Raw genomic sequence first — 144,179 nt, 5'->3', positions numbered from 1 at the left:
AGGTCTGATGTAAGAGAGGGCCTGATGGCCCTAACCAGATCACTTTACATAAATAAACAAAAATAAAATAAATACAGTGATGTCTACAAACATGTTAGATGCTACCATAATGACTGCAATCTGGAAACCTACATTGTTGCCAGTACAGTAAGCAAACGCTAAGACCATCCACACACACAGCAACTGAAAAGAAATGCAACAGGCATGTGATTTAAATGGCAGCAGGTTGCTGAGTAGCTGACAACGCAGTTCCTCACTTAGTGCAACTGTGAAATGAGAATCTGCAGTTGCTGTGTGCGAATGAGGAGGAGGAGGAGGAGGAGAGGTAGTATTATTTCTTGCACCCGAACATCATTTGGTTACACTTGTCATGTCGAGTACAGATTTGAGATCGGAGGAACATGGGGGTCTCTGTTACTGTTACACATGAGTGAGAAAACAGAGAAAATTCTGGATTCATCCATACATCCAAAGAAACAAACTGCAGTCTGTATGTAGCAACCAAGGAACTGCAACAGACAGATTAGAAAGTCATAGTTTTTTTATAGAACAACTAAACAGTTATACAGTGATTTTTCCACAGCTGATTTCTTCCACCATAGATCAGATTAGTTGTACTTTTGTTTTCTGTAGATCTGTAGTGAGGAGATCTTCCAGGATGTAATTCATATCAGAAAAATGAGAATACACAGTAACTATTTACAAATAAAAACAAATAAACTAATATAACTTCCACATATCTCAAGTTAAATGATCCTAGTGGATGTGTAATAAGCCAAACAAATCTTAAACATATTCTCTTCTAAAAGGCAATAAATAAGTTGTTGCAAAACATGTAAATGTTCAATACTCCCAGGTGCCTATGATAATTCTTAGGCTATTGTAGCTATGAAGCATCATCTAGAAAAATCATTTTAAATGCCGTTACTGAACTGACTACAGATGATCTTGTAGGTAGGTCAACTACAGTTATGAGTAATCATGTTAGATGTTATTAGTAACATATACTCATCAGTTAGATCTACTAACAAATTTGTCAGTGGAGTAGGAGTTGGCCACAAATAAATCCTTCAGGTTCCTCTTAAACTGAACTTTATTAGTAGTTAAACTTTTTATGGCTGCAGAACAACAAGACTTTCATCAACATGCAGCTGTTGTTGAGGCATATAATGGTGATGAAGCACATTATTGGCAATGTTCAGCATAATATCAAACTTTGCAGTGGGGTCATACGTGGATGGCCAGGAGGGTGCAATTTTGTATTGTCTGTCAAGTGGAAAAATTTTAGGAGCAACTGAAATCTATTTCGCAAAAACATACGGGAAAACCATGGAGTTGCCATATTTTCATCTGTGGACCATTAACTAAAAATTGTCGGTTTATTTAAGAGTCCCATATTTAGTATTACTGCCACAAAATCCTCATTTATGGAAGTGAGGTAGGATACCACTTTCTCACACGAGAGTTCACTGATAAGTTTACGTTTGCTTCGAGAAATTGCCGAGATGCCTGTTTGTGTCTGTTGCGATTATTGTAAACAGTTGCACCGAAAAAAGTTAAAAATCAATTGGTGTAGCATTTATTGGTACATGTTTGGGGCCTGGTAATTCCAAGAATTAGAAGCAGTGAGGAGCAGGATTGTCCAACTCATCAGTTCCAAATTCAGCAAACTTGTCGCTCGCTGCAGTCAATTCTTCAACATTGTCTTCATCGCTGCTGGGTGCAGATTCAGCTATTGATGACTAACATGATGAGATGTCGCCACTAGACCACTTATACGTCGATCCACTGTTTGAAAAACCTGCTAAACCGTTCTCACTTTTACTACTGTCTGCAGTATAGATCGTACTCAAATGAGACTTCTTTCTTGGCGGCGCCATGGTGTCTTCAAAACGAACGAAAAACAATCTTGTGTTTGGAACTCAAAAATATCGATTATTGGCATTGTCAATCGAAACGAAGTACTTTACGACTATCTTTCAACCTTTGTTTGTCTTCCTGACATTGATTTACCATGATCTGTGCCTTAGTTTGAAAGAAAAGTGTATGAAAATGGCAGTACGATTAGATCATACGTGGCACATTTTGTGCGTACAGCACGATCCGATTAGATCTTATTTGGCACTAAAAGGGTTAAACCCTCCTAAGACCGAACTGTACATTTGATAGCAAATTATGTGATATAAAATGGTCAATTTTCCTTTCCTATATAGCCTTTTCAGTAACTTTAGCAAACACTGATGGCATAGAAATAGGTCTAAAATTGTCTACATTATCCCTTTCTCCCTTTTTATAAAGTGGCTTTACTACTAAGTACTTAAATCATTCAGGAAACTGACCATTCTTAGAGGAAAAATTACAAATATGGCTAAGTACAGGGTTAACATGTACAGCACATTACTTCAATATTCTACTAGGCATTCCATGATATCTGCGAGAGTTCTGAGTCTTCAGTAATTTGATCATTGACTCTCTCTCCATCTTGTCAGTGTCACATACGAGTATTTCAGACATCAATGTCAGAAATGCATATTTCAGGAGTCTTATGATTCCCTGTAGAAACTGAGTTTTTATTAAATTCGCCAGCGATGCTCAGAAAATGATTGTTAAATACTGTACATGTATCTGACTTACCAGTAACAGAAATATTTTTACTGTGAACTGACTTCATATCATCGACCTTGTGCTGGTAACCAGACACTTCTTTCACAACTGACCATATGATTTTAATTTTATACTGTGAATTAGCTGTTGTATTTGCATATCACATGCTCTTTCCCTTTCTAATAACATTTTAAGCCCCTTACAATACTGTTTGCAATGGGTTGCTGTAGCTTGATTGTGACCACGTCTAACATTTTGATATAATTCCCACATTGTTCAACATGATATCCTTATCCCACTATTCAGCCACCCAGGCTGCCTTTACTGCTAGTACCCTGTTTAGAACGTTCTAATGGAAAGCAACTCTCAAAGAGCATGAGAAATGTCTTAAGGAAAGCATTATATTTGTAATCTGTGTTATTACCACTCTTGTTCCTCTATTGATGTTGGATTAGCTTTTCTTGGGGATTTGCACATTTTTCTATCATTTTCTTGCAGTTTTAACAGTTAGTTTAGACTTGAAAATGTAAATTGATTGGCTACTGTACGATTTACTTGTTTTCAGTCCGGTGACATACTGGAAATTTTATTTTAAACACGAGATGTACAGTATGCTTACCCCAATAAATCTCCGAAAGGAAAAGAGGAGGGTCAGAGTTCATCATCCTCTTGACATTAGGGTAATTAGAGCAGTAGTTTAAGCTGAGGGGAACATGGTGTTAAAGAACTGGGGCCTTTGAGAGAACCACCAGTTTTTCCCACAAAATGATGTAGGGGAACTGTGCACAAACTAACCAGGCTGAGTGGGTGGGGATTTGGAACACTGCTGCTCCCAAAAACAATGCCTTAATCACAGTGCCACTTCTCCAAACACATCCCAGACATGTTTAATAGAAATGAAGTCCAGCAAAATGGCAACCTTGTAGTGTGTGATCCACTAAATGAACTGCTCAAACACAAGCTTTGTTACCTACAAAAAAAGAAAAGAAATGTCAACAGTGTTAACCTTTAGTACAACAGAAGGTTGGAATTGTTGGCTCTGTACTTTAAAGCTCTTAAAGGAACACATCTGATTATAAGAGATAAACGGTCTGTAAATGCTGGATATTGCACACACCATCAGTCTTTCGCCACAAAATGTGTGTTTTTTATGCACAAACAATGTTGTGTTTCTCATCCGTGGCTGTCACTCAAGGTTAATTTGTCAACTGTCTGGTTCGACACATGATCGTGACTAGTTAAAACAAAATGTGACTCCACTCTTCCTCACTCCTTCGCACTTGGGACTGTATGTGTATGAACAACTCCCACAAATAGGACTGTAGACAGTTTTGCTTGATTTTCTACCTCGTATTGCTGTTTGCAAGGTTCATTGAAAGTTGCATCCTGCAGTTGTCACCAGTTTTCTGAGACCAGTATGTTAAGATGATGTCCAGTTGAAACAGTTTATAGATGTGGATGTAATTGTCACTTTGGTTCTGTTCCTACAGCCACACTATTTTAAGAACTTTGTTACAGTAAGAAAAAAAAAAAATTGTTGCTACCATCAGGATTAGTAGCCGCATGGCTATTAAATTTACTAATGTTTTTCACCTATTAGTATCATTATTTTTCTAATACTTGCCATCAGCACTCGTTACTGTGTGCATAACAGAAAATTTAGGGGAATGATCCACACTATGTATTGTGGGTGTTTAGAAGTCATGTATATTCAGTTTTACCCTACTTCATAGATGCGTTCATCATACTTCATCGCCGCTATAGAGAATTATAATGTTGCAACTTACTTCAGCATTTTTAAATGGGAAATCAGTCACATTTAATCTGTATTATGCTTAATTTTGAGTTCTCAGTTGCAGAGAACATAATCTGATCTTACTGTGTATTTGTAGTGTTGCAGCCTAACAACATGCATCATTGCAGCCACTTCGGTTCTTTGGAGTAGGGGAGACTCCACTGACCTTAAGATTGTTACACAAGATTCTGTTGTAATCATTTATGACATGTTTGCTTGTCCAAGGTTCTATGACTTCATAGGCTGTTGAAACAACTCCATCACCAGTCCCAGCTTCTCTCAGAATACACTGCTGATAACTATAATCATCAGTTCAAGATTTACATTTCTGTAAAATGATTCTGAACTTATCACATTATATTTCTTGCCTGAATACAGCCTCGATTATGTTTCTAAACTTGTGGGAGCTTATTACCTGTATGTAATGTTATGAATATATAGTTGCGCTTCATTACTTTTTCTAATAATCCTATTATCCTGTGAATATCGTTTTCCTTGAAATAACCAAATAATTTGTCAAATATTATAATGTAAGGAATCCTTCAACAATGTTTAGGCTACAAGTGCCACTTGAGTGTTGTTAAATTAGAAGTGCCTCAGAGGTGCCCATCAATTTTGACTGTGTACTTGGGTGAGGAACCCAGATTTCTTACATAGCTGTTGATCTTCTGACACTGATGTTATGTGACCACAGTTGGGTGTTGTAGCTAAATGTTCAACTATTGAGCTCCAAATGAGTGCAGTGCTGATATAGTGAATCATTATTGGGCCAAAAAAAATTGAACATGTAAGCTCTAGTGCACAAACCATACTTTTTTTCTGTGTTACGGTTCTCAGTAATCCGTGGCCTTCTATTGATTGCTGATTCTTTTTCCAGCTGCTCACCAAGGAATGTGGCACTGTGGTTATGACAGTGGACTCACATTTATGAGGAACAAAGCTAGAACACCTAGCATACTGTCCAATAGTTGATCCCATTAATCACTTCAGATAAAGGCCAGGATGGTTCCTTTAATAAAGCATTTACCTATTTCCTGATCGTCCAATTAGTATTGTGTTCCTAATGACCTTATTGTCACAAAGACATTAACTGTATCCATTCTGGCTATTTGTGGAAAATGCTTCTGTATCCAACACACACTGGAAAAATGGCGGGGCCCATTGCCTAGTATGTACAAGTAACTTAAAAGGAGAACTAAATGTAGTGAGTTTCTCTTAAGAAGTGATAAAAATACAAAAATAATACTAAAAGCATGTCAGCATGTGCTTTTGGCAAAGAAGGGAGCAAGGGGCACAGGTGACAAAGCATCACTTTCCATTATCTAGAAAAGTTTAGCGAGTTGTTGACACTCAGAAATTCATTCATTTGTAGTGAAAATGATTATTCATTGTGATGTTAAGAAAATGCTGCATTTTATTGCAGTGGAATTAGAAAACACCCAAACTTTTATAAAATTTGGCTTCATGTAGGGGAGGATGAGAAGGATGTTGTTGTGTGTCTTTTCGTCCGAGCACTCAAAATTATTCATACCAGACCTAATTAAGCAACATCTTGTGGGCTCAATGCCTTATCTATATAATGAACATTTGTCTTTTCCTATACCATCACTGTCACTATTATGGGGAGAGGTCAATTTGACTCAGCACACGAATGATGTGGTGGAGCATAACTGAAAATGTAATTTTCTTTTTCAATTTGTAATGAGCAATGATACTTAATATAGTGTTCTTTTTTATTTTCTTGTAATTTTTGAAATTAAGAAGCAGAGTTTTGAACAAAAAGGCCAGAAATTCACTTGAAGTTTTACATCAACACAAAAATACTATTTGGTGGCAAGTGCCAGATATAAATACAGTACACTTTCCACTGCTGCAAATAAAGAAAAACATTACTTTGTCACTGATAAAATGAAGCACTCTTACAATTATTTTCAGTATTGTTAATGCATTCACATTGCACTATTTTCCCTCTCCAAGGCTTTCTTGTGTTGTACATTCAAATTTTGTTTTCCTGTGTTTCTTGTTGCCACACCGTTACCAAACTTTATGTGACACTTATTGAAAAGAAAATCAGTGAAACCAAGTACTGGTAAAGATAGTTTCATTTCAGTAGTTCCTTACTTACGGGGAATGTAATGTATATTTATGTATCATGGCATCTTGTTTTGTCCTTTTTCTGCCCTTTGCCAAATTAATAATTGATAATTATCACTCATTTCAGTCTCTTGTCGCATTCCCAAAGCTTAGAAGGCAAGTTCTGTCATACGAACCAGAAGTGCAGTCACCAAAGGACTTCGAGGAAAACACCATGTTCTGGGTTAATCAAGAATTTGCTCTGGTGTGAGTATTGCATTTAGTCATCTAACGTTTCTGGCTAAGTTTATGTGTAGTGTTTATGTCTGTAGGTAACATAATTTAAAAAATGAGGTAAGATGTTTTTATATGTTGCAAATGGAAGAGGGTAAAAAATTGGGGATGATATTATAACTACATATTTCTCACTTTCCAAGTCATCTTCAAAATGGATAAGATATGCAAAAATAACTATGGACATATCATCACTTACAGACACAATGCAGTAAGCAAGGCAATCATGAAAGCTGCAGTGTGTCTGAGTGTAGCATAGTCTAGGGGAGGGTCGGACCACAGCAAAATACTTCATTTGTGCACTACGAGAGCAGCTTTGTGCCTGAGATAGTGCCTGTCGATGATAACAGTGGTGCACTTCTAATTAACTATAAACTAGCCCACCTGTCTAGCCACACGGTCTAATGCACTGCTTCCCGAGTGGGAAGAAGTGCCGGTCTCTGGCATTAGCCTGGCAGATTAGTGTCAAGGTCTGGTGTGCCAGCCAGCCTGTGGATGGTTTTTAAGGTTGTCCATTTACCTCTGCGAACACGGCCTGGTTCCCCTTTATCCACCTCAGTTACTCTGTGTTGGCGATTGCTGCGCAAACACCGTTTACTTGTACGCGGACACCATAATTATTCTACCACGCAAACATTGAGGTTTCCCTTGTCTGGTATGAGACAACCTGGGGGGGGGGGGGGGGGGGGGCGGGCGGTGGGGGTTGTCCACTGGGTGGCCAACTGCACAATAACCCTGGGTTTGGTATGCGGGCAGTGTTGGGGTGGCTGGATTGCTCTCGCCTGTTGTGGGGTTGTGAACCACTGAGGGCTATGGCAGGACGGAGCCTCCCCATCATTTCTAGGTCCCCGATATAATACATACATACAGTACTTTCTTGAGAATGAAAATATGCCTCTTCAATTATATTGTATTTATTAGATACGAAACATCACATTTATGTACACTATAATACAGAATGGTAAACATTTATATTAAACAAATTGATTTCCTCAAATAAAAATTATTACATAACTATACACCATGGACACTTTTTAATAAGAAGTAGTTGTCATTAGTTCTAAGTTCCCTTCTGAGGACTTGTAGTGTTGGTCTCTTCTTACTTTCATTATATTGTGAAAACAACCACTCTGTATCCCCCCTCTCTGTCCTCACTGCCCGCTCCCCCTGCTGTCTCTGTCCTCACTGCCCGCTCCCCCTGCTCTCTCTGTCCTCACTGCCCGCTCCCCCTGCTCTCTCTGTCCTCACTGCCCGCTCCCCCTGCTCTCTCTGTCCTCACTGCCCGCTCCCCCTGCTCTCTCTGTCCTCACTGCCCGCTCCCCCTGCTCTCTCTGTCCTCACTGCCCGCTCCCCCTGCTCTCTCTGTCCTCACTGCCCGCTCCCCCTGCTCTCTCTGTCCTCACTGCCCGCTCCCCCTGCTCTCTCTGTCCTCACTGCCCGCTCCCCCTGCTCTCTCTGTCCTCACTGCCCGCTCGCACCTCCACCCTTTCGGCTCTGCCCAACCCGCAATACTATCGCGTGAGAGGTAACACCTGCAGGTCTAGGACACCTGTGACATTATATTCCGCCATCAGAATTCCATAAATCACTACCGTCTGTGATCTGTTCGTCATCCAAGACGATGCACGCCATTCGTCGGCTGTCTGTACTTCACAGTCGTGGCTTCTGTGTGAATGCAACCGTGTGTGTTGTGGGTGTAATGGCAACTGTGCATGGGATGGTAATTCCTTAGTCCAGCTACTACTATTCTCAGACCTGTGTTGTGGGGTGGTGGAGAAGTTTGCAGGGATTCCTTTACTTGTTCTCAGATGGCAGGTGCAGATGTGAAGGGGCTAAGATGTACTTACATGACACTGTAATCCTCCCCTGGAGTGGTAAGCAGGAACCTTGACGATGAGTATGCCTCCCCTCACATTCCCATACAGTCTGAGATCGGGTCACTGTCACATCTGAATGCCCCACAAATCTGGATATTGCGTGATTCAACTAGCTGACCAAATGGGCAACCAGAACGAGGCCACTTTCAAAGTTTGTCAGGTGCCAATAAGGCTGTCTCGCCCGAGTGTGTGGCATCCTTGTGTCCTTCTGCAGTCCCTCGACATCTCACGCTGCTTGTACCCTTTATATATCCTACTAGGCTCAGTAATACTGCTAAACGCAAACAATCTAGAGCACTTTGGTGACTGTTCACTCTGTCCGAGACAAGGGCAACAGTAATCGTGTACGTACCCAGTCCACTGACGGTGTATAAATTCATGAAGTTATGTTAACATCTGACAACATATTCAGTGTTTTCATCGAGCCGTGTATATACTGTTTAATTTGCCATTTTAGACAATTAATAGGGTAAATTTTCTGTACTTCATAATAATGTGTGTGGAAAGAATATATTTAAATTTATAAGGTGTCTGTTGAGATTACTTAATGTTTGTTACACTAACAAAAATAATAATCTTACCTCATTTGCAACTAACTCTGAAACAATTGTATGCATATACCTTCTTATCAGGAAATCTAGCATTTCAAATACAGGGAAACTAAGCCATTCAAAAATTGCCATTTCGTGCAGTGGTGCCTAGTTTAATTCTTATCTCAGTGACTCGATCAATGTCGAGTATCATTCTCAGGAAAGTTTTCAGGCTGAAAAACTGAGTGAATGTTTTGTTCGGCATTAACTTCTCTCCTCGATTATTGAGCGGTTAGTGGAAGGTTTGACAGACCGCAAAACAAGGAGGCCACTTACCTAAAAGAACTACAAGGTGTACAACTTTGCTTCCGCCATTTTGTCGCCAACATTTGAGGCTTTAAGGAAACAAATTGGTTACACACGTATCATTCAAAGTGTTTCCCATTGCTGGCCACTGCTTTCTCCCATCTTTCGGGCAGTGTATGAATCCCGCATCTAAAAAATTATTCATGTTTTGTAGCAATCCGTGAATCGGTCTAATTTGTGACTTCTTCGTGAGATCGGAAGTGTTGGTCAGCCAGGCTATGCGCCATTGATCTAAACAGGTGATTGTCGGAGGGAACAATGTCTGGAGAATACGGCGGGTGGGGTAAGACTTCCCATTTTAACGTTTCCAAGTACGTTTTTACCTCTTTTTGCAACATGGGGTCGAGTGTTGTCGTGATGCAAAATCACTTTATCGTGCCTCTTGCTATATTGTCTTTTAATGCTCTGTTGAAACGCATTAGGGCTAATTGTGTTAGGTAATGAGCACCTGTGATGGTTTCACTTGGTTTTAACACCTCATAGTATTCAACACCGAGTGGTCCCATCAAATGCAGAGCATGATCTTGGAGCCATGAATATTTGGTTTGACTGTCAATGTGGAAGCATGGCCGGGGATAGCTCCATGATTTTTTGCATTTAGGGTTATAGCAATGAACCCATTTTTCGTCCTCGGTCACAGTGCGATCCAGAAATCCCTTCCGTTTTTGCCTCTGAAGCAACTGTTCACAAACACAGACACTCCATTCAACGTCTTCTTGGTTTCGGCTCACACAGGACCCAAGTTCCTTCGTTCTGAATCATGCCCATAGCCTTGAGACATTTTGAAATGGCTTGCTGTCACTCCCACTAATTGTGCCAATTCATATCGAGTATGACATGAGTCTTCACTCAGCAATGTCTCCAATTCTGCATCTTCGAAAACAATCTCTATTCCACCACTATGCTGGTCTGACGTTAAAATCACTGTTCTTGAAGCATTGAAATCACTCATAACATGTTCTTTCACTAATGGTATCCTTACCATATGTACTTGAGAGCATTCGATGAGACTCGGCCATGGTTTTCTTCATATTGAAACAAAACAGTAACACCTCTCACAAGTGACAAGAATTAGGCCCATAAACTGACATTTTCGATCAACAACTACTTTATGATGCATACACAAATTGAGTGATGTTTGAATGAGGTTATGGTGACCGAGGTCCAAGCTAAGTGCCTGACGTCTGCGATCTGTGTCTTTCGACCACTACTTACTGTTGTCGCCACATATCAGCAAATGGCGGAAGCAAAGTTGTACATCGTGTAATAAAATGGGTTGCAGAATATGAAAATGCAGTTTATATGTTGTTGAAGAAACTTCACAAAATGTAGTGCAGTTTCTGCAGATAAGTCACTGTAACGAAGTTATTTTGAAGGCTGTGTTGTCATTTATTTTCTTAAACCAAAACTACTTGTCATTTACAGTAAACACACACTTACCCCATTTGCCGTCTGCTATTATCCTATAGGAAGAATGGAAAGCTTCAGAAACGGGGGAAAATCAACCTCGTTGGACGGCTGCAGCTTTCCACTGAGAGGAGCAAGGAGGAAGATAATGAAAGTATAGTGCAGCTGAGAATACTTCGTGTACAGGTAAAGGATATCATATTATTTCTAAAAAAAAGTTCTACTTCATGGTAATGCAGTGGTAAAAAGAAAAACTCTTGAAGCCCAGTCTATATTTGAAACTGGAGCAATATTTTATGAACTTAGAGAGACCAGTCTTGAGCTGTATTTTGCAATTTATATTATTGACTTTTCACATTTTCTTAATGATGATGTCATTAGGGCTACGGAAAAGGAAAGGGGCTAGTTATCTGACAAATATAAATAGATTAGCAAATACAACAAAATTTTTCAAAACATTTAGTCTGGTTCTGTGCTCATTTCGCATTGTTGCAATATATTTTTAAATAATTCAGTTATAGTTACAAACAAATAAAGAAATAAGCAAAGAAATAGAGACTGAACTACAATGCTGACCTGAAATACAGAGCCTGAAGAAGAAAATAGAATAGCAAAGGCCAAAAGTGATGGAAATACTTGTCATGTGCTGGATATACTTGTCGTGCTGGATAATCTCTGAAAAAAATCAGCATAGTCTGTAAAGAGGGTTACATCAGCCACACAGTACATGACTATGAAGGCAAGTGGTTTACTCGATGGAGCTTCAGATGGCAGGTGTAAGGAATCTAGCAATTTGAAAAATTCCATGTACGGGTGGTATGTCGCATGTCGTTTGAGTCGGTGCTGCCATATACCATGCTTTCAGTGAGTGTCTCCTCTTTTGTCAACAGACAACTGTGACCAAGTGTCTGCCTAGCCACCACTTTTAAAGTTACAAACCACTTCCTTTGAAGACTCTCAACCATCCACATCCTGTTACCATTTAGATCCCTACATCCCTTCTCCTCAATGTTGATGCCAACTCCCTGTATGCTAATGTCCCCCATTCCTGTGGCCTCGCCACTATCGCACACTACCTTCTCGAATCCACAGTACTGCTGCAAGCACCCACATGGCACCCTTCTGTGCCGACCTGTTAGTGGACCATTTAGAGTCCTAGCCTCCCAAAACCCCAGATCTTTTGTCCAGTTCAGGTCTACTGATGATATTTTCATGATTTGGGCCCTGGACTGAGACACCTTTTTGTCATTTCTGTGTAACCCCAACTCCTCCTGTCCGATTTGTTTCATTTAGTCCTCCTCGGCCTGTCATGCCACCTTCCCAGATGTTGACCTCAGCCTCAGTGACAGCTCCACCCATATTTCTGACGATATTGAGCTTACCAAACAACAGGATCTGCATTTTGACAGCTGTTATCCCTTCTGCACCAAAAAATCGCCCCCAACATACTCTGACCACTTGTGAAATATGCATATGCAGCTATGAAAATTCCTTCTTCAGTATACGGAAGGTTTCACTAAACATATTCCTGTTTAGTTGGCAATTATTCAAGACTCATTGCATGTGACAATGCAAGTTAGAAAATTGCTTTCTTAGCATAAACTTTACTTCTGCAGTATACTAAATGAATTTAGCTGTTTGTGACTTATCATTGCATCATAACAGTACAGTAAGATTGGTCTGGTGAATTTGGAAATGTCACGTGGGCAGTAGAACAAACAGTCTCCATAACATTAGAAAACATCTTTACTTCCATGTTTATTAATTTGAGATACGTTTATCGCATAACCTTCATAGGTAGTAAGTATTTGGCACAGTATTCACAACATGAGGGTAATTGTCCTTTGAGGGGTAAAAATGAAAAGGGTTGAATTATCAAATAATCTTTATTGCCAGTGTTTTTATGACTCTTATTACTTGGTATCAGCACAACCAATTATTTGATATCCACAGCTGGATAGTCTTCCCCTATACACTCTGAATTGTTTTGATGTCTTCCTTCAATTCAACCTGGTACGGATCCCAAACACTCTATCAGTACTCAAGAATAGGTTGCATCAGCATCCTATACAGCGTCTCTTTCACAGGTGAACCACACTTTCCTAAAATTCTCCCAATAAGCCGAAGTCGGCCATTTGGCTTCCCTACCACAGTTTTCACATGCTCATTCCACCTCAGATGACTTTGCAACGTTACGCCCAGATATTTAAACAACTTGACTGTGTCAAGCAGGACACTAATAATACTATATTCAAATATTACAGGTTTGTTCTTCCTACTCATTTGCATTAACTTATATTTTTCCACATTTAGGGCTAGCCGCCATTCATCACACCAACTGCAAATTTTGTCTAAGTTATCTTTTATCTTCCTTCATTCTCTCAACTTCAACACCATACTGCACCATGGTATCATCAGAAAACAACTGCAGGTTGCTGCCCTTCCTGTCTGCCAAATCATTTATGTGTATAGAGAACAACAGAGGTCCTATGAAACTTCCCTGGAGCACTCCTGGCGATACCCTTATCTCTGATGAACACTCGCTGCCGAGGACAAGGTACTGGGTTCTGTTACTTAAGAAGTCTTTGAGCCACTCACATATATGTGAACTTACTCTATATGCTCATACCTTCATTAACAGCCTGCAATGGGCCACTGTGTCAGATGCTTTCTGGAAATCTAGAAATGTGGAATCTGCCTGGTTCCTTTCACCCATAGTTCTCAGTATATCATGTGAGAAAAGGGCAAGCTGAGTTTTGCATGAAAAATGCTTTCTAAAACCATGCTGATTCATGGATGTAAGCTTCTTAGTCTCAAGAAAGTTTATTATATCCAAACTGAGAATATGGTGGTGGTTGTTAGAGTTTAACATCCCATCGACAACGAGGTCATTAGAGACGGGCTGAGAATATGGTCAAGGATTGTGCAGCAAATAGAAGTTACGAATATTGGCCTGTAATTTTGCGGGTCCATTCTCTTATGTTTCTTATATACTGGAGTCACCTGCACTTTTTTCCAGTCAGTTGGGACTTTTGTGGGGTGAGAGATTCACAATAAATGCAAGCTAGGTAAAAGGGCAATGCCATAGAGTACTCTTTGTAAAATCAAACTGGGATTCCATCCGGACGTGGTGATTTATTTGTTTTCAAATCTTTCAGTTGTTTCTCTATGCCAGCTGTGCTTATTTCTATGTCATCCATACCGGAGCATGTCCAATGGTCAAATGGCGGTATGTTTGCACGGTTCTCCTTTGTGAATGATTTCTTGTATGTGAAATTTAAAACTTTGGCTTTCATTTTGCTATCTTCAACTGCCACACATGACTGGTCAACAAGTGATTGATACAAGCCTTAGGACCGCTTAGCAATTTTACAGATGACCAGAATTTTCTCGGGTTCTTTGCCAGTTCTTTTGCTAAGGTGTGACAGTGGTATTGTTTTATACTTCGCGCATAGATCTTTTCACAGATGCACGAATCTCTGCTAACCTTTGCTTGTAATCATTTGTGCATCCTCTGTTTCTTCAGCATCCACTGAATTTCATTATTAAACCATGGTGGATGTTTTCCATCCTTTATGCACTTACTAGGCACACAACTCTCCAGACCACGATTTGTGATCTGCTTAAACTTTGCCCATAATTTCGCTACATCCATCTTACTGGAACTAAGTGTTGCCAATTCACTGTCTAAGTGATATGTTAATAACTGTTCGTCTGCTCTATCTAGTAGAAACATTCTGCTACCCTTCTTGATTGACTTTTTAACTTTAGTAATCCTTATTTGGAGTCATGGTCAGCATCTCAGCACCATACATAACAGCCGGTCTTATAATTGTTTTGTAAATGAGGATTTTAGATTTTAGTAATAGAAGTGAGCTCCTAAGCATGGGTAGTGCAGCAAGGTACCATCTGTTGCCTGTTGCTATTCTAGCTTGCACCTCAATGCCAAGTCCGTAGCTCGTGGTCTAGTGGCCAGCATTGCTGCCTCTTGATCACAGGGTCGTGCGTTCGATTCCCAGCTGGGTTGGTGATTTTCTCTGCCCGGGGATTGGGTGTTTGTGTTGTCATCATCATCATCATCATTTGTGACAGTAGTTAGATTGGATTGTGTAAAAAAAAATTGGACTGCGTAAAAACTGGGACTTTCTACACAGGTGCTGATGCCTGCACAGTTGAGTGCCCCACATACCAGTCACCACCACCACTACCATCTCACTATCACAGAGACAAATGACATTGGTAGTCAATCCAAAGAACTTGCAAGTCTTTCACCCTTTGAAACTCCTTGTCAGCTAGCCTGAGATTTGGTATGTTTCATTGCTTGGTTATTGCCATATAATTGGTCTTTTTGACATTGACTTCCAGGCCAAGTTCCTTGTACTTCTCTCTAGTTTTTGATGGGTATCGTCCAGCACAGCAGTGTTTTGTGCTAGTAGTGCCATATCGTCTGTGTAGGCTAGGTACCATAGTGAACAATTAAAAATGGTTCTTCCTCTCTCTAGCTCTGTCTGATTTATTACTTTTTAGAGAGAGGTTGAATAGAAGTGAGGAGACAATGTCACCCTGTTTCAGTCCCTTCTTCACTTCCACGTCTCTGGAGATTTCTCCCTGTATTTTTACTTTGCAGGTGGTGTCACTGAGGGTCATCATAGTAAGTTTGAGTTTCTTAGGTATTCCAGTATCTTTCATTACATTACAAAATACCAACCTTGAGATGCTATCATAGACGTGTTTAAAATCGATTTAAAGCTAGTGTATGCTCATAACATTTTTTTCAAGTAGTATGTGCAAAGTGAATATCTGGTTGGTTGTCAACCTATTTCTTCTAAAGCCACTCTGATAGTCTCCAGTTCTTTCGTCCACATAGGAAGTAAGCCTCATAGTTAGGATGTGAGAGAACACTTATATGTAGTGTTTAGCAGGGACATTCCTCGCTAGTTCTGGAAGTCCTTTTTTATGTACGGGGTACATTATAGCCATTTTCCACTCCAGTGGCATGCTCTCTTCCTGCCAGATGCTCAGTATTACTTTATGTATTGCTTTCCACAGTGTATCCCTACCATATTTGAGAAGTTCTTGCTGGATCTGATCTGCTCCAGGTGCCTTATTGTTTTTTAACATCTTAATAGCGTGTATCACTTTCTCCAGCGTGGGTTCTGGTGTTAAGACCTCTGGTCCGTAATAAGTTACTTCCATCAGTTCTTATCATTCAAATCTTTCTACTTCTGGACTCAGGAACCCTTGGAAGTATTCTGACAATCTTTCAAGTATTTTATTACTCTCCCTTATCAAATCCCCTTCTTTTCTCCTAGACATATATGTTCTGGCTTGAAACCCAGGCTTTCTTTCTTTAATACTTTGGTATATTTCATGTATTTGCTTCCCTTCTCCTAGCTGTTTAACTACTTCCAATTTTTTTCTAGTGCTCTTTTCTTCTGTCTGCAAACCCTCTCAGCTGCATGGTGCTTCTCATTATATTCACTCAGGTATGCTCTACTGCTTCTCTGAAATAATTTCATTCATTCTATGTTATGTTCCTCAGTTCTTCTTGTACATTCTTCGTCAAACCAATCTGCCTTCCTTTGAGACACTATGCAACCCAAAACTTCTCCAGCTGCCTCGAGGATTGCAGTCTGACATTTCCACATTATTTCTGTATGTTCATTTGACATGTTGGTACCATTCTTAATCACCTCTTCTATTTTTGTCTGATATACTCTCCGTATTTCTTCTCACTTCAGTTTCTTAATGTTAAAACTCTATTGCTTGTGACCTTTTTGTCTCCTCAATAGTGAAATCCTTTGCCTAAACTTAATTCTCACTAGATTATGGTTTGAACGGCAGTGAGCTCCATGTGGGCTCCCAAAATACATTGTCTGATCTGTGTCTTCAATCAGGCAATGTATGGTCTATATGATTTCTAGTTTGTCCATTTGGAAGCATCTTTGTTTCTTTGTGTATGTTTTTGTGTGGGAAACATGTACTGCCGACAATCATGTTTTTGCTTATAGCAAAATATGGAGACTATGTCCTCCTACACTAGTGTCGTCGTAACTGCCGTCTGCTTCACATCTGCTGTGCAGCGAGCTACCTTAATTTAAGTATTAACTGTATTTTTCTTCCATGTGTTTTTGCTTTTAGGAAGCTTTAATTGTTGAGTGCTAGTAATAGTGTTCCATAGATTTCCTGTTTGTTTTGAATACAGTCAGAGTGAGTCCCTTTAGTCAACCATAGTGCCAGTAGTGCTAGTATTTGTTTTCAATACAGCCCAGAGACAGGTAATGCTATTTTCATTCTTTTCTACAAGAAGTGGCTAGCAACCACAGTTTAGTCAACAATCGGCTGCCTTTAGTGAATTAGCAGTCTAGTTAAGTGGATTAACTCTCTACAGTAAATTGATTTCTTAGGATGGATAGGATGTGTGACTGCTGTGTACGGACACAGGAGGAGCTGGCCACTGTTCGCGAACAGTTGAACGTGTTGATGGCTGCTGTCAGCCATCTTCAGGCTGCTGCCTCGAAGTGTAGCGGCAGTGGGGAGTCTGCTGCGTCGCATGGTACACCCCATGGTTTACATGCTTCACACACTATCCCTGCTGTCAAGACATCTTCGCGGGTACTGGGCGCGGTTGGGCCACCTTCTACCCAAGGGGAGTGGCGGGTTCAGCGGCATTCGCAGCGCACGAGGCGGAGGGTCAATGTGGAGGCTGCCCGTGTGGCTTCGCCCGCTCAGCCTGTGAGTGGACATGTGACCGCTCCTTCAGCAAGGTCCGAGCAGGCACACGGGGGGAGTGGTTTATTAGTGATTGGGAGCTCAACCGTTAGGTGGGTGATAGAGCCCCTTAGGGAAATAGCGGAAAGGTCAAGGAAGAAAGCCAGTGTTCACTCTGTCTGCTTGCCGGGGGGAGGGGGGGGGGGGGTCTCATCCGAGATGTGGAAGCGGCCCTGCCAGCGGCGAGAGAGAGCACTGGGTGCACCCGACTGCAAATTGTTGCTCGTGTCGGCACCAATGACTCCTGCCGTCTGGGTTCAGAGGTCATCCTCAGTTCGTACAGGCGGTTGGCGGAACTGGTGAAGGCGGAAAGCCTTGCTCGCGGGGTGGAATCTGAGCCAACCATTTGTAGTATCGTTCCCAGAACCGATCGCTGTCCTCTGGTTTGGAGCTGAGTGGAAGGCTTAAACCAGAGGCTCAGACGATTCTGCGGAGATCTGGGGTGCAAATTTTTAGACCTCTGATATCGGGTGGAGAAATGTAGGATCCCCCTGAATAGGTCAGGCATGCACTACATGCTGGAAGCGGCTACAAGGGTAGCGGAGTATGTGTGGAGTGCACATATGGGTTTTTTAGGTTAGAGAATTCCCTCCCTAGGCCCGACAAGGCGCCTCCTGAGATGCGGCAAGGTAGGAGTAGGCAAAATGCAACAGGGAATAACCATATCAATGTGCTAATAGTAAACTGCAGGAGCGTCTATAGAAAGGTCCCAGAACTGCTCTCATTAATAAACGGTCACAACGCCCATATAGTACTAGGGGCAGAAAGTTGGCTGAAACCAGACGTAAACAGTAATGAAATCCTAAACTCAGATTGGAATGTATATCGCAGAGACAGGCTGGACAGTGAAGGGGGAGGTGTGTTTATAGTGATAAGAAGTGCAATAGTATCGAAATATTTCGAGTAGATTTCCCCACCATGTTATAGTTCTGGGTGGAGATTTTAATTTGGCAGAAATAGACTGGGAGACTCAAACATTCATAACGGGTGGCAGGGACAAAGAATCCAGTGAAATTTTTTTAAGTGCTTTATCTGAAAACTACCTTGAGCAGTTAAACAGAGAACCAACTCGTGGCGATAACATATTAGACCTGATGACAAACAGATCTGAACTATTTGAAACAGTTAACTCAGAACAGGGAATCATCGATCATAAAGCGGTTACTGCATTGGTGATTTCAGCCGTAAATAGAAATATTAAAAAAGGTAGGAAGATTTTTCTGTTTAGCAAAAGTGACAAAAAGCAGATTACAGAGTACCTGACGGCTCAACACAAAAGTTTTGTCTCAAGTACAGATAGTGTTGAGGATCAGTGGACAAAGTTCAAAACCATTGTACAATATGCGTTAGATGAGTATGTGCCAAGCAAGATCGAAAGAGATGGAAAAGAGCCACCGTTGTACAACAATCGAGTTAGGAAACTGCTGCGGAAGCAAAGGGAACTTCACAGCAAACATAAACATAGGCAAAGCCTTGCAGACAAACAAAAATTACGTGAAGCGAAATGTAGTGTGAGGAGGGCTATGCGAGAGGCGTTCAGTGAATTCGAAAGTGAAGTTCTATGTACTGACTTGGCAGAAAATCCTAAGAAATTTTGGTCTTATGTCAAAGTGGAAGGTGGATCAAAACAAAATGTCCAGACACTCTGTGACCAAAATGGTACTGAAACAGAGGATGACAGACTAAAGGCCAAAATACTAAATGTCTTTTTCCAAAGTTGTTTCACAGAGGAAGACTGCACTGTAGTTCCTTCTCTAGATTGTCGCACAGATGACAAAATGGTAGATATCGAAATAGACGACAGGGAGATACAGAAACAATTAAAATCGCTCAAAAGAGGAAAGGCTGTTGGACCTGATGGGATACCAGTTCAATTTTACACAGAGTATGCGAAGGAACTTGGCCCCCTTCTTGCAGCGGTGTACCGTAGGTCTCTAGACGAGCGTAGCATTCCAAAGGATTGGAAAAGGGCACAGGTCATCACTGTTTTCAAGAAGGGATGTCGAACAGATGTGCAGAACTATAGACCTATATCTCTAACGTCGATCAGTTGTAGAATTTTGGAACACGTATTATGTTAGAGTATAATGACTTTTCTGGAGACTAGAAATCGACTCTGTAGGAATCAGCATTGGTTTCGAAAAAGACGGTCGTGTGAAACCCAGCTCGCTCTGATCGTCCACGAGACTCAGAGGACCATAGACACGGGTTCACAGGTAGATGCCGTGTTTCTTGACTTCCACAAGGCGTTAGATACAGTTCCCCGCAGTCGTTTAATGGACTATTAGACCAATTGTGTGATTGGATTGAAAAGTTCCTAGATAACAGAATGCAGCATGTCATTCTCAATGGAGAGAAGTCTCCCGAAGTAAGAGTGATTTCAGGTGTGGCGCAGGGGAGTGTCATAGGACCGTTGCTATTCACAATATACATAAATGATCTTATGGATGACATTGGAAGTTCACTGAGGCTTTTTGTGGATGATGCTGTGGTGTATCGAGAGGTTGTAACAATGGAAAATTGTACTGAAATGCAGGAGGATCTGCAGCGAATTGACGCATGGTGCAGGGAATGGCAATTGAATTTCAATGTAGACAAGTGTAATGTGCTGCGAATACATAGTAAGATAGAGCCCTTATCATTTAGCTAAAAAATAGCAGGTCAGCAACTGGAAGCAGTTAATTCCATAAATTATCTGGGAGTATGCATTGGGAGTGATTTAAAATGGAATGATCATATAAAGTTGATCGTCGGTAAAGCAGATGCCAGACTGAGATTCATTGGAAGAATCCTAAGGAAATGCAATCCGAAAACAAAGTAAGTAGGTTACAGTACACTTGTTCACCCACTGCTTGAATACTGCTCAACAGTGTGGGATCCGTACCAGATAGGGTTGATAGAAGAGATAGGGAAGATCCAATGGAGAGCAGCGTGCTTCGTTACAGGATCATTTAGTAATTGCGAAAGCATTACGGAGATGATAGATTAACTCCAGTGGAAGACTCTGCAGGAGAGACGTTCAGTAGCTCGGTACGGGCTTTTGTTGAAGTTGCGAGAACATACCTTCACCAAGGAGTCAAGCAGTATATTGCTCCCGTTTACGTATATCTCGCGAAGAACCATGAGGATAAAATCAGAGAGATTAGAGCCCACACAGAAGCATACTTACAATCCTTCTTTCCATGAACAATACGAGACTGGAATAGAAAGGAGAACCGATAGAGGTACTCAGGGTACCATCCGCCACACACCATCTGGTGGCTTGCGGAGTATGGATGTAGATGTAGATGGGCCTCTCCTTTTAATATTTTTGCATTCAAGTCTCCATTAACATCTTGTGATTGGGAGCCTGATCATACAATTGCTCTAACTTTGCTATAAAACTCGTCCTTCTGTTGTTCATCTGCCTCCTCTGTGGGTGCATGTACATTTATCACTGTTAAGTTGAAAATTTTTCTCCTTAATCTTAACATGGAGATCCATTCTTTGATTGGTTCGAAGCCCAACACTGCATGTTTCAGTTCATTAGTGACCACAAAATGTGTTCCAAAGGTATTTGTTGTCCTGCCACTATAGAAGGTAGTGTAACTTCCCGAGTTCATTGTGTAACTTCCCGAGTTCATTGTGTAACTTCCCGAGTTAGCGTTCATTGTGTAACTTCCCGGAGAGCCAATATTTTTATATCGTAATTGTTAACTTCCATTAGCATCTGACATGGGCCTCCAGCTTGGTATAGATTCCACACTTTCCATGTTCCTATGTATATATCTCGTATCCTTTTTTTTGTTTGCTGGGGTTGTCATCAAAATATCTGTCTGGCTTATTCATTTTTTAACATTCGCAGCTACAGATTTTTAGAGGGGAAGACTGTTGATCTTCCACCTAACCATTTGGGGGGTTGCCCCCTTACAGCTCGCCAGGTAGCTGACTCCATTTTCAGATGAGCACCCTTAGCCTTTCAAAATCCCTCTACGGACTGCAAGGCAACAGTCGATGGTTGAGGGCTTCTCTTCCTTTCTTCCAAGCCATTGACTCTCATACCTACTGATTTTGGTCTGCTCCAGGTATTTTATTTCCCTGGTACCCTCCATAGCTGTAGAACGTTCTCCTCTCCGCCGCTTGGGGACCAGCATCCCCACACGGTGTAAAGGAATACAGGGTGGTTCAAATTGAATGGGACAAAAATAAAATATTCCTGTGATTACAGCAATTACTTTATTTCAGAAATACATGTATAACCTGGAAGATTAGCTCTCACAGTTTAGGTTGGCAACAGTGAAACAATGGAAAGTCGCTGTTGTTGTTCATCACTTGCATTAGTATTCAAAATGGTGGCATCCATGACAGAAAAGGTGTATTGTCATAGAATACATAAAACATCATCAATAATAATTGTTCAAAGACATTTTCAGACCTAGCTTTTGTAAAGTGGCACCACACCATAACAATACTGCTAGATGGTCAAAGCAGCTCAAGGTGACAGGTTACATATGTAAGAAGAAAACTGTGGGAGGACCATTCATTGACAATGAATGTGATTCCCCAGAAAATACCTATGTTGTGCCAGCAGAGAAGTGAATGTGTTGCAGTGAACAGTATGGCATGCATTGAGCAAGGGTATGCAGTTCAAATCTTGCAGGTGCTGAAACTAGTTGATAAGCCAAAATGGAGAGTGCTCACATCTCCAGAGTAGCGAGTTACATATTTAGCTATCCCTGTGTTTTACTAATAGCATATTTCTTAAATTTCATGTGTGGTTTTCTAATTAAGAGGTTTAATCATGCATGATTAACTGTGTGTGAAAATTCAGGCAGTCAGCAGCGCTGCTTTCATTTTTTCAGAACAGCCAGCTACGCAACTCATATTTTCATCAACGTTCATTGGCGACATATCAGGAGGGTAGCAAGTTGTGTATCTAGGCTTTTCTAATTTATACCTAGCTACAGCTCACAAACAACTGAATGAATTTTTGGCTATGGTCAAATACCTTCACACTGCTGCCTCAGGGTGTAGCGGTTGCAGAGAATCAAACACATCGCATGGGACACCGCCAGATGTCAGTTGTTTCACCCACAGGTTCTGCTTCCAGGTCTCCTCCCAGTGTTCCTGACATGGTAGGTCAACCCTCACAGCAGGGTGATTGGCAGGTGGTAACACTTTTGTGTTAATAGTCAGAGGGCCAATATGGGGGTTGACTTTCTGGCCTTATAAATTTACACTAAGAGTGAACAGATGGCCTCCCTTCAGCAGTATTTGAGCAGGCACTCGTCGGCGGGGGTTTGCTAGTTCTCAACTGATCCAATGTTAGGCGCATTATGGAGCCCCTTAGGAAGGTTCCATTCAAGGCTGGAAAGAAAGCCAATGTGTACTTGGTACATCTGCCAGAGCACCTCATCTAACATGTGGAGGTGGCCTTGCCTGAGGCTATAAAGTTTGCAGGGTGCAGAGATCTTAAAGTTTTGGCTCACGTCGGCACTGATGATGCCTGTCTTACGGGTTATGAGGCAATCCTCGGTTGTAAAGGTGGCTGGTGGAGGTGGTGAAGGCTACTAGCTTCATACACTGAGTGCAGGCAGAGCTCACAATTTGCAGCATTGTTCAGAGATGATCAGGTTCTTTTGGAGTATAACGGAGTGGAGGGTCTCAACCAAAGGCTTCATTGGCTGTGTGACAGTCTTGGCTGCAGATTTGTAGACCTGCATTATCAGGTGGGGATTTGTAGGAATCACCATGATAGGTCAGGGGTGCACTACACAAAGGAAGCAGTTATTTAGGTAGCAGACTACTTGTGGAGTACGCATGGATGTTCTCTAGGCTAGGCAGTAATTTGAGGTACTCTGATGAACACTCGCCCGTTGATCTAAAGACAGCAAAGTCAGACCACATTCAGAGTAGACACACTTTAACTGTCAAAATTTTATCAGTAAATTGTCAAAGTATTCGTAACAAAATTCCCAATTTTTTTCTCCTCCAGGAAACGTCTCCTGCTCAAATCATTCTTTGGATCAAGAGTGGCAGAAACCTGAAGTAGAAAGCTCTGAGATATTTAGTGATTCATGGAACATCTGTCTGAGAGACAGATTAAATGCCATAGGAGGAGGTGTGTTCATCACAGTTGACAAAAATATTTTCACAATTGAGGTTGAAGTTGAGTGTGGCAGTGAAGTTACCTGGTTGTGTATTAACAGGTCGAAGTTCACTGGTGAGTGTTATTACTAGCCACCTGATTCCACTTTGACAGTTCTAGAGCTTCAAAGGAAGCCTGTGGTCAGTAATGTGCAAATACCCAGATCATGCACATCAGTCAGTCTTGTAGCCTTGCAAAGTACTTTTGAAAGTAGTTTTCCAAAAACTATCTTGAGCAACTAGTTTGGCAGCCCACAGGCAATGGAAATACTGTATACTTTGTAGCTACAAACAGGCTAGAGCTTATCAACAGCTTCAGTATAGAGACAGGGATAAGTAATCGTGGTGCCATCATAGTGACTTTACTTATGGAAGTTAATAAATCAGTCAAGTAGGGTAGGAAAGAGTTTATGTGAGAGAGAGAAGATAAGCAGTTGTTAGCATCTCACTTTGAGAATTAATTGACATCACTTAGTTCAGTAATATGGACATAGAAGAATTGTTGGCAATGTTTAAACAGATAGTAGATTGTAGTCTGGAGAACTGTGTACATAGTAAGTGGATTAAGAACAGAAAATGCTCACCATGGTTTAACTGCGAAATTCGGAAAATGGTGAGAGAGCAATGGCTGTTGCACTCTTTGTCCAAAAGAGAACATGCTAATGACGACAGGCTAAAAAGTGTATAGAGATTTGTGCATCCGTGTGAAGCATACATCTGCATCTACAACTTAGCAAAAGGTCTGGCCGAGAACCTGAGAAAATTCTGGTACTATGTAAAATCATGAAGCAGGTCTAAGGTTCCATACACCTGTCTGGTGTGGCAGTGAAGACAGCTAAACAAAATCTGAAAATTTAAATTTTGCATTTAAGAAATCATTTGTGCAGGAGAATCGTGCTGACATTTAACCATCAAACACTCCCATATGGACAACATAGTAATAAACATCCCTGGTCTAGAGATGCAGCTGAAAGAGTTGACAACAAGTAAGTAGGAAAGTATAGATGGAATTCCAGTTTGGTTTCACAAAGAATACAGCATTGTCTCTTTCTTAGCTTGCATTTATTGCGAATCTGACACCAAGAGCAAAGTCCCAAGTGACTGGAAAAAAGCAGTGGTGACTGCTGAACGTAAGAAAGGTAAAAGAATGGGCCCACAAAATTACAGACCAGTATTCTTAACATCTGTTTGCTGGAGAATTTTTGAACACATTCTCAGTATGAATGTAATAAATGTCCTTGAGTCTGAGAAGGTTATGTCCACAAATCAGCATGGTTTTAGAAAGCATCGCTCATGTAAAACTCAACTGACTCTTTTCTCACATGATATATATGGTGAACAATGGATGAATGGCAACAGGCAGGCTCCATACATCTAGATCTCCAAGAAACTTTGGGCATGGTGCCCCACTTCAGACTCTTTAAGAAAGATCTGAGCATATGGAAAAGGTTCACAGATACACTTCTTAAGTAATAGAAGCCAGTATGTTGTCCTCAATGACGTGTGTTCATCAGAGACAAGGGTATCATCAGCAGTACCACAGGGGAATGTGAGAGTACCACTAGTGTGTTCTATATACATAAATGATCTGATGGACAGGGTGGGCAGCAATCTGCGGCTCTTTGCTGGTAACGGTGTGGTGTTCAGGAAGGTGGTGGAGTTGTGACTGTAGGAGGATAAAAGATGACTTGGAGAAAATTTCTAGTTGTTGTGGTGAATGGCAGCTAGCTCTAAATGTGTAAAAATGTAAGTTGATACAGATGAGGAGGAAAAACAAACCTGCACTGTTAGACAGCATTAGTAGTGTCCTGCTCGACACACTCATGTCATTTAAAAATCTGGGCATAATGTTGCAAAGCAATGTGAAATGGAACGAGAATGTGAGGGTTGTGCAAAGGTAGTAAATAATGAGAATTCTGGGAAAGTGTGGTTCACTCTAAAGGAGACTGCGTACCCTCCACTACGCACCGTAAGGTGGTCTGCAGATTGTGTGTGTAGTTGTAAATGTACACAAAACCATCATACCTGTCTGGAACATGAACATGATACTCTGAAACAATGATTTCTGTGCCATAACCAACCTCAAAGTCTTTGGTCCTTTCTTCTTCACAGAATATACTGTTACAGGCATAACCTATCTTGATATTCTTTCTCTCTGCTGGTTACCCCGGTTGAAAGAAGAGGTACCAGACTTCATTTTTCATCAGGACAGAGCCCCACCACAGTGGCATAACTTTGTACCTAACCATCTCATTGAGCATCTTCCACAGTGCTGGATTGGTCATGCTAGCTCAAATGATGACCATTCTTGTTGCGGCACCCAATTTCACCAGACCATGCACCACTTGATTTTTTCTTTTGGTGATGTGTGAGTACATGGTTTACGTACCCCCATTTCAACAGGATTTACAGACGCAAAGCCAGTGGATCGTCGGTGCGATTAACTCCATTGATCGGGCTAAATTGGATTGAGTCTGGCTGGAAATGCAGTACCGGTTAGACATCTGCTTTGAGTCCACAGTGAACATCTGTGAATGTCCGTAGAAACTCTTGAGAGTTAAACTTTCTGTCTATATGTGTGTTTCCTGATCTGAAACAATCAATACTGTAGTCATAGGAATACTTTTTTTCCCCATTCATTTTTAATCACATTGTATTTTCAGGTATCAATATTCAATCAAAAGTAGAGCTTCTTGAAATTCATGAAGACAGCAAACTAGAAGAAAATCTTAATAAAACATAACTTGAATTATTTTAGTGGAAGGTTGGAGGCTAGTACCTGGTGTTACTGGAAAAATGTTTGCAAATGGCCATACCATCCTCCACAACTTACAGGTGTGAAAGTAGACTTTGATTTATTGTTGTTGTTACAACAAAAAAAGTGAGAAGCTGAATGAATTTGAAGCATTACTTAAGAGATACTTGGCTGATATTAAAGCAAACACAAAAAATGTATTACAAATAAGTAGAACTAACAGTCTAAGTTACTCATTATTTCTTGGAATCTCAACCCTCCAATGTACATACTCACGTAGCAGCCAGACTTTGCTGGAAGTGTTGTCTAATATCTGATCTCATTCATCACTAATGGTCTCGGAAAGGTTTAGTTATAACTGAAAAGTTGCTTTTGAATTTTCTTTATTTTGTGCGAGATCGTGGATAATGAAGTCTAGGAAGAGGAAAATAAAATGCTGAGCATCATGTAGCTATTGTTCAAATAGAAATTTGATCAACACATTGAACCATGATACCAGTATTCAAAGAAACTGTTGCTGTACAAGCTTCTATGATGATTTCATTGTTCTGTATGTTGTGCATTGCAAGCTAGACATATTTTCGGTTAAAACTTTTGATCCTACTCTTGTAGAGGACTGGGAATGAATTGTTGGGAATATTGAGAAATAGTAGTTAATTGATTATGAAAAGGACAGATTACTACCCACCACATATCAGAGATGCTGATTCACAGGTAGGCACAACAGAAAGATTGTCAAGTAAGCTTTCAGCCAAAAAGGGAATTAGACAACACGAACGCACGCACGCACGCGCGCGCGTACACACACACACACACACACACACACACACACACACACACACACACACACACAAAATCCTTCTCTCAAACGTGTGTGTGTGTGTGTGTGTGTGTGTGTGTGTGTGTGTGTGTGTGTGTGTGTGTGTGTGTGTGTTTGTTTGTTTGTTTGTTGTCCAGGTCTGATGAAGGCCTTTTTGGCTGAAAGCTTTCTTGTTTGACAGTCTTTTTGTTGTGCCTATCTGTGACTCAGCATCTCTGCTATATGGTAGCAGTATTCTATACTTTTCATAGTATTCTCATTATTCCATCTCAAATTTCCCATTGTTTAATTAATTAATTGATTGATTATCATATTGTTTTCCATCTGTGGTGAATTATTTACTTCTGAAGCTTACGCTAATCATTGTTATTGAATAGTGTTAGTCAAATCACATTGCCTGGCTTATTTCTTTTTGCTCCTTCTAGTCACATTTAGTTATTGAGTGTTAACTATTATTACTCTGATTCTAGGAGGCTGTTATCAAAATTCTGAAAATGCGTAAACGAATTACAAATGTCCAACTTCAAACAGAACTTGTAGATATCTTGAAGAATATGTTTCTACCCAGCAAGAAGATGATCAAAGAGCAAATAGAATGGCTTATCGAACACAAATATATGAGAAGAGATGAAGACGATATTAACACATTCATATACATGGCATGAAAGAAAATGTAATGGTATGTATTTCATAGTTTGTTTTCGAATAGCTATTTCAGAAAATTGCTAAGTGCTTGTGTTTCACAGCAGTCCTTGTGTCTGGTACTAGTGCAGTAGGGAGTTGTGCAGTTTATTTGGTTCCTATTATTGCCAAATAAGTGCTGAGGGATGATTTCTCTACCGATGAAACACAATCTATTTCACACACTATCACTCTTCTGTTGTTGATTTAATACTAACATTTCTGCTCAACTGTGCCATCCTCGGTAGACGTCTTTGTCAATAAAATGGGCATAGTGCATTAAACGCAGTACTACTGATTTTGGTTTGGCTATGTTATATATTGTGACTGGCAAGCGAACACACACCTGCTTTTTGTTTGCTAATGAGCACACCGACAACCTTCTTGAACTCATGTGTCTAGGTATTTGCTGTTTTGGACCACAGCGTTAAGTGTGTCAGCAGTCCAGATTACAGCAAACAGTGCTGAACTCTCTCTGAGAGATTTGTACTCATTGCAGTACTCGAGACTTGATAAACCTTTGGGCAAAGCTGTTCCATTTATGATGGCTGTTAAGATGAAGTGACAGTCATATCACTCTGTGTGATCCAGTCCCATCTTTTCACTACACTTCAGCTATCTACTGGATCTGTGCTTGCATCCCTGACATGACAGCACATCGTGTACGAATCAGTGTGTCATGTTACTTCCCATAGACATATAATCCTGTATCATTTGAACTCACCTGCTTGTATTGCATCCTTTGACATTAATGTTGCTTTCACATTTCCACATTGTTCAGTGGCTTGTCAGTGATAGAGCTTGTTATAACACAGACCTTTCTGGCTTCACGAGAGAGGATGCTACTAGCTGTCTCTCTGCAGTTGTAATCACTTATTGCCGATATGTTTTCCTGTAAATTGTTGAAGTTGCAGTTTATTCAAACTATTCATTTTAGGTCTTGCTGTTTCAAAACTGTTAAGAGCACATTCCGAAACTCCACTATAAAAGTGGCGAGGAGCAACTCTCTGTCTAGTGATTGTGATTTAAGTTTTCCTTGGTGTACCAAAATCATTTCAGGCAAATGCCAGTATGGTTCCTTATCCCATAAAAGAATATTTTGTGTGCAAAAATATAACCAAGTTTATATTTTCCCTCAGTGGAAAATGGTGTCGTCTCGTGAAGTACCTCTCGAATGCACAAAAAACTTTCTATATAGGTTTTAATCTAAAAACCAATGTTATGGTGAATTCAAGAAAAATGTTTTATTTTGACGTAATTACAGATGATACTATGTGTGAAAAATTTTAAATGTTTGTGTTGCACACAAACTCTACATTTCAGGTACCATAAAGGCACTTTATTTGCATACTCAACCCCTCCTCTTTGTCTTTTATGTATTGTGTTTGTAAAAGTCTGGAAAATATTTGCATGTAAGACGTGTCACTTTCAGTCTACACCATGGTTGTCAAGTGGATGTCTCTTCTACATTAGAGGACATAGGCAACTTTTTGGTGAAATTAATTGGTCTTTATTTTCTGATATTTTTTGACTATGTTCTTTTATACATGATGTATGTGTTGAAACACGCAACCTACAATAAATGGTGACAAAAGTCTGATAGTATGTCTGCTCTGGGATATACTTTGTCATTCAGTTTCAAAGTCGATCTTGTATCTGCATGCTGTTATTTATTCTCCCTTCATTAGTTTTTCTGAAATTAGGGAACTCTAATGTATGCAACTGCATTGTGCCGACAAAACCAGCATATTATTTGTTGACAAATTTTGGACTAGTGTATCACTTGTCAAGTTAAATGCAGTAACCATTTCCAAGAAAATTGTGTAAATGTTCCTTGAGAATTTGGCATGTTATTTCCTTCTCAAAATACTGACTACCATAACTGATGAAATTTCATTCCGTATCTTCTACTCTTCACAGGAATAGATTAGCTTCATTCAAGGTGTCTGTTTCAGAGTCACAGCAATGATCATGAACTTATTGTAGCATATGAAATGATCTGTATTTAATCTTATATACTTCATAATTGTTTGTGTTTCGAATAGTTTGATGCCATTGAAGTATTTGTCTGCAAAGTGGAGGAATTTCAACAGAAGAGGAAGTTTCTTCATCCGGATTCCTAAGAAATGTGTGTCGAGCAACTCAGAAGTATGGTTTGTGTTATCAAGCACTTTTTGTTAGTGGCACATTTGTAAAAGTGGGACTTGTGCAGATACAAAAGCACATGGCAGCATTTTGTTGCAGAACTGTATTTTCACCAGATGGTTTCAAATCCAAGTGCCTTTCATGTTTATCATTGACAACTCTCAAATGTACCTCGTAAGTTATCACTTCTTGGAAGAACTGCTTATCCATTGCATGAGATCACTCACTAGCAAACAATTTGCACTGTTCTAACATGTCAACAAGTGCTAATCAGATAGGAAACGAGAGTGTTATGTAAGATACAATATGCAAAAAGTTGTTTAGCTACCGCAGATGAAATGGAAAGCTGCTTCCAGAATAATTCTTACCAACAATTTTACTAACAGTCAGGTGCAGTTAAACATAATGCATGTTGTAAAGTAATTTTTTTCCTTGGAAATCTTGCACACTGAGCTATCAGTACTGATCCAAAGGATGTAATTATGAAATAGCTGAAAAAATTGTACATTTCAGTTTTGTGAACAATAGATTAGTTAATTCTTAGCAGGTATATTTTATTGTTGTCTTGATGGTCTCAAAGTATCAATTTATTGGTGGTAATGTAAAATATGATAGATCAAACTGACTGTAAAAAGTATTTGGTAAAGGCTTCAGAGGTTATCTACAGATCTAAGCTATTGTAAACGATGATTTTCTCAGGAAATTTTCAGTGAATGCTTTTCAACCTTCCAAATTACAATTGTCTTCTGTAAACCAAATGGTGGAAGGCGAAATACCTCATGGATGTGACTTACATGTGTGTGCATTTTAAAAATGATTGTGAATGTGGGAGATAAATTTTCCCATAGCTCACAAAACTGCCACACGCCTCACAACACTCTAGTTCCTTCACCACTCACATTTATTTTTGATCCTAATGTGTTTTCATTTCAGTATCAATAATAGTAATAGATGTACCAGACTAAGGGTCGCACTGAAAAAGTAATCCAGGTTCTTGCAAAGTTTAACACAATTAGCCACAGTTGTCACTCAAAAGTACGGGGTGATTATAATTAAAGTTGAACTTTCAAACCGCTGTAGAAATAACACCACTCGTCAGAATGACGTCAAATTGCTATGGAATTTTACTGGAGAAGGGGGTAAAACGTATGGCAGAAGAAAGATAAATAGTTACAAAATGTAGCAATAGATGGCGCTGTAAGCATCATATTTTAATACTGGTCGACTACAAATGACAAATGAATCGTACAACAATGCCTAAGGTGTACATTTGACGTTAAACAAACTGTAGTACTCAGCGTGCTTGGGTGCACAGGTGTAATACTGTTAGTTACGTAAGCCCATCCACCACAGCAAGGTCATATCACACTGGATGGAAAAAATCTTTTTTTAATTGTCCGGAGCCCAAAAACAAGCTTGAATCAAAACCAAATCAGATTATTAATTTCCGTGTGACTGGCACAAAACATGTTCAGTATTTTGTTCAGTTTTCTACAACAAGTTGAAATCAAGCCGGCCGCGGTGGTCTAGCGGTTCTAGGCGCTCAGTCCGGAGCCGAGCGACTGCTATGGTCGCAGGTTCGAATCCTGCCTCGGGCATGGATGTGTGTGATGTCCTTAGGTTAGTTAGGTTTAAGTAATTCTAAGTTCTAGGGGACTGATGACCATAGTGCTCAGAGCCATTTGAACCTATTTTTTTGAAATCAAGAAATAGCATGTTCCACAACTGATCAAAGCGTTTCCAGTGACACGTTCAGAATGTGTTGCGCAATGCGTGCCTTCAATGCAGCTAAGTTTGCAATCAGAACACTGAACACATCTTTCGTATAGCCCTACAGCCAGAAGTCACGTGGATTAAGATCAGGTGATCGGGACCGCGAGGCTGTAGGGAAATAGCGGCTGATAATTCTAGCATTTCGAAATGGCGCTTCAGCAACTGCTCAGTTGAATCATGCATAAAAATGATCCCATCCGCACATCCACACTGTTGGGGAGCTGGAATGATGTGGTTGCACAAAAGACACTCATAGCATTTACCAGTGACAGTACAGTTAACAGGATCAGAAGCACCTGTCTCTTCAAAAAAATATGGCCCTATGATAAATGATGCTGTAAACTCGGATCACACAGTGACCTTTTCAGGATGAAGTGGTACTGGTTGATTTGTGTATGGATTTTCTATTGCCCATATTCAACAATTCTGTGTATTGACATATCCTGTCAGATGGAAGTGGGGCTTCATCTGTCCACAAAATCTTCTGCAGCTAATCATTGTCCACTTTCATGTGAGCAAGAAATTCTAAAGCAGAGGTCTCATGCTGGCAGGTCAACAGGAAGCAAGTGGTGATGGGTAATTTTGAATGGGTAACAAAGAAGGATGTTTTGCAGGATTTTACACACCGTGCTCACGGGTGTGTCCAGTGTTCGGGCAATTCTCTGTGCACTACACGTTTGCATACCACCACTCGTCTCCTCCTGCATTGCTGTGGCCGCTGATGTTGAATCAATTCGTTTCCTCCCTCTGGTTACGCACCAAAGGTACCTGTCTTTTCGAATTTCTGAATCATTTTTTCCAGACCCATGGCAGTCATTGGCCAATGCCTTTTATCAAATCCTTCAGTGGCCAGAACTTCTGCAGAGCGATGTATGCACAGTCATCATTCTTGTAATACAGCTTTAGAAGCAGAGCATGATCCTGCATTGAGACAGTCATGGTAAATGTCGCAGACGCGAAAGGAGGAAAAGCCATGTACCTTGTGAGTTTGTCAACTTCAATGGGTCATGCGCATGACATGATTTTTCATTTACATATTCTGACATACAGTGCCATCTATTGATCAATTTTCACACTTTTTTTTTCTTCTGCTATACGTTTCCCCCTTTTATGATAATATTCCATTGCAATTTGATGTCATTCTGACCAGTGGTATTATTTCTACAGCATTTTGAAAGTTTAACTTCAATTATAATCACTGTCTATCTTTCTGATGGAAGAATTTATGTAAATGAAAGTCTTGGGAAAAAAGAAATGAGAAGAAATAGGGTCTTTCTAGGCCCAGGTGTAAATATTTTATTTGTCAGTACTGACAGATATGCTGTGTGTGACTGAAGTAGTGTATAGAAAACAATGTCAGTGAAATCTATGGCAATAATTAAAGAGAGGGTACAGTTTTCAGGGTAGTGGGTTACAGTAAATGCACTGTTTGTTGGGGCTTTTCTACTTCATTGTGAGCAACAGTCACATTTAACCTGATTGTAGTTACATCTGACTTTCTACATGTTCAATAATAAACAGGCTTATATGTTTTGAAACTCATAAAACTAACAATTTTCTTGTTGCATAGTTACAGTTTCAATTGTTTACTTGTTAGTATATGCTTGCACTTTTGTCAAAACTGTACCCTTATTTGTAGGTTGGGAGATCATAGGACTGAAATGATGACCATCAAAACGTGTGGTCATCATCCCTCTGTAACAAAAAAAAAAAAAAACTTATTGTAAAAAATGGGAGCCTCTCCGTTCTGTCTGTCTAACACCCTTTCTTTAATGAGTGAATCATTTAACGAGTGAAGACTATAAAATTTGAATACATATATCATTGCAAATGGCTCACAGATTCTGTAAGCTACCAGATGCAGTAGGACAGATTAGATATTTCCAGTCTGTTGCAAATACCAAACAGAAGGCCTCAGGTCTTGGTCATTAAGCTATTTCCTTTGTGTTTCATGTATGACTGACTTGCAAAATTTGTATGTTTACTTAAAGAAATAAGGATGCTGGTACTAAAATCACCAGTAGTTCCTATAATGGTCGTAGGAAAATATTCAAAAACAGTATATCTGTCAGGCATTGCTATTAGAACTGAAACATGGAGAAAAAATGCACATGTTTGACAGAACTGTTGACCTGAAAGAGTATTATTGTTCACCTACGTTATCAAATACTCCAAAGTTTACTAAAAATACTACTGTTACAACATTGTCAGGCAATTCCATGACAGCATAAACTTCTTTGCAGAATGAAAGATTCATTCTGGAAATTGAGTATATTTTTTTGAAAACTCTCACCACAGAGGAATAGAAAAAGTTCCACATGCTTTGCACTCCCCCATACTTGACTTCTTGATCCCTGTTTTGTCTTTAATATGTTTCCTCTATAACCTCACACTCTGCTGTGATATATTGTCCAACACCCAGTTCTATCACAATAGTTACACTAAAAAAGTAAAGGGTCTTGTTATGTGTATCACACATGTATAGTAGTGTACCAGCTGACCTTGTGCAAGAGCTTTGGTCTAAAGCAAATATGGAATTTGTGTCCTAACTTTGAGAGACTTTGGTGCCAGTTATGTTTATTTAATGTTTATTTTATATAAATAAATGTTGTTTGTTTTGCATATTGTAAATTAGCCAAATCTGGAGATCATCATACCACACTCATTGGAAGCGAAGTGACAGCTAAAGATGAAATTTACTGTGAAATAGATGTAAACAAAATTTAACAATGATTGAGGACTGATATATTTGGGAGCTGTATATAACATTTTGTACGAGTAAAATAGAGTTGACAAAAGTGCCTCACAGCACAAAAATACCAAACTGTAGTAGCAGGTTATTCTTTTAGAACACTTACATAAAAGTACAGTGGAAAAAAAAGCTAAATTTAAACTAAATACTGTAAATTAATGTCAGAAAATGTGACTGTAATGGAGAGGAAAAACAAAATTCTACTTGAAAATGGAGGAGCTAATATGTGTAAAATAGAAGAAGAAAAACTACAGGTCAAATTTTGCTCCTTTGACATTGTGAAACAAAAAAGGTGATAGAATTATGAATTTCTGGTTAAAAAAAAAATTCTACTGTTACTTGACGCATTTGGTGTGGGTGCCTAGGAGAAACCTAAACAAAAAAAAAAGCTAAATGTCAGGAGAAGTTAGGGTGTGATCAATTGAAGAATGGCTTTGCACTGTTTATTTCAGGTGCTGTCTGAAGGCATCTTGTGGTAACTTTGAAAAACAAATATAAAATATATGGAACATTAGTTGAATTAATCTCCCTCAAAATGAGAGTAGACATGTGCAAAAAGTTGCATAGGGAGTCTCCCTTTCTTAGACAGTGGGAACATGAAAAATGAAGACTCGTACTTTTGATTAGCTTATATCCTGTGACTACATGACTCTGTGATAGTGAATCAGTGTGTTGTTCATTTGTGACTTAATTTGTGAACTCAGTGAGAAATACATACATGAAAATGTGTAAAAACAGACATAATTATAAAGAGCTGTGGTTGTATGAATGAAGTGGAGACAGGGTGTTGCTGCTCCTTGATCTTAACCCTTTCTGCTCCTTCGTTGCACTCATCCCAATATTTCATGGGTGTTGTGAATCTCTCATGAACTTGAATTATGACTGTTTGTGCTTGTATTCATAAGTATGGAAGTACTGTACCAAATAGTGGCCAATGAATACATCAATAGGGGTCATAATGTAATAAAATCATCTTGCTTTATTGACTGCGTCAGTGTGCAGGTTGTTTGCAACTTAAGTCGATGTGTCACTGTGTAGTAACTGTGTGTCAATGTGCAAATAATTCATTTCTTTTTCCACTACCAATCCTTATGCATAATATTCAAATCTGAAATGCAACTCTGTAACATTTAACCTGAAGACTCTGTGTTACCCAGAGAATCTTCACGTCTTTATTGCGAGCATGGCTTTTTTATATTGCCATTCCTACGTGAACATAATTCATTCTCAACTGTCTTTCCTTTGTCCAAAAGTGTCACTGTAGTAGCTGGTCACTTCATCAGAGTTTTTTCCACATGTTTAAGGCAAAATTTCAGAAGTTTCTGATTGCTTGACATCAGGTGCTATTACATTATATAATTTTTTGGGTAATTTAATATTATTTTGTGTTTTTAATGTGAGATTTAAGATGCATTTGCAAAGAACCATTTGTTGTGCTGTGGCTTCCTGCCACACATTTGCAGTCATTAAATACTTGTGTTAAATGTTAATAGTTACCAAAAATACTTTTAAAATATTGTGTGAAAGTAGTGGTATCAGGTGTCTGCCATTGTCGTAAATATCAATCACATGCACTGAAATTTGTATTTGTGGTATCCTGGCTTCGGCTTTAAAAGAAGTCACTATATATTTGAAAAATATGCAACGGATGAAATTTTTGGGTACTACTCAGAAATTTTGTTTTGGTTTGTTTCGTGATGGATGTTCTACATTATCTCGATTTAGATACTGTGTATGTGTGAATAAGAATATCTTTACAAAGAACAATGAGTCTCATCAGACAATGTTCCATGTTTGTCATTTGGAAAGTGAGCACTATGTGAGTGTTTGCATGTATTGATTTGTTATTTAATAAAGAATATGTGTAAACATTATTCATCATTTGTTTACTGTTATTGTGTAATCCTACTATGTGCAGCAAAATAAATTTTCTTATATCTATAATTATGAAAAGCATAGATAGCTACTCACTGTAAAGATGACACATTGAGCTGCACACATGTTCAACGAAAAGATTGTTACACACTCACAGTGAGCTTTTGGCCAAAGCATCTTTCAGAAAGAAAAGAAAGAAAAAAAAAAAAAACAAAAAAAAACACGCCACCATATAAGTACAATTACTTTCCAAAACAAAAACATTAAGAAGAATGCCAGTCATTATTACCAATAAATAATAATTGAATGGATCAGTGTAAGACATACTTCATGCACTGCTTAAAATTGTACTCGTCATTTCAAATGCATGCAATGAAAGGAAGGGTACAGTGTCCATAACATTGAAGAAAAACTTAGATTTTGTGCAGAGTTAAAAATTTCAGACAGTTAAATGTTTTGGAAAACTGAAGTCTTATATTATGAAATTCAAGAAACCAGTTTGACTCCTCAGTGAGCAGTATGAATTTGAAATGGATGCATGTTTTAGTATTTGATAATTGTTCAGTTGAACTAGTTGTGACCTGCACGTGTGCTCGAGCTGGTGGTGGCTTGTTTCTCCTGCACTGTGCCACCTGAGGCAGGTCCCCACTCTCCACTTCTGAGAATTTGACCAGTTGACGTACATGCCTTGCGACCAGAAGAGGAGTTCCGTGATCTCCAACAGAATGTGGCAGTGTGCCACCTGAGCCACATTCTCGATTCTAAGGGTACAGCCAGTGATGCAAATTGATAGTCACCAGAAGTGGAGCACCACCAGTATCTATAAATAGCAGGATCCTTATTGCAAACAAAGATCTTATTCTGTTTTTAAAATCCTGTGTGAATGCAGGCCTAGTGTTATAAACTCTAAGGAAAGTTGTAAAAATCTGTTTATTATAACTTTTTATTTTTTATTTATTTATTGCAATAAAAAGTAGCCAGGTTTTGCTTTTCCAGTAGGGGATGCACATATCTGCGGCAAAGATTAGGACGTGTGGTTTTTATTTATAGATTTGTTTGCCAAATGGTGCATAAGATTTACAGGGACAAACTAGAGTTTACCAGAAGTGACTGCAATGATTCCAGTTGTCCAGCTGGAATATTTCAATGCACCCTCAGGCCAGATAATGTTCTTTGCACCCAATAACCTTGAAGTAGGTAAAATATGTGTTAAACATGACTGGTTCCCCATTTAAAAAATCAGGTCATAACACTTGTGTTCCCTACAGTAATAAGGGGGCATGTTATACACAGATATAAAATGGGTTGGAATGGAACAAATTATTTCTAGACAACCACAAATAGTTTGGATAATTCTCCACCCCAATTCTATTTTATAATGGACGTTAATTGTTACTGCTTGCAAGTATTTCAAAGCTAGTACTGTAATGCTGGAGGTGGTAAATGTTGGAGTTATACCACTAACACCAATGGTGGTAACCCTTTTATTTTTTTGTTCCTGTGACAAAGGTGTTAAAATAGTGGGGTTGTAGAAACAGAACCAATATGCAGCACACAGTGTTCATGCATGTTCTGCTTCTCCCTCCCGCATTCCTATCCCATACACCTGTTGCCTCTCTGAGCTGCCATTTACCGCTACATCTACATACATACATACATACATACATATACATACTCCACAAGCCACTATATGGTGCATGGTGGAGGGTGCCACGTACCACTAGTATTCATTTCCTTTTCTGTTCCACTTGCAAATACAGTAAGGGGCACCGGGCGAGGTGGCACAGTGGTTAGCACACTGGACTCGCATTTGGGAGGACGACGGTTCAATCCTGATTTAGGTTTTCCATGATTTCCCAAAATCGCTCCAGGCAAATGCCGGAATGGTTCCTCTGAAAGGGCACGGCCGACTTCCTTCCCCGTCCTTCCCTAATCCAATGAGACTGATGATCTCGATGTTTGGTCTCTTCCTACAAACAACCCAACCCAACAGTAAAGGGGAAAAAAGACTTTGTATATACCTCCATACGAGTACTAATTTCTCGCATCTTATCTTTGTAGTTCTTACGCAAAGTGTATGTTGGCAGCAGTAGAATTGTTCTGCAGTCAGCCTCAAATGTTGGTTCTCTAAATTTCCGCAGTAGTGTTCTTCAGAAATCTCGCTTTCTCTCCAGTGATAGTCATTTGAGTTAACGAATCATCAGCATACCACTTGCCTGCTGATCAAAGCTACTTTTCCCTAGTCTATCATCATTCCTCTGAATTGCTTCAACATCTTCCTTTAATTTGACCTAGTGGGGGTGCCAAACTCAAGAATGGGTACGTGAATGTGCCAGGTGGCACCCTACTAATGCTGTATTAGAATGTTACCGGATTGTTTTTCCTGCTCTTCCACATTAACTTATATTGTTCTACACTTAGAGCAAGATGTCATTCATCACACCAACTAGAAGTTCTGTCTAAGTCCTCATATATATTCATATTCACTCAACGGCAGCAGCTTCCAATATACCACAGCGTCATCAGCAAACAGCCATAAATAGCTGTTCACCAAGTCTGTCAGATCATTTGTGTATATAGAGAACAATAATGGTCCTATCATACTTCCCTGGGGCACCCCTGCATTGTTTCTTAAAAAGTCTTAGTCTCTCTCATATCTGAGAACCTAAACCATATGCTTGGACCTTTACCAACAGTCTGCAGTGGGGCACTGTGTCAAATGCTTACCAGAAATCTAGGAATGCCCCCATCCATGGGTTGTTGGATATCCTGTGAGAAAACGGTAAGCTGATTTTTGCACAAGTGATGCTTTCTAAATCCATGCTAATTTGTGGGCAGAAGCTTTTCTATCGCAAGGAAATTTATTACATTTGAACTCAGAATGTGTTCAAGAATTGTGCAATAGACCGATATTAAGGATATTGGTCTGTACTTAAACGGGTCCACTCTTTTACCCTTCTTGCGCACAGGAGTCGTGTGCTTTATTCCAGGCACTTGGGAATTTGCACTGGCTGAGAGATTTGTGATAAATGTAAGGGGCCAGTGCCGCAGAGCAATCTTTGTAAAACCAGATTTGAATGCCATCTGCACCTGGCAACTTATTTGTTTTCAGCTTTTTCAGGTGCTTCGTCTATTTTTGTCCTGCGTGTGTATGGCTGTGCATATTCAAATGATGGTTTGTTTGTACTTCTTGCATTAATTATTTTTTTAAACATTAAATTTAAAACATAAGTTTTCTTTTTGCTGTCTTCTGCTGCCACTCCATGCTGGTCGACGAGTGACTGGATAGAAGCCTTTGACCTGTTTAGTGATATGACCAGAATTTTCTCGGGAAGATCTTTCACTGAGCTATGACAGTGGAAGTTGTAATGCTTTGCATACTAATCTCATGGATGTACGTATTTTCATTAATTTTTCCCTGTCAACATTTGCACGTTCTTTTTCTGCTTCCTCAGCATTTCCCAAATCTGTCTATTAAAGCACAGAGGGCCCTTTCCATCCTTAATCCACTTATTTGCAACATGTGTCTGCAGAGAGTGGTTTACCATAATATGACAGCATATTGGAATTAAATAATGTCTTTCATTGTCTAAGTGGGATGCCAAGAACTGCTTATCTGCTTTTCCTAGCATAAATACTGTGTTAGCTTTCTTGATGGCTTTATTAACTTTAGTATCCATTACCACTATGATACTGTGATCACTAATCCCTGTTTCCATAGTGACACTGTGGAGAAGATGCGCTACAAGGTCTAAAATATTTCCATTGTGTGGGGGTTGTCTAAGTAGCTGTTCCAGGAAAAATGTTCAAAAGACTGAATGTCCGTACCACCTACACTGAATCCATAGATGTCCCAGTCTATACTCGGTCGATTAAAGTCACCTCCAACAAAGACTGAAAGACCTGGGTATTTCTGCACTACTAAGCATAGACTTTGATTGAATGATTATATAATTGGTACAGTGGAATCTGGTGGCTGGTAAAAATCTGATAATTAACTTTATTTCACCTAGGCCTGCAAGTTGTGTCCACTTAACTTGACAGTCGGACTCAATTTCACCCTTGATTGACTCACTCCCTTCTATGGCGTCTACTCTGTGTTTCCGATATATGTTCCATGCCTTGCCAAGTAATTTTGGAGCTTTCTACTTTGGATTTCAGCCAGGTCTTGGGGCCAAGAGCAGTTTGAGAGTGACAACTGTCCTGGAGAGCAGAGTGCTCAGGAAGTTTGTTACAAATACTTTGATAATTTGTTAACGTTTTTGATAGTTGAATTGTATCTACTTTGTATGCAGTCTGATATTTATCTCTCTGTATTGACCAACAAGCGTCCATCAGAGACTTCAAACTCCCGCCAAGCCTAAAAAAACCATGCACACTCCACAAGTACACTGCTACCCGAGTAGTGGCAGCCTTTGTTTAGTGCACCCCTGACCTGTCTAGGGGAGTCTTACAGCTCTACACCCCATAATGCAGGTCCAGAAACCTTAAGCCATGACCATCACAAGATAAATGGAACCTCTGATTGAGACTTCTCCCACTTGCCACCTCTTTCTCCTTCTACCCACACCACCCAACACAGCCCTTCACTCCAGCAACCTGCAGAACTGCAGTCCCAGCCCTGTGGGTTCAGCACTTGCATTGGCCACCTCTGAGTGTCCCTTTTGTTACGGCAAGAAAACAAACAAAAACGATATTTAGCTTCTACTCCCTTACCTAGCTATAAAACATTAAGTAATGATTTCATTTGTATGCTGAGAAAATATCTGCATTTGTTATTGGCAAAATACACATAGAATGCATACAAAACCAGCTAATCCTACCATATAAAAAACCTACATGTGAAAGTGTTACCTTACACATGCCTCCTCAGTGGAGATATTTTCTTCACCACACATGGAGTTAAATAAATCCATATTATCTATTATATTACCCCATATTTTAAAAATATTTTTCCTTTTCTTAAACATTCAATAGATCTTTTTTTCCATACAAAATTCCGAATGTAAAACTGTTAAAGCAATAGGAAAGTCATGTACTATGTTTAACATCGTTGTTCAACATCTGCGATCTTTTTAAATATATCTGGTAAGTGTAAATATCGGTTTTGCTTAAAAATATTATTTCTTTCAGTAAACCAGAAAGTTTTAGATGATTAATCATCTTATAACTGTTCACATCATATTTGTGCCAGTCCACATGTGAAGGATGTGGTGACCTAGCAGCATTAGTGGTCCAACAAGGAAATTCTTTGGGCAGCAGTGTAGCTCTGCTTTAGCAACCATCTCTTTCTCCAGTTGTCTCTAGAATTGTGTTGTGTATCTGCAAGTTTTGTATATGTCTCCATGTGTTAATAAAGCGTAGATATTTGGTATTTACAGTTTACTTTATTTCATCTGGAGTATCTTTACCTACATCTACACTAAAAGGAAAAGGTACAAAGTCTTATAGTTATTAATGAACATTTCTTCAGTGAATGATGATCATGTCAACAGACAACAATTTACATGTGGAAGTCGCATCTAGTTGAGAGATGTGATGCATCAAATTCAGATTCCCTTTTGTACTTAGCACAGCCTGACTACCACTTTTTCCTAATAGAACACTGTTCAATATTGCCCTTCAAATCTTCCATTTTCTCGATCTAAAACTCTAAATAGGCTCTTTATTATTTCTACACAACTTGACCACATAAAGTGCCATCTTGGGGCTCCCAAAATAATTTATTTATTTTTCTCTCCTTAGCATAACAATCAGTTCTACATCATTTACCTAATAAATATATAAAACTGTTCCTCCCCTGAAGGACAGTTACTTCCTGCTCTTTTAACAACACACCCCACTAGAAGACATTGCCCTCTTGGATACACAATATTGAAATCTTACCTTCAAACTAAATAGACTCACTCACTTACTAATGTTATCACCACTCAATGAAAATATTTTCCCTCCCCTCTTCCTTGCATGTCATGTCATAGGTTTCAGTTATCTAAACTTCACTTAAAAATCCTCCTCTTTCATGTAGTCAGGTTTGCTCGTATAAATAGTCCTTCTGTACTGTACTACCTACTAATTCACACTACTTCATGTGCCATGCGCATGGTGTATAGAGTTCACTCTTTGTAAATGTCCAAAATACATCTGTTCATCATTGTACAATACACAAAAAGTAATAAGTAAACCAGTACTAAAACCAAACAGTGTATTTTAGGATGATGATGGTCGTCACACACTCTGAGCAGTATTTAAAAAGTATTAGGAATTTTCGTTTATTGGAAATAATTTTGTTTATTCATCTACATTCATTACCTCCTTCAACGTAGTTCCCATTAGATATTCCACACGTCAAAAAAAGTTTTGCATCACCTTGGTTCCGAGAGGTATGGAACCCGTAACAGGAAATTGGAATAGAGATCAATGTAAACATCATTTCCGTACTTTTTATTGCTTATGAAAACAACACATTGCATGTTATACCACCATACAGCGAGACCTTCAGAGGTGGTTGTCCATATTGCTGTACACACCAGTACCTCTAATACCCAGTAGCATGTCCTCTTGCATTGATGCATGCCTGTATTCATCGTGGCATACTATCCACAAGTTCATCAAGGCACTGTTGGTCCAGATTGTCCTATTCCTCAACATTGATTCAGTGTAGATCCCTCAGGGTGGATGGTGGGTCACGTTGTCCATAAACGGCCCCTTTCAGTCTATCACAGGCATGTCGTTATCCTGAAGGAAGTCATTCAGAAGATGTGCAAGATGTGGGTGCGAATTGTCGTCCATTAAGACGAATGCCTCGCCAATATGCTGCTGGTACGGTTGCACTATCAGTCAGGGGATGTCATTCACATATCGTACAGCCATTACGGTGCCTTCCATGACCACCAGCGGCGTATGTCGGCCACATATAATGCTACCCCGAAAGAGCAGGGAAACTCCACCTTGCTGCTGCACTCACTGGACAGTGGGTCTAAGGCGTTCAGCCTGACCAGGTTGCCTCCAAACTCGTCTCTGACGATTGTCTGGTTGAAGGCATATGCAACACTCAAAGGTGAGGAAAACGTGATGCCAATCCTGAGCGGTCCATTCAGCATGTTGGGCCCATCCGTACCGTGCTGCATGGTGTCATGGTTCCAAGGTGGACCTCGCCACTGATATTGGGAGTGAGCATACGTTTTTCATATTAGGTGCTTTGTGCTGTCACCTACTGCCAGGTACTCCTTATCAGCGACCTCAATAGTCATTAGACATCATGAGAGAGCAGAATGGGGCACTCCGCAGAGCTCACGGACTTCGAACGTGGTCAGGTGATTTGGCGTCACTTGTGTCCTGTCTGTACGCCACATGTCCACTCACAGGCTGAGCAGGCGATGCCACATGGCCAGCCTCCACATTGACCCATTCTATGTAGAATAGACTTATGTTCTCCTTGGCAGAATTCACATAGCATATCAGAAAACAGTGAAGAAGTCGGGTTTGGTTGGTTGGTTGCTTGGATTAACAGAGGCGAAAACGGACCAAACTATGAGATCATCAGTCCCTTGGTCCAAATAAAAAAATTCCACAAGTGTGAGAATAAAACAAACGAGACTGACAACTCAAAACGGAATGAAAGGAAAACTCACAAGAATGATGAAGAGTAATAAACACGTAAATGGACAAAAGGGGACAAGAAAACCACAGAAACACAAGACATGGGATGAAGAGATTAAAACAACAAAGCAGATTACCATGGCAGGCTGACCATGAGAATAAAAAAGGAGAAGCCAGTTACTCTGCAACACATTAAAACCTCCACCCTAGAAGCACCAGGATGGAGGACACAGAGGCACAAAGGACATGCGCTAAAACTTAGATCAAATGATAAAACCCACCCTCGCGGATAAAATGTAAAACTAAATCACACAATGAGGCGGCGTCAGATAAAATTAGCGGCAACAAATCTGGTAACCCAAGATTTCGCTGCTGGGCAGTCAAAGTGAGACAGTGCACCAGAATATGGGCCACTGTCAACCTGTGCGCCACACCGAAACTCGGGTGGGTCTGCACAGCACAGGAGGCAACCATGGGTTGTCCAAGCATGGCCAATGTGGAGCCAGCAGAGGAAAACATTCCCTGTGAGAGGCCTGCATGAAAGTCTTCCACACATATGTAGTCTCCTTAATGACAAGCAGTTTGTTGTGTGTACTACTATGCAATTCTGTCTCCCACAGCCAAAAAACCCTACGGCATAAAACAGTACACAGATCAGGTTCAGAGACGCCCATCTCCAAAAGCGGTTTCCGCATAGCCTGTTTGGCCAGCCTGTCGGCAAGTTCATTGCCTGGGATACTGATGTGTCTTCGGGTCCACACAAACACCACTGAATGACGGGACCAGTCCAGAGCATAGATGGACTCCTGGATGCATGCTACCAAAGGATGGTGAGGGTAGCTTGTAGGCTGCTCAAGGAGTCAGTACACAGAAGAAACAATTCCCCAGGGGAAGAACGGATATACTGAAGTGTACAAGAGATGGCCACCAGCTCTTCAGTGAATATATTGCAGCCATCAGGCAAGGAATGCTGTTCAAAACGGCCACTGTGGATGTAGGCGAAGTCAACATGGCCATCAGCCATCGGTGTAAACCACTTCAGAGCCCCAGAACATGTCAAGAATCAAGAGGAAGTGACAGCAAAGAGTGGCAGGAGTAACTGAGTCCTTAGGGTCATGCAAAAGGTTTAGATGAATCTGCGGCCTAGGTGTACACCCTGGAGGTGTATGCAGATGGACCAGGATGGGAGGTGGTAAAGGGAAGGACTCCAGTTCAGACAGAAGGGATCGTATGCAAACCGCAATCATTAGCCCTGATCTGGGCTGCTGATTCAGGAGGTGAAATGCCATGGTGGAAAAACGAGATGGTAATGTGGATGCTCAGGAGAACTAGGAATGTGTGCAACGTAACTGGTGATCAGTTGTGCACATTGGATCCGCAATGGAGGGACTCGGGTCTCCACCAGGACACCGGTCAACAGATTCGTTCTAAAAGCTCCTGCCGCTAGGCGGACGCCACAGTAGTGCACTCGGATGAGTACATGCAACACTGAGGGCACTGTCGAACCATAAACCAGACTTCCATAGTCAAGGCTGGATTGAACAAGGGCTTTGTAGAGCTGCAGCATAGTAGAGTGATGTGCACCTCAGTTGGTGTTGCTCAGGCAGAAAGGGCACTGACATCCTGCCAGCACTTCTGCTTAAGCTGACAGAGGTGAGGAATAAAAGTCAATTGGGCATCGAAAACCAGTCCTAAGAATCGATATGTCTCCACTACGGTTAGTGGATCGCCATGAAGGTAAAGTTCGGGTTCCAGATGAACGGTACGACGCCAACAGAAGTGCATGACATATGACTTAGCGGCCGAAAACTGGAAGCTGTGGATGAGAGCCCATGACTTCACATTGTAGATGGTTCCCTGTAGGCGCGGCTCAGCACCACCAGTACTGGTGGAGCAGTGCGAAATGCAGAAGTCGTCTGCATACAGAGAGGGTGAGACAGACGGCCCTACAGCTACTGCTAGACCGTTAATGGTCACTAAAAATAGTGATACACTCAATACAGAGCCCTGTGGGACCTTATTCTCCTGGTATAGGAAATTCTGGATAAAGAGCAGCAGCAGTCCTCGGACACCCCCTATGTATAATGTGGCAAGGACATGATGTCGCCAGGTGGTGTCATGTGCTTTGCGAAGGGCAAAAAAGATGGCAACAAGGTGTTGGCGTCTGGAAAACCTTTTTCAGATCTTGGGACACAAGGTTATCAGTAGTAGAGCGCCCCTCGCGGGAGCCGCTCTGACGTGGAGCCGGTAGGTCAGATGACTCCATGGCCCAACCCAACCGCCGACACACCATACGTTCCAGAAGCTTACAAACAACGTTGGTGAGGCTGATGGGCTGATAACTATCCAGATCAAGTGGGTTTTTACTGGGTATGAGCATCGGAACGATAGTGCTCTCCCACCGTAGTGATGGAAAGACGCCATCGCACCAGATCCGGTTGAAGATGACAAGGAGATGGCGGTTGTAGTCAGACAAGAGATGTTAAATCATCTGGCTGTGAATCCGACCCGGCCCAGGAGCTGTGTCGGGACAATGTGCAAGTGCGCTGAGGAGCTCCCACTCCGTAAATGGGGCTTTATAGGGTTCATTGTGGCGTGTAGTTAACGAGAGGACTTTCCTTTCCATCCGCCATTTGTCGGTGGGAAAGGCTCATGGGGTAGTTCCCTGATGTAGAGGCTTGGGTACAGTGCTCAGCAAAGTGCTCAGCAATTGCGTTTGTGTCGGTACATAGCATGCCATTGATGGTAACACCAGGGACCCCTGTTGGGGTCTGGTACCCAGAAAGATGTTTGATCTTGGTCCAGACTCTAGAAAGTGACGTATGCCATCCAACGGTCGACATGTACCTCTCCCAACACTCCTGTTTCCGCCATTTTATAAGCTGCCATACATGAGCACGGAGCCGCTTAAAGGCTATCAGATGCTCTAGGGAAGGGTGCAGCTTATATCACTGTAGAGCTTGCTTATGTTCTGTAATTGCCTCAGTGACTTCTGGCGACCACCAAGAGACTGTCTTTCACTGTGGGCACCGTAAAGAGTGAGGGATCACGTTTTCTGCCACAGAAACTATTGTGGTGGTCACCTGCTCAACCATCATGTCAATGTTACCATTTGGGGGAGAGTCTACAGTGATGTCAGAAGTGAGTTTCCCAGTCCGCCTTGTTTAAAGCCCATCTGGGCAGACATCCGTGAGCTTGACGCCGGGGCAGTGACAGGAAGATGGGGAAGTGGTCACTACGACACAGGTCGTCTTGTGCTCTGCAGTGGATAGATGGGAGAAGTCCTGGACTGCAAATTGATAAATCAATGGCCGAATAACTACCTTGGGCCACACTGACGTGTGGCGGCTCCAGTATTTAAGAAGCAGAGGCCGAGTTGTGACAGTAAATTTTCGACATCTCTGCCTTGGCTAGTAAGCACGGTGCCACCCCAAAAGGAGTTATGGGCATTAAAATCTCCCAAAAGTAGGAAAGGTTTAGGGAGTGGAGCAATCAGTGCAGCTAATACATTCAGGGGTACTGCACCATCTGGAGGAAGATATACATTGCAGACAATTATTTCCTGCGTTGTATGTATTCTGACAGCCTCAGCTTCAAGAGGGGTTTGAAGGGGCACAGGTTCACTACAGACTGAGTTTAGGACATAAACGCAAACTCCACCTGACACTCAATTATAGTCACTACAGTTCCTGTAATATCCCTTATACCCGTGGAGGGCAAAGGTCCACATTGCCGGGACCCAGGTTTCCTGGAGGGCAATGCAGAAAACAGGGGTAAAGCATAACAGTTGCTGCAGCTCAGCCAGGCAGTGGAAAAACCGCCGCAATTCCACTGGAGGATGACATCATCGTGAGACTAGGAAGACATGTAACATTCAATGAGGCAGTTGATGCCTCAGGGTCACCTGCTGTCACCGACTTTTTGCCTGAGCAGTCTATATCCATTGTGTCTGAGGGCCTGGTGAGATCCAGGTCCTCAGCAGGTGCCAGAATCTCCAACCCGTCCTCAGACATAGTGCTTGTAGGTAGTGGTGGTGTGGGTGTCCCCGCAAGTTCCTTGTTCTTGGGGTCGGCTTTCTCGATTTCTCATGCTGTTCCTTGCGATTCCCTGCCTGTGAGGATTTCACTGAATCAGTCTCCAGGACTGAGGATGAGTGTGAAGCCCTATGGACAGCTGCTTTTGGGCTCTTCAGTCACTGGCGGGTGTCATCTTTCGAAGGGAGTGACCCTAGGGATCCCTTCATAGCGTGAGGAGCCGAAGAAGCGTTATGCTTCTCTGGCTCAGAAGTGGGAACTGAAATCCCCAATTGGGGGGGGGGGGGTTGCTCCCAAAGTAGGTAGCACAGGAGCACAGGGAAGTGCGCTGCACCATCAAGGGCACAGATGTAGTCTCCTAATTCTTAGAGGCAACAGGAATTTGAGGAACTGATGGGGCAACAACTGTTCTCATAGTTGCAGCATATGAGGATGTCATAGCCACAGGATGTAGGCACTCAAATTTCCTCTTAGCCTCAGTGTGGGCCTGTCGGTCCAGGGTCTTATATTCCATGATTTTCCTCTCTTTCTGTAAAATCCTGCAGTCTGGTGAGCAAGGTGAATGATTCTCTCGGCAGTTGACACAGATGGGAGGTGGGGAACATGGAGTATTGGGATGCGATGGACGTCCACAATCTCGATAGGCGGGGCTGGTTGTTCAGTGGGAAGACATATGGCCAAACTTCCAGCACTTAAAGCACTGCATCGGGGAAGGGATATATGGCTTGATGTCACAGTGGTAGACCATCACCTTGGCCTTCTCGGGCAATGTGTCATCCTCGAAGGCCAAGATGAAGGCACTGGTGGCAACTTGATTATCCCTTGGACCCCGATGGACGCGCCGGACGAAATGAACACCTCGCCACTCTAAATTGGTATGCAGCTCGCTGTCAAGACTGCAAAAGAAAGTCCTGTACCATATTTAAGTTCTTACGCGGTGTGATGGTAACACAAACATCCCTCAACTTGCCACAAGCGATTAATTTCCATGACTGGGCAGAGGATGCTGTTTTTATCCAAACTGACCCAGAGCGAATTTTGGACGAGCCCTTCACCTCCCCAAACTTGTCCTCCAAATGCTCCACAGAAAACTGAGGCTTCATGGACATGAAAGATTTCCCATCAACTCTTCAGCATACGAGGTACTGGGGTGAATAAGCTTCCCTGCCATCCTTAGCCTGGCGTTCCTCCCATGGTGTGGCCAGGGAGGGGAACAACTTGGGATCATATTTCTTGGAATTGAAGTTAGACTTTGACCACTTAGAGACTGCTGGTGGCAGACCACCAGAAAGAGATGATGTACAACGCTTCATGGCATGTTATCCATCCTGATGCCACCCACTCTGACCAGGGGCCCTCCCCAAAGATGCCACCCAGCTGCAGCAAAGGCCACCTGGCAGGGTGACGGGCATCTACTCCTTGGCATACGTGGGGAGTTAACGGCTTAGGCATCAGCAGAGCGATCCCTGTGTTGTCAGGGAGCTACAGCTAACAGGGTACATGGCAGCCCCAGCACAATGGACTGGCTACCGTGCTGGATATTACATGCAAAGCAGTCCATGGTCATCGTTGACATAGAAAGTGGCACTGCATAGGCATGGTGGAAAACGCACCCAGGAAGCTGTTGTCGCCCAAGAGATGGAGAATGGGTGGGACTGCAATGTGATGACGGGAAAGTGGGCTAAAGTTCTCAATGCATGATGGACATGATGCACCATGTAAGGCACCCTTCCTCAATTGGCTCACTCTTCAGGAAAATTTTGAAACATAGGGGTCAAACCCTACAGGGGACCATCACATAAAGGCTGAAACGTGAGACTTCTTTTAGTTGCCTCTTACGACAGGCAGAGGGGAAGTCGGGTTTAACGTTGGAGATACATCTCAACTGGTCAGATGATGTTGTTGCTGTGGTCTTCAGTCCAAACACTGGTTTGATGCAGCTCTCCATGCTACACTGTTCTGTGTGAGTCTCTTCATCTCAATACATCTACTGCAACCTACATCCTACTGAATCTGCTCACTGTATTAATGTGTTGGTCTCCCTCTGTCATTTTTACCCCATACACTTCCCTCCAGTACTAAACTGGTAATCCCTTGATGTCTCAGAATGTGTCCTATCAACTGAACCCTTCTTTTGGTTGAGTTGTGCCACAAATTTCTTGTCTCTCCAGTTCCATTAAGTAACTCCTCATCAGTTAGGTGTTCGCCCCACTAATCTTCAACAATCTGTAGCACCACATTTTGAAAGCTTCTAATCTCTTTTTGTCTAAACTGTTTACCATCCATGTTTCCCTTCCATACAGGGCAACACTTCATGAAAATACCTTCAGAAAAGACTTCCTAACATTTAAATCTATATTTGATGTTAACAAATTTCTCTTCTTCAGAAATGCTTTTCTTGCCATTGCTAAGTCTACATTTTATATCCTCTCTACTTTGGCCATCCTCAGTTATTTTGCCACCCAAATAGCAAAATTCACCTACTACTTTAAGTGTCTTGTTTCCTAATCTAATTCTCTTAGCATCCCCTGATTTAATTTGACTTCATTCCATTATCCTTGTTTTGCTTTTGTTGATGTCCATCTTGTATTTTTCTTTCAAGCAAATGTCCATTCCATTAAACTATTCTTCCAAGTCCTTTGCTGTCTCCAACAGTATTACAATGTCATTGGCACCTCATAGTTTTTACCTCTTTTCCCTGAACTTTAATTACTACTCCACATTGTTCTTTCATTTCCTTTACTGCACATTCAATGTACAGATTGAATACATTAAGGGGTAGGCTACAATGTTATCTCTCTCCCCTCTCAACCATTGTTTCCCTTTCATGCCCCTTGACTCTTACAACTGCTGTCTGATTTCTGTACAAGTTGTACATAGTCTTTTGCTCCCCATAATTTATCCCCGCTACCACCAGGATTTCAAAGCGAGTATTCCAGTCAACATTGTTAAAAGCTTTCTCTAAGTCTACAAATGCCATACATGTAGGTTTGGAATATTTTCTATGAGAAGTCTTAGGGTTAGTACTGCCTTGCATGTTCCTCCATTTCTCCTGAATCCAAACTGATCTTCACTGAGGTCGACTTCCACCATTTTTTCCACTCTTCTGTAAAGAATCTGTGTCAGTACTTTGCAATCATGACTTATTAAACTGACAGTTTAGTAATTTTCACACCTGTCAGCAACTGCTTTTTTTTAGAATTGGAATTACTACATTGCTCTTGCAGTCTGGGGGTATTTTGCCTATCTAATATATCTTGCACTCCAGATGGAAGAGTTTTGTCATGGCTGACTCTCCCAAGGTTATCAGTAGTTCTGATAGAATATCAACTACCCCTGGGGCTTTGTTTCAATTTAGATCTTTCAGAGCTCTGTCAAATTCTTCTTTCAGTATTTTATCTCTGATCTGATCTGCATCTCTTTCCACTTCCCTTTCTGTAATATTGCCTGCACGTTTATCTCCCTGTATAGACCCTCTATATACTCCTCCCACCTTTCAGATTTCTCTTCTTTGCTTAGGACTGGTTTTCCATGCGGGCTCTTGATATTCATACAGCTGCTTCTCTTTTCTCCAAAGGCCTCTTTAATTTTCTTGTAGGCAGTACCTATCTTTTCCCTAGTGAAATATGCTTCTAAATCCTGACATCTGACCTCTAGCTATTTGTGCTTATCCATTTTGCACTTTCTGTCAACCTCTTTTTTTTTTTTTTTTTAAACTTTTGTATTCCATTTTGCCAGCTTCATTTGGTGCATTTTTCTATTTTCTCCTTTCATCAATTAAATATATCTTGTGTTATACAAGGATTTCTACTAGCTCTTGTCTTTTTACCTATTTGATACTCTGCTGCCTCCACTATTTCATCTCGTAAAGCTACCCATTTTTCTTTTATTGTATTCCTTCTCCCTGTTCTAGTCAGCTGTTGCCTAATGCTCCTTCTGAAACTCTCAACAACCTCTGGTACTTTCAACTTATCCAGGTCCCAGCCCCCTAATTTCCAACAAATTTCCAATTTCTTATTTTAATCTGCACCTCATAACCAATAAATTGTGTTCAGAGCCTGCATCTGCCACTAGAAATGTCTTACAGTTTAAAATCTTGTTTCTAAATCTCTGTCGAACCATTATATAATCAATCTGAAATCTTCCAGTGTCTCCTGGTCTCTCCCACTTATACAACTGTCTTTTATGATTCTTAAACCAAGTGTTATGGATGATTAAATTATGCTCTTTGCAAAATTTTACCAGGTGGCTTCCTCTTTCATTCCTTTCCCCCAGTCCATATTCACTTACTATTTTTCCTTCTCTTCCTTTTCCTACAATTGAATTCCAGTCCCCCATCACAATTACATTTTCATCTCCTTTATCTATCTGAATAATTTCTTTTATCCCATCACACATTTCTTCAATCTCTTCAACATCTGTGGAGCCAGTTGGCATATAAACTTGTAGTACCATGGTAGGCACTAGCTTAGTTTCTACCTTCTCTACAAAACTGTTCACTATGCTGCCCTTAGTAACCAATCCACATTCCTATTTTCTTATTCATTATTAAACCCACTCCTTCAATACCCCATTTTGACTTTGTCTCTATAAACCTATATTCATCTGACCAGAAGTCCTGTTCCTCCTGCCAGTGAACTTCACTAATTCCCACTATATCTAGCTTCAACTTAACGTTTTCTGTTTTTAAATTCTCCAACCTACCTGCCCAATTAAGGGATCTTACATTCCACGCTCTGATCGGTAGAATGCCTGTTTTGTTTCTCCCAATTACGACATCCTCCTGAGTAGTCCCCACCTGGAGATCCAAATGGGCAGAAGATACTGTTGCCATATGTCAGAAAGCTTCCATTTGCCTCAATGTCATCAAAAAGTTCCAGAAAATATTTATGCAGGATGTGAAATGTCATAAACTCATGCAATCATCTGTTCTACCAAACATCTGCATAATTTGGCATGGTACGAGTAGTGAAAACACAAGACAGTTGAAACTGACGATGAGTGCTTGTGTGCGTTACATCCACAACATTCATCTATACAAGGGACACACAGTTAGGGTGTTTGCGGCCAGAAGAGTTACATGACTACCGTACGCTACATCCACTTCGACAGCTCCTCAGTCTGCGAGCACCCCAATACCTTACATCAGAGATTAAATACCTGTCATATCATCATAACTGAAACATGAGGGCCTGCTTGTCTAGTATCCTAGCTCTACTCATTCACAAAACAAAAGCATTCACAAACTCTTTTGTTGTTGCCACTGTCTGCTCCTTGAGGAAGCTGCTCTGTGCTCTGCACCCAGTCCAATGCCCTGCTGCTTTTAGTATGAAGCTGAAGCACTTCCTTTTGACACTCTCACAGCATTTCCCATTTTACCCCTACCAAACAATAGAGCTAGTGCTCCTATTATCTCCCAGTTAGATGTCTCTCTTGCTCTCTCTCTTCAGTCCCTTCCTCTTGTGCCCACTGCTGCTAGCACTAATAATTAACAGCTCCCTCCCTATAATTTCTGTTAGTCATTGTACTTATTGTGAACACATGTGAACTGTCTGTGGTCTTTTATCTCTACTATTGTAATTTATAATTTTATTTATTTATTTTGTTTACACGTCAAGTTTCATAGGAACAAATTGAGGAGCAAATCTCCAAGGTCATAGAACGTGTCAGTACATGAAATTACAGCATAAAAGTAATAACAGATAAAATAAAATGTTTATGAATGCAAACAAAAGTCAAGCCATAAGTTTAAGTAAATGCAGCCAACAATATAACATAAGAGTTAGCTTAATTTTTCAAGGAACTCTTCAACAGAATAGAAGGAGTGACTCATGAGGAAACTCTTCAGTTTCGATTTGAAAGCATGTGGATTACTGCTAAGATCTTTGAATTCTTGTGGTAGCTTATTCAAAATGGATGTAGCAGTATGCTGCACACCTTTCTGCACAAGAGTTAAGGAAGTGCGATCCAAATTCAGATTGGATTTTTGCCGAGTATTAACTGAGTGAATGCTGCTAATTCTTGGGCATAAGTTGATATTGTTAACAAGAAATGACAGTAAAGGATATATACAAAGTGCACCAGAAAAATGTATACACACTTTAAGGAACAAAAAGTATTACTTATGTGTTTAGTTTCCATTTAATAATTGATCACACATGTTGTACAGCCTTCAGTTTAGCACATGGTTATTTAAATGTCAAAATGTTCACCACTGGTGTCTACACACATCAAACAGAATGACAAGCAGTCACCGTAACTACGTCAGTCAATGTTACAGTGGAGATTGCTCTGCACATGTCACTGTAATCTCCTGGCGAAGTTCCTCCAGCATGCGTGGCTTACGTCGATTGATGTTATCTTTCACAGTTCCCCCACAAGTAAAAGTCCATAGGTGTTAGATCTGGCGACCGTGGAGGGAACTCAATGGGCCCTCTTCATCCAATCCAATGCCCCAGAAAATTGTCACTCCGGAAAGCCCATATGGCTAGGTGGTAGTGTGGTGGTGCCCCATCATGTTGGTAGAAGACCTCTTCATCAGCTCCATAAAGTGCATGTATACCTGGCAAAATTGATGTGCGTAACATCTCCAAGTATACTTCTCCAGTGAAGTTTCATTAAAGAAGAAGGGTCCTACTAAGCTCCTAGATGATAGTTCACAGAACATGTGAACCCCTGGTAGATTGACCACTTTATCCACATAAACATGCAGATTTTCTAGTGCCCAGTACACACTGTTATGCCAATTCACAGTTCCATTAGGTTTAAATTGTGCCTCATCACTCCACACTGACTTCATCACAAATTGTTCGCCATCAATTACCATTTGCTGATACAATTTGCAAAATTGAATTTGGCGATCAGGATCGTCATCATTAATCGTGTGCAGTAATTGTGGATTGTAAACTTTCCACTTTGCAGCTTTCAGAATTCTTTGTACATTTGTACTGCTAACCCCCACTTCATGTGTACATTGCACAGCAGACTTCTGTGGAGAATTAACAAAAATTTCCAACACAAGAGCCGATGAAGCAGGACTTGTAGCTGTATGCTGTCTTCCTGATCTTCCTTTGTGTGTATCACAAATCGTTCCATGTAATTCAAACTTGTCAATGATGTGTTTAATAGTTAGGTGGGTTGGTGGTTCTGTTTCAAACTCCTGCCTCCCATGACATTGCACTTTAACGGCATTATCAAACTTCTACAACCACTTCACAATGCTCGAATGTCAAGCGTGTGTCCCCCCCTCCCGCATCTTGTTTTCTCAATACCGAGATGAAAGTACTAGCATCTGTTGAGCCAAAGACCATACTACAACACACTTGTAACTCATATCATATGACAATATGAATATCTCGATAGAGCCTGACAAAGAGTGTATAAATTTTTCTGGCGGACTCTGTATATTGAGAGGGAAATGTCAAAATACATGGACTAATGAACAGGGGTCAACAAGAGGTTCTCAAACTTACTCAACTTATTGCTCAAATTGCCCATTTCTGAGCCAAAAATATCTGTTTAGAATGGAAAGAGTTAACCCAAAATATAATACCATATGACATGAGTGATTGAAAATAAGCAAAGTAGACTAATTTTCATGTCGAACAATCACTTACTTCAGATACTGTTCGAATAGTAAAAATGGCAGCATTAAGTCTTCGAACAAGATCCTGATTGTGGGCTTTTCAAGACAGTTTACTATCTATCTGAACATCTTGAAATTTGAACTGTTCAGTGTCATTAATCACATGGCCATTCTGTGAAATTAAAATGTCGGGGCTTGTTGAATTGTGTGTCAGAAACTGTAAAAACTGAGTCTTACTGTGATTTAGTGCTAGTTTATTTTCTACAAGCCATGAACTTATGTCATGAACTGCACTATTTGAAACAGAGCCAATTTTACACACAACATCCTTTACTACCAAGCCAGTTTCATCAGCAAACAGAAATATTTTAGAATTACCCATCATACTACAGGGCATATCATTTAAATAAAATAAGGAACAGGAGTGGTCCCAACACTGGTCCCTGCACTAAGTGTAGTATAACACAATTATCATAATACATGTAAAGTAAAATATGTAGAATGACTAATTAGATGTAAGAAAGGGCCTGACAGTCCTAATATTGCCAGGTTAACACACTGACTGTCACATGCTCAGTGACAGACATTTCACCACCAGGTCACAGTACCAGGAGTAAGGTTCCACTGTGGGCCTCATGGCAGTCAGTGTGTTAAATAAATATTTTCCACTGATAAGATGTACTATATACAAATGTGATGCACAGGCATTCGTACACAGTGGGTGCAGAGTCTGCTGTTCCTGCTTCTGAACTCGTGATGGGAGTGATGACCTCTCATGTTGGTGTTGTCCTCTCGGTTGTCACTGTTTACTTTTGATTTTCACTTGCTGCCAGGTGTATCACTGCAGCCACCTCATAGCTGGGTGCCAGTGTACTTGGTTTCCCAGTCAAATGGTCAGCAGGTTTGCTGAGTTCCGCTCCAACGAAGACTGAAAAACTGATTCGTTGCATATCGTACAGAGATGTCACACTTGTAATCCACGGAAAACACAGATGAGTAACTCATCTGTTTTTTGTTATTTATTGTTTTCTGCTTCATGATACCACTTTTACAAGCTATAATTCCTTTCTTTAGCGCTTCTCACATAGTTTCCCTGCTAATCTCCATTTGTACAAGAAGATTCATTTGGCAACTAATGTGTTTGTCTCTGATACAAATGTGTAATCTGGGAACAGAGCAAGGTGATTGTTAGTGGAGCTCAGAATAAACATCAAGAACGTAAGCCAGAAGGCCAATGTCCAAAGCAGGGTTGAAAAGTGAATAGCAGCTAGGCAAGATGTAACTGAGTTCATGCAGCATACTATATTGGACTGAGCCACAGCTATTTGCCTAGAACTGAGCTGCTGTTGGCTGAGAACATGACTTAGTGGTCACAGCTCTGGTGGCACCTCACCAAGTTTAACTAAATTCCACTGCTCTCCTATCCGTCATGTTCACTGGCATGGATGTAAAAGCCCTCCCCTACCCCCCTGAAATTCACATGTAGGGCCAAAAAAGTCAGTACCAGTGCTGGGGGTGGGGGTGGGAGGGTGTTGAGTTAACTCTTCCCATCAGCAGATCTAAGACCACTGGCTTGGGCCCAGCCGCAACAATGGGCATGGTTGAGGGCTGAAGGGGCAGCAGACACATTAGTGCACTCACTTCATGGGACTGTTCCTGTGCCACAAGGGAGAATGATAGGTGTGTTGGAGGGTGCAGTTCTGTCTCCACAGATCCCTAAACCGTGGTCCAATCATGCGCCTGCATGCGAGCGGGAAGTGTGGGGACAGAGGTTACACCATGGTGCAGGAGGTGTGGAGAGGGTGCGAGAGAACTGGCATGAGTTCAGTCTGTGGGTCAGAGGTTGGCGCAGAGGCAGGGGTGCCGATGGTGAGTGGCATTGTGGCTGGAGCTGGTTGTGGTAACAGGTCAGGTGAACATACCTGGCCATGATGTCAAACAGCTGATGGTCCCTCTGGCGTACTATGACTCCTTTGGTCCATTCTGCATGCTGGCCAAACGTTCAAGCCCAGACACAGGTGTCCCATTCATAGGTAGGTCTTATGCAGGATAGGCAAGCAGCATGGTGCGATGCCTGCACCCATGCAGAATATCAGATGAACTGACCCTGTTGATCGGGATGAACTAGTACCTCACAAGTAAGCTTTTCAAGGCATCCTAGGCCAACAAACTCTGTGAGGCCTCCAGCATATGAGTCGTGAAGGTGCACACCAGCTGCTCATCCTCTGCTTTGGAGGTAGGATAAAACAAGGCCATGGCCACATGATTGATGTCATGGTGGCAACAGGAAGCCTCAAAATAAGTCAATGTAAACTGGGGCCTATTGTCTGACCCTAGCATGCAAGGTGCTTTTTAGTAGCAAAAATCCTCTCAAGCCACCATTGTCAACCAGTAGCGCCCTGAAATGGCTGCACAGAATCAACGTGGGCCCTCTCCTAAGAGCTGTCAGTGTGGAGCCATGGTGAAAAACATTGAGCCTGGGACACTTGATTCAGGGTGCAGGCACAGCAGTAATGTCACTTACATTAAATATCGGTGTTGATGCCAGAGCAATAAAAATGCCACTTGATCAACCATGTGTTTCGTCACCCAGTGTGATGCATGAAGGAGCTGGAGGATGTGGGGCTAGAGTATGGGGTGGAATGGCAATGCAGGAGTTAAGAGTACTCCAGGGCCAATATTAAGACACTTGAGAGGCATTGAGCATGTAGCACAGTGTGAAATAACTGCAGAAAACAAGATCAGCCTACTGGGAAACATGCTCTGGCCACCACTTCTGGATCAGTGACAAAACTTGTACAGGACTGGGTCATGGGACGAGGCAGAGGCATCCTTGCATGCCTTCAGTGAAATTCATTCAAGGTAGTTTGCAGCAGTTGTTCCAGGGAAAAAAAGACAATGGGGTTAAAGAGGGGAGTGGGCTGAGGCTTTTGCATTGGCATGTTGAGCAACATGCATTTTGTAAAGGCACCCACCTAAAAATAACACCCGGCACTGGTGATAGTGTGCCATCTCATCTAGGGGCTCAGACAGATAGCTGAATCAGGAAATCAAGGGTTTGTGGTCAGTCAACAGGAGAAATTTGCTGCCATAAAAATAGACACAAAACTACTTCACTATAAATGACACACCTGTTGCCAGCATCAAGGGCAGACCAGATGTATATGGCATCAGACACAGAGCCACCTTGAGATAATCCTTAAGGTGCTGAAAAGACTGTTGACAGGCGGCCAATCACATGAGTCCGCTGCCCATTTTGCACAGCTGATTGAGAGAGTGCGCGATCTGTGCCAGTTGGGGAATGAATGTGATTTTCCCCAGAAGTAGCAGTGACTGTTTACGGTTATTGGGGGCCAGCACAGTGATGATCATAGCAACAGGGTCGTACATGGATGTAATATGGTTGTGACTATGAATGTGGCCCTGGTATTTGATGCTGGGGGCAAAGAAACTGCACTTTTCTGACAGACAGTGTACACCACCTTCATGGAGCCCCTAAAAATGTGATTCAGTATTCTTGTAATTCATGTGTGTGTCAGACCTGTAAAAATAATATCATCCAAATAGTTAACACAGTGAGGAATACCATGCATCTGTTGTTCTAAATATTTTTGGAAAATGGCGGGTGCACTCACAACTGCAAATGGTAAGTAATGGTGTATTTAATACTGGCAACAGGTAGGAGGTATCATCAGGAGGTAGTTAGAGATCACATCCTTTAAATCTATCTTCAAATAATACTGATCCCCAGCCAATTTAAGCAATTCCTATGGGTGAGAAAGTGGATAAAAATCAATATTAGATTGAGAGTTAATAGCACATTTAAAATCACCACAAATAGGTAACATCCCATTCAGTTTTTTAATGAACACGATAGGTGTTGCCCACTGTCTGATGGAAACTGGGTAAATGATGCCACGGTTCTGAAGCCATGAGAGTTCCACCTGAACAGCCTCATGAGCTTGGCAAATTTTAGGTCCCACATAAAGCTTCAGTGAAATGTCAGCTGTAAAGTTATGTGCCCCCCACGCAATGGTTCAAAAGTCTTCCTGTACATTGTGCACAGTGTGTCAAGATAAGTAAAAGACAATATGGTTGACACTAAATCAACTTGGTCCTCTACTGTGAACCAAAAAACTGGTAAAGGCATCCAAGCTGAGAATTTTAGTAGCAGTATGGAAGCACACTACTTAGAAGGTTAGTATGTGTTCAACATTTACGTACCTAGCTGCAAGTGACAGTTCACCAAGGAGAGGAATGGCCCAGTGGCAGTAACACAGGTTCTGGTGCTGGGCCTGTTGCAGATTGAGGTTGATTAAAGACACAGCATCAGTGTCCAGCTGGAATTCTGTGGACTGGGTACAATGTGAACTTCCATAGCAGCATAGAACAGTCATGACAGAACAGACAGTTGTGTTGTCCTCCTCCTGCCACAGGGCCACCAGTTCACCACACGATGCGGCCATTGACCTCTGGTATGCCCACTACTGCAGTCAGGACTGGATTGAATCTGCTTCTACATGCATAGCCTGTGTCTCAATACTGAGGAGAGGGGGAGATTCTGACCCACTAAATTAAATTACAGAAAAGCTCAGGTGGTGATGAGGAGGGAGCCCAAGAATTGACATACTTATGTCTTTCACAAGACACTCAACAGCCAGACACCTGTCAACTGTGGGGTGGGGTGGGGGGGTTGGGACTTAATGGCAGAATTAGAGGATTATGAAATGATGAATTGGAATCATCAGATGACTGCTGCTTGCAGCAGCAACTAACCAACTTGGGAAACTTGAAGTGCATTTGTAAAACCATGTTGAGCTGCTGAAGAAACCTCAAAAGATTCAGCAATTTGAAGTGCTTCACTGGGATTAGGACAGGACTTGACCAAAGCTTTAGCTGTGATCTCCTTGTCAGGAGCAAGGCACACAGTCACATCTTGAATCAACAATTCCAAGTACAATACTTTACAGTTCTGGCACACGAAATTGCACATGCATGCAAGACCTGCAAGTCAGCTGCCCACGCTGCGTCCAACTGTCCACATTGTTTACAACACTGATTTAACTGGAGCCTACCACCAATGAGGTATGTCTGTTAACCATAATATTTGGCTAATAGAGCATTTTGAAATGAAATTCACTAGGATCTGAGAGTGTCTGCAGTTTCTGCACCACTTCACTTCACATAAATGACTACTAGAAGACAAAATCAAAGCACTTTGATGCCTACAGAATTGCCATAAGCGAAACAGTACAGGTCAAAATGACAAAGGTAGAGTTATCAGCTCTCCACAAACTCACTGAATGACTGTGGGGACGTAGCCACGGACACCGCTTCGTGTGGGAGTTGCAGCTGAAATGAGCTGTAGGAGAATGGCCTGGTGTTCTTTGTGCTGTTTGTTGCTCTTGAGCCATAAAACTGCTGCTGCTGGAGTGACAGCTGCTGTTGCCAAAGTTCCATAAATTTGGGGTCCGTAATACAGGAAACCAAAGTGAGCACATTACCATAAACACAATGGGGTAAGAACTTGTCACCACTAAAGTGTCCATGCCTGATACAAATGAGTAATCTGGGAACATAGTTGACGTTATAGTGAGCAGAACACTGTATAAACACCAAGAACATAAGCCATAAAGCCAATGTCCAAAGCAGGATTGAAAACCAAACAGCAGCTAGGCGAGATTTAACTGAGCTCTTGCAACATACGAGACAAGACTGAGTCACAGTTACTTGCCTAGAACCAAACTGCTATCAGCGGAGACAATGTGAGCTGGTGGCTGCGACTCTGGTGCCATCTGACTGAGTATAACTGTAATGCCTCTGCTCCATTACCCATCATGTCCACTGTTGGTGATATTAAAATAAAACTTCTGCATTGTATCTTGGTTAATTGTACTAATTCCACACCATTTTTGCTTCTATTGTTTGTGCATTGTAAAAGAAAAATAATCTTAACCTTTCACTAAAAAGTGGTTTGATTAATATGATGTTCCTCTTTGCATTCTAGCATCGAAACATCGGATACTGGGGTTTTGCTTCGTAATAATATAGTCAATTATTGACTGCAAGTATCTCATGGACCAACTCTAGTTACATTTGAGGAGGGGGAAAAAAGATTTTAAGACAAACTGTTTCTGTAGTCTATTACCCTTATTCAAAAGCCACTTATTATGATATCCCCAAAAGATCCACAGTGGTAACACCGGTTCCTGTCTGATCACTGAAGTTAAGCGCTGTTGGGCTGGGCTAGCACTTGGATGGGTGACCATCTGGTCTACCGATCGCTATTGGCAAGCAGGGTGCACTCAGCCCTTGTGAGGCAAACTGAGGAGCTACTTGATTGAGAAGTAGCAGCTCTAGTCTCGGAAACTGACATACGGCTGGGAGAACAGTGTCATGACCATATGCCCCTCTATATCTGCATCCAGTGACGCCTATGGGCTGAGTATGACACGGCGGTCGGTCAGTACTGTTGGGCCTTCATGGCCCATTTGGGAGGAGTTTAGTTTTAGTTTTTACTACCAATATATCCACTGAAATTAGCCATGAGCCATCACATTCTCCTTCCTCTTTTATGAGGGCGGATTGTCAATCTATAAAAACGTTCACCTTTTCCAAAATATGATGCATCATCTCTTGGTGTATATACACCAATTTCTAAAATTTGATGTCCTGATGGTTGAATGTAAACAGCTATTAGCTTTTCATTTACAGTGCCCCAACTGCAGATGTTTTTCATGTAGTTAGTTTGCAGAGTTATGGAACACCCACTTTAGCATTAAAATAATATCCCCTTGAACAAAGGAAATTGACTATGACTTTTGAATGTTGGAATATACATGGCTTGACTACAAAGAACCATGATGTCTTAGAATAAAACAAAGAAACTGGGTAATAATAATAAAATGGAAGGAGATCGTGTAACTCTTACCAATGTACCCAGTGGGTAAGAGTTACACGATCTCCTTCCATTTTATTATTATTACCCAGGGCCAGACGAGGGCTGCTAGAAATCCTTGGGTAACAGAAGAAATATTGAATTTAATTGATGAAAGGAAAAATATAAAAATGCAGTAAATGAAGCAGGCCATCTGGTGAGCAAGTTGTATGAGACAGGCGAAATACCCTCAGACTTCAAGAAGAATATAATAATTCCAATCCCAAAGATAGCAAGTGTTGACAGACGTGAAAATTACCGAACTATCAGGTTAATAAGTCACAGCTGCAAAATACTAACTCGAATTCTTTACAGACGAATGGAAAAACTAGTAGAAGCCGACCTCGGGGAAGATCAGTTTGATTTCCGTAGAAATGTTGGAACACGTGAGGCAATACTGACCCTACGACTTATCTTAGAAGCCAGATTAAGGAAAGGCAAACCTACGTTCCTAGCATTTGCAGACTTAGAGAAAGCTTTTGACAATGTTGACTGAAATACTCTCTTTCAGATTCTGAAGGTGGCAGGGGTAAAATACAGGGAGCGAAAAGCTATTTACAATTTGTACAGAAACCAGATGGAAGTTATTCGAGTCAAGGGGCATGAAAGGGAAGCAGTGGTTGGGAAGGGAGTGAGACAGGGCTGTAGTCTCTCCCCGATGTTATTCAATCTGTATATTGAGCAAGCAGTGAAGGAAACAAAAGAAAAATTCAGAGTAGGTATTAAAGTCCACGGAGAAGAAATAAAAACTTTGAAGTTCGCTGATGACATCGTAATTCTGTCAGAGACAGCAAAGGACTTGGAAGAGCAGTTGAACGGAATGGATAGTGTCTTGAAAGGAGGATATAAGATGACCATCAACAAAAGCAAAACGAGGATAATGGAATGTAGTCAAATTAAGTTGGGTGATGCTGAGGGAATTAGATTAGGAACTGAGACACTTAAAGTAGTAAAGGAGTTTTGCTATTTGTGGAGCAAAATAACTGATGATGGTCGAAGTATAGAGGATATAAAATGTAGACTGGCAATGGCAGGTAAAGCATTTCTGAAGAAGAGAAATTTGTTAACATCCAGTATTGATTTAAGTGTCAGGAAGTCATTTCTAAAAGTATTTGTATGGAGTGTAGCCATGTAGGGAAGTGAAACATGGACAATAAATAATTTGGACAAGAAGAGAATAGAAGCTTTCGAAATGTGGTGTTACAGAAGAATGCTGAAGATTAGATGGGTAGATCACATAACTAATGAGGAAGTATTGAATAGGATTGGGGAGAAGAGAAGTTTCTGGCACAACTTGACCAGAAGAAGGGATCGGTTGGTAGGACATATTCTGAAGCATCAAGGGATCACCAATTTAGTATTGGAGGGCAGCGTGGAGGGTAAAAATCGTAGAGGGAGACCAAGAGATGATTACACTAAGCAGATTCAGAAGGATGTAGGTTGCAGTACGTACTGGGAGATGAAGATGCTTGCACAGGATAGAGTAGCATGGAGAGCTGCATCAAACTAGTCTCAGGACTGAAGACCACAACAACAACAACCCAGTTTCTTTGTTTTATTCTAAGACATCATGGTTCTTTGTACTCAAACCATGTATATTCCAACATTCAAAAGTCATAGTTGATTTCCTTTGTTCAAGGGGATATTATTTTGATGCTAATGGAAGTGGCTATCCAACACGTATTTATCTGGATCCAGCTTTGTCTTTGATTTAGTGTGAGATGGATATCTTCTTTATACTTTCCTTTCAGTTTCATTTTGATCCTGATGCTATGAAAGTATTTGAGGATGTCGTTATCATTTCCTTGTTCAACTTCTTCAAATAACTTAGGGAAGGGGGCAGGGTATCCACAGGCATTGTAAAGCCTGTCTTCCTACCCTACCCTGATTACAACTCAGACTCTTCCAGAGTGGTAATTTAAGTTATCGGCCTGCACTCTTATAGCGGAGTTTGTCTAAGTTGATCCCCAACAGCTGCAGTGGTCTGGCTGTGGCAGCTTTTGCGGACCTACCTCAACCAATAATGCAATGCGATTTTGTAACCTAAACCAATGGCTCTGTCACAATGCATATTTGGTTCATTTTCATCATTAATAATAATTAATAATCCCTAAATCTTCAGAAATGATATCAGCATGCAATTGGGCTTTGGCAAGTTTGCCACACCGTCATTAAAGAAGCACAAACTCTCAGAAAGTGAAGGCATCAAAATGCCTACTGGATAAACCATCAACTGCCACTAGTCATAAGCTTACAAAAACATAAGTATTTTGCAGGTGGACAACATCAAGAATGAGAATGTAAGAAATGTGATCAGCAAAGAATACACCTGAAGAGTCAGGAAAATTTTAAGAAACAAACTAAATGGTGGTAATACCATTGAGGCACCAAATACCTAAGTCATACCTGTCATCTGATACACTGCAGGCATTTAGGTAATCTGAACAGGAGAAGAAGAAAAATCATCACTGGTCATATTATTGTTTTGTTTTGTTTTGAGTCATACACACCCATGTCAGAACCATAGAACACAACAATGAAATGAGTTGAAACGACTACACGTTAAGCCCAATCGACAGAAGGAAAGACAGCTAAAAACATGGACTTGAAGAAAGGTCCATAAAATACACCTTAGAGATAACAGAGGTCTGACCTAAGGATTAAATGTCCTTTGCCACATTGCTACAATGGATAAAAAGTGAAACACAGTCAACAGCCCACACATTGTTTTCCAAAAGAGGTGATAAATCACAAAGCAGACATAAATGTGAACATAAGTGACTAAATAAAGGGCATTCTGTCAGGAAATGGCAAATTGTCAGATGTTGAGTGCAATGAGCACAAAGTGGTGGGGGATCACAACTTAACAAATGGCAATGTCTAAAACAACAGTGTCCAGTATGCAACCTAGTTAAAATGACCTCCTTGTGGTGAGAGTGCCAAAAGGAGGTTGTCCAAGTCACTGGGAGAGGTTTAATTCCCCTGAGCGTGTTCCCATGAAGGGAAGACTGGTGGTGAGGCCAAAGTGAAACCAACTGTTGACAGATGGCAAAACACAGATCATCAGAGGGAATGGAAGAATTAGCAGACTGAGGTACGTGAACTGCAGCCTTGGCAGCAGTATCAGAGGCCTCGTTTCCCTTCAGACCGACATGACCAAGGACCCACACAAACATCTCAGTGGCTCCATCAAGACTGAGCAAGTGAAAGCTTTCCTGGACCCATTGCACTAAGGGATGGATGATGTACAGCACACAGAGGCTCTAAGTGGCACAGAGAGTTGGAGTAGATGATGCAATTGAAAAGCCTGTGTCACCGGATGTACTGCATGCCTGATACAGGGCCAACAGCTCTGCTGTAAATACTGAGCAGTGTTCTGGAAGCTGATACTGAAAATTGTCAGCGCCAGCGACAAAGGCACACCTGACACCACTGTCAGTCCAAGAGCTATTAGTGTACACAAAGGTACTATCGCAAAATTCCTTGCAAAAGTTGAGACACTTACAGCAATAGACCAAGGCTGGAGTAGTGCCCTTAGAAAATGAATGAAGTCCAAGGTGAACATTGGCTGCAGCATCAAGCCAAGATGCTGAAGGGTTCACACCCATTGGGAAAGTGGCAGATAGCATGAAGTTAAGTTGCCGGGGCAATAGCCGAAAGCAAACTCCAGTAGGTAACAGAGAAGAGGGTCGCACCCCATACTGGTGATCAAGGGAGTCATCAAAGGAGGAAGCGTAGGATGTGTGGCCAGGCATGACAGACAAATAGTTTGTGTATTTGCTGAGGAGAAAATCATGGTGGTATGACAGTGGTATTTCAGCAGCTTCTGCATGCAAACCGTCAACTGGGCTAGTGTAAAAGCCGCCAGTGGTCAAATGGATGCCACAATAGTGGATTGTATTGAGACGGTGCAAGATGGACGGATGCGCACATTCATAAATTAAACACCCATAGTCAAGTTTCCAATGGACAAGGGACTTGTACTAACAAAGAAAGGTGGTCCAATCTGCTGCCCAGGAAGGACCACTGAGGACATGCCCAGGAAGGACCACTGGGGATACGTAGAACACTGAGGGTCCAGATAAGTGTGCGGCCAGAAGATATGTGGGAGGACCAAGAAAGTTTTCTATTGAGCATGAGCCCCACAAATTTCATAGTTTCAATGAATGGAAGAGCAACAGGAGCAAGATGTAAAGACGGTGGAACAAACCAATTGTGCCACCAGAAATTCATACAAATGGTTTTGTCAGTGGAAAAGCAAAAGCCATTGTCGATGCTCCATGAGTAAAAGATGATTGAGACATCGCTGAAGACACTGATCAAGGAGACAAATCTGTGGAGGACTGGAATAGGTGGAAAAATCGTCAACGAAAATTGAGCCAGAGATGCCGGCTGGAGACATGCCATCATAGGGTTAATGGCAATACCAAAGAGGATGACATTCAACACGGACCCCTCAGGCTCACTCTTTTCTTGTATGAAGGTATCTGACAAGGCAGAACCCACACAGAGCTTGAAAACTCAGTCTTTTAAAAATTCCTGAAGGAAATTGGGCATGCAGCCTCAGAGGCCCCACAGGTAGAGTGTACAAGGTGTGGTAAACAGGAAATTCGAGGAATGGAACATTCTGCAGTGGTACGGATAATATTTCTAAGATATTCTACCCGACCATCACAACTGCGGAAATGTTTATTGAAGGTCACCAGGGAGGAGTAAAGCCTCCAGTCAGATTTAGAAAGCTGCGATCTAGATGTGCATGTAGGTGGGGTAGGAGTCAGCACATGGGAAACGGTCGCTTGAGTACATGTAAGAGAGAATGGACCACTCAAGACGGTGGCCAAGCTGGACAGTGCAGAATGAGAGGTCCAAATGGGAATAGATGTGCATAGAGTCTGAAAGGAACGTGGGTGCTCCCTTGTTAAGACAAATGAGGTTAAGTAGATTGAGAAGCTCAGACAAGAAGGCATCTCTTTCACAGGTTCTGGGAGAAGCCCATACGGGATGGCATACATTGAAGTCACTAAGCAGCAGAAAGGAATGAGGAGTTGCCCAATAAGCTGGAGGAAGTCTGCCCTGGTGACACCGAATGACGGAGGGATGTAAATGGTACAAAGGAAGGAGGTGAAGTAAGTAAGGAAAATGCAAACTGCAACAGCTTGAAGCCGGGTAGTCAGGGAGATGGCCTGACAATGAACTTCATCCCAGATGAGCAGCATGACTCCCTCATGAGATGGAATATTGTCCTCAGGGTGGGGATGGGGTGGTGGGTGAGGGGAGGGGAGGGGGGGTGTGGGAAGATAGGAGAGGTCAAAACGGACCAGAAAGAAATTTGTGAGGTCAAAGCAGTGATGAGGATGCAATTTTGTTTCTTGGAGGTGGAGAACAAGTGGATGCTGCAATTCCAAGAGCAGCCGTAATTCCTCTATGTTGGATCTAAGGCCATGAACGTTTCATTAGACGAGAGTCATGAAAAGGAAAGGGGAGAAGGGAAAAAAGGGGTTTGACCTCCGCAGCTGCCGAGTGCCAGTCTTCAAGGATTCATTTTTACAGTGTGCACAGGTTGGAGGATTCTGCTCCATGAGATCTACAGAGGTTTGGCATTGTCTATCTGTCGGTCTGCAGAGTCCAGGGCAGAGAAAAAGTTTGCAGTGTGCACCAGCGACGCGGAGGTTAACTGGATGAGGGTATCACGTGGCGACACCGTTAAAGTTGGCGGAGGAGAAGACTGTTTGCTTTTGTTTGAGTTCTTGGAGCCTCTTCAGTTGGATGTTTGTTGCCTGGAGGGACATAAGAAGTTTTTGCGAGAGTATTCCTTCTGTCCTTACTGGCGTGCCGGTTGTGTAGCAGGTAACTGTGGCCCATGAGGCGAAAGTTTGGTGGCTTGTTATGCAGGTGTAGGAGGAGACGGGGATGCTTACCATGACACAGGGTGATTTGACAACTGCGCTGCTGAATTTGAGGTCGCATGTCTAAGTGTCCAGGTCATTTATGGAGTGAGATATAGCAAGAACAATACTGTCAGTGCCAGATGGTAGAACACAGGGTTTCTGACTAGACAACAACTTGTGAGTGACAGGGTAATGCACTTCTTTCTTTACGCGGATCTCCTGGACGGCCCACTAATCGAAATGCACGAACAATGTTGGAAGGAGGCTGCATAGTCACCATTGCAATTGATACAGTGGGGAGGAGGAGGTGGACAATTGCCCTTGTGAGCATCCCTGACAGGTTACACATTTGGCCGGGTGTCTACAGGACAGTTGAGTGTGGTTGTAACAATGACACTGGTAGCAGCACATTGGGGTTGGAATGTACAGTCGGACTGTGACTTCATAGGCTGCTTTGATCTTTGATGGAAGCACCACTCCATCAAAAGTGAGAAAAAGAGTGCATGTGGACACTATGGCTGCATCTACCTTTTTCATCACCCGATGGACTGCAGTGATGCCCTGATCAGAGACATAAGTTTATATTCCTGCCTTGGTCAGACCATCAAGCAGTCTAGTATAAATAACATCACGTGAAGAATTAAATGTTTGATGGGCCTTGGCACGAACAGGGTAGCCACGGAGGAGCGAAGCTGCAAGCAATTGGTGTGCTTGAGAATCAGTAGTAGTCTCCAAAAGCAAAGTGCCATTGCGTAAGCAAGAGCAAGTTTTCGCGGGGCCAGCTATTTCATCAGTACCTTTCCGAATAATAAATGGATTTACTGTAGCAAAGGACTTACTGTCTTCAGTACATGAAACCATGGTGCGGCTGGAAAGGTCTTTGAACATTCTGTTTACATTGATGTTGACTGAAGATGATGAGGGGCTCACTGCGAGAAAATCCCCCATGAATACCAGCAACTCCGATGGCGTACTCCTTCCAACTGGGAGGTGCCCTCAGAGGGTGGCACACCCGCCTTAGGTTATTGTTCACACCTCAGGTCACACTTCCTGAACACTTGACAAGAGGGACAAATTGGCAATTTGGGAAGGTAGCAGCTCAGGCAACCACCCCTCCCTGGGCCTGGCCTGTACCAGGCGGTACGTGCGAACCCTACCTGTCGACACGGGGTTAGGAATTACACATAACACAATTACCTGTTTCATGTCAGATGCGTGGGCCGACCTTCAGGAGTGCACAGGGAGGATGAAGGGAAAAAGGAACCTCAAACACTGAAGCAGAGGAAGGATAGGAGAAAGGGAACAGAGAAAGAAAAAAGGAACAAAAAACGATGAAGACTGTTCTGATATCAGGCTACTGAAAATGCAGAACACCTTCCTAAAAACATTCTAGACATGTTGCCCAAGGGAGGGAAAAAGAATAGCAAGAGGACAGAGATACAGCACGGAAGGGAAAAATGCTGCAAAGGCAGGGGTCCTGTGGTAGCCAAGCATGAATCTGCTAAAGAGCACATTTATATGACATTTGGCAGGTAATCAAATTAAAAAAGTATTTGCATGAATTTCATGTTATTTCATTACTTACTATTCTTAATTAAACTTAATTATTGAAACAAACATATTTATAACTATTGACAAGTAAATGAAGAAATGCATAGAGTTTTCCTGAAAATGTATCCCAGTTGTGATATGTGAAATCCCTTGTGTATGCAATCTGGTAAGGTACCCAGAACTACTTTGAACCTCAGTGCTTCAAGCTGCAGACACAGAGTCAGGCCTACTCAATAGTTAACCTGTGTAGCAGTGAGACATTGCTAATGTAGCAAGAACGAATAGGGTAGGTGCAAATTTCTTGAATATTACACAACTTACACTTTTACTACAAAAATGAAGCTTTTAGTAGGAGTCAAACCATTGCCTCACACACGTTCATCTTATGAAGCTCGATTGCTAACCACTTGACTACCATGAACTCTTAACGTCTGGCACCTAAGCATATATAAATGAGTTACATAACAGACGCGTAAAACTTCTCTTGTGATTTTCTCAGAATTGCCAGTTTATTGCACCTTACCAATTGCACATCACATTGTATAAATGGCATACTAAAGGTGTTCAAAGGTTGAAGTAAATTCGTGATCCCAACATCGCGGCCTCTCTTTATAAGGTATGACATATTTCACCACTTCTGTGATAAGGGAAATATCCTATTTAATTCATCATTTATGAGTTATGCACATAAGATATCTGCAGACTAATGAAAATGTATTATCACCACTGTACACAGATTAAACTTTATTGAAGAAATAGTTGGAATACTTTGGAACAGGTATTTCAACTGTCTGCTCAAAAAGAAAAAAAGGGTCATGGCCAATGTTTGCCAAAGCTTGCAGTTAGATATAAACATCCATAAACACTGAATTGTCGTGGGGCTATGCCCACCAGTTTTGTACCTGTAGTATGCAGAAACTGAGTATAGGCCACTCCAGTCAACAGAGTGGCTTAAGTTCAGCTCATAGAAGTTGATTACTACTCATTCCAGCCCAAACAGGGTGTATACGTGGACTAGGGAAAAAAAATCCCAGATTTCTCCTGGATTTCCCCATTAAAAATTCACTTCCTCCCAGGTGGAAACAGTTTTTCCCTGTTAATTGACAGTATATTTTCTCTCGGAACTGTTGTTGTTGTGGTGGTGGTGGTGGTGATGGTGGTGGTGGTATTCAGTCCTGAGACTGGTTTGATGCAGCTCTCCATGCTACTCTATCCTGTGCAAGCTTCTTCATCTCCCAGTACCTACTGCAACCTACATCCTTCTGAATCTGCTTAGCGTATTCATCTCTTGGTCTCCCTCTATGATTTTTACCCTCCAAGCTGCCCCCCAATACCAAATTGGTGATCCCTTGATGCCTTAGAACAAAACTTCTGTTTTCCCCAATCCTATTCAATACTTCCTCATTAGTTATGTGATCTACCCACCTAATCTTCAGCATTCCGAAAGCTTCTATTCTCTTCTTGTCCAAATTATTTATTGTCCATGTTTCACTTCCCTACATGGCTACACTCCATACAAATACTTTTAGAAATGACTTCCTGACACTTAAATCAATACTGGATGTTAACAAATTTCTCTTCTTCAGAAATGCTTTACCTGCCATTGCCAGTCTACATTTTATATCCTCTATACTTCGACCATCATCAGTTATTTTGCTCCACAAATAGCAAAACTCCTTTACTACTTTAAGTGTCTCAGTTCCTAATCTAATTCCCTCAGCATCACCCAACTTAATTTGACTACATTCCATTATCCTCGTTTTGCTTTTGTTGATGGTCATCTTATATCCTCCTTTCAAGACACTATCCATTCCGTTCAACTGCTCTTCCAAGTCCTTTGCTGTCTCTGACAGAATTACGATGTCATCAGCGAACTTCAAAGTTTTTATTTCTTCTCCGTGGACTTTAATACCTACTCTGAATTTTTCTTTTGTTTCCTTCACTGCTTGCTCAATATACAGATTGAATAACATCGGGGAGAGACTACAGCCCTGTCTCACTCCCTTCCCAACCACTGCTTCCCTTTCATGCCCCTTGACTCGAATAACTTCCATCTGGTTTCTGTACAAATTGTAAATAGCTTTTCGCTCCCTGTATTTTACCCCTGCCACCTTCAGAATCTGAAAGAGAGTATTTCAGTCAACATTGTCAAAAGCTTTCTCTAAGTCTGCAAATGCTAGGAACGTAGGTTTGCCTTTCCTTAATCTGGCTTCTAAGATAAGTCGTAGGGTCAGTATTGCTTCATGTGTTCCGATATTTCTACAGAATCCAAACTGATCTTCCCCGAGGTCGGCTTCTACCAGTTTTTCCATTCGTCTGTAAAGAATTTGTGTTAGTATTTTGCAGCCGTAACTTATTAAACTGATAGTTCAGCAAATTTCACATCTGTCAACACCTGCTTTCTTTGGGATTGGAATTATTATATTCTTCTTGAAGTCTGAGGGTATTTCGCCTGTCTCATACATCTTGCCTTGGAACTGTATAACTTATCAATCCTTTGAATGGTTTTTATTTTATACAGGGGCGTAGAATTTCCTGGCACTTTAGAAAATGAAACTCAGGGGAAAAAACACCTTTTGGAAAGATGTTTGATGTGCAGTAACATGTACAATGCATATTTTCGATTTAGAAAGTATAAATTCAAGTTCCACCAAACACCGCATGTTACTTTCCAAAGCATTGAAATCGAGATTGCGGTGCCTATTTGTAAGCCAGTCATAGCTCAAGTCACGTGATGTCGTCAGCTGATTACAGTGGATATTCAGAGCTTCGGACACGTGGTGTAGCCAGCAACATCACTGTTAAGTAGCGCGAACACACGAACAGGAATAGTTAATGGTTTAAATTAATATATATATAATATTGCTACAAGAAAAACAATGCTTTCAGATATAATGTTGGTCTTTTATGCACGTATTACATTTTAAGTTATATCACACAAATGTGCCAGTAAATTTTTTAATAACGACATAAAAGTGTGATCTTCTAGGCTATAAATTCTTCTAAATGGCTTGTCATCAAAGAGCTGATTTTTAAATGAGTCCCAGATTCCCAATGAAGTAGGCATCGACCTAATATTAAGCTTTTCAATGTGGTTTCGGGATGTAAATTTCCATGGTTACCAGTAATTTGTCATCTCATGTCTGGTCCTTTGTTATGGCATAATGCCATATGTGCTAGAAGATGAAAACATACACTTGAAATGCACCGAACAGTTGAAAGTAGCCAATATTTTTAAATTAAATCATTTGTTTCAAACATATTAACTGACTCAGTGGAAAAGATTAATAAAAGAAAATTTCTTCAGCAAACCGATAAAAATAACTTCATTGTTCTGCATGGCAATTAATGCTTAACTGTCAGAAAGGTGGAAATAAAATAAAATCTGAAACTAATAACATATTTTAGCCTTCCGTAATTATGTGAATGTATTTTAATTCACATGATAGCTCCAGGCCTAAGAAATCAATTTTGTTTTCATTTGACGTGAGTGCAGTAGACAAAGAGGAAACAGCAAAACCACTAAATATAAACATGGGTCAAATGGAGACTACCCGCTTCCCTATTATAACTCAGACTGCTCTGCGCATCAGACCCGTACGTACAAAATTTCCAAACCGGGGCCATAGTAGATAGTGGCGTCCCTCGAGTTTTTGAGATACGACCTCAGAAATTAAAAAAAAAAAAAAAAAAAAAAAAAAAAAAAAAAAAAAAAAAAAAAAATCAAATTTTCAAAAATATGTTCATTTTGTAGCGCACATCTTTCTGAAGAGTCTGATACATAAAACGTATGTGTCCAAGTAATTGTAAGACATGTTATTTGATCTTAAGTGTGCCAAAGTGCAGCGCCACAGCATTCTTCTATTGCACATCACTGTATTTCGGTCTGTGGAATTGAGACGTGTATATTTTGTACTCGATGCCATCAAATTATATTCACGAGAGTGGAAATTAAAATGTCCTATGGTGCCTCTCCTGCTTCCAGTCAGCTGGTTTGACATCTTGCCCCCCTCCCCTTTTTTGTTTAAAAAAAACTCTTCAGAAAATTTGCACTCTTTATTCCCTATTAGCAAACAACTTGCTGCTTTGTTGACATAAAATTAAGTATAGGATACATAAAACCAGTAAAGAGAAGAGACAAGTAAGACAGTACACATTTCTTGAATCCTTAGCTCCTAGAATTTTTTTCTCTCTAATCTTGCTACAGCTTTACATGGCGTCCTTTCCTTTCTGCGAAAGGATCTGTTACCTCATCAAAGTTTGTCAAGCATTTTGCTACATGAAAAATCAAAATGTCATTGTCTAATACTAAAAAAACTTTAATTACATATAGTCCCAAGACTGGCGTGGTTTCTCGAGCTGATTACCCATATTTTGTCACTGTCTGCGAGATAAAACAAAATAGGCCTTTATAATACTGCAGCAATTGTAATACACGCCAAATAAATGAGGCTGTTTTGGCAGAAATGGTCATTTTTATAACACTGCAGAATATAATTCACAAAGTACTAATATCAAATGCCTATTAGACCTACTACATGCAAAAAGCTTTACATTAGGAAATAGTTTTACACTTCATTCATATGCTCCAGTTTCTCAAGCATGAGATCGAATAGTAGTAGTGCGAAATTTTTATATAAATTTGGAATCGTCATCTTCTTCCGTAATTTAAGTGACGTCACAGTTTCTCCTTCCTCGTTGTAACAAACAATGTTGTCATCACTAATTCTGTATCTATTCCTGCCAATGTGAAAGCTTATTCGCCAGTTAACTTCACTAACTCTGTCAGAATCACCAGTTTAGTTATTCCGCGATTATTCTCCGGTTAGGCATTGTTACGTGTTCACACAACGCGTTTTCTGCACTACTTTCCAGAATAGACCTTAAAGCGGCTACTAGCTGGAGACTTTACATCTGGCCCTTGCTAGTATAGCGATCTGGTCGAAAATTATCTGTCAAAATTTCATTTTCTTGGATACACCGAGAAGATAATACGTAATCTTTCTTACCTGTTATTCCTGTTAGTCGTTTATTCGCACTCTGGTAGTCTGAATCTATGGATTTTGCTGGTAATCATAACAACGCTCATCATTCGCAAACCTAATTAACCACATAATAAGACAGTGGTTGGCTTTCTTTCGTTCATCGCGTACACTATGCATGCACTCACAAATCAACTTATGATTCATTCAGAAATCAACTTAGAATGTGTTCAACAATGTTCAAAAACCGACAGGGACACATTTCAAAGTCATACGAATAATCGATAGACCAACGTGCGCTGGATGCTAGGCGCTTTGTGAAACAAGGTTCTGTAGCCAGAAGGGGAAGAAGATACTACTCAACTGTGCATACGCATGATCCCACTCGTAACTGCTAAAACAAATCTAATGTTAACAATTGTGATGTCATGCTCATCTGATGCAATTTGTTGTTACGAAGTATTGCATAGTCTTCCTAAAGCCTTTGACACGTTTTGCTGTTGGCAGACGCTTGTATGAGCACTGTGTTTTGTTGCTGTACATGGCGCATTTCCTTTGCAATTTGAGTTTTATTTTAGTTTTTTCTCTTGTTCATGTTTTGTTGCTGCAGTATTATTCTGCAGTAGCAGAATGCAGTAATATCCTTTGATAGAGTATTGGTTCTTACCAGTCAAAATTACAAAAATTTAACTGAGAACAAAAACAATGGCAAATTCCCGGAATTCAAAAAAATTCCCAGGTTTTTCCCAGATCTCCCGGGACGTAGACACCCTGCCAAAACAGAAAACATTGTCAGTGAGATGTAATGCAATCACAGGGATGTCGACACTATGCCGTCTAGTGACACCACAGTGGTGTCGTGTGTGAAATAGTGGTCAACGGCCGGCGACATCACAATGGTGTCGTCTGCATAGTATCACTCAGTGGCTGGCGACACCACAGTGGTGTCGAGAGCATAATATTGCACAGTGGCCAGCAACAGCACTTTAGTATCTTTTGCATTCTGTTGGTGTTTTGTTTACATAACAATAAGACATACACACACACACACACACACACACACACACACACACACACACACACACAAGGTTTTTGTTTTTATAAGTACTTGTGCTCTTTCATCATGGCAGATGAAAGAGACAATAGGATTATTTACGTTGAATGCGTGGACGTCTCTGACGTTCTGGACGACTTAGCCAATTGGGGAGGAGACATTGGATATGAGAAAAATGAAAGTGAAGCAGAATCGTAGGAAGATAGTGAAATACAACCAAAAAGAATTGGGTGAATGCTATGGTTGCCAACTGATTTGGCTGAATCAGACGAAGAAGACAGTGCACAGTGGTCATACTTTGATTTACCCAGGACCAACAATAAATTTGAAGTACCCCCGGGTCCAAATATATTTCGCAAAGAAACACAGAGTGTCAAGGATATCGCAGAATTATATACTGGAAAGTATCTAATTGAATATATTAGGAACGAAACCAACAAGTACTAAAGTCAAAATTGCTATAGAAGGAAACTGGATTTAAAAAATGCCAAATCTGTTGACTTTATGGGACCCGAACTTAGAAAATGGTTTGGGCTTGCTATCCTTATGGGAATTGTAAAAAAACAAGGATCGATGATTTTGGTCAACAAATCCATTGACACACACACAATGATATTTTGCAAAATGATGTCTCGCAATCGATTCAGACAAATAATATCACTTTCACATTTTTCCGACAGCAACAATGAACTGGATAATGGCGACCGACTTGTCAAAGAGCAATTCATAACTGATTATTTTTTCAGAAAGTTTAAAGAAATGTTCTATCTAAGTCAAAACATCTCAAATTGAAGGAATGATATTGTGGCGTGGATGGTTAAATTTTAAAGTTTACAATCTGTCAAAAATTATGAAATACCGCATACTCATTCAAATACTGTGCAATTCGAGTATGGGATACATTTCCTCATTCAAGATATATTCCAGTGTTGGACAGCCTTTAGCAAAAACAGTTATGGAACTATTGACACCGTGTGATGGAAAGTGGCATCACCTCTGCATAGATGATTATTATAACAGTGTAGAACTTGCAGAGAAGTTACTTGAAGAGAAAATTCGAGTTTGTGGAACGATACAGAAAAATAGAGAATTCCAGGAAAACTAAAGTGCGCAAAAGTCATTGTCTTTGAAGCTTGTCATCAATGGAAAGGTGACAAGAGGCCAGTGACAAGTCAAGTAATCCAAACTAGTGCTGCTGGCACCAAGCGAATAAATTTGTATGAGATGTGCAACGGCAAAGTGTTGACATAGTTCCAGATGTGACTATTTCAACTACTAAAATAACTGACCTACATCAAGTATGCCTCATCTGTGATTAAAATTTGTATGGCAGGCAGAATTAGTGTTTTGATGAAACCATAGCACAAATTCCATACAAAGTGTGAAATTTGGTGGTCCTAATGCCCACACACTTGGAAGGTGGTACAGGTATAGCTTGTACTTCTGCAACTTTTTCCACATGGTTATGTGACCTGAGTTAAAAGAATCTGAACTAGTTAACGGTGCATTACTAAACCCCTCTACAACCGTCTGCTCAAAATTTTGGGTTCTCCATCACATATTTTACAATCGCCATGCACACAACAATGATCCTGTCCTTCAAAAGCATTGACACAGACCAGCAAAGGTACTGTGTTGTGAAAACATCAGGTTATGAAACTAATGCTTGCAGATTTGGCCAGCATCTAGTGTCAGTGAGGTCAGACAATGCAAGAGGCAAAAACTGAAATGTTAAGCAACAACATAATGATTACAAGGGAACTATTTTGTTTTTCATTACTAGAGAATAAAGACAATAAAAATTATAACTGAAACCTGACCACTTATCGCCCACCTTCAGTTCATTACCCCCCTTTTGCAGTTTTATCATTATCTACTAGTACTAATTTTATTCCAATTTTCTCAACATCAGAAGAGTGAAGGTCAAAATAACATTTTTCTTAAATATGCCACTAGTTGTTTGAAATTACACTACATGATTTTATTTGTGATCTTGTTACAATAATTTATTGGAATTTTGTGTTTCCACTGAGTTTTGTGTAAGTAATGAGAGTGGTCAACTTTGCTCTGGTACAGTATACAGAGCAAAAGTTACAACACTATACTGCTTTATGGTAATGAAACGGAATGAGCATGTAGAGTTGGTAGTAAGGGAGGCAGAAAGTTGGCTCTGGTTTATTGATAGAATTTTGGAAAAATGTAACTTATCCATAAATGAGAATATGTATAACCTGACCCATTCTTGAGTACTGTTCACGAGTTTGGGACCCCCACAAGACTGGATTAAAGGAAAACATCAAAGGATTTCAGAGGCATGCTGCTAGATTTGTTACTGGAAGGTTCAAACAACATGTCAATATTACGGAGATGCTTCATGAACTCAATTGTTACTGAAAGGTTCAAACATGTCAATATTACGGAGATACTTCATGAACTGAAATGGGAATCCCTGGAGGGAAGATGGCACTACTGAAATATTTAGAGAACCAACACTTGCAGCCGACTGGAGAACGATTCTGTTGCCGCAATCTACATTTCACTTAAGGACCCCAAAGACAAAATAAGAGAAATTATGGCTTGTACATGAGCATATAGAGTGTCTTTTTCCCTTGCACCATTTGTGAGTGGAATAAGAAAGGGTTACAAAGTACCCTCTGAGAAACACACACACACACACACACACACACACACACACACACACACACACACACACACACACACACACACACACACATGTATGTATGTAAATGAACCCAACAGTATTATTTCAATTGCAGTGAGGAAGTAGTAATTGTTAGTTAGTTACATAGCGAGGATATATTCATTATTCCCTGAAATATGCATACTTTTTTTTTTTTACGAATCGCGTTTCAGTGTTCTGATGATTTTTCTTGAATGTGATGGACTTTTCCATCATGTATAGCTAACATGAGCTCTAAAATGCTGAACTGGAAATGGGGAGGAGGGGGAGAGGGGTGTTTAGTAGAGAAGCACAGGGTCAATTTTCCACCACACAAATGCAATGGGTTGAAAAACTCATAAATACGTTTCAATTGTAACAAGTGCCATTGCCCATGCACTATAAGAATGATTTGTCAAGTATAAGTACAGAACTTCAAAAAAGATTCCAAAGAAATGTTGAAATTCTCTGTAAGCCGTATCAGCAAATTCTTTTGAGGTGTTTCAAGCTGTGATGTTTATGCCACCTGTTTCTCTGACACAGCAAATCTGAAAATGCTACCTGTCTTTTCATAGAATGTACCTTTAAATAAAGAGAATGAAGATTACAACAGCAATATAGTTTACTGCATCTATATCATTACAGTGTGTTACATATAACATTTGACAATACATTAACATCATTATTAAAAAGAGAGGTTATGAAATAAAATGATTCTCTGCTTCAAATTATCTGACATGTATTCAAATCATTTACATAAAAATTAATGTTTGTGACTTTGAAAGTATGTGCTGGTGCGAAAAAAAAAAAAAAAAAAAAAAAAATTGGAACAAATTCTACAGACCAGAACACTTTGGCAGTTATGTCCCACAATGTGAATTCCTGTATCTATAGCACATAAATCAAATATGCTTCCAATTTATAAAATGGGACACTTTAATTTGCTTTAAAATTGATTTACATCCAATATAATGTGTGAACAAATACAATTTTACAATATTTTGAAATAAGATAATTTTTCTTTATACTGTAAACATGGATTGCACGAAGAAGGAAAATTAGGGATTAATGTCCTGTCTACAAGGATGTCATACAGACAGAGTAAAAACACAGAATGGACAGGGATGGGAAAGGAAATCTGTCTGTATACTTTATACAGTTATGAAAAAATTAACAGCTGGAGTAATAAATTGATATGAAAGCAGGGAAACTTAAGCACATTTGTTGAGAATATTAGTATCTTAAGACTAACAAATAATACATAGTGTTTTGAACAGATTTGGATGATATGCTACCTCTCTCCTATGTCACAGCCAACTATATAAATCTCCATTCTTTACAGCAACATGCCTGTATTAATCATTAGATGAAACCATAATATACATATTTTCTTCGATAATAGTATTTTCGTCTACAGTGCACAAAACAATTGTTTTACACATCACCTCAAGCTTCAGTCTTTAGAATGCTGTGTTCAAGGAAGAGTTCCAAAAAATACTGGTGAATCCTAGCTTTTTAATGCAGATCTAGTGCAGTCACCAATGGCTATGCTTAGTAGCACAGACTTCCCTAATCACTGTGTAATCGAAGCCTCAAGTGATGTATAAATATTTGCAATAAATATACCTTTTCTTTCATGTCAAATAAAACTGGGTTGTTCATGGTAACTTTAAGAGACACCTTAGTGCAACAGCCCTACTCCAAAAATATATAACATACTGGCCATTTATTCTTCTGTTAAAGGGGAATTTTATGGATCCATAGAGTAGTTATATATAAGAAATAAGTCATTCTCACTAGCACCAAAATATTCATATCACGATGACTTCAAAATTATAAAACAAATAATTTTCATATCTACATCACCAATATACTCTGAAGTACTTCACAATGTTTTGAATTGTCAACTCTTCAAGGTTTCATTGATGTAAAATAAAATTATCATTAGTATAAATTATTACCTAAAATTCATTTGACTACATGCTGTTTTTCACCAGTAACATAGGTATAACTTTAATTTTTTATAAACCATTAACCTCTAAAATCATAGAAAGAAAAATATGATTTTTTGGTCTGTTAATGTGAACAATGTCGTTAACTGTAAACTTGCACTTCAATCACAACTTTTGTTGTTACATCCATCATAGCTATAGGGTACACTATTTTCCCTTCTCACAAGGGAACTTTTGATTTGTGCATTCAGAAGCAAAACATACTATGCACATTTCAACCAAATGCCAATAAACTCCTAGTAATGAAAGTTGTACGAATTACCAACTGTGTTACATAAATAACTTTCCTGTTGCTAAATGACATACCAATCATTATGTGAAAGACTTCTCTTTCTCCCTGATATGACAGCAGGCTGGGGGAGTATCTACGGCATATTACTGTTCAAGTTAAGAAAATGCTATTACACTTAAGGACATTCATTGTAAATGCTTCCATGCCCTAAGAAATTTTTCTTCAAAAAAGTATATAAACCAAAATGATCACAAAAACCAAAAATTGTCTGAGATTATGATCCTATACCTTTGCCCTTTAACAGCATTAATGTAACAGCTTGCTCAAAAAGAGCAATTATTTAGCATAGAAACAATTCATAGACTCTAGGCCGTAATACAAAACGACATCGCTGAATTAAGTGGGTCTACCATCACATTTAACAAAGGACACTAGCACAAGTTCTTGGACAGACTACTATTATCCTACGAACAACTGAAATCCAAATCAATTCTGCAACAAGATAGGTTCAAGTGACTCTAAGCACTATGGGGCTTAACATCTGAGGTCATCAGTCCCCTAGACTTAGAATTACTTAAACCTGACTAAGCTAAGGACATTACACACATTCATGCCCAAGCCAGGATTCGAACCTGTGACCGCAGCAGCCGCGTGGTTCCAGACTGAAGTGCCTAGAACCGCTCGGCCACCGTGGTCGGCAAACAAGATAGGAAATATAGCACTGGCAGAAATTAAATGTTTTACATTTTAATCCAAACAAATGTAATTAATGCTGCCTTTTCATTCATACAAAAAGAAAAATCTTATTGACAGACCTCCAACATGAAATTCACACTTGCTGTTACACAGTAGATGGTCAGCTCATTTATTTTAATCACCGAATGCCTATGAAAAATAATTTTTGTCAAGACTTTTGAAGGGGTGGAGTGTATTGTACTACGAGTGAAGAATTTCGAGTAATTATGCTTATACCTATTCACCATTCTCCAGCATGCAGCAATCAAAAGCTGATCAGAATCCTGGATATTGCATCTGGAGTTTACAATGGGGCTTTACATACAATGAAATCACATAATAATACTGCATTGTAAACATTAACCCTTTGAATACTTTAAATACAAATTAAATTGATATGACTCAATAACAAAATATTATGTATTTCAGTAACAGGACATTGTATGTCAACTTTTGATTCTCCCTATTCGACTCAAACTCATCTGAAAATATTTTCAAGTGTGTGTGTGTGTGTGTGTGTGTGTGTGTGTGTGTGTGTGTGTGTGTGTGTGTGTGTGTGTGTAAAAACTGTACAGATTGGTACTTATGTCTGACAGAAAATATTATATACTTTCCTTAGTAATCCATAAAGTAGTACTTTCTTGATTATTCATTTTTCAATATGTAAATATATAAATCTAACATTTATAGGTGATTTAAATATCTGTCTTTATTTTTATTTTATAGCCAACCAACATTATCCCTCACACAGTACTGTAACTATCTACATAAAATAAACCATTTGAATTTCTTTCCATTCATTCTTCTAGTCACTTCATTTATGTAAGCTACAAGAACTGCATTAAAAGTTCATAATACTAGTAGATATTTTTTTCAAATTTACAACTGATGAATAATAGTGTTGTTTCATTACCTTAATTTTGCACTTTGGCATCAACAATTACACCCATGATTTGAATAGGTTATGTTCAGTCAACTTAAGAAATACTGGTGATGGGAAGAGGGTATATCAATGTGAAGTTTCAACAACATATCTTTGATAATGAACCTTCTCTCATGATATTCAGGGAGAAGTTTTGGTGGTGGTGTTTCTTCTTCTTCACTGTCTGATAAATTCCCCCTCCCTACAAGTTACATGAAAGACGAAATTAATTTCTCATGTTCAACAGTAATGTGAAATAAATGCTTACATGGCACACGCAACCCAGTTAAAGACAAGAGAAGTGTGAAGATAATCTATCCTTTATGGAATCTGGGTGAACTGAAGTAGAACAGAAGAAAAACTACAGTGGAGAGAGAAGAATATAGTACATGACCAACTAAAGTAATGGTACCAATTTACAAGAAATGCTTCAGGTTATTAACCTCTAGAATTTTCTTTTCCAAATACATGTCCTCCTTTTGCTTTGTGATCCCTAATCCTCAGTCAACAATGATTTTACCAAATACTGCTTTGATAAGAGCCATTCACTTCATACTGTTAAAGACCATATCCTGTTTCCTTCTGACACTCCACAATATTTCCAGTCATCATTCAACTTTGTCAATGAACTTTCAATTTCTTCTCTGCACATTGCCCCTATCAAGTGCATAAACATTAATTAAAGTCCATTTTAATGAGGAAATGGCAATACATTTCTCACATGCTTTCTCTGTAAATACTTAACAAGAAGTAAATTTTTGAAATTAGATTTTCCCTTCACATCTTTTGATGAAGGCCAATGAGACATATCACATGAGTGCCAGTATTCCTTCCATACAATGTATATTTACCTTATGAATGGATCATTTCATTGAAGGGAAGAGAAAAAAAGCACTCCGTATTTCATGTAGAGCCTTAAAAGCAACAGCACAATAAACAACCGTATATCAGAAACACAATACTTATATGAATGTACATATTGAGAAGACACATAGACACATGAACAAGACAATTTTAACACAAGTAACGAGATACCTGCTGCTATTTCTTTCTTCTTCTATTAAAGTAATTATTATTTGTTCCATTTACACCTTACAACACACCAGAGTTTCAGAGTTTCACTCACCCCCCCCCCCCCCCCCCAATCCGACAATCTCAACAACACGACTGGTAGTAGTGGCACTTGTAAGAAAAATTAATCAACGCCCACGGAAACCCTGGCTTACCTTCTGCAACATAACATTTAATAATTATGATATTCTGTATAAACTGACAACACAGAACACATTTACAATATCCAAACTACCATCTTTTATGAACTGACAAATTAAATCACTGTGATAGGTAGCAAAGCTCAGTACACTCAAAAAATTCTGTGCCACGCATATTGATATCCATTGACAGTTTACTGGGGAACAGGGTATTCCCATGCTGAAATGTGTATATATGTGAATATATTTACAAAAACATATGTACGTACCGATTCTTACATTTTCAATTAAGTTAAGCATGCTATTCCCAAAAATAAATACACAGACTATGAAACTTCTTAGGTGAATTAGAGATTTGGACTAGTTTAGGAAGGTGCACCTATGCATCAAGCCTGTTATCCTACATTCACAAAGATGTAATTATAAAGTAACTTGTAGAACTGTACAATTCAGGCTGTTAATACTTGTTCTGCATAGTATGACTTCCAGTTCTTTCAAATACATTTACCATTTTACGATAAAACATACAGTTCAAAGTATCAGAAACACAAATATGTACAATGAATCACACTTATAATTTTATCTTAAAATCAGTAGTCATGTCATGCAATATCGATTAAAACATGCAACATTCATTAGAATTAAATTTTTACAGCCTTCTACTCAGTTATTCACTTGTGTTCTGGACATCGTGTCTGCGCTATTCGACCTTTTGGGTGCTGAGTTCCAGAATCTGACTCCTCACAGATGTGGACAACAATTCCTGGTTGGTCTCCTGATGGAGGATGCAATTCATGTGTTTCACCTGGTAACATTTTTACCATATCTTTTAATGCACAGAAATGAAAACATGAAAGAACATTACTTACTAGGCAATGCTGAATATTTGTTGTAACATATATGAATCCATTACTATCATTTTCTTCATTTCTTCTCATACTGATAGATTATCTTTAGATCATACAATGAGATGCAGGGCTTAAGGTAAAACAGATTAATACAAAATAACTGCACAGCTGTAGTCAGATGTCAACAGAACTTATCCTGGACAAAAGTATTTTCCTACTTGTAACTATAGGTTTATTTGACATTGGGCAACATTGTTTCAAGAAAAGTAAAGATGAAATTAGGGTGGAGAGAGTGACGTATTCAGCACAGGGAAGACCCAGAATTCAAGTGTGTGTCTTTGTAGCAGCTGCCCCCACATCATAACAGGAAAAAGTAGTGGGTTGAAACCAGGAGTAGCATGCAACTAAATATCTGACAACACATGAGAGTATATCAGAAAGATACTGTAGATTCTGTGGGAGAAGGAATGGTTATAGTATTAAGTACAAATATTAAGTCTAGTAAGGTCTAAAATGAACCAGAATGAACTAATATGGACAAGAGCACCAGTGATCAGTGAACATAGATTAAAAATCTGACCACCGGATTTAGACAAGTCACTCATAGTCATTCAAAAACAGCCTAGACTTCATGGTACAGAAATGCCCCTAGCACACTGCACTTGTAGATGGTGACTAATCATACCAGTATCAACTTTAAGAACTACAAATATCTTATTGGCAATAAGGACAAACAGACTCAAGAAGTAATACCTAATACACTGCCTGGCTGCTGCCTCTAACAATTAATCTGACACTCCATATCCAAAGATACATTTTAGGGTACAGACCTTATCTTTTTCACAATGTCACAAACAAAAGGACTAGTGACTCGACACTATTACAGAAACAATGATTACTGAGGCAAGAAAGTCACCAGGAAAATGGAGTATGTGTGTTTGGTAAGCTGTATGATCCCAAATTAGATCCATTCCTAGCTGATATTTTTCGAGAATCTCTTTCACAGCAAACAATTTTGCGTGACTGGTAAGGACCACAGGCCACACTCAGTTGCAAAAAGAACAAGATATCAGATGCACAGAATTTCAGACCACTATCGCTGACATCTGTCTGTCACATGATCCTTGGGCACAATCTACACTTAAATGTTATAACTTTCCTGGGGAAAACAAGCTTTCGCCAAAGAATCAGCATCGCTTGTAGCAAAATTGCTCATATGAGAAACAGCTCACTTTGTTTATACAACCAATAGACACAGGTGAATAGGTAGATTCTGTCTTCCCAGATTTTCAAAAGACATTGACACATTACTATGTTGTCAACTACTAACCTAAATACAATTTTATGGAGTATGGTTAGAGATATATGATTGCCTCAATGTTTGACTGATACAATAATGAATATTATGCTAGATGGAAAATGTTCCAAAGAAATGTTAGTAACATTGAGTGTGGTTGGTTGGTTGATTGATTGATTAAAGGGACCAAACTAATAGGTCATGAGTCCATTTTTCCTCTAACAGACAGGTCGACGTGACTGTAGATCAGAGAGAGCCTACGGTGCAAAACCCAGGAAAAGAAGACTCCAATGTCTACAAAAGATCAATGAAGGCACGGTAAGCGACAAAAAGAAGAAAGGGGAGAGAGGAAGAAAGACAAGCTAGGTGCCCCATCTAGGGAGCAACTGGAAGCCCCTGAGAGCAGACTGCAATGAAGGGACATACATCCCCAAACCCTACCAACCCTACCACTTACCAAAGGTACTCCACTTGGAAATAGCCTAGGAAATACTAGTAACACAGACAGGGCAAGAAAAGCACACAGAGACAAAAGATGATCAACAGGGGGAAAGAATAGTAAAAGAACAGGTGAGGGTGAGGATCAGGCTGGAACACCAAGCCCAGAGAGCTGCAGTCCGGTCTGGGCAGCGGAGGCTACAGAGTGTTCTGCAAACCCCTCAATGGGCCAATGAGGTTAAGCGGCCCTCCCTCAAAGAGTGTGGTAAAAGGCCCCTTCATGAATAAAACTTAAAACTACCTGCTGAGGCATCATCTTCTAACACAATGGGTAGTGAGTCACGGAGATTAAGTGAAAGCCACAGGGCAGCTAGGCTGGGACAGTCCACCAAACTGTGGACCACCATCAAACGGGAACCATGACAACAGTGGGGTGGGTCTTTGCGACAGAGGAGATGGCCGCGAGTGTCAGGTATGGCCAATGCGGAGTCAGCAAAGAATGGTAGAGTTCTTGTCAGAGGCCTGCATGGAGGACCTGCACAGATCCGTAGTCTCCTTTGAAGAGTGAGCCATTCTGTATTCCTAAAACTTGATGACAATACCGATCTGAAGAATTGGTTTGCTGGTAGCCACTTTGACCAGGCTATCAGCGAGTTCATTCCCTGGGATCCCGATGTGGCCTGGGGTCTACACAAAGGGTCACTGAGCATTCACATTGCTCATGGGCATGCAGGGAATCTTGAATAGCAATGACAAAGGGATGGATGGCTAGGGTAATACTGGTCAAGAGCTTGCAAACTGCTCACACAGTCACTGCGGGTGGAGAAAAATTGATGGCAATGGGCCCCGGGAGGGACTGAGCCTTTTGGACCTTGTGCTAGGTCAATACAAAGCTGTGCCTGAGGGATGCACCATTGAGTACATGAGTGGGCCTGGAGGACAGGTGGAAGAGGAAACAATTGGAGGTCAGATAGGTCAGGCCAGATGCAGACTGGGCCACAATTGTGGGTGATGAATTTCCATTTTTGGAAAGAGAACATGGTAGTTTGGACGATTAGGGGAGCTGCGAACGTGGGTAGCATAATTGCTAAGCTGGCAAATCCAGGGAATCCATGTCAACCGAGAATCGAAGATCAGTCCTTTAAAGTTATATGTTTCCATCATACTGTGTAGTTAGTTGTTGAGGTAAAGTTCTAGTTGTGAACAGTACAACATCAACAGAAGTGCACGGCTTGAATCTTTGTGGCTGAAAACCGAAAGCCTTGGTAGAGGGCCGATGCCTCTGCCCTTTCTATGGTGCCTTGCAGTCAACATTCAGCGACACTCACACTAGAGGAGCAATAGTAGAGGCAAAAGTCATTAGCACTCAAGGAGGGTGATACTGAGGGCCCCACAGCTGCTGCTAGACTACTAGATGGCTACTAGAAAGAGAGACAGACACTCTGTAGAGAGCCCTGCAGGGCACCATACTCTTTGATGGGGCGGGGCAGAGTGGGGGTAGGGGGTACTGTGGGAAGCACCAACTAAAACCCAGAATGTATGGTGCGATGGGAAATTCTGGATAAAAATCTGGAGCAGACCCCAGAGACCCCATTCGTGTAAGGTTGCAAGGTTCTGGTGTCATCATGCTGTGTCATAAGCCTTTTGCATGTCAACGAAGATGGCTATAAGGTGTTGACATTGGGCAAATGCTGTTAAGACAGCAGACAGCTGACACCAGGTAAACCAGATTACCAGTAGTGGTGGTGGTGGTGGTGGTGGTTAGTGTTTAACGTCCCGTCGACAACGAGGTCATTAGAGATGGAGCGCAAGCTCGGGTTAGGGAAGGATTGGGAAGGAAATCGGCCGTGCCCTTTCAAAGGAACCATCCCGACATTTGCCTGAAACGATTTAGGGAAATCACGGAAAACCTAAATCAGGATGGCCGGAGACGGGATTGAACTGTCGTCCTCCCGAATGCGAGTCCAGCGTGCTAACCACTGCGCCACCTCGCTCGGTTACTAGTAGTGGAATGGCCTTGGAGAAAACCACACTGGGGTGGAGCCACAAGACCGTGAGATTCGAGGAGCCGACACAGCAGCCATCTCACCATGCATTCAAGCAACTTACAGAGAACATTGGTGAGACTTATTGGGCGATAACTGTCCGCTTCTATAGGGTGCTTACCCAGTTTGAGCACTGGGACAGTGACGCTTTCTCCCCACTGTGATGGGAACTCCCCCTCGCTCCAGATAGGTTAAAGCTGGCAAGGATATGATGTTGGCAATCCACCAGTAGGTGTTTCATCATTTGGTTGTGGATGCTGTCAGGCCCCAGGGTTGTATAATGGCAGTGGGCTATGACTGATGAATTACCACTCACTGAATGGAGTATTATACGGCTCCAGGTGGCATGTAGTGAAAGATAATTGCTTTTGCTTCATCCATTGTTTTAGAACACAAAAGGCAGGTTGATAATTCTCAGACACTGAGGCATGAGCATAATATAGAGCAAAATGTTCAGCAACGGCATCTGGGTCAGTGTAAACAGTGCCATTCAAGGTAATACCAGGTACACATGCAGGTGTCTGGTATCCATAGAGACATCTGATCTGAGTCCAAACCTGGGAAGCAGAGGAACAGGGCTGGTGGTTGAAACTTACCACTCCCAGCATACTCGCTTCTGTCATTTTATTAGGTGGCAGACGTGGTCACGGAGCCACTTAAAGACAATGAGGTTATCAATGAGTGCCACTTATGGTGCTGATGAGCCTGCCTACGGTCTCTAATGGCCTCTGCAATTTCTGACGACCACCAAGATATTGTCTTCTGTTGAGGTGGGCCCAAGGAACAGGGGATCGCTCAGTCAGCTACCAAAAGAATGGCTGTAGTTGTATTCTGGACTACCTCATTGATATCTCCATGCAGTGTGGAGCTAAGGGCAACAACACAGGCAAAAGCACCCCAATCAGCACAGGTGACAGCCCATCTGAGCAAGAGTCCAAAGGAGTGACACTGATGGAGGGACAGAAAGATTGGGAAGTGGTCACTACCACACAGGTCATTGTGGACTCTCCAGTGGATGGATGGGAGAAGCCAAGGATTGTAACTGGGAGATAAATGGTCTAGACAGTTTCTTGCACCACTGAAGAGTGTGCGGGTACAAGTATTCAAGAGGCAAAGGTCATGTTGTGCCAGAAAGGTTTTGGGGTCTTTACTGGTGCCGGTGATTGTGGTCCGCCCCACAAAGGGTTATGGACGTTGAAATCACCCAAGATTATCAGATGGGGAGGGGGGGGGGGGGGCTATGAAACCAATGCAAAATATATGTTCTGAGACAAGTCACCATGGGGAAGGAGGTAAAATTGCAGATGGTAATATCCTGAAATTCCGTTATCCAGACAGCCACCGGCTCCAAACATGTATTAAGAGGAACAAGTTTGCTACATAGAGTGTGCCCGAGGAAGTGTAATATTACCTCTAATGTTCTCAATGTGCACAAACTACTTATGAGCTTGGATCAAGAGAAATATAAGAGTGTTTTCTGAGAATGCTGTTGTTTACTGGAAAATAAGGAAATGCAGAAAGACTTTGACAAAATTTACACATAGCACAGTGTTATTTAATGCAAGATAACAAAGAGAAACAGCCTGATCTGATTATAAGAGTAGTGGAGAATATCTTGAGCATGTCACCTCCTGCAAATATTTAGTAATAATACAGTGTGTCCACAAAGACTCACAATCATTTTAAAAAATTGTAACTTCGGAACTATTTTAGATACAGAATTGTGGTTTCTTGTAAAATGTTTAGCGGATCTCAAAGTTTTTCCTTGCCTTTTATAGCAGATTTGACTATGAACGCATCAAAATTGTGGCAGACCAGCAGAAGGCACAATGTGTCATATGGTATGCAGAATCCAAATCTGTGACAACAGTACTATAAAATTATCAGTGCCAGTATAGTAGGGCACCACGAGCAACTGCCAATGACTCCTGAATCAGAAAATGTGTGTGTTTTCAGATGAAATGTTCGACATTTCTGGACATTTGAATCACCACAAGATTATGATTTACAGCATAGATGAACCTATCAGCAGTAGTCAAAAGCTTAATTTTTGGTGTGGCCTTATGCATCATAGTGCGATATATCCAATTTTCTTTGGGCAGAGAAAACCATAACGCGAAATTTTTACTTGAGCATGCTCATATAGTTCCTGTAACCACAGAGAGAAGAGCTGCAGCTGTCCATCTTCCAGCGTGATGGTGTACCTCCACATTGGAGTCTGACTGTGTGGGATGCGCAGAACAACATTTCCTGAGGCACAGATGGGTTGTCATGTTCACATCACATGACCTCTATGCTCTCCTACTGTCATGCCATTAGACTTCTCCTTTTATGGGGTTATGTAACACAGTATCCCTGTGTACACAACACCAGTCAATAACACTGCTACCTTTTGTGCACAAATTAATGAAGCAATCAGACTGTTGATGTGGCAGTGCTGACCTATAAATGGGCATTTTGAAAATCCTATCAGGGAAAACAGCAGAACAACTGAGGACAATCTCTTGCTAGGATCCATCTGCATGAACAATGATAAAACTGTGGTATGTACTTAAAATTGAAGAAAAAAAATTGTAAAAACGTAATCTGGAGTACAATTTTTCTTGTACCATCTCACGCTTAAAACCACTTTGGGCCTCTGAAGACACCTAGGTGGCAACGCGTTCCATCCCCTGCTCTGTATTCGGAGGTCTGACAGATCCAGATTCTTTAGACAGTCAGTAGCACATATCCCGAATGGCTTGGTTGCATGTGGCCAATTCCTAAACAGCCATTCCAAGTTGGGTTGGACCACTGCACTAAATGACAATGACTGAGGTGATGCTGGGATTTTCAGTGCCTGTCAAGCCAAAAGGATACATTGCTGAATCTAGAGTTGTGGTTCACCAGCCTCTGCACACAGACTCCGAACTGGGCTGGTCCAGTAAATATCCGAATGCCCTCATGGTGGACATCATCTAACATCTTGAGGTAGGAAATATGGGCTAATCCACAGACCATGCTGCCATAATCTAAACATGATCAATCAAATGCCCTATAACTGCAGGAGGCAGAACCTCTCAGCTCCTCATACTTTTCCACTAAGGCATTGTAAAATATTCAATAACTGGAAACTCTGTTTGTAGGTCTTTCATGTGTGGGAGGCAAGTTAATTTTGAGTCAAATAATATGCCCAAAAATGTAAAATATTGTCTCCCTTTGTGAGCACTGGTTGGATAAAACTTCAACAAGTACGGTTAAAACTGACAAATGTGGTCTCTGGTGAGAACTGAAAACCAGTTGTCTTGGCCCAGGTTCCCAGCCTCCTGATGGGCAGTTGTAGCTGCCTCGTCATTATAAGATCAGAGGAGTAAAAGAAGATTGTGAAGTCATCCACAAACGAAGAGCTCATGACTGTTGAGGAAATGCCACTGCCAGCAATGGCAAACAATGTGACACTAAGTACACTGCCTTGGGGACCCCACTCTCTTGAACATTAATATTGCCTCCTTCGAAGTCATGGGGTAGTATCAATCAAACCAGATCTAATTGAAATAAGAGAGGAGCTGCCCTTCTGCTTCAGGGCACAGATGACAGAGCATGGCATAACGAATCTCATCAGGTCCTGTGCTGTTTCTATGGCCACGGACAGAGCTGATTCCAGTTCCCACATGAAACATGGAATGTTGTAGATTTCCTCATAATGCAAGAAGAAATGGAGCTTCATCATATCTGCAGTCCTACAGAACACCTGAAAAGCAGGAGCTTGCCTGGATGACACAGTGACTGTACAAAAGTGTTCAGCTAAAACCTGAGCCATGTTTTTAGGTGCGTCCACCAAGATCCCATTCCTTGACAAGGCTGTATGGGGATGTGTACTACACTTGCCTGAAATCAGCCTTATTCATTCACAAACTTTTGCAGTGGAAGTGGACCACTTAATGGATGTTGTTAATTCCTGCCAGGGATCCCTCTTCCATATTTTTATCACTCGCCTTGCATGTGCTCTCGTGGATCTGAAGGCATGAGGGTTTTCTGTAGTTGGATGGTGTTTGAAGTGCCCCAGAGCTTTTCATGTGGCTCTGATTGCCAATAAACAGTCGTCATTTTAACAAGATACAGGCTATTGTCTGAGGTGGTTTCTAGACTGGGGGATGGACTCTGCAGCAGCCCATTGGATCTCAGAAATGATATGGGCACCATCTCTTGTACACAATCCTTTTGTTCAAAAATAGCCTGTCAACTTCACTGAAACCAATTTGCACTTTCAATCATCCACCTTCATTGTCTCCTGTTAATCACCATCCAAATCAGTAGATAGGTCCACAGTGGGAAGCGATCACTAGAATGGAAACCTGTAACCAATTGCCACTGAACCAAGTCTGCAATAGCTGGAGAGCAAAAACAAAGGTCAATGATTGAAAAACACCCTTCAGCGGTGCAAACGTGTGTCACCTGCCCACAGTTCAAAAGGCAGATATTCTAAGAATGGGCAAGTCACTCAATAATTTGACCGCTGGAGCCTCGCAGCTCATTGAGTGCAATTAAGTAGTCCCCACCTCCTGATAGAGGAATTGGAGTGGGAGTGCCCAGAAGAGATCTGTCAGTGCATCTGAATTTCAAAGGATCATAGTGTGGAAGAAATAAAGAACACACTGTGATGTTTAATGGTGCTATGACTTCTACAGCAACCCTGTCTCCAGTCATATTGTCCTTCCTGTAGGGGTGGTAATACCTTAATGCACGTGTGTTGGTGACTTTAAAATGAGTTTCTTGTAAGCAGATGCTGAACAATTTCTCCTGGACCAGGAGCTGTAATTCTTCCAAATGTGAGCAGTATCCATGTAAATTCCAATGCAACACAGAAGTCCCTGTGGGAGGCATTGATTAGAGATGGTTGTTCTTGACTTTTTGCCTCCAGTGATTTACTTGAGAGATTAGGGGGAATGTTAGCTGGTGTTCAGCTCTCCAGTTCCTCCAAGTGGAATTCCATATCCCCAAGAGTATAGATCCCAGCTGAGAGGGAGAGAGCTCGGTGATCTGAAGATTTAACTGCCACTTTCTTCAACTCTGAACTACTTTCTGAAGGATGTTATTCCTTACTTATAGGAGGAGTTGGTTGCTTGGGTTGAGGGGGGACGGCTTAGTAGGCGCCTGATGGTGGGCAACGATATGTGGCTTATGTTGTAAACCCATCACCGACAGCTTCCCAATGACTTCCGGTTCAACTGTAACTTGTCCCCCCCCACAGGCACACTGACAAGTGCATGTTCTCATATTTGAATCTGTGGTCTCCGTTTGTGTGGAGGTATCACATTTCGCAATTGGCTTCTTTAGGGCGGATGCGAAAGAAATAGCAAAACCTGGAGGTTGCATAGCTCTGAAAGCTTTTTTTTGCTTCGCCATAGGGTATGCGTATCTTGATTTTCAGCCCCTGAATTTTCCTTTCCTTGTTGTAAACCTCACACTTTCTGCTCCATACTGGGTGATCCCCTTGGCAGTTTATACATTTTGGAGGAAATGTACAAGAACTGTCTGATTTGTGAGCTGAGCCTCCATAACTTCTACATGAAGCCCTCCCATTACATCCCACACTGGTGTGGCCAAATCTTTGATATTTGAAGAAATGCACTGGGTTAGGAACAAACGGGCAAACTTTAAGGCGGATATAGCCTGCAAGGATGTGTTCAGGTAATTCTGGAGTGCTAAATGTTAGAATATATGCTGCAGATTTTTAAAATGTTCCATTGACTCTCAGTTCTGCACTTCTGGGATGCCCATATTTTTCCATTCTTCGTGTAACTCCACAGGGTCCATCTCCATTATATCGGAGCAGGTAGCCACACCTTTACAGAAGTTAAGGCTGTTATGCAACTCAGCCTTGACTGGATAGTCACCTAAGGCCTTACACCCCAGAAGTTTAGATAGTTGGTTTGAAGTAGCAGTTTCAACTAGTAGTGTTCCATTACGATGTCATTGGAGACTTTCTAGGGACCCAGAATACGCTCTAATGACTTGTGAATATAGAAAAGGGACACCTTCTCAAACATTCCCCCTGTTCTCTTGATTACAATGAAAGTGTTATAGCATACCAGTGTCCTGTCACTATGATTCTGCAAATACTTCTTGGGAGGACTGACCAATCTAGCTCCCTTTGATGAGTGGGTGTAGGAACTACCTGATGGTACACCCGTCCCATCAAGAATAGTTGTTTGATGAGGTCGATTCATAGGGATCCCACGAAACCTCATCAGCATGTAGGACACTTTGAGGTTGAGGTTTCTTTTACAGAGGTGTGTACCTCCTTCATGGGCCAGGCGGTGAAGCCAAAGACTCCCGTTCTAAAAAACACACAACATTACACTGCTGTGGCACACAGTGGTCACTGAAGCGTGCCCGGAGCTTATGGTAACAGAGGACTGGTGATGCTTACCAGTCCCCAGCTCAGGAACCTGGTGTCACCAAGCTGAGCACCTGGTGGGAAGTGTTTTGGAGTACACCATTCAGTGCACATTGTTGAAAGTGGGGCTCTGCAGTCGAAGGCCCCTTCCAGTTCCCATGTTGACCCAAGAATATCATCCCTTCAATTGCAGTGGGTGTAGGGTTATCAAAACTGGATACAGGATCATACTGCCTGGTTGTGCCCAGAAACATGGTCATCCAGGCCAATGGATACTCTACACACAAACCATGCCACCGACACAGCCTGCTGGGGGGCAACATTATGCTATAGGGAACATTTGTCTGGTATTCCATGGGACCTGTGGTAATAATCCAAGGCAGCACATGGATTCAACAAGTCCTTTGTACGTTTCTGGAGGACGGTGGCACCAGATGTCTATGCACCAGTCAAGCAATTCCTATAATTTATGGATCAGTGGTGGTTTTCACTGTGGAACTGGCACCCATCAGCATCACAGATGTGTTCCATCGGGTGGGTTTGAAAGAGAGGGGGGGGGGAGGGGGGGGGGGACAAAATTGCTAGGTCATCAGTCCCTTGTGCCGAATAAAACAATGTGACAAGGGTGAGAATAAAACAAGCTAGACTAACAACTGAAAAAGGAGAGAAAGAAAAGAACGACAGAAGGGCAACAAACATGTAAATGGACAAAAGAGGAGAAGAAAACCACAGAAACACAAGAAACAGGTAGAAGAGATTAAAACAACAAAACAGATCACCATGGCTGGCTGACCATGAGAATAAAAAGGAGAAGCCAGCCACTCTGCAACACATTAAAACCTCCACCCTAAAAGTTTTAGGGTGGAGGACACAGAGACACGTGCACTAAAACTTAGATCAAATGATAAAACCCACCCATACAAATAAAATGTAAAATTAAATCAGCTGATGAGATGTTGTCAGACAAAATTAGAGGCTGCGAGTTCGGTAACCAAAGATTTCGTCGCAGGGCAGTCAAAGTAGGACAGTGCACCAGAATGCGGGCCACTGTCACCCGGGCATCGCATCGGCACTGAGGCAGGTCTTCATGGCGCAGGGGTCACCCAAGCATGGCCCATGCGGAGCCAGCGGAGAACCAGAGTCACTGCGAGAGGCCTGCATGCAGGACTGCCACACATACATAGTCTCCTTAACAATACGCAGTTTGTTGTGCATACTGAGACTATGCCATCCCATCTCCCAAAGCCGAAAAACCTGGCGGCATAAAAACAAATGCAGGTCAGTTATTGGAATGACGATCTTCATAAGCGGTTTCCGTGTTGCCTGTTTGGCCAGCCTCTCAGCAAGTTCATTGCCTGGGATTCCGATGTGTCCTGGGGTCCACACAAACACCAAAGAACGACCGGACCATTCCAGGGCATAGGTGGACTCCTGGATGGTCGCTACCAAAGGATGATGAGGGTAGCACTGGTCGATAGCTTGTAGGCCACTCAAGGAGTCAGTTTACAGAAGAAACTGACTCCTCAGGGCATGGACGCATGTGCTTAAGAGCACGAGATATAGCCACTATCTCTGAAAACACTGCAGCTATCGGGCAAGGAATGCTGTTCAATATGTCCTCCACGGATATACGGGAAGCCGACGTGACCATCAGCCGTCGAGCAGTCGGTGTAAACGACTTCGTGGCCTCAGTACGTGTCAAGAATCGAGAGGAAGTGACAGTGGAAAGCCGCAGGGTGAACTGAGTCCTTTGGGCTATGTGAAAGGTCCAGGCAAAGCCGCAGCCTAGGTGTACACCATAGAGGTGCATGTGAATGGACCTCGAGTATAGGCGGTAAATGCAAGGACTCCAGTTCAGATAGCAGGGATCAGACACGAACTGCAATTGTAAGCCCTGGAGAACTATGGACGTGTGCAACATACCGTATTTACTCGAATCTAAGCCGCACTCGAATCTAAGCCGCACCTGAAAAATGAGACTCGAAATGAAGGAAAAATAATTTTCCTGGATCTAAGCCGCACCTGAAATTTGAGACTCGAAATTCAACGGGAGAGAAAAGTTTTAGGCCGCATCTCCAAATCGAAACAAAGTTGGTCCATTGTAATATGAGACACAATTTATGTCAAATGAATGACGATACAGCTACAGTAGTTTGGTTCGAGTCGTAACCTTAGCAGTTAAGCTTTACCAGGTAGCCACTGCTATGCGTCAGGCGCTCCGTCCGTATTTATACGGGTACCCTTCCTTTTTCACGTGCTTCGTCTGGTTTGAATTGATTGCTTATTTTTCTTTGATCTGATAAGCCCTGTTTTCTTTGTTATAGGTGTTTACGCCACTCTAAGCTGAAAACTCATTACTGTACTGTGTCATGCATTGTTTGTCGCATTCTGATAGTGCGTGTTTATGGCCTGTCGCCGCTCGCGGCATGGCTTGCTTTTGTGCGTGCTACCGTCGCTTACAATTTAAAAAAAAAAAAAAAAAATAATAATAATAATAATAATAATAATAATAATAAATAAATAAAAAAAGGAGAGGAATCATCTCATTAGCAAAACAATGGCAAGAGACTGCTATTTGTTGTTACTTACACTGCTGCTCTCTTTGATAATGATCAACAAGAACCATATAATAGACTGCGTATGATAGATGTTCTGAACGAGAGTTTAGCGAAAATTTTTCTCTGTTTGAAAATCTTTGCAGGCGCCTCTTTAGTACATTACATTCTGCACAGAAATTAGAGTCATTTCTGACTGTATCACTATTAGGCGTAAAAATAATACAAATATAAACATGACATGATATGTATATTCCTCCGCGTTTGCTATTGTCTCACTCTAGTTTCGTAGTTTATTGGGCAGACAGGATTTAAATGAGATAGCAGCAAACACGAAACAATACATGGCAAAATGTTTAAATTCGTATTATTCTTATGGTGAAGAGAATACTGCATGTGATTCACAATTCATAAAAGTTCCTATTAACAACCATCTCTTCTCACAGGTAGGAAAAAATTCATAACGTAGAGTTGGCCCTATTGACAAACATCCCAAACAGTCTTGCCAATCGGATTTTCGTAGTACACTGAAATGCTGCTACATTTGAAGATGAACAATACAGAGTTTGCATTTACTTCGTTGGATAATGTATGAAAATGCAGTGGTCGAACCTTGGGGCAGAGAAAAAAAGCACATTTTCCACATTTTTTTTTTAAATTTATTTACTGAAGCAGAGGATTTGGTGCCAGTATTTATCTTTGTGCCTACAAAGCATGTCTGTGTAGCGCTACATATATTCGACGGCAGAAGTTAGTTGTGGCAGCACCCACCAACATATTTCAGAAGTTCCGCTTGCTTTGCACTCGATTCTAAGCTGCAGGCGGTTTTTTGGACTACAAAACCGGAAAAAAGTGCGGCTTGGATTCGAGTAAATACGGTAACTGGCAAGCAGTTGTACACGCCTGACCTGCAATGGAGGGACACTCCAGCCTCCGCCAGGATGCTGGTCCTGGACTCGTCCTAAAAGCTCCAGTTGCTAGTCAAAGTTCACAATGGTGTACTGGGCCGAGTAAATACAATGCTGAGGGTGCTGCCGAACCATAAATCAGACTCCCATAGTCAAGGTGGGATTGAACAAGGGCTTTGTAGAGCTGCAGCAGCATAGAGCAATCTGTACCCAGCTGGTGTTGCTCAGGCAGTGGAGGGCACTGAGGTGCTGTCAGCACTTCCGCTTAAGCTGACGAAGGTGAGGAAGCCAAGTCAATCGGGCGTCGAAAACTAGTCCTAAAAATTGATATGTCTCCAGTACAGTGAGGGGATCATCAGTAAGGTAAAGTTATAGTTCCAGATTAACGGTATGATGTCAACGGAAGTGCATAACACATGACTTAGTGGCCGAAAAATGGAAATTGTAGGTTAGAGCCCATAACTGCGCCTTGTGGGTGGCTCCCTGTAGGCACTGCTCAGCAACACCAGTACTGGTGGAACAGTGAGATAGATGGCTCTACAGCTGCTGTTAGACCGTTAAAGGCCTCTAAAAAAAGAGATACACTCATTACATAGCCCTGTGGGACCCCATTCTCCTGGATATGGGGGGGGGGGGGGGGGGGGGGGGGGGGACGATGACGACGACTACAGGAGGCATCAACTTGGACACGGAAAGTAAGAAGCGACAGGAAATTCTAGATAAAAATTGGGAGCAGGCCTCAGAGACCCCACTCGTATAATGTGGCAAGGATATGATGTCGCCAGGTGGTGTCACAGGTTTTCTGTATATCAAAAAAGATGGCAACAAGGGTTGGCATCTGGAAAAGGCTGTTTGGATGGCAGACTCGAGGGATACAAGATTATCAGTGGTAGAGCGAGCCAGGCGGAAACTGCCCTGGCACTGAGCCAGTCGGCCACGTGACTCCAGGAGCCAACCCAACCACTGACACACCACACATTACAGCAGCTTACAAAGAATGTTGGTGAGGCTGATGGGCCAATAGCTATCCACATCAAGTGGGTTTTTGCTGGGTTTGAGCACTAGTATGTCTATGCTCTCCTGCCTGTGTGATGGAAAGACGCCATTGCATCAGATTCGGTTGAAGAACATGAGGAGATGTCGCTTGTCATCACATGAGAGATGTTTAATCATCTGACTGTGGATCCGATCCGGCCGAGGAGCTGTGTTGGGGCCATGTGCAAGGGTACTGAGGAGTTTCCATTCTGTTAATGGCATGTTATAGGATTCACTGTGGCGTGTAGTGAACAACAGGACTTTCCCTTCTATCCGCCGTTTGAGAGTGCAAAAGGCTGGGGGGCAATTCTCTGACGCAGAGGTGCGAGCATAGTGCTCAGCAATTGCATTTATGTCTGTAGATAACACGCTATTTGTGTTAACACTGGGAACACCTGTTGGGGTCTGGTACCCAAAAACTCATTTGATCTTTGCCCATACTTGGGAAGGTGACGTATGGCACTCCTGTTTCTGTCTTTTGATAAATTGGCGAACGTGGGCATGAAGCTGTTTAAAAGTTATGAGGTGCTCCAGGGAAGGGTGCTGCTTATGCCGCTGTAGAGCTTGCTGATGCTCCTTAATTGCCTCAGCAACTTCCGGCGACCACCAAGGGACTGTCATTTGCCGGGGGCACTCTAAAGAACAAGGGATCGCGTTTTCTGCTGCAGAAACAATCGTAGTTACCTGCTCAACCACCACATCAATGTTACCATGTGGGGGGAGATTCAACAGAGACAGCAGAGGTGAAAGCACCCAGCATGCCTTGTTTAAAGGCCATCTGGGCAGGCATCCATGTGCCTGATGCCGGGGCAGTGACAGGAAGATGGGGAAGTGGTCACTACCAAACAGGTCGTCATGTGCTCTCCAGTGGATAGATGGGAGAAGGCCAGGACTGCAAACCAAGAGATCAGTGGCTGAATATGTGCCATGTGCCACACTGAAATGTGTGGGGGCACCTGTATTTAAGACGCAGAGGTCGAGTTGTGACAGTAAATTTTCGACATCTCTGCCTTGGCCAGTAAGCACTGTCCCACCCCACACGGGGTTATGAGCGGTAAAATCTCCCAAAAGTAGGAAAAGTGTATGAAGTTGATCAATCAGTGCAGCCAATGCGTTCAGGGGTACTGCACCATCTGAAGGAAGATCTACGTTGCAGACAGTTATTACCTGCATTGTCCTTATCCTGACAGCCACAGCTTCAAGAGGGGTTTGAAGGGGCATAGATTCACTGCATACTAAGTTCAGGACATAGACACAAACTCTACTTGATACTCTATTATAGTCACGACAGTTCTTGTAATATCCCTTATAGCCGCAGAGGGCAGGGGTCCGCATTTCCGGGAACCGGGTTTCCTGAAGGGCAATGCAGAAATCAGGTGTGAAGCTTAAGAGTTGCTGTAGCTCAGCCAGCTGGAGGAAAAAACCACCATAATTCCGCTGGAGCATGACATTATCGTGAGGCAGGTTATGCCTCAGAGTCACCTACTGCAACTGATTGAATATTTGTGCCCATTTCTATGGTGGTTGAGGCATCATTGAGACCCAGGTCTGCAGGGGATGCTAAAATCTCCACTGCATCCTAAGATGCGGAGTTGATAGGGTGTGGTGGTGGTGGTGGTGGTGGTGCGCCACCAGAGGGTGCTGTTTCTTAGCAGACTACCTCTTAAGTTTGCTTGCTCTCTCGTTTCTCTTTAGGGGCTTGCTGGGAAGATTTCTCCGAAGCAGTTTCAGGCACAGAGGAAGACTGTGGAGCTCTTCTTCCAGCATCTTTTGGCTCCTTAAGCCACTGGTGAGTGTCTGCCATGGCATTAGTGGAGACCTTGGGAGAAAGGGCCCCAAGGGACTCCTTCCACACGAGAGGAGCCGGCGGCGGCTGTTGCTTCTCCAGCAGGGGGGAGGGGACTGATGTCCCCTGTGGGGGGGCCTTGCTCCTGAAGTAGGTGCTTTGGGAGCAACAGAGGAAGATTTGCCCCCTACCACCAAGGGGGCGGATGTATTCTGGTGGCCCGGAGAGCCCACAGTTTGTGGCACAGAATGAGGAACCACTGGCACTTGAGACAGTGATGTTGACGTAGCTGCAGCATATGTCGATGTCAACCCAATGGGGTGTAAATTTTCAAATTTACATTTAGCCTCTGTGTAAGTCAACCGGTCCAGGGTCTTGTACTCCATGATTTTCTGCTCCTTTTGGAGTACTGGGCATTCTGGCAAGCAGGGGGAGTGGTGCTCTCCACAGTTGATGCAAGTGGGAGGAGGTGCACATGGAGTATCTGGGTGCAGTGGACATCCGCAGTCTTGACATACAGCACTGGAAGTGCAGCGGGAAGACATGTGCCTGAACTTCCAGCACTTAAAGCACTGCATAGGGGGAGGGATATGGCTTAACACCACAGCGGTAATCACCTTGACCTTTTCAGGCAATGAATCACACTCAAAGAACAAGATGAAGGCACTGGTAGCAACCCTGTTGTCTTTGGGCCCCCTGTAAACGTGCCGGATGAAATGGACTCCCTGCCACCTCTAAATTGGCATGGAGCTCATCGTCAGACTGCACAAGGAGATCACAATGGAAACAGGAATATCAACCAGCTTGTCACAGGCGAGTAACACTCGGGATTGGGCTGGGAAGGCTACCTGAATCAAGACTGCACTGTTTCGCATCTTGGACAGCGCTGTCACTTCTCCAAACTTATCCTCAAGGTGTTCAACAAAATAACGTAGAAAGGCGTTCCCATCAGTTCTGCTACAGACTAAGAACTGAGGCGAATATGGCTCTCTCCGTTCTGTAGCCCTATGTTCCTCCCATGGTGTAGCAAGGCATGGAAACAATTTAGCGTCGTACCTGTTGGCATTGTGTTTGATCTTGTCCTTCTTGAAGACTGCTGGTGCAGTATGGTCACCAGCAAGAAATGACTTAGTGCGCTTCATTGCGGGACATCCACCCTGATGCCACCCACTTTGATCAGGGGCTCTCCCCACGGGCACCACCCTGCCACATCAAAGGCCAACTGGTATGATGGCCATTGCTGGGAGCCCTGATGCCCAGGAAGACAAGCATTTACTCCTTGGCATTTGTGGTGAGTTTACAGCTCAGGCATCAGCAGTGCAATCACTGTGTTGTCAGGAGGCTACCACCAAATGGATACATGACGGCCCCACCACAATGGACTGACTAACATGCTGGATATTGTGCGCAGAGAAATCTAATATTGTCATGGGGGCAAAAGAGGACAGGAGACAACAGAAGATGACATACCCTGGAAAGAGTCCTCGCCCAAACAATTGAAGCGCAGGTGGAGATGCAAAGCCACAACAAGAGATTCAGGAGATCGAATCTAAGAGCACTATGGATAACTTGTGCACCACGTAAGGCGTCCTTCCCCACACAGCCCACACTTCTGTAGAATTTTGAAAGTTGCAGGTCAAACTATAGAATGGGACTTGAACTCCTAGGACCAAAAAGTGTGTGTGTGTGTTTGAGGTTTACGGGCGCTAAACAGCGTGGTCATCAGCGCCCAAGCGCATAGAAACAGGAACACAGGCGGTGAAGGGACGAAGAGGGACGCCGAACAAGGAGAACGGCTAAAAGACACAGGCCTGACGCAGTTCCAAATGCGCACATACAGAGGCAAAACAAGAGGAGAAGAAACACACTAAAAAAGGAAAGGAAACACAAGGAAAAGAGAACAGATACCGAAGTGAAACAAGGAGGTAATCGTGACTGGCGGACCTCTTACCTAAAAACTGGGTGAGCCAGTCACCCAGCAGCACATTAAAACCTTCTCCCTAAAATCCGAGGCAACAGATTGGACAGGACACAAAACCGTAAAACCTTAACCACAGTCGCTGCGTCGTCTTGCAAAATAGAGGGCAAATCCGGTGGCAAGGAAACCACCGCCCTCTGGTCAGAGAATAAAAGACAGTCAAGTAAAATGTGGCGGACAGTAATCTGGACGCCACAAGCACTGCAGATTGGGGGGTCCTCCCGCCGGAGTAAAAAACCATGCGTGAAGGGACTGTGTCCAATGCGGAGGCGAGTGAGGAGAACCTCATCCCGTCTGTATGACTGGTAGGACGTACGCCATGGTCGCGTAGTGGCCTTTACCAGACGCAGCTTATTGTCAGAAACTGCCAACCACTCCTCTTCCCATTGATGCATAACACGAAAACGCAAAAGGGAGGTTACAGCATGGAGGGGGACGGCACATTCAACAACGTGAGGGAGGGAACATGCATCTTTGGCAGCCACATCCGCCAGTTCGTTTCCCCTAATACCCACGTGCCCCGGCACCCAGCAGAAAGAAACCTCCTTCCCCTGCCGTTGCAGGTGGAGTAGGGCATCATGGATGTTCTGGACGACCGTATCCGCTGGGTACAAGTGTTGAATGGTCTGAAGGGCACTCAGGGAGTCAGAACAGATGAGGAACTTAATACTGGGAACACATCTCATCTGCTCCAATGCCCGCAGTATTGCAAACAATTCGGCATCGAGGATGGTAAACACCGCAGGAAGCCGTAACTTGACGACTCGATCGGGGAAAACAACAGCACAACCAACAGTGTCCCCCTGTTTAGAGCCATCTGTGAATACAGGTACATGGTCCGGATGCTGGTTTAAAATATCGTAAAATAAGGAGGTAAAAACAAACGCCGGAGTGCAGTTCCTCCGATTCTCCGACAAGTCTAAGAGGACGCTGGGCCTCTGGAACAACCAGGGAGGCAGGCGAGTAAAACCTTGTCGTTGGGGGGCCACACGCTCCACACCAAGGGACTCAAGCAAATGCTTGGCACGAATCCCAAATGGTTTTGTTGCCCTGGGACGACTGGAAAAGAGACGTTCCATAGGCGGTCGGGCAACGGTAGGGTACGCAGGGGAGGTAGGACAGGCAAGGAAATGACACACCCGTCGCACCATGAGGAGTTTCCGCCGGATGGCGAGCGGCGGTTCCCCTGCCTCAGCACACAGGCTGGGGATGGGACTGGTACGGAAGGCACCAGTGGCCAGCCTGATACCCTCATGGTGTACTGCGTCAAGGATCTTCAGATACGAAGGCCTTGCTGACCCATACACGGTGCAAGCATAGTCAAGACGCGATCGGACGAAAGCCCTATAAAACTGCAGCAGACGCGCCCGATCTGCTCCCCAGGACCGATGGCTCAGACACTTCAAAATATTCAGTGCCTTCAGGGCCCGCACCTTGAGGTCTTTAAGGTGAGGCAACCACGACAACTTGGAATCAAAAGTGAGGCCCAGGAACCTCACAGTGTCTCTAAAAGGAAGAACAGTGTCCCTCAGACGCAATTCAGGGGAGGTAAAAAGACGCCGAGAACGATTAAAATGAACACACACAGATTTGTCTGCAGAAAAGGTAAAACCCGTCTTTGCAGTCCATGCCTCTAAGCGCTTTATCGTAAGCTGTAACTGCCGACTAGCACTGACAAGACTGGAGGAAGAACAGAAAACAGCAAAATCGTCCACAAACAAGGAGCATTGGGCAGGACTCCGGATAGTGGACGTGATACTGTTAATAGCAACGGCAAAGAGGGTGACACTTAAAACGCTGCCCTGAGGAACACCATTCTCCTGCACGTACAAATCCGATAGCACATTACCAACCCGATACCGAAAGAGGCGGTGAGAAAGAAAGGACCGAATGAAGATGGGGAGACGGCCACGAAAGCCCCACTCATGGAGTTGATTGAGGATAAGGCGGCGCCAAGTAGTGTCATACGCCTTATTAATGTCAAAGAAGACCCCTAGACAATGCTGGTTACGTAGAAAGGCCTGCTGGATGGCGGCCTCAAGCAGGATCAAGTTGTCTATAGTGGAACGACATCTCCGAAAGCCACACTGAGAGGGGCTAAGGAGCTGCCTGGTCTCAAGCAGCCAAACCAGGCGGCGGTTGACCATGCGTTCCAACGTCTTCCCAACACAGCTCGTCAAGGCAATACTCCGATAACTACTGGGATGCGTTCGGTCCTTCCCTGGTTTGAGGAGGGGAATCAAAATTGCCTCCCTCCACGAGTCAGGGTACGTGCCAGATAACCATATCATATTGAAACAGTTCAGGAGAACTTCCTTGGATGGCAGCGACAGGTGCCGCAGCATGCTGTACCGGATTTGATCATGACCAGGCGCAGTATCATGAGCCACAGACAGCGCAGAATCCAGTTCCCACATTGTGAAGGGGCAGTTATAGGGTTCAGAATTTAGAGACCGGAAGTCCAAATGACCCCTTTCGACGGCAGTGCGGTAGCGGCAGAAATCTGGGTCACAGTTAATAGTGGCGGTAGATTCCGCAAAATGCATGGCCAGTGTCTGGGCAATGTCTCTCGGTGCCGTGAGGAGACATCCCTGATGCAGCAATGCCGTGACAGGTAGCTGGCTGAGTTTCCCGGAAATCCTCCTGATGGCTTCCCATACTTTCGTAGAACTAGTGGAGCGAGAGATGGAATTCAAGAACGATTGCCATGACCGTCGTTTGCTCTCTTTAATCACCCGCCGCGCTCTGGCCCTTGCCACTCGAAAGGCCGCAAGATTGTCAGCTGAGGGACGGCACTTGAAGCGGCGCAGTGCTGCACGGCGGGCGCGGATGGCTGAGTGGCACTCAGTGGTCCACCAAGGGACAGGACGCCTCTTGGGATGACCGGATGACCGTGGGATGGACAATTCAGCAGCATGAGAGATCACGGCTGCAACATGGTCTACCCATTCGTGGACGCTGGCACGGTGTTCCAAAACAGCCAGTTGGCTGAAAAGTGTCCAGTCAGCTCTGCAAAGGTGCCACCGGGGCGGCACAGGTAATGCCACAGCCTCATCCAGGAGGCGAATCCAGAGGGGGAAGTGGTCACTAGAATGGAGGTCAGCTGCAGCCTCCCACAGAGCAGAATCCGCGAGTGCTGGAGAGCAAAAGGAAAGGTCAATAGCCGATGACAATCCGGAAGCAGTACAGAAATGAGTGGGAGCACCAGAGTTGAGGAGGCACAGTTCTTCAGACATCATGACGCTTTCCAGAATGCGACCCCTGGGGCAAGTAGTCGGAGAGCCCCATAAGACATTATGAGCGTTGAAGTCCCCCAGAAGAAGAAACGGGCGAGGGAGTTGGCTAATAAGGTCCATGAGAGCCTCAGTGTCTATCGCATCCGGAGGTGGTAAATAAACAGAACAGACTGTGAGCCTCCGACCCATAAGAATGTCAACTGCAACTGCTTGCAAGTCGGTGACGAGAGGGAGCTCAGATGAGGGGTGCACATCACGGACAAAAACTGCAACACCACCCTTTGCCCTTTGCCCCGTCAGATCATCTTTTCGATATGCGGTATAGCCGCGTAAAGAAGGAGAATCAGTGGCCCGAAAATGTGTCTCTTGGAGACACAAGCACAAGGGGCACTCTCGTATGAGGAGTTGTAATTCGGCCACATGCGTCCTGAAACCATTCAGGTTCCACTGTAATATGGGAGCCAGTGATCAGGGTGGTTGAACTTTCACCCTGCCTCTGTGCTTTGGAGGAGAGACCGTACTGGCCGGAGATTTATTCCTGGGGCGAGAAGATCGCCCCCGGTCGACATCAATGTCCATAAGATCCGATGACGACCCACGGGAGATGTCAGACAGCACGATGGCATCATCATCAGACCGACGCTGACTAGTCTCCTCAGGTGGCAGAACCTTCATCTTCTGAGGCTTTGTCTTGGGGGGCTTGGAATGCAGAGCCTTGTCAACAGTTGGAGGTTGACTCGCCTGGGCAGAAGGCGCCATATGGGGGGAGGCTGGAAGTACCTCAATGTCAGCAACCACGGCCTTGTCCGATGTAGCGGGGAGAGCCGCAGATTGCAAAACAACCGCAGCAGCACAAGTGCACTGGCAAGCGCAGGTTTTAGTGCTAACACTAGCAACCTCCGTTTGTGTAGCAACAGTGGCCAGTTGTACCGGTTTTTTGAGAGCGGAAGCGAAAGATGTGGAAAACACAGGAGGTTGCATGGCCTTAAAGATCTTCTTGGCCTCACCATAGGGGATGCGCTTAGATGTTTTAATCTCCTGTACCTTCCGCTCTTCGAGATAGATGGGGCAGATCCGGCTCCAGACAGGGTGACTCCCAGAGCAATTCACGCACTTCACAGGCGATGAACAATCGGCTCCGTCATGGGCAGGCTGACCACATTTACCACACGTGGCTATTCCATTGCACCCCAACGTAGTATGCCCAAAGCGCTGACATTTAAAACAGCGCATTGGGTTGGGGAAATATGGCCGTACGGACAAACGTAAGAACCCCGCTTTAACATGCTCCGGCAGTCTCGGGCAACTGAATGTGAGAATAAACGAGTCAGATTTGACGAGGTCCCCATTGACTCGTTTCATAATGTGCTGCACGTCAACAATTCCTTCGTCAGCCCACTCAGATTTTAGCACGTCTATGGGGATATCCACCAAGTCCCTACACGTCACAACACCCTTACTATAGTTCAAAGTGGAGTGGAGCTCGGTCTCGACAGCATACTCTCCTAGACAATTTGCTTTCCGAAGGGCAGCGACTTGACGGGAACTAGAAGTTTCAACTAACAGAGTCCCATTGCGCAGTCGCTTTACAGATTTCAGTGTTCCTGCAATTCCCTCAAGACCCTTGTGGATGTAAAAGGGAGAAACCCTCTCAAAGCTACCCTCCTTCCTTTTAATAATCAAAAACACATTCTGATTATCAGCATGTGCTCCGTTACTACATTCTGTTAAACCTCTAGCAACACCAGGCGCTGGAGGACTCGCAGCGCGTAGCCGCTTTTTCGATTGGGTGTGTTTTCCTACCAGCGGCCCACCCAAGCCACTGGTAGGGGGAAATGTAGAGGTCGAAGGGTCCATTGTGGTCCCACGAGCAGCTAGGGAACTAAAAGTCCGCTCAGACAGAGCCCCGCGTGCCTGAGTAAGCCTTATACAACTGGGGTGCAGCAGGTGCCCCAGAGGTTGCCCGCTTGCGACTGTTCCACCCCAACAGCCATGCATCTTCTAGGCGCGGAGCACACCGAAAGATTGAGGGGTTTTTATAGAGGTTGGCCTTCCTCGCAATCCAGGCGGTCAAGCCAAGATTACCATTCCCCGCAGCACACAACATTTCACCGCCGCGCCGTACGGTGGTCGCTGAAGCATGTCCGGGGGTTACGGTGACAGGACACTGGCGGCGCAGACCAGTCCCCAGCTCAGGACCCCGGGGTCGCCAAGCCCGTACTCAGCAAGTGAATGCTGAGCCCCTGGGGGGTCCTAGGACCAAAAAGTGTGAGACTCCTTTTAGTCACTTTTTACGACAAGCAGGACTACATCGGGCTTATTCTAACCCTTGAACCCACAAGGGGAGTTCCAGCAGGCTTAGATTAAGTGAATTTGGTTGCCAATACAACAATACAAGTTCACTACCGCTATCCTCGCACATCTATAGCACAAGACACCATCGGGGAAGATATATAGTGGAAAGGGATCCAGGTAGCCTGCAATAATGTTCCTGTAAGCATAGCCTCATAAAAGAGCATTCTGGTCACTTTGAAGTATTTTAGACAGTGCAGTGCATGCACTCACCCTATTTGAAAAGGAGCCCGCTACATCCATGAGAGGTGCACTAGAGCAGCTCATGATGATATTATGGTCTCTCAAGAAGGTAACGAAAGAGTAACATAATCTTGCTCCTTACATAATTCAACTGTCCAACCTTTGAAGTGCAGAGATGTCGAGTAGCAATGTTCTTTTGCAAATAGGACGACTGAGGCCTTTGAAAATTGAACAATGGATAAGGATCAGAACTGGTTTAGTGACAAGACACACTTCTATCTCCACAGATACATCAGCAAAACCAAACTGGTGACAGTGGCATACTGTGAATCCACACACTCAAACTGCTGCTCCATTTCAACTGCAAAAAGTCCTTGTTTGGTGCAAAGTCAGTGCACAATGCATTAATGGACTCATTTTCATTGAGAGAACTGGCACAGCAAACAAATACAGCAGACAAGCTCAGGAATGTGAATTTGTACCAGTCACATGCTGCCACCAAATTTCTCAAACCTACTGGTTCGTGCACTACGAAAAATGTCTACACTGTACTGCATATGACTTCAATTTCCTTCCAGCAACATTCAAAGCACGAACTATTGCCCTCGACACCTTATCGTTCACTGGACAGTGTTGAATGGCCCACCTATAGTCTCGATCTCAATCTGTATGATATTTTTTGTAGCTTTCTCTAAACAGAAGCTTTCAAAAATGCACGTGCAGCACTCCGGGTTCTTCAAACTGCCATTTCTAGACAGATTGGTGCAGTCGAAAATGATGTGCTTCATAAAGTCATCAGTGAAATCAGTTCATGATCCAACACATTCACTGCTACAGAAGGAAAGCACTTTGAAAACCTTCTGCGTTAAATATCAGGTTGTCTGCTATAGCATACATGCGATAACAAGAATCTATCACCCCATATTATGTCATAGTAGACAAAACTTCCGAACACCTATTTTGCACCACTTTATATGTAGAGGTCTAGTTTGACAGGAATGGTACATTTAGTTTATATATACTACTAATAAAACTAAAACTGTTGTGTGCGACTGTTTGAACATGCTAATCTCCAAAACTGTTAGATGAATTTTCATTGGGTTTTTACAGCTAATGTGATCATATCTTGGTGCAACATATAGACTTTGTTTCATCAAAATCGAATCACAGAAGGAAAACATTTTGTAATTTAAAGTTTTATAAATGTGAAACTGTGTGTTATCTCCTCAAGACTAAACCAATACACTGATTTTCGTTAAATTGGTGTGGAAATAGTTTGAACCCTGAGGAAGAACACTGGCTACTTTAGAAAGGAAAAGCCAATACTCAATAGTGTGAGGTAGTAGATGGAACACATTTTTTACATCAGTGAACATAAACCACATTAACAAATCATAAAATTTGTTGCATAACATACACCCTGTGTGATGAATAGCTGCTTCAATAGCATGATGCAAGCAACTATCTCAGACCATATGCATGCACAGCTCAGCAGCAGCCAGCACTGTATGTGTCACATCATCATGTGTTGGGTAGTTGGCGGGGTGGGGGGTGGTGGAGACATGGGGGGAATGGGGAGAGGGGCGAGGGGTGAGGGAGGCGAGATGGGAAAGGAGCGGAGTCAGGCAGTGGATTTGGTGGTGGGGGGGGGGGGGGGGGGAGTGGAGTTGGGTGGGGAAGAGAGGTACTGTCACACTCGACCTGTATTCGGGAAAACACTCGACTGTGATGGTTGCCAGATTGTGGTCACCACGGTACGGCTAGCACCTTGTGATTCATCAGTAACTGGTATATTTTCAGTTTCTCAGAAACAGAAGTCAATGAATCAATATGCATACCACCTGGCCAACCCACACTAAACACCCGTCTCACATAGGAGGGAAATACAATTGCACAACCCAACGTACCACACCCTTAGCCCGCCCCCCTCCCTCCCCTGCCCCCCACTCTCCCTCAGAATCTCCCAGCCGACCATGCCACACAATAAAACAATCAATGTGTACTGGTAAGACCGCTCTATCTGCCTGTTGAACTCACATGCTGATACTGTGCCCTTTGTTGCTGACAAGAAATAATGACAGTTGCTGTCTTCTTCATTTCATCACATTTTACTGATTGATAGGGACAGGAAAGAATAATTAACTCATTTGGTGTGATTTTATGGCCAGGTTCAGTGTAATTCTTTGCTAATTTTGATATTGTTTCTGATGACCCATTTTTAAGTGCCCTATGTTCCCTTTTTTTGCGTTTTCATCGTTTTTCAGTGTTTGTTGAAAATATACTATCAATTACACTGACACTACAGATCACATTTATTTACATTACTGAAAAAATGGATTTAATGTAAAGAAAAATAGGTCTGCAACCAATATACTGCTTAAAGGTTTAAAAAAAATTTTGTCAAACTCAAAATTCTCATAGGAGCCACTAGGCCCTCTGGAGTCATCACAGCACCAGAATTTGACAATGTCCACATTTCCTGTTGGTACAGAAAATTGCTTTACCACAATTGTACATTTGTAGTTTGGTGACATAATTTTCTGGACAATATATTTGCCTTCTACACAGAGTAATGGTTGGATAAATGTTTAAGGACTATAATCAACTGATCTTAATTATCACAACATTTCAGAAAAAAACAGACGCTAAACTTTTGCAATGTTCCTTTGTTTTTCATACATTCCTAATGTTCAACTTTGTACCACCAGTGATACACCAGCTTCATTTGTTATGTATTAATTGCATCTTGACCAGCTTAATCCACAGAAATATAATAATCAGTTTTAAATGATGAAAATAAAAATCAATATATTCAGTAAATAATTAAATGAGTATGAATAAAGCTTATTTTAACTTTGCTGTACCCCCAGGGCTAGAAATACCTTCCAAGGGTATGCATACCCCACTAGAATACCATTGCTTTAGTCCAACCAATGAAAGAACTACAACTGGTTTCACTTAGAACAATGAATGAATATCTCAGTCAACTAAAACACTGTAGAGTGTTTTCATTTGAAAGAATAAATACATTGTTCAACCAGCAGACAAATTACAGACCAATTTCATTTGAAAAGAAAGAATAAATCAATCAATGTGCAAAACTGCAATGAACTGTATCAATTGTTTTCATTTGGCTGATCCCATCACTAGATGGCAGTTTCATCTGATTCATAGTCCAGTGTATACGTTAGGTCGAAAGGTGACAACTTCATTGAGTTTATGAAGCCAATTAAAGTGACTTCATAAGAAACTATCAAACTATCTCGGGCAGCATGGCTTATATTCTTCTATAATACGTGAGGACCATTGTTTGCATATGCCGCACGCCCTGTGCTGTGAGTGGCCGATAGGTGACACACTGGTTTATGTGTTTGTAAAACTAAACTGTTGTATTTGGTAGTTTTGACTTCTATACTCATGTAAAAGGGAAACGTGCAGTTTAATTCATGTACCATATTAAAGAGCTCTCAAAATTGCATAATTTTTGGTACAATTTGTTGTGCTAAAGTTGGGAAATGTGTCTTCAGTGACAAACTCTTACTGGAATGGAATACATTGGAAGCAGGGCTATTTTCATTTGATGTCATGTATAGAGTCATGTTCTTCACACAGGAAATGAACTCTCACTGTAATATAATACAAGAAAAACTTGAGAAAAAAATGTCAAAATGCAATTTTAAAATTCACTAACTATCTTCTACTGAAATTAGTACGTCTTCAGATTTACAACATTTTTACATGTGAATGGGAACATGCCAAAGTTTGCAACATTTCACAAAAACTGCCTATTTTACATTGTGTCAGTAAAAACTGCTGATTTCACATTACTTTTTGTGCTATCCTTTACATGAAATTTTCAAGTCCCTACCAACTGAGCATGGTGTAACACTGACTTTTGTGCAGTTAGAAAATAGCAAGGGGTCGGACTTAACCACACATCTATGGAACAATCACTTATTGCCAGTACACTCTTTTGCACTTACTCTTTGAATTTAGAGTCTTTAACCATTTCTATTGAGTGTTGCAATTTTCAGAAACACCAAAGTACATGCTGACCACTCAACTTTGGCAACTCAGTAAAGAAGGATGAGACTGGTCTACTACAGTCCCAGAGAAACCATTAATAAGACAATAAAACTGTAACTGTTGACTGTAATGACAAGAACAAAACAAAGATTTAATCTAGTTTGTATAGAAATCATCTAAAAGACAGAACGAAAGTGGAAAACATCATATTTGAATAGACGATGGCTAACATAAATCTAGGACACAATTACTTAATGCAGTTAAGTGTATAATCATATAGCACAATGTGCAACAGTTAATACCAATTATCTTACTAGAAGGTACATACCTGGAGTGAGATTAGCTATCGCAGCGAGCAGATCATAGTTAACAAGTGGTTCACCCTCATCCCTTGGAACCCATCCAACAGGTGGAGATGCAGGAGGAGATATGAGAAACTGCTTTACAGGAGCTGGTGGTTGTAAGTGCTGATCTTCAAAGCCAATGGGTGAAACAGGCTGCAAAATGTATGCAAAATACTAAGCCAGGCCACATACAATTACAAAAACATTTTAACACACACTGTTTATGACAGTAACTTATCAGATAGAAATGCAACCACTTAATCTACGTAACGAATAGTCTCTCTGTAAATATATTCTAAATCAAAATTGTATATAAAATGTTTCTGGTAACTTAAAGAAATATGCAAGCTCCTTGCATTTTTTGCAGCTTAAAATATTAATTCATTTCAGTTTTTTCACACAAGCTTGATAGGAGAATTAAGGGGAAGGGGCAAAGGTTGGAGGAATGCTGTTTACCTATACAGAACACAGTTTGCCATATGTGGATCCACTTTGGTCATTTGCTTTTTGGGACTGTGTTGTTTGAAACTAAGAACCAAGCCAAATTGTGATTACTAGAATGAACACTTGGGACCACTTTCCACTGAGCTGTACAAGCATGGGCTGAAAGGTGGCATGAGAGCTCACCACCGAGGACAATTGTGCTGCAATGATAAAATCTATTATTTGTACGTGTTCACAATACAGCTATCTTCTCATAGTAAGATCTCTCCATCATTCAACTCCTGAGGCATCAACTGGTGGAGCTACACAGTACATCTAATGCACTTAAGTCTCTAATGACAGAAATGGATGAGGGAATTGGCCCACCGACACTGAGGGTTCAGTAACTAGAGTTATGTACAATAACGCAGGAAAGATAAGAGCAAATGTTATAATTATTGCACTTACAAAAATAGCAATGTGTCAACTAAAGTGCAGCCATAGCTCCCTTTGAACTTTTACGAGTTACGTATTCCTTTCTATTGAGACTGCAGCTCTATAACACAGCTGTGTATGGTGATTTCAAAGAAGCCTCTTAAGGGGTGCAAATTGGTCATTGATTTTTTTGTGTGCTACAAGCTTCAGTTTATCCATAAATGTCTGGAACTCATTACTATTCTACTTTATTGGGAACTATTTAATGCTGGGGCTACCTTTTGTACTCACTTTTCATTGCCAAATTTGATGAGAAACCTAGTACAGTAACAGGCTAGTAGAACAAGTGTGTTCAAAGTTCCAGTCAGTGAACCAACCAAAGTCATTGGCAAATTAAGTTAAAAGTGTACTCGTCTCTACAGTTCTGAGTTCTAGTCTTTGCGACATAGTGTGTGTGTGTCCTACAAACTCCTTCCTCCGAAGAATGTATCTAGTCAGTTTCTGTTTTTGAAGGACTACTAACAGTTACTACTACATTTATTTCCGACACAATATTTTCACATTTTGGTGCATCAACTGCAGAAGTTAGGTGAGTTAGATGCAGTAACAGATGACTTACTTTCTGCAAAAAGCCAGAGAAGTCTAGAGTTAAGCAGGACATGTCTAGGTTAGCCTTATACAACTAGATTGTGTCAGGAGCTACAAAGGGTACCCAATATCAACCATTTTGCCTCAACAGGCATTCAATTTGTCTGTTTACAACTCAACTTGACATTTGGGTTACATTTACAGAGGTTCATGTTACCTTGTAATTTGGACCATTAAACTGAATTTGTCACTGTCCGAGATACATCACATTCTGGAATCAAACTCTGCCGTTATTGCTGAAGTGTGACCAAAGCTTACTGTAAAAGAGGATTGACAGGCCCCCAGATTGGGAACTCCCGAAGTCCCAAAACCCGAACCTAACCGTGGCTGGTTAAGTTCCCTGAGGTACTCGCATTTGGCACAACTCTGAGAATGTGTAACTTAGAAATGCTATGAAAGCGGTGAGTATTAAAACCAAATACTAAGTCCCCTTGCAAGTGTTGTGAATATTTGTTTAATACCTAAAATGCCAGTATGTGTGAGCTATCTTATCACCTTCTACGAAAATGTTGTAACTTCGCCTACCACCAACTATGAGACCTGTGACAAGTGCCGAGACGATTATATTCAATTGGTATATAGAAGGAACAAACCTACACGTTACATGGTAGTACCCTATTGTGAAACAGATTAAAATTGCCTTCTCTCCCCTCGATGGCCGAAGAAAGCTGCACCACTGTCAGGAAATGCTCATAGAAGGATTTTCCAGTTCGGTTACATGAAAGTTAGCAGCTGCTTAGATTTTTGTAAGCAGCTGGCTCGTCACTATAAATATCTATGTTTGCAGTTATATTTTATACATGATTACACTAGTCCACTGGACTTAGTCTTGCACTGAAGATAATCACTCTGTGTTTGAAATTGATACGCAATAATAAAAAAAAGTTTCAAATTTATACAACCAATGCTAAAGTTTCCCTTGTTTTCCATACTTGCTGCGTGGTCATGGTGCACAAACTTCCTAATAGAATCAAATCTTTAAAAAACAGTGAAAATGTGTGCCTGACCAGGACTCTGCTACTTATCGCTAGCAGTTGCCTTAACTGTGAGACTATCAGAGTACCACTCAAGCCCTGACCCAAACTTTCAGTGTCACATATGTTTCGTAATAGATTGGTATGCTGGAAAAAATTTGTATTTGGTTGTTGGAACACACTGTTACAAATAATAATACTATAAGAAATTGATATGGAGTTGACTGTAAAGTTGGCACATAAAAGCTTTAAGAGATACAGAAATATTTGCAATTGCATATATTTACAGACAATCTTAGAAGGAAGGCTTTGCAGTAAGTCTACAAATCAAGCAACTTACATATAAAAAATTTCTACAATGCTTCATGATCTTCTTTGGCAGTTATTTTCCTTTGTACTATCACAAGCTGAACTACTGTACTAATAAAAAACTTGTTTGGAAAACTAATGGCATTAAATATAACACACATGAAGAAACAAGAACTGTTTCATAATGAGGAAGATAGTTACAGACTGCTGGTAGAAATATTTTTTCCTTTTGTTATTTTCACATTGTGGCAGTGGTATCATATTTTGAGGTAACTTTGCATTAATGAAGAAATAAGCAGTTGTAGACAGTGCTCCTGAACATGTTAATTTGGACTGGCTTTGGTGTAGGCTGCTGCAACATACAACCCTCACTACACAGATAATCTGCCATTTCAAACTTAGAACTGAGCCCATTAGTCATCTGACAGTTCTTCTCCATTGCCTTTATGAGTTTTACACTGTTTCCTGCATCAGAAGGGTCTCTGCACATTTGACTTGAAAAATTTGTCCAAGCCTGCACCTCAAGACTGAGATTTTCTGTATTCCATGTGGGTACTGCAATTCTGTAGTGGTTCTGGCATTGCTGAATGCCACTAGCAGCAGTTGGCGCACACACACACATACACACACTTTTCAGACACCTTATTGAACTATATCTTTCAGTTTTCCTTTCTTGCTTTCCTCTGAATATGCTGAGTTTATTAAATAAGTTAAATCCTTTGGTCAAGCAGAATTCTTTCTGCTTTTCACACATACATAACACAATCTTTGCAGAGTTAATGAGTAAGTCTCATGTGGTGGCCACTCAACTACAATTCAGTCAGCAGAAGGAGCTAGCAGCATTGCTTAGCTACAGACTGTAGACAATGCAAATATGTGTGTTCCAATGAGGAATGCCAATGCAACTGACCTGCACTTGCAGGGCAACACAGACTTTGTGACTTCCCTCATGAATGAGTAGCCAACACAAGAGCTCATTAGAAAGTAAAGATATCTCACAATGCACTGTGGCAGGTGTCACAGGATTACACAGTTCTCTACAAGTTTTTTTTTTTAAGCCTAACATCATTCTGGTTATTCCACTTTGCCCTCCAACTGCCTTTTCCCTCATCACCTCAGCAATGAATTCTGCTACAATGACAGCAATCTTTCCCTAACTGCTTTCTGACATAGGCTATTTGTGAGTGATCACACCAAAACATAATGCAGGTATTACCACAAAACGTGCCATCTGCTTAGCATATGTCACAATAGCACTACCCAACACTGTTTCCTCCATTGGCACAACAACGGTAAACACCACTGCAACTATGTAGATCCCATAAATTGACAACTTGAATAGATCAGTTATTTATGTGCATATGAACTTCTTTCTTATCCTGTTTCTAGTGGTCACAGGTGTGTCAGCCTCCTTAATACATTAGACATTCTACACTGTCCAGTCACATTAATGTGAAAACCTATCAAACGCCGGACTAACCATCTTTTGCAGTATGGACTGGTGTGAGATATGCAGGAAGAATCAGTGAGGTTCTGGAAGGTACCGGCAGGGATGTGAAGCCATGCTGACACCAGTGCTGTGTCCGGTTGGGCTAGACTTCTTGGGTGAAGATCTGTGGCTTGAACAGCCTGAGCAAGGCGGTCCCACAGATTATCAGTCAAATTTAAGTCTGGAGAGTTTAGTGGAGAAGTGTACAGTAATATCACCCTGGTGCTATTCAAAATAAAAGCATAAATTGTGAGCTGTGTGACACACTGCAGTACCCTGCTGATAGATGCTTGAAGGGGCGGACATGGCCCACAAGGATAAATGCATACTTGTGTTGATCCATTGTGCCTTGCAGAATGGGGAGATCACCCAGGGAATGCTACAAAAACATTACACAGACCATAACACTCTCTCCTCCAGCCTGGATCCTTCTGATGATTGTTGCTGGATGTTTGCTTTCGGTCCAATGGGGCATAAAATGTGATTCATCTGAAAACGTCACCTGTTGCCACTCCGTGACTGTCCAGTTGTGATACTGGCACGCAAATTTCACCCTTTGTCACTGTGAACAGCAGTCAGTGTGGGTGCATAAACCAGGTGCCTGCTGCTGATGCCTATAAGCAACACCGTATGCTGAACAGTCGTTGATGGCCTCTTGGTTCATCTGGGCAGTCAGTCAATAGTGGCACGTACATTCACCCACACACATCTCTGCAGCTATTGTTCACCCTTGTCAACTGTGGCCTGTGGCGCACCACAGCTCCATTAGTGCCACTTTCGGACAGCACCATTTTCCCATGAACAGTATACTTTAACTGTGGCAGCCTGCGAACAGTTCACAAACTTAGCCATTTCGGAAAATGCTTCCATCCTCAGACAAAGCCAATAATGACGTCCTTTTGGATGTCAGATAAATCTGCTCTGTTTCTGCAATATGACAACAACTGCAGTATTTTTTGGTCTCCCTCCACTGCCAGTGATGCACCCTGCTGTCAGTCTACATCTGCATCTACATTTATACTCCGCAAGCCGCCCAACGGTGTGTGGCAGAGGGCACCTTACATGCCACTGTCATTACCTCCCTTTTCTGTTTCAGTCGCGTATGGTTCGCGGGAAGAACGACTATCGGAAAGCCTCCGTGCACGCTCGAATCTCTCTAATTTTACATTCGTGATCTCCTCAGGAGGTATAAGTAGGGGCAAGCAATATGTTCGATACCTCATCCAGAAACGCACCCTCTCGAAACCTGGCGAGCAAGCTACAACGCGATGCAGAGTGCCTCTCTTGCAGAGTCTGCCACTTGAGTTTGCTAAACATCTCCGTAACGCAATCACAATTACCAAATAACCCTGTGACAAAACGTGCCACTCTTCTTTGGATCTTCTCTATCTCCTCCATCAACCCGATCTGGTACGGATCCCACACTGATGAGCAATACTCAAGAATAGGTCGAACGAATGTTTTGTAAGCCATTTTCCTTGTTGATGGACTACATTTTCTAAGGACTCTCCCAATAAATCTCAACCTTGTACCCGCCTTACCAACAATTAATTTTATATGATCATTCCACTTCAAGTCGTTCCGTATGCATACTCCCAGATATTTTACAGAAGTAACTGCTACCAGTGTTTGTTCCACTATCATATAATCATACAATAAAGGATCCTTTTTTCTATGTATTTGCGATATATTACATTCGTCTATGTTAAGGGTCAGTTGCCACTCCCTGTACCAAGTGCCTATCTGCTGCAGATCTTCCTGCATTTCGCTACAATTTTCTAATGCTGCAACTTCTCTGTATACTACAGCATCATCCGCGAAAAGCCGCATGGAACTTCCGACACTATCTACTAGGTCATTTATATATATTGTGAAAAGCAATGGTCCCATAACACTCCCCTGTGGCACGCCAGAGGTTACTTTAACATCTGTAGTCATCTCTCCATTGATAACAACATGCTGTGTTCTGTTTGCTAAAAACTGTTCAATCCAGCCACACAGCTGGTCTGAGATACCGTAGCCTCTTCCTTTGTTTATCAGGCGACAGTGCAAAACTGTATCGAACGTCTTCGGGAAGTTGAGGAAAATAGCACCTACCTGGGAGCCTGTATCTAATATTTTCTGGGTCTCACGAACAAATAAAGCGAGTTGGGTCTCACACGATCACTGTTTCCGGAATCCATGTTGATTCCTACAGAGTAGATTCTGGGTTTCCAAAAACGACATGATATGCTGAAGACTGGAACTACCTGTGCTCTTTACCAATCATTTGGAACCTACCGTTCCTCTAGAGATTTGCGGTACACGGCTGTTAGAAGGGTGGGAGTCAGTGGTTATTGCATTAGTGTTTAACATGGGTGGTGGTCACATTAATGTGACAGGACCGTGTATATTTGCTGTGGGTTTACAGTGCTTAAACCAGTGCAAGTGAAGTTACAGAGTGCAGAAAATTCCTAAAAAGGGGGGCAGATAATGGAAATGTCATATGAAGAGGTTGCACAAGTACTATCATCTCATGTCCAATATCAGAACTGATTTTATTGTATTTACGGCTTGCCACTTCTCAATACATGAACAGGTTATTTTTTTACCCCACTTCTGCTCCTGAGGACTGCGCCAGTTGCCACCAGTGTCTAACACATGGTGGCTCACCTGCTGCCATCACCATCATTGCCTCACAATTTCTGGACTTGCTCTGCATCACACCACAGGCTATCCTCGATCCCTTTGATCTTCAACTCACTTCTTGAAATGGAATACAACTTGGGTCTACCACTCTTACCCTCTCTCTCAACATATTCCCAACCAAGGCCATCCTGCTGCATCACCATCTCCCACACTTCTGCTACACGACATTAATGTGCAGTACAAGTCAGCACTTACACCCGGTTAAAATGTACATAGCCAACCAGGCTGCTACATTATATCCTCCACTTCCAAACAGCACTACACCCCAGCTGCAGCATTTCCACCTGTAACTGTCATTTGGGGGTGAATGTTACATCTCTGATAGACTCTGAAGAAGAAACATCAATTGGTACCCTGGAGATGTCGCTTGCCTGCAAATTACAGTCAATGCTGTGACAGCAATGTACTACACGGCAGATATGCACCTGACGGACTAGATGTCGTGAACGTGTAGCACAGTTCCATGTAAGAACACGCTGCAGCAACAAAGAATGGCCTCACTCAGGTACTTGGTATTATGTCGAAAACCTTCCATATTCTGTGCTCCTCACGACATTGTTAATTTGGAAGTTCTTTGGTGTTTGATTTTGGAATGGATTGTGCTCAATTCATGGATAACCAGAGTTCCAGACTTGGACTGAAGTGCCTTAACTACTGAAGAAAGTTTCTTTCCATTTACGATGACTTAGGTAGCTCATAACTGTTTCCTAGACCAGAAACTTTTTTCTGTGTTTGCAATAAACACAACAAATTCGAATGAGGTGGCATTTCAACATAAGACATTTCCCTGATGAACGTAAGCCAAATGTACAAACTACTTCCCAATATCAAAATTAACCATCACAAGGCACAGGTGGTCAAGAAAATTTAGACTTGACACAGTAAGATAACAGTACAATGACTTCTAAGAATTCTTATTCCATGACACAACTACTGAAAGTGACCTCGGGCAATATGCATAATTGGCAGTAATGTACTATTACTGTATCCAGATGATACTTACGTTCCAAGTTGGAGAGAGTCTTAAAAGAAATTTTTGATAGCTGGTTCATCAGTTGTACTATTTACCACATTATTATGGCACACATGTTCTAAACGATGAAAATTTTGAACAGATATACTGAGCACTCCTCTTAATAAAACTGATGTAATATCACACAATGCTCCTTACTAAACTCTAGTCGCAGATCCAAAGAGTGGTATTGTGAGCATTACTCAGACGGAAGAAAGACATTGTAAGAACAGAAACATAATGTACTTCATGTATTCAGCTCTGGTTAACATTCCTTCAACAAACGTTACAACTTTATGATAATTGTTTCTCTATGAAGCCTGGAGATGGTTCCACATACTGTTACTCGATGCACTTCAGTTGTTGCTGCTCTTCTGTTCAACACAGCACTTGCAAACCATCACTGACGCCGAGAATTTTGTCTCATTGCTAAACATAATTTTGCATAATTCATCTCCACATCATGATGATTAAGTGGAAGTTTAGCAAGCAGCACTATACCTTACACCTAAGCTTTCAATAAGCCATTCTTGATTGTTCTAGTTGACACACTGGGTATTGCATAGGTAGCTCTGATTTGTACAATGATTACTTTCTGTTTAGTGACGACCACTCCCATGATATGGTAAAAACGAATGCAAATATGGGTTCTGCTGGATAATCAGCTTAAAAATAGTTTTTTCGCCAGCACAAACGCCTTTTCAGTGATGTAATGAGGCAAAAATGGAGAAATACTGAAAACAGCCTATCTCAAAGAAGTATATTTGCACAAACAACTTAGACAACAAGCTGCAAACAGAGGAGGATGGAGGAAGAGGGGGAAAAACTGTCAGAAGCATTCAGGGATCTAACTGAGCAGAAAGACAGAATTTTCCTACTTCAAAACTAGTGAAGAATAAGGTTTCTTCTTTACATCTGTATAACCAAGAAGTGAACAAGAAATCACCAGTAATTCGAGCTGCCTCACAATTGTAACTGACATTGCCACACCTGGGTGAATGTATTAAGATTTGTGGCTCCTCTACCAAACAGCTCTCATACACAGTGAAACAAGTTACTCAGCAGTAATATGTTATTCCAAAAGGAGATCTATCACTGCCCATCAAGGATCTTGCCCCATCTGGTAGACATTACACAAATTACACTGGAGCGAACTGGACAACATACGAAAAAGGAGGCTACTCGCTCTACACAAGTCTATAGTGGGAATTTAAATGCAAAACTGCAGACACATATGACGAAAAAGTGTCATACCAGAAGAAGAAGAATGACACTGACAGGTAATACCTCACAGCCCAAGCATTGGGGTTATTGGATTTAAATGCTCCAAATTTTAAGGCCACAACTTTATTGTATTGTCACACATATCTCACTAATGAAATGTTCTCTTTTTTCCACCACATTACCAATGAAGAGACTACTCTTAGTCCTTTAGCACAGTAATTGTGAATGACCACTCAAAATTTTATGGATTACCTGCAATATCTCCATCAGGAGCTAGAGACACTACTTCCACTGCCAAATGGAGCTGTGAGTTTGCACGTGAAGATTGCCACTGTCAGCCACTGAGGGGGTGCGACTGTCATGTGAAATACATAGGAAGTATAAAAGAAGTACAAGAAACACCTCTCTCTTATCCCCCTCCTGGCCAGGATCAGAGTGGGATGAAGGGGCAGGAGCGGCCACCACCACACAGAACAACTGTAATGAAATTCAACATAATGGAATAAATAAAAGACCTACTCACCAAGTGGCAGCAGGATAAAATAGATATAGAAGTTAAGGAAATGTGTAAGCTTTTGAAGCGAGTGGCTCCTTCTGGCAGAAGGGCTGAAGGAGAAGGAAGAGAGATGAACAGAAAAAAAGAGTCATGGAAAAATTGCTTAGAATCCCGAGTAAGGGGAGACGGACCAGACAGAATGAGAAGGAAAGGCAGATTGTTTGGGACTGCTGCCATAATATGGCGAGTAGATTTTTTTTTACCTATTCACTTATAGCATATTGTTGTAAAATTTTCCCCAGCAATAGGGTTTAGCATTAAATGTCCATTTCCAACAAATACACTAAAAAAAAGAGAGCAAAGTTTAAAGTGCTGCCAGTGCCAATACTAAAGTTTGAAAGCGTGCTTACTCGAGATTTTCTAGTTTTACCTGGTACAACAGCTAGGTACAACATTCAACAATCACACCAATAGTCTGCCTCCACAAAATTAGTACCAAATTAACACAGTACAGTACAAATACTGAGGATTTTGAGTTGCAGGTTGTCATGAACGGAGTTTAATACTGTCTTCTTTTGCAATATGGCATCGGCTCAAATGCAATCTACTTTAGCCAAGCCTTGGAAAGACTATCTCATATATTAGTGATCTTACAGTGTTCCTATATCTCTTATATGACTGCAGGTTTTGATGGTCAGTGTTTGCATTATTGCTGATATTTGTGTTATGGGCATAAGGTCGTGCTTGAAGGCATAATTCTCAACCTAATGTTTCATCTCCCAATGCTGGAGACATCATCAGACGCTAACAATCCAAAGCAGTTACAGCCTGAAACAAGCTGAACTGTTTATAAAAATGGTTCAAATGGCTCTGAGCACTATGGGACTTAACATCTTAGGTCATCAGTCCCCTAGAACTTAGAACTACTTAAACCTAACTAACCTAAGGACATCACACAACACCCAGCCATCATAAGGCAGAGAAAATCCTCGACCCCGCCGGGAATCGAACCCGAGCGTGGGAAGCGAGAACGCTACTGCACGACCACGAGATGTGGGCAACTGTTTATAAGTATCCATGTAGTGGTTGGTTTGTGACATTATCAGCCTGCTGCCTAAGACTGTGAAGTTGCGATTGGATAAGTTACGGAGCTTGTAGTTATTTAGCACTAAGACCCACAGCTTATATAATTCGTTTTTATTTTTAAATAAGGTCACAAGCAACCACATCAGAACCTTCGAACACTAACACAACAAAGGAGTTCAAAACGACTACACATTAATAAGTCCAAGTGATAGGAGGAAAGAGAGCTACAAGCAATGACTTCCTCTTTGAGAAAGGCCCATAAAATACGCTGTTGAGGCAATGGAGGTGGTGGTACGTTCCTATGGGACCAAACTGCTGAGGTCATCGGTCCCTAGGCTTACACACTACTTAATTTAACTTAAATTAACTTACACTAAGGACAACACACATACACACACACACTGACGGGGGGAACCGCGCAAACCATAGCAAGGTGCCGCAGACAGCACAGCTACCCCGTGTGGTGAGACAACAGAGGTTCCTAGCTAAAGATTAAATGTCTTTCATCATATTGCTACAATGGATAAAAAGTAGAACATGGGCAGCAGACCACACGTCATTTGCTAAAACAGCCAATAACTTGGACGGTAAACATACATTAGATTGTAGATGGTTAGAAAAAGGGGATTTGGTCAGGAAATGGTGAACTGTCAAAGGTTGATGACAACGCACACAAAGTGGTGGGGTATCAACACTTGCCAAATGGCGATGGCTAAAATGACAGGCCCAATACGCAACCTAGCTAAACTGATGATCTTGTGAACAGAGGGCCAAGAATAGGTAGACCAAGCCACTGGGAGAGATTTAATTCCCCAAAGCTCATTTCCATGAAGGGAAGACCAATGGTGACACCAAAGTGACACCACCTACTGACAGACAGCAACATAGAGATCATCGGAAGGAACGAAGAACTAGTGGGCCAAGATAGGATAACTCCAGCCATGGTCACAGTGTCAGCAGCCTCACTTCCTGTCAGACTGACATGACCAGGAGCCCACATAAACATCACAGTGGCTCACTCAAGAGAGAGCAAGTGGAATTTTTCTTGGATCCACTGCACTAATGGATGGACTGTGCATAGCACACAGAGGCTCCGAAGGGCACAGAGAAATGGAGCAGGCGATGCAATTGAAAAGCCTGAGTCGCCGCGTGTACTGCAGGGTCTGATACAGGGTGAAGAGGTCTTCTGTAAATACTGAGTAGTGTTCCTGAAGCTGATACTGAAAATGGGTCAGTGCTAATGATGAAGGCACACCCGCCACCATGAACAGCCCGAGAGCCATTAGTTTACACAGAGGTACTATCACTAAGTTCCCTGTTAAGGTCAAGAAACTTCCAGCGATAGGTCGAATCTGGAACAGTTTCTTTAGGAGGTGAATTAAGTGCAAGTTGAACAAGGGCCGCCGCAAATAGCCAAAGTGGTGAAGGGTTCACACCTATCAGGAAAGTGACAGGTAGTGTCACGTTAAGCTGCCAGAGCAATAACCAAAAGTGAACTCCAAGAGGTAACAGAGTAGAGGGTAGGTCCCTTAATGGTGGTCAAAGGAGTCGTCGAACAAGGAGGCAGGTGTCCAGGCATGGTAGACAAATGGTAGGCATATCTGCTAAGTAGAACATCACGCCAGTATGACAGCAGTAGTTCGGCAGTGTCTGCACAGAGACTCTCAACCAGCCTAGTGTAAAAGGTATCAGTGGCCAAACGGATTTCACGATGGTGGATTGTATTTAGACAGCATAAGATGGACAGACATGCAGATGCACAAGCGAAACACCCATAGTCTAGTTTCGAATGGACATGGGATCGGTACAAACTGCACCACCAGAAATTCATACAAATGCTTTTGTCAGTGGAAAAGCGAAAGCCACAGCCAATGCTCCATGAGTAAACATGACCAGACATCGCTGAAGAAGCTGATCAAGGAGACAAGTCCATGGATAACTGCAACAGACTGCAAAATTGTTGAGAAAAAGGGAGCTAGAGATGCCCAGCTTGAGACAGGCCACAATAGGGTTAATAGCTATAGCAAAGAGAACGATGCTCAGGACAGAGCCCCGAGACATCCCGTTTTCCTGGATACAGGTGTCCCACACAGACCTTGAAAACTCAGTCTTTTAAAAACTCCTGTAGTAAAGCCACCAGTTGACCTTACTGAGCTACCATCTGCATGTGCACGTAGGTGGGGTAGGAGTCTGCAAATGGATCACACATGGGCCGTGTCAGAGAGGACGGACCAGTCAAGATGACGGGCAAACTGGGCAGCGCAGAATGGCAGGTCCAAATGGGAATATGTGAGCTTGGAGTCTGGAAGGAACATGGATGCTTCCATGTTAAGGCAGACAAAGTTGAGTTTATTGAAAAGATCAGCTAAGAGGGCACCTCTTTGACACATTCTGGAACAGCCCCACAGGGGATCGTGTGCATTAAAGTCACCGAGCACCAGAGAGAGGTGTGGGCGTTGACCAATAAGCTGGAGAAAGTCTGCCCTGGTGACTATGAATGACAGAGGGATGTTGATGTTATAAAGAGAAAATGTGAAGCGAGGAAGGAAAATGCGGACTGCAGCAGCTTTCAGCCAGGTGTTCAGTGAGATGGTTTGACTATTAACATCATCCTGGATGAGCAGCACTACACCCCCCAAGAGATGGCATGTCATCCTCGGAGGGAAGGTCAAAGCGGACTGGAAAGAAATGTGAGAGGTCAAAGCTGTTGCATGGAAGCGATTTTGTTTCCTGTAGACGGAAAACAAGTGGGCACTGCGATTCCAAGAGCAGCCATAATTCCTTCTTGTTGGATCCAGTGCTGTGAACATTCCACTGGAGGAGTGGCATGACGGGGAAAGGGGAGGAGGAAAAATAGAAGGGTTGACACCTCAGTGGTTGGTGAGTGCCAGCCTTTGAAGACGCACTGCTACAAGGCATACAGAATGGAGGATCCTGTTCCATGACCTCTACAAAGGCATCGGCAGTCTCTCTAGGTCAGCCTGTGGATTCCAGGGCAGAAAAATGGTTGGTGGTATGCACTGGCAAAACGGAAATCGGCAGGTGAGAGTATCACGTGGTCACACCGTCAAAGAGGCTCATTGAGTCGGCAATGGAAAATACCATTTGCCTTTGTGTAATTTCTTGGAGCCTTTGCAAATAGCAGAGGAAAACTCAGATGTTTGTTAGCTGCAAGGATGTAAAAAGCCTTCACAGGAGTATTCCTTCTCTTCCTTGTGGCCTGCTAGTTGTGTAGCAGGTGATTTCACAGCCAGAGGTGAAGATTTGGTGGCTTGTAGCACAGCTGGAGGAGACAGGGATGCTACCATGACACTTGGCAATTTTACAACCATGGTGCTGAATTTCAGGTCGCAAGCTGTGTCCTTCATGGAGCAAAGAGTAGCCAGAGCAGTACTAAGTGCCAGCTTGTAAAACTCGGGGCTTTTTAACTAGCCAACAACTTGTGAGCGTCAGGGTAAGGCACTTTTTACTTCATTCGGATCTCATCAATGGCCTGCTCATCGAGCTACATGGGACATTCCCAGGATGAGACTGCATGGCCACCATTGCAACTGATACAGCAGGGAGAAGCTGGCGGGCAATCACCATTGTGAGCATTCTAACCAAAAATAACACTTTTTCTGTGTTTTGGCAGGATATTTGAGTGTGGTTGTTGTGTTGACAGTGGTAGCAGTGCACCGGTTTTGGAAGGTACTGTCAGGCTGTGGTGACTTCATAGCCTGCTTTGATCTTTGATGGAAGCACTATCCTGCCAAACATGAGAAAAAGAGTGCATGTGGGTGCTAAGGTTGAGTGTGTGTATGTTTGAGGTTTACGGGCGCTAAACAGCGTGGTCATCAGCGCCCAAGCACATAAAAACAGGAACACATGCAGTGAAGGGACTAAGACGAACAACGATCAAGGAGAATGGCTAAAAGACGCAGACCTGACGCAGTTCCAAATCCCCACATACAGAGGCAAAACAAGAGGAGAAGGAACACACTAAAAAAGGAAAGGAAACACAAGGAAAGGAGCTAAGGTTGAATAAACTTTTTTCATTACCTGATGGACTGCAGTGATGCCCTGATCAGAGAGGTAAGTTTGGATTTCTGCCTCAGTCAGACCATCGAGCAGCCTAGTATAAATAACACCATGTGAAGAATTCACGATCCGATCGGCCTCAACACAAGCAGGATAGCCATGTAGGAGTGGAGCTGCAAGCAGCTGTTGGGGTTGAGAATCACAATTCATCTCCAAAAGCAAAGTGTCATTATGTAAACGAGAGTACGATTTCACAGGATCGGCAATTGCATTAACAGATTAACCGTAGAAAAGGACTGACCTCCACCATTACATGATAACATGAGGAACTAAGGTGCAGCTGGGAGTGTTTTGGAATCTTTAGCCTCATTCAGTTTGTGGTTAGTAGACGTAGACTGAGATAGTGAATCCTCCACAATTGCCAGCACCTTTGATGGCTTGCTCATTCAAACTGGGTTCCCCTCAGAGGGGAGGCTCACCTGCCTTAGGTGATTGTTCATACCTCAGCACACACCTCCCAAACTTTTGACAACTGGAAATTTGGGAACGTGACAGCTCAGTCCATCACCCCTCCCTGGGCCTAACCTGTGCCAGGGGTTACGTCCGAACCCTACCTGTCGACCTGGGGTTGGGGATTTTGCATTGCACAGTCACCTGGTACGTGGCAGACATGTGGGCCAGCCTTCAGGAGTGCACAGGGAAGAAGAAGAAAAAAAGAGGAATTTCAAACGACAAAGTGGAGGAAAGATAGGAGATGGGAAAAAAGTGTGGAGACTGTTCTGATGTCAGGTTATTGAAAATGCAGAACACATCCCCAAAAATATTCCCGAAGCATTCCCTGAGGGAGGAGAAAAAGAATAGCAGAAGGACAGACATACAGCATGGAATGGAAAAGATGATGCAAAGGATGTGGTCCCATGGTAGTCAAGCAGGAACTCATCAACAAGTGGTGAGCTCCCTAGGGGGGTGGATTGTCTAATTTCAATCCTCCTCCTGTCCTGTTGAAGTTGTGCTTTTGAATTTCTATGGTCTCTCCATACATCTTAGCATACTAACAATTAGAGCTTGTTAAAACCACAGCATCAGGGAAACAAATTTGGTGGTTCCCTAGTTCCAATGTATAATCTGCTACTGCTGATTTATCTGTCTTGTCCAGGTGACAGTTGCTCACATTAATGCTTCCTTATGTAGTTCCTACGTACACTTGGCCACAAGGACAAGGCCTTCTCTCTCTCATTTTTCTATCGTCCGAGTTTCACATGCGTGTATGGTTGCATTTTGAATAAATGCCTTTGTGATCCATTTCTTTATTTCAAACTGGTGAGTAAGTTCTTTTGTAATTTTCATCAGCTGTGTTCTGCTCATATTTTCTTTCTGGCTTCTACCATCCCTTGTGATCCTGCTTCACAAACAGGTAAATTCCTTTACCATTTCTAACTGCTCTGTTGCAACTCTCATTGTTAGATGTTCATATTCTTCAGTTCTGCATACTATCACTTTAGTCTTGCTGTAATTTATTGTCATACCATACCAGTTACACACAATCCTTTAATTGTGCTGGGGCCTTTTCTAGACTGGATCAGTAAAAACTAAAGAAATGTTATATAAAATAAGCTTCACTTTTCAGGTACAACTGGGCTTTCTGTTCTGTTGCACTGCAGTCAAAATGATATTATTAATCTTTAGTTTCCAGCTTTCCAACAACAGCTATTTACAACCTATAAATTATTAAACGACTTTTTGTTTTGAATCACTTGGTTTGGGGGGCAACCACAGCTGTGACGATACATTTCAAATGTAGAAAACTGAGACAGATGTGACAAAATGATTTATTAATGACGACTTGTTTCATGATATTATAGTCATACCTTCAGGTAACTGCTGACATAAGAACAGGTTTGTCACCTGAAGATGTGAATATAATGTCACATAACTAGTTGTAATTGGTAAGTCAGTTTGATGCAGCTGTTGTGGTTTCAATCATCTGAAATGTTACTGTTTATCTTTGATGTTTTGGAACTCATTCCTTCCCGTACACATCCATACAATAATAAACTAATCAAAAAATGATTAGCTCTACATTTTGTGTGTGATGTACTTGTTAAGAATAGCATTCTAAATGACTAACCTTATGAAAAGAATGTGTCACAGGTCAAAACATGTACGGTCAAACATGGTACTGAGTGTAATTAGTTGAATAGTCAGTTTAGAAGTTATGTTTGCAACATTCAAACATAAATAAAGTTGTGTTAACACAGTATACTTGCTGCAGCAACAGAAGAAAATTTTCATTCTATACACAACAGTACTCAAGCATCTGCGGTCAAAATAGAATTACTAAACTGTTTTCCTCCCCCAGGAATAAAAAGTAACTTGAGGTACACACACATAGAACCACTCACTTTAAATGTACAACAGTGAAAGGTAGTTACCTGGGCAAAATAACAGTTTATGACAGTTTCTCCAAACTGTGTCTGGTGCAACTGTATTCTGGCCTTTGCAGCAGCTGCAGGACAGTTATAATTTACCCTCAGTCTTCGGAAGCTTCTAAAATACTGAAATGAAATTGGCTCCCCAAACTGACGGAAGAGGTTTTCTAATTCTTTCTGCAACAATGATGAAAAAGAAGGAACATCAGTCAACACTAGCTGGTAATTTTTAATTCTGCACATAAACAAGTACTGTAGGCAACACTAAAATTACATTAAGATTTATTTAGAATTATTATTCTAGCAGTCAGTCTGTGACAGCTCTTGCAGGCATCTAGTAAAGAAATTTAAGTACATGATTTTGATCTACTAAACAAGCTTTAACTTTTATTAAAAGGAAGCTAATTAGCTACTCTACCAAAAGCCTGGAGTACAGCATACATTTTGAGTGTATAGATTGGCAGTACTTGGAGTTGTGTCTCCTGAAGAGAAGTACTGGCCAGTACTTCTGTCTCTATGAATTGAATTTTCCCTTCACATGTTACAGATTAATGTAAAAAAAAGTTCTCGTGCTAATTATCTAGACATTTCATGTAGTTTACATGTAATTTTGGTACTATTATTTATGCACTGTTACTTATGAACAGAAGATTACAGATTAATACTAGAATATAAGTTTGCTCTCTTTCTCTACCAGTGCTTTCAAGAGACTTGGTCTTAGATGCAGTGATTCCAGTCTCCAAAAATCACATGGTGGTCTCTGATATTTACTTCAACTGAGATGGGGAAGAAGGAAACTTGACAATAACTGAAAGTATTCACATTTTGGGATAAAGAGATGAAACTGGAAATGAGGAGTCAAAAGTCTGTGAAAGTCCTTTCTTGGCACACCTAACTAAGCTTTTCACTCTGCTATTTTTCAATATATTGAATTAAAAAGATTGTGTAACTAAATGCAGAAATCAAATTGATAATTTAAAATTTCCAGATGGAAATGAAACACGAGACAAAAAGTTGAAAAAATAACAGGAGATTAAAGTCTGCAAAGAAAAATGTTCCTCATTTTATTTGCATGTCACCAACTTAGTCATCTATTCTTCCTCTCTATTCAAGATTTTTTTTTTTTGGGGGGGTGGGGGTGGGGGGGAGGGGGCACCATTGAAGGACACCATTTTCATCTCTCAAATTATTGCTGAAGTGTCGAAAACCAGAACTGCCCTAAGATATTGGTGCAATGATTAGGAATCAAATAAATCTTGTTGGCCATTCCACTGAATTAAATTTCACAACCTAGTATTTCTCACTACAGTCAGAAATCTGTAAGAAATTTCTTAATTAAATGGGAAGAAAATTTATTCATGAAGTACTTCAGCCTTCCCACTGCTGCATACAGGCCACCTACATGCTTCATAGTCTTTGGAAGTATTGATCCATGTTCTCACACATTTTATAATTTCCTAATTTCCATTATGTTGTCATATAAAAATACTTTCAATCATAAGCATGAAACGATAGTTTAGATATATGTGAAATAATGATGCAAATATTTACAGCAAATTTTCTATTGTGATATACTGACAACAGGTTTTCTTTTGTTTTTTGTCTTGATAAAACTATTACGCAATATTGTTTTTATTAAATCTTTAAGTCTCATTTTAAACAAAATTTATGAAACAAATATTCTTGACCTCCAAAGATCATATACCTGCTGAAAAAATATGGCTGAAATACAACTTTAATATTTCTAATAATAAAACAAAAATAATGGCATTCTGGGTAAAATATTTAAGCCTTCCCCACAGCATTATCTATGTTATCATTTCAACTTAAATTGTTCATAATTGTAATTTCTACATATTTAGTCGAATTGATAGCCTTATTGTGTAATCACAATTTAATGGATTTATTTTTGTGCTCATGTGGATGACCTAAAACTTCTCTTTATTGAGAACAATTGCCACTTTTTGCACCATTCAGATATCATGACTAAGTCATTTTGCAAATTGTGATAGCATCATTTGCACACAATCTAATTAATGACTCCAGAACAAATGTTTTTAAGAATAGTTTACAAATGATGACCTGGGATGAAATTTGTAATGAACCCAAGTGCTGCCATAAAATTCAATCAATTCCACAATAAATTCATACAATCAGAAAGGACATTAGAGAGACATGTAAAAAAGCATGGATCACTATATGGATTAAAGCATCTTGTGCAACGAGAAGAGGGCCGTACCATTGGAAAGAACAAGTAGAGATCCTGCAGTAGATGCATACTACAAATATTACTAAAAATTACTGAGAAAAGCTGCTAAAAATCAAAGAACATACAAATAGTGTCAGAAATCAGTAATTACAACAATCGACCTAAGGCTATATGTAACGTAGTGAAATGAGAGAGAGAACAACCAGTCACAGAACAAGATAATATCACTACTGAACTGAACAGTTCAAGAGAAATTCACAGCAGTACGTTGATAAAGCAACTCTCATAAAATTCAACTACTTGAACATATCACCAACTTTTTTTGAAATTAGGAAAATTATATTCTCTCAAAAATAAAAGCTCATGTGGGTTTGATGATGTTTCCAATAGAATACTATTGATTTGTTCCCAAATAATAATCCCTGTCTCATCCGAAATATGCAATGCCTCACAAACACAAGGAAATTTTTCCCTTATGGTTTGAAATACAGCATTGTTAAAGCCCTCTGTAAGAAAGATGATAGAACAGATGTCAGTAACTAATGACCTGACTTACACCACTGACATTTTCCACAGTTTTTGAGAAGGTGATGTATTCCTGAATAATATCTAACCTGAGAAACAGAAATATTCTCAGAATATCACAGTTTGTATTTCAGAAGAACTGCTCCACTGAAAATGCCATTTACATGTTCACTCATCAAATTTTACAAGCATTAAATAACAAAATAGCATGAGTTGGTATTTTTGTGCCCTATCCAAGGTGTTTGATTGTGTGAATCACAATATTCCTAGATAAACTGAAGTTTTATGGGACTGGTGGTACAGTCAACCAGTGGATAATGTCAGATCTAATCAAAATAATGCAGAAAGTCATACTTAATAATTCAACCAATGTAGTCTGGGGACATTCTGCTGGGGAGAAATCACATCTGGGGTTCCCACAGGCTCGATCTTAGGTCTCCTATAGTTCCTCATATGTATAAACCATCTTCCACCTAACATACAACAAGCAGAATTAGTTCTGTTTGCTGATGACAGTAGTATTGTAATCATCCCAAACATATATACAGAAACAGAAGAAATGATAAACAATGCCCTTGAAAGTACTATTGACATCTTTTCTGCAGATGGTCACAACCTCAGTTTTCAAATGGTACAACATTCAGTTCAACACAACTAGGGGTATTACACCAATAGTATGTGCAACACACAGTGAGGAAATAATAAATAGGGCGGAAACTTCAAAATTCGTAGTACAACTGTAATTTTACATGGTCTATGGATGAATAAGTAAATATTTTCATTCAATACTGTCATATGGAATAATGGTCTGAGCTAACTCATATTTAAGAATAAAAGTCTTCATTGCATGTGAGCGGTATGAAAGGAAAAACATCAAAAAGCTTAAATGATAGTACGTGGCCAGTCAATCCGACGCAACCATCATCTGTTCACTGGTTCAAGAAACATAGATCAGAATGATTCTGGCCATTAAAACCTGTGCCATAACAGTAACATTTGTTGCAGAATCATCACTCTTCCAATGGAAATACATCACTGACATTGTTACAGGTATTACAAGTTCGATTCAAGCTTCTCAATGCAATTCACGGTTTATTCACTAGGTGAATGTGCTGTCAACATCCAACAATGGTTCTTGCAATAATCAATGATATGAAACTATTATCTGTTCTTCACACTGATCTCTCAACCTAAAACTTCCATATCCGAATTCACTGCCTACTTGTCACAAAACCATAAGCTTCTATACTTCCTTTTAAATACCCTACCAACACTCAAAATGTAAATGGTGCTACTATAAAGAACAAACTACAGACTCATTAGCAGCCAAGAATTACACAGGCCGAACAACGATGGAAACATTGTGCACCCCCGACAAGCTGTCCGATGTACATGAATTATTATTAAATGTGAGGGTCCATTCTTTAATGCAGTTCACATAATATATGGAAAACATTAAACAGGACAGTCACATCTAAAACTAATGGTATGAACTTCCTTATTGCTTTTGTGATTATCTACATATCTACATTCAAAATTATCCTCACAGAACTTTTCAGGAACTGATGAAGCCCTCTTGTTGGGGACTGTAGTAAGATGCTTCATTGCAAGTATTTAATTGTTGCTTTATCCCAACAAGGAAGTCACAGAAAATGCTTCTTATCACAGCTGACATATTAATTTTATTTAATTCTGAAGACCAGCGGTACCCATTGCTATGGGGAAACTACTGCTTACTATTTGTTCACTTGCAAAGTCTCATCTTAAACAGGTTTTACTACTCTCTACAAACAGTGAGATTACAAGTACTCAATTACAACCATGTTGGAAAAACAAAGCGTTACTGTGGCTGAAATGTCATTTCACCATCTATCAAAGTCACCTGTTACATCTTCCCATAGTTGGATAAGTTATTGAAATGTCAATTCCCCTTACTACATCAAGCTTACAAGTGTGAATTACTCAGAGCTTTCATACATGCAGTCTCTAGAACAACTGGAATTTATCAATCTGCCATTTGTCAGGTAGTGTGCATGTATACTGATGGAAGTATTAATGTTAGTGCCCAATCTCCTATTTGAAATTCCCATAAGTTTCATGAAGGCATATACAAGCTCAATCATGAGTATCAGTCTGAAGACAAAATGAGAAAGAAAATTAGACAGACATCACAAAATTCAAACTCTTTTGGACAAGTATTTACGAATATCCACATTCAGTTATTGACCAAAACACAGGCTGAAGCACCACAATAAACAAAGAAGTGTATCATCTTTGTAGGTTATTCGAGACCAAGTACAACAAAGAGTACAGAAATAAAGCTCATCCTTTTACAGAGGGACTAATAATGAAATTGCAAAAAAAACTGGATGTGGCTCGTACCAGCTCCTCTCAAATGAGAATTCAGTGCCACAACCACTGTGAGTGTGTTCTGTTGAAACACTGCAGAAGTTAATGACAGGTATGTGTAAACTGAGATCTAAATCACAGCTCACAACCACAACAAATTAAAAGTCCTATTTCAGTAAAAAAGAAAAAAAGCCCTAATTGATTTACCACTTAAACAGCTGCAAAAGGCATATAATTATGTTTTTGATGCTGTTTGCCTTTGTTTCCACGAGAAAAGTGAAGTACTCAATATCAATCAGGCTGTTTCTGTAATGATGGAAGAAACATCCAGAGATGACTGAAGGATAAAGGTAACACATGAATTTGTGTATGATGGACATCTATGGACTATATTTAAGGGAAATTATCAAAGTTGTACCTCTCAGCTTTGCAGGCCAGACAAAGTCAACACTTTGAGCTGTTAAGTATTCCATAACCTTTTGATCTGCAACAAAATCGTATGCACATGGGACATGGTTGTAGGAACTATCATTATTGGTGGTAGTTTCTCTTCACAATTTACAAGCATTATGTATACTATTTTTCACATGATCCAATAAGAAAAAAAGTTGGTGGAGACTATTCATTCATTTGCATATGATATTTTTTAAGTTACAGCCTAAAGGAGAGCCTTCAAGGGATGGGGAACAGCTGAGTCAAATACACTGTTCATTCGAAGAGTTAAACACCAATTCAGTTTAGACAAGGATTATGGGTTAAAGAACTATCCTAATAGTTGCCTCAAGTTATTCAAGTTAAGAAATGGAAACCTAAACCAGGATAACACAAATAAGATTAGAGACTTTGAAATGACAGTCTAGCATTTTTAATTAAAACATCTACTTCATTTTTTAAGGAGTATGACCGCCACATCTATCTTTCAGAGTAAGTCTGGCGAGGATGCTCTAGCACTGTGTGGATTCCATTATAATGGACATTACAAGGTTAGATTTGGTGTTCCTTAGAAATGAGCAGCAAATTCTAGTTAACTGGGGTGGAACAAAAGATGATCCTGTTAATTATTCCTTTACTATATAAGTCTGCGGACTTTCATGGCCATTGACACAGAAATTAAAATCTTCTGGATTGTTAGGCCACATATAAAAAGTGTCCTAACAACCCAGAAGATTTTATATTCAGTTCTTTACTATGTCCACAAAGTAATCTTATCTTTGTCAGCAACTCTCCACGATGTTGACACTTTTGCCTAAATAAACAGATATAGGACTACTTTAATCATCCAAAAGGCTTCACAAGAGAAACAATTGGGAGCATGAAATTTAGGTTTGTTCGTACATCACTGGAAGCCATAGCAGGTGAAAACGTTCAATAAAAACATGAGGTCCAAAATCTGACTTTCCCTGCAGCCACAGTGCAGCTCTTATGATAGCAGAGTTCAATATCCACACCAATCGACATTAAACTGATCAGGTGCCAATTTACTTACTCAATAAAGCTTCGTCATTTCAGAGACACCTATTCTATTTTCCTCCATTTCATTGTTATTGTCAGAAGTGACAAATTTACTACAAACCTTAACAAAGCCTGGAGAAATGGTACACTATTGATGCCTCCTATTCACACCATACGCTCTGGCTTTGAAACAAATTTTCTAGACATTCTGACATTGTCAGTACTGTAAGCAGGAAGCAAGGCACTCAATCAGACAGATTTCATTATGTCCTCTATCGACATGTTTTATGGTAGTTATCCATGGTTGAGGGGCCTGATCACACCCTGAGGGGTTTAAAAATTCTTTTACTTTCATAAAAAGTAATCAGAATTGTCTAAACTACTGTCCCTTTATTGCTGCTGAAATGACAAATGAGCAATGAGAATGTTATCAAAAACCGATTTCTGAATTATACTGTAGTTCAGAACATAAATCCCTTAGCAGCACATTACTTTAATGACCAGCAATGATATGACAATTCTGCAATTCAGTCCAAATTCTAAACGGCAGGTGACCTAAATTTAAATATTATACAGATATCACAATCATTCATCTAATTCAGGGTAAGAGAAACATGTGGGGTTGTTAAGAAAATATATTTTTAAAGCACGCTAAAATATCCACAAACTTAATCAATAGGTCATACAACAAAACCTAGAGTAAATGTTTGCCAAGGTCACAGCAAGCCATACACTGTTATGATAAGAGCAATCTTCCTGTATTTCAAATCAAACTTGTGAACATTGGGTAGGTTTTGCAAGTTTATTTATAGCAAACTACTTTGTTGTCACAATAAATATTTCTTATTATACCTACATTGGGCACTCTAGAAAATAATGCTATTTTACTGTTACATGCAGCATGACTGCTGGCAACCGTTTCTTTTAACTGTCTGGATGATGTAAAAAGAAAAAAAGGGGGAAGAATTCAACATTAAATTAAGCTCTACAGTCTATGTAAAAGAAAAAAACCTAAATGATCTGACAAAGAAGTAACTATTGTTATTCTGTAAGTCAGTTTCATTTACATACATATAAAAGATCAGCATTGTGGTTGCAATTAGAGCTGAACAATATAGCATTTCATTAACTTTAAACAACTGAATGATAAACTTGCCACTCACAACAAACTCTCAAAGTAAAAATCATGAACACTTAATCAGTAACAGCTGCAGAAAATACAGCAGCGTTACCAGGTGCAGTGCTCCATATTTAAAAGCAAAGGGTACTTTAACAATACCTTCCAGAACTAAAGAAATATATTCCATCACCCTTACAATTATGCACCAAGGGTGTAGACTAATAAGCATTTTAAGAGATTTTGATCAAGTTGCATAAAATCAAAACACAGGCTCCAAAGTCAACGCTACCAGGATTCTACTGAATAAATATTATATCAAATTTATGGGTAGGCACACAGTAGTGGAGTACATTCAGAAATTTTGTCAAGAATAACAAAACTGATGGGTGCACAAGCAAAATAATACTGTACATTACCAGCTACTGTTTAATACATGCTCAATGTGTTTTGGAATACCAGAAGTCAACATGTATTTTAACAACATAATAAAAACAATGGAACTGCAGGACTTTATGTAAACACACTACACATAATACACGCATTCACAGAATACAGTTTTAAAATAGTCCTCTTGTTGACATGCACGTACAAAATAAACATAACAAAAACAACTTAACAGATATTTTTATTTATACTTTTCTCTCGTCGTTTTTGAAGAGTGAGCTCTCCAAATTAGTGACAATCAAGGAGGTTGGCAGATCTTCGTCGTGAATGAGGTCCTCCAACGACCGCTCACCATCTGGATTTTGATGTCTCATGTCGCAGTTCAACTCTAATTCCGTGTAGTTTGGGTGGACGTTCGGAAGTCCATCCACTTCGTTTATAATAATGTTGTTTTCGTCATTGGACATAGGCTCATCTGAATCAACAGCCATACGACCTTCTTGCTCTTCCATTTCAGAGTTCTCGAGTACAGATGCAACTGTAACAGGATGAAACAGATTATCTACAGTAAATATTTCGAATATGCTAACTGCTAGTAAACCTTGCACGAAATTTTGCTATCGTATACGCCACTTATGTTTACAAATCAGTATCGTAGAGTTTAGACAGCTGTCTTAATTGTTCATCGAGTAACAACTATGACCTGCATAAAAACCCTGAGTTCTAAGCATGGCAACAACTTGTGTTTCAGCTGTAATCAGAAGCCGTCATTCCATTTATACTCACGTCGCTGCTGTGTAAACTAGCGAAACGCTGATTTACCCGAAGTCAGGCCGTAATTCTTAAACTGCACGATACATGACGCATCATGAAGGATTTCGCAACTCGCAGCACCTACATTTCAACACTTGGGCCTTTAAATTATACGAACTGTTCAATGATACAACGCAGAGTAACTTCGCGCTGCCGCAACTATGGTGCACACGGCACACCTCCAACTGTAAGACTGTCAGGCAGCACAGCAGTTGGCCCAAGCATGTGTGACACCGAGCTGTAGCTCAGCGCTGTGGGCGGTGCTACTGGAACTACTCAGTGGCGCGCAGTTCGAATAGACTCTCTGCTGTGACGAAGCAGTTTCCAGCTGGCCGAACCGTTGTAGCAACGAGAGTTCCGGCAACACGCTCTTAGTGCGCTGCCAAGCTACTGAGAGCCCTGCAAGTTAATCAAATCTATCATCTCTGTTTCTTATTGGATGTTTTACAGTCTACATCTACATCGATACCCCGCAATCCGCCGTACTGGGCGTGGGGGAGGGTACCCCGTACCACTACTAGCCATTTCTTTCCCTGTTCCACTTGCAAACAGAACGAGGGATAAACGACTGTCTACATACCTTCGTATGAGCCTTAATTTCTTGTATCTTATCTTCGTCCTCCTTAAGCGCTATGTGTATTGGAGGCAGCAGAATCGTTGTGAGGTCAGCTTCAGACGCTTGTTCTCTAAATTTTCTCAGTAGTGTTCCTCGATATGAATGTCGCCTTCCCTCCATTTTAGTTCCCGAAGCATCCCCTTAATACTTGAGTGTTGTTCGAATCTACCGATCACGAATCTAGCAGCCCACCTCCGAATTGCTTCGGTGTCTTCCTTTAATCCGACCTGGCACAGATGCCAAACACTCGAGCAGTACTCAAGAATAGGTCGCACTAGCGCCATATATGCGGTCTCATTTACAGATGAACGACGCTTTCCCAGAATTCTACCAATGATCCGAAGTCGACCATTCGTGTTCCCTACCACAATCCTCACATGCTCGTTCCATATCGTATCGTTTTGCAACGTTACGCCCAGATATTTAAATGTCAAGCGGGACACTACTAATGCTGCATTACGGGTTTGTTTTTCCTACTCATCAGCAATAACTCACATTTTTCTACATTTAGAGCTAGCTGCCATTCATCACACCAACTAGAAATTTTATCTACATCTACATCTACATCTACATGACTACTCTGCAATTCACATTTAAGTGCTTGGCAGAGGGTTCATCGAACCACAATCATACTATCTCTCTACTATTCCACTCCCGAACAGCGAGCGGGAAAAACGAACACCTAAACCTTTCTGTTCGAGCTCTGATTTCTCTTATTTTATTTTGATGATCATTCCTACCTATGTAGGTTGGGTTCAACAAAATATTTTCGCATTCGGAAGAGAAAGTTGGTGACTGAAATTTCGTAAAAAGGTCTCGCCGCGACGAAAAACGTCTATGCTGTAATGACTTCCATTCCAACTCGTGTATCATATCTGCCACACTCTCTCCCCTATAACGTGATAATACAAAACGAGCTGCCCTTTTTTGCACCCTTTCGATGTCCTCCGTCAATCCCACCTGGTAAGGATCCCACACCGCGCAGCAATATTCTAACAGAGGACGAACGAGTGTAGTGTAAGCTGTCTCTTTAGTGGACTTGTTGCATCTTCTAAGTGTGCTGCCAATGAAACGCAACCTTTGGCTCGCCTTCCCGACAATATTATCTATGTGGTCCTTCCAACTGAAGTTGTTCGTAATTTTAACACCCAGGTACTTAGTTGAATTGACAGCCTTGAGAATTGTACTATTTATCGAGTAATCGAATTCCAACGGATTTCTTTTGGAACTCATGTGGATCATCTCACACTTTTCGTTATTTAGCGTCAACTGCCACCTGACACACCATACAGCAATCTTTTCTAAATCGCTTTGCAACTGATACTGGTCTTCGGATGACCTTACTAGACGGTAAATTACAGCATCATCTGCGAACAATCTAAGAGAACAGCTCAGATTGTCACCCAGGTCATTTATATAGATCAGGAACAGCAGAGGTCCCAGGGCGCTTCCCTGGGGAACACCTGATATCACTTCAGTTTTACTTGATGATTTGCCGTCTATTACTACGAACTGCGACCTTCCTGACACGAAATCACGAATCCAGTCGCACAACTGAGACGATACCCCATAGCTCCGGAGCTTGATTAGAAGTCGCTTGTGAGGAACGGTGTCAAAAGCTTTCCGGAAATCTATAAATACGGAATCAACTTGAGATCCCTTGTCGATAGCGGCCATTACTTCGTGCGAATAAAGAGCTATCTAAGTCATCTTCTATTCTCCTACAGTCACTCAACTTCGACGCCTTACCGTACACCACAGCATCATCAGCAAACAATCGCAGATTGCTGCCCACCCTGTCCGCCACATCATTTATGTATACAGGATGTTACAAAAAGGTACGGCCAAACTTTCAGGAAACATTCCTCACACACAAATAAAGAAAAGATGTTATGTGGACATGTGTCCGAAAACGCTTACTTTCCACGTTAGAGCTCATTTTAGCTTCGTCAGTATGTACTGTACTTCCTCGATTCATCGCCAGTTGGCCCAATTGAAAGAAGGTAATGCAGACTTCGGTGCTTCTGTTGACATGCGACTCATTGCTCTACAGTACTGCCATCAAGCACATCAGTACGTAGCAGCAACAGGTTAGTGTTCATCACGAACGTGGTTTTGCAGTCAGTGCAATAATTACAAATGCGGAGTTGACAGATGCCCATTTGATGTAAGGATTAGCACGGGGCAATAGCCGTGGCGCGGTACGTTTGTATCGAGACAGATTTCCAGAACGAAGTGTCCCGACAGAAAGACGTTCGAAGCAATTGATAGACGTCTTAGGGAGCACGGAACATTCCAGGCTATGACTCACGAGTGGGGAAGACCTAGAACGACGAGGACACCGGGATGAGGCTTCATTCCAATGTGATCAAATTGTAAATTTTCTCAATCAACATGTGTGGGCTGACGAGAATCCGCACGCAATTGTGCAATCACGTCATCAACACAGATTTTCTGTGAACGTTTGGGCAGGCATTGCTGATGATGTCTCGATTGGGCTCCATGTTCTTCCACCTACGCTCAATGGAGCACGTTATCATGATTTCATACGGGATACTCTACCTGTGCTGCTAGAACATGTCCCTTTACAAGTATGACACAACATTTGGCTCACGCACGGTGGAGCTCCTGCACATTTGCACATTTCAGTCGAAGTGTTCGTACGCTTCTCAACAACAGATTCGGTGACCGATGGATTGGTAGAGGCGGACCAATTCCATGGCCTCCACGCTCTCCTGACCTCAACCCTCTTGACTTTCATTTATGGGGACATTTGAAAGCTCTTGTCTACGCAACCCCGGTACCAAATATAGAGACTCTTCGTGCTCGTATTGTGGACGGCTGTGATACAATACGCCATTCTCCAGGGCTGCATCAGCGCATCAGGGATTCCATGCGACGGAGGGTGGATGCATGTATCCTCGCTAACGGAGGACATTTTGTACATTTCCTGTAACAGTTTGTTTGAAGTCACGCTGGTACAGTCTGTTGCTGTGTGTTTCCATTCCATGATGAATGTGATTTGAAGATAAGTAATAAAATGAGCTCTAACATGGAAAGTAAGCGTTTCTGGACACATGTCCTCATAGCATATTTTCTTTCTTTGTGTGAGAGGAATGTTTCCTGAAAGTTTGGCCGTACCTTTTTGTAACACCCTGTATAGAGAATAGCAGGGTCCTATCACATTTCCGTGGGGTACTCCTGACGATAGATACCCTTGTACTGATGAACATGCGCTGTCGAGAACAACACGCTGGGTTCCATTTACTGAAAACGTCTTCGAGCCACTCAAATATCTGTGAACCTATTCTATATGGTCGTACCTTCGTTAACAGCCTGCAGTGGGGCACCGTGTCAAACGATTCCTGGAAATCTAGAAATATGGAATCTGCCTGTTGCTCTCCCCCCATACTTCGCAGTATATCGTGTCAGAAAAGGGCCAGCTGATTTTCACACGAACGATGTCTTCTAAAACCATGCTGAATCGTGGGCATAAGCTTTTCGGTCTCAAGAAAATTTGCTATATTCTGACTGAGAATATGTTGAAGGATTCTGCAACAAACCGATGTTAGGTATATTGGACTGTAATTTTGCGGGTCCGTTCCTTTGCCCTTCATATATACAGAAGTCACTCGTGCTTTTTTCTACTCGCTTGGAACTTTGACCTGGGCGAGAGATTCGCTATAAATGCAAGCTAGGTAAGGGACCCATGGTGTAGAGTATTCCTTGAAAAACAGAACTGAGATTCTGTCCGGACCTGAAGAAGGAAGGAAGACTGGGTTTAACGTCCCGTCGACATTGAGGTCATTAGAGACGGAGCAGAAGTTCGGATAGTTTCAAGGATGGAGAAGGAAAGCGATCTTTTCAAAGGAACCATCCCGACATTTGCCTGGATTAATTTAGGAAAATCACGGGAAATCTAAATTTGGATGACCAGACTCGCGTTTGAACCGTCGTCCTGCCGAATGCAAGTCCAGTGTGCTAACCACTGCGCCACCTCGC

General features: G+C 41.6%; 2 protein-coding genes across 4 annotated transcripts in view; one reads left to right on the top strand and one right to left on the bottom strand.

The window, feature by feature from the left end:
- The window catches only part of LOC126297779 (cullin-5), a 203,646-nt gene extending 167,003 nt beyond the window's left edge, over positions 1–36,643 (top strand). For 2 of the 3 annotated variants that reach the window (XM_049988959.1, XM_049988958.1), the window contains exons 14-17: positions 6,621–6,739; positions 11,009–11,132; positions 27,889–28,097; positions 30,145–36,643. In XM_049988959.1, the coding sequence (XP_049844916.1) occupies positions 6,621–6,739; positions 11,009–11,132; positions 27,889–28,083 (438 nt within the window). In that variant the 3' untranslated portion in view covers positions 28,084–28,097; positions 30,145–36,643. Of the gene's footprint in view, positions 1–6,620; positions 6,740–10,964; positions 11,133–27,888; positions 28,098–30,144 lie in introns of those variants that run through there. The other variant, XM_049988960.1, reaches the window with a different exon arrangement.
- Positions 36,644–79,753: 43,110 nt separating this feature from the next.
- LOC126298670 (protein sarah) lies at positions 79,754–139,777 on the bottom strand. The gene is made up of 5 exons (XM_049990100.1): positions 139,535–139,777; positions 139,000–139,286; positions 130,713–130,886; positions 113,461–113,629; positions 79,754–84,871 (listed from the first exon to the last, which is right to left on the bottom strand). Exons 2-5 carry the CDS (start codon positions 139,258–139,260, stop codon positions 84,738–84,740), a joined length of 738 nt encoding a protein of 245 aa, XP_049846057.1. The 5' UTR covers positions 139,261–139,286; positions 139,535–139,777; the 3' UTR covers positions 79,754–84,737.
- Positions 139,778–144,179: the final 4,402 nt, after the last annotated feature.

This window comes from Schistocerca gregaria, chromosome X (assembly GCF_023897955.1).
Source record: "Schistocerca gregaria isolate iqSchGreg1 chromosome X, iqSchGreg1.2, whole genome shotgun sequence".
Taxonomy (NCBI): Eukaryota; Metazoa; Arthropoda; class Insecta; order Orthoptera; family Acrididae; genus Schistocerca; species Schistocerca gregaria.
This window is presented reverse-complemented; position numbering and strand designations above follow the sequence as displayed.

What these genes read in the sequence shown, in the direction of transcription:
- LOC126298670 (XM_049990100.1), bottom strand. Translation starts at nt 139,260, where the DNA reads ATGGAAGAGCAAGAAGGTCGTATGGCTGTTGATTCAGATGAGCCTATG. An exon ending in TCAAAAACGACGAGAGAAAA is followed by an intron (nt 130,887 to 138,999) that starts GTATAAATAAAA and finishes TCATTGTTGCAG; the next exon opens with AAAGAATTAGAAAACCTCTT. An exon ending in TAAACTGTTATTTTGCCCAG is followed by an intron (nt 113,630 to 130,712) that starts GTAACTACCTTT and finishes TACATTTTGCAG; the next exon opens with CCTGTTTCACCCATTGGCTT.